The 144,179-nt window shown below is 44.2% G+C and overlaps 4 protein-coding genes across 9 annotated transcripts; 2 read left to right on the forward strand and 2 right to left on the reverse strand.

Moving 5' to 3' along the window:
* Positions 1–53,513: 53,513 nt before the first annotated feature.
* exoc5 (exocyst complex component 5) lies at positions 53,514–72,693 on the reverse strand. 4 transcript variants are annotated; one of them, XR_004202730.1, is made up of 18 exons: positions 71,998–72,247; positions 69,725–69,819; positions 66,095–66,242; positions 65,671–65,865; positions 64,227–64,291; positions 63,924–63,952; positions 63,713–63,822; positions 63,443–63,487; positions 63,173–63,313; positions 62,998–63,080; positions 62,287–62,496; positions 61,499–61,646; positions 59,798–59,906; positions 59,521–59,641; positions 56,326–56,412; positions 56,026–56,217; positions 55,725–55,940; positions 53,514–55,568 (listed from the first exon to the last, which is right to left on the reverse strand). XR_004202730.1 is itself a non-coding variant. In XM_020501185.2 (18 exons), exons 1-18 carry the CDS (start codon positions 72,449–72,451, stop codon positions 55,380–55,382), a joined length of 2,127 nt encoding a protein of 708 aa, XP_020356774.1. In that variant the 5' UTR covers positions 72,452–72,693; the 3' UTR covers positions 53,514–55,379. The 4 variants fall into 4 exon arrangements, 3 of the variants coding, with proteins under 3 accessions (XP_020356774.1, XP_020356773.1, XP_031644015.1); XM_020501185.2 differs by lacking the exon at positions 71,998–72,247 and adding an exon at positions 72,425–72,693 and having other exon boundaries at positions 56,109–56,217; XM_020501184.2 differs by having other exon boundaries at positions 56,109–56,217; positions 71,998–72,228.
* On the forward strand, positions 71,392–76,326 carry ap5m1 (adaptor related protein complex 5 subunit mu 1). The gene is made up of 9 exons (XM_020501187.2): positions 71,392–71,497; positions 73,179–73,265; positions 73,400–74,060; positions 74,177–74,404; positions 74,506–74,645; positions 74,838–74,923; positions 75,050–75,162; positions 75,243–75,339; positions 75,452–76,326. The coding sequence occupies exons 2-9, from the start codon at positions 73,198–73,200 to the stop codon at positions 75,532–75,534; spliced, it is 1,476 nt and encodes a 491-aa protein (XP_020356776.1). The 5' UTR covers positions 71,392–71,497; positions 73,179–73,197; the 3' UTR covers positions 75,535–76,326.
* Positions 76,327–77,981: 1,655 nt separating this feature from the next.
* Positions 77,982–82,221, forward strand: naa30 (N-alpha-acetyltransferase 30, NatC catalytic subunit). 2 transcript variants are annotated; one of them, XM_020501183.2, is made up of 4 exons: positions 77,982–78,763; positions 79,175–79,295; positions 79,747–79,802; positions 81,072–82,221. In XM_020501183.2, exons 1-4 carry the CDS (start codon positions 78,410–78,412, stop codon positions 81,207–81,209), a joined length of 669 nt encoding a protein of 222 aa, XP_020356772.1. In that variant the 5' UTR covers positions 77,982–78,409; the 3' UTR covers positions 81,210–82,221. The 2 variants fall into 2 exon arrangements, with proteins under 2 accessions (XP_020356772.1, XP_031644017.1); XM_031788157.1 differs by having other exon boundaries at positions 78,125–78,726.
* An 80-nt stretch (positions 82,222–82,301) lies between these two features.
* LOC109903213 (solute carrier family 35 member F4-like) lies at positions 82,302–116,586 on the reverse strand. Of its 2 annotated transcripts, XM_020499855.2 has the most exons (12): positions 116,297–116,586; positions 91,030–91,330; positions 90,301–90,520; positions 90,045–90,170; positions 89,740–89,932; positions 89,572–89,661; positions 86,149–88,884; positions 85,960–86,051; positions 85,666–85,728; positions 85,443–85,526; positions 83,513–83,630; positions 82,302–83,291 (listed from the first exon to the last, which is right to left on the reverse strand). In XM_020499855.2, the coding sequence occupies exons 1-7, from the start codon at positions 116,517–116,519 to the stop codon at positions 88,649–88,651; spliced, it is 1,389 nt and encodes a 462-aa protein (XP_020355444.1). In that variant the 5' UTR covers positions 116,520–116,586; the 3' UTR covers positions 82,302–83,291; positions 83,513–83,630; positions 85,443–85,526; positions 85,666–85,728; positions 85,960–86,051; positions 86,149–88,648. The 2 variants fall into 2 exon arrangements, with proteins under 2 accessions (XP_020355444.1, XP_020356770.1); XM_020501181.2 differs by lacking the exons at positions 89,572–89,661; positions 89,740–89,932; positions 90,045–90,170; ... (1 more) ...; positions 91,030–91,330; positions 116,297–116,586 and having other exon boundaries at positions 85,428–85,526; positions 86,149–86,866.
* Between the last annotated feature and the right edge of the window lie 27,593 nt (positions 116,587–144,179).

Below are 144,179 nucleotides of genomic sequence, written 5' to 3' on the forward strand. Positions count from 1 at the left end.
ACCACCATCTGCTACACATGCCCAGTTTGACCATGTCAACACTGTCAAACAGGTGAAAGCCACATTTAAGACTGAAGAGAATTCGTGGCAGTCACTTAACGCTCTGTCATGAAGAATAAGATGAGTCATGAGGGCAGAGCAGGGATAGAGAGGAGGAGGGCACATGGAGGGACACGACCCCTCCAGTCTCAGAAAGAGAAGTCTCCAGGTGGGCTGGCTGGGGGCCGAAGGTCATAGCTGTACCTACTTATTATTATCGTAACATTGAGATATAAACAGGTTCTAACAGTCAGTTACAACACAATTAAAGAGTTAATGTTGTGCCGATGTTTATTGTAACGGTTTGGCAGCCAGAGACACACACACACCTTGTTGCTCCCTGCTATGGGTTGTCACATGACATCAGTCAAGTCATTTATTGTATTGTGTATTTCCCCTGTCCCTCTCCCTTCCTCCTTCTCTCCCCATCTCTCTCCCTCTCCCTTCCTCCATCTCTCCCCATCTCTCTCCCTCTCCCTTCCTCCATTTCTCCCCATCTCTCTCCCTCTCCCTTCCTCCATCTCTCCCCATCTCTCCCCATCTCTCTCCATCTCTCCCCATCTCTCTCCCTCTCCCCCCATCTCTCTCCCTCTCCCTTCCTCCATCTCTCCCCATCTCTCCCCATCTCTCTCCATCTCTCCCCATCTCTCTCCCTCTCTCCCCATCTCTCTGCATCTCTCCCCATCTCTCTCCCTCTCTCCCCATCTCTCCCCATCTCTCTCCCCATCTCTCTCCCACTCTCCCCATCTCTCTCCCACTCTCCCCATCTCTCCCCCTCTCTCCCCATCTCTCCCCATCTCTCCCCCTCTCTCCCCATCTCTCCCCATCTCTTCCCATCTCTCCCCATCTCTCTCCCTCTCCCTTCCTCCATCTCTCCCCATCTCTCTCCCTCTCCCTTCCTCCATCTCTCCCCATCTCTCTCCATCTCCCTTCCTCCATCTCTCCCCATCTCTCTCCCTCTCCCTTCCTCCATCTCTCCCCATCTCTCTCCCTCTCCCTTCCTCCATCTGTCCACATCTCTCTCCCCATCTCTCCCCATCTCTCTCCCACTCTCCCCATCTCTCCCCATCTCTCCCCATCTCTCTCCCTCTCTCCCCATCTCTCCCCATCTCTCTCCCTCTCCCTTCCTCCATCTCTTTCCATCTCTCCCCATCTCTCTCCCTCTCTCTCCCTCTCCCTTCCTCCTTCTCTCCCCATCTCTCTCCCCATCTCTCTCCCTCTCCCTTCCTCCATCTCTCCCCATCTCTCTCCCTCTCCCTTCCTCCATCTCTCCCCATCTCTCTCCCTCTCCCTTCCTCCATCTCTCCACATCTCTCTCCCTCTCTCCCCATCTCTCCCCATCTCTCTCCCACTCTCCCCATCTCTCCCCATCTCTCTCCCTCTCTCCCCATCTCTCCCCATCTCTCTCCCTCTCCCTTCCTCCATCTCTCCCCATCTCTCTCCATTTCTCTCCCTCTCCCTTCCTCCATCTCTTTCCATCTCTCCCCATCTCTCTCCCCCTCTCTCCCTCTCCCTTCCTCCTTCTCTCCCCATCTCTCTCCCCATCTCTCACCCTCTCCCTTCCTCCATCTCTCCCCATCTCTCCCCATCTCTCTCCCACTAATCTCTGCAGGTATTTCTCCTCGGCTGCTGTTATTAGAATTCAGCGAATGCTCTCTATTGATGCATGTCAGAGGCTCATTCTTTCATCTCCAACATTTAATTTACCATCCTGTTGTGCCACTAATCCTGTGTCGTGCCATTTCCTCTGCTCCTCAGATTGCTCTCTCAAAACCCCCTCTCCGCCAGATAAAGAGGAAGGTAATCGCCATTGTCTGCTACAGATACACCAGAGACGGCCCCCACCCCCCTCAGGCCAAATTAAAGGGCTGTCCTGCCCTCACTCCTGCTTAATCACCCGCCTCACATCTCTGTGCCTCTCTATGCGAGTGGACTCCAGGGTTGCTGCACTTTCATCCACAAATAGGCTTTCACCGAGAATCACCCATGGCTAGCCTCCGACGAGGAGATCCCCATACACTCCTCTGCTCTGTCTTTCTCTGTCATCCTCACTTTCTTCAGAGTCCCCCCTGTGAGCAAGCATGAAGAGTGCACTACGTTCACTTCTAACACGGAGCCCGATATTGAAACTCCCCCAGCCTCGGAGGTCTATTGTACAGAGGCTATTGAGATATTTGCATGTGCAGTAGCATTTGTTTGTGGCAGTAGCTACTCTTCCTGGTGTCCACAAAAACACAAAACATGACAAGTAACAGAACACTGGTACACTGATAGAAAAGGACAGTCACACACATTTTAAAATACAACATAATAAAACCAATACAATTTTGTTATTTTTTTAATAATACGAAACAAAACAACAAAAAGAGTGTGTGTGTTTTGAGTGTGTCTGTATTTGTGTGTGCATGTGTCCTCACAGTCCCTGCCATTCCATTAAATGTTTTGTACTTTTTACAGGTTTAAACCTGTTCGGAACGTCTTCTAACCTAACCACGCCCAGATTACGTCTTTTTGACATCATTGAAAAATACGTCTCATTTTGGTTGATATTGTTTTTGTTGTTGAAATCTGGCCAGTTATCTAAATGCTACTTAATTAACAGACACCAATCTATATAAACATGTCCAAAGGGTTTGTGGGGCATGCACCCATTGTACAGTTGAAGTCTAAAGTTGAAATACACCTTAGCCAAATACATTTAAACTCCTGACATTTAATCCTAGTAAACATTCCCTGTCTTAGGTCAGTTCGGATCACCACTTTATTTTAAGAATGTGAAATGTCCGAATAATAGCAGAGAGTACGATATATTTCCGCTTTTCTTTCTTTCATCACATTCCCAGTGCGTCAGAAGTTTACATGCTACCAAATACTAATTGAGTGTATTGCTTTTAAATGGTTTAACTTGGGTCAAACGTTTAGGGTATTCTTCCACAAGCTTCCCACAATAAGTTGGGGGAATTTTGGCCCATTCCTCCTGACAGAGCTGGTGTAACTGAGTCAGGTTTGTATGCCTCCTTGCTCGCACATGCTTTTTCAGTTCTGCCCACACATTTTCTATACGATTGAGGTCAGGGCTTTGCTCCCATATGGGTTGTTAAGGACCTTGTTGTCCTTAAGCCATTTTGCCACAACTTTGGAAGTATGCTTGGGGTCATTGTCAATTTGGAAGTCCCATTTGTGACCAAGCTTTAACTTCCTGACTGATGTCTTTAGATGTTGCTTCAATACATCCACATAATTTTTAATTCCTCATGATGCAATCTATTTTGTGAAGTACACCAGTCCCTCCTGCAGCAAAGCACCCCCACAACATGATGCTGCCACCCCCATGCTTCACAGTTGGGATGGTGTTCTTCGGCTTGCAAGCATCCCCCTTTTTCCTCCAAACATAACAATGGTCATTATGTCCAAACGGTTCTATTTTTGTTTCATCAGACCAGAGGACATTTCTCCAAAAAGTACGATCATTGTCCCCATGTGCCTTTGCAAACCGTAGTCTGGCTTTTTTATGGCGGTTTTAGAGCTGCGTGGTCCCATGCTGTTTATACTTGCGTACTATTGTTTGTACAGATGAATGTGGTACCTTCAGGCGTTTGGAAATTGCCCCCAAGATGCTGAGGTCTTGGCTGATTTCTTTTGATTTCCCCATGATGTCAAGCAAAGAGGCACTGAGTTTGAAGGTAGGCCTTGAAATACATCCACAGGTACACCTCCAGTTGACTCAAATTATTTCAATTAGCCTATCAGAAGCTTCTAAAGCCATGATATCATTTTCTGGAATTTTCCAAGCTGTTTACAGGCACAGTCAACTTGGTGTATGTAAACTTCTGACCCACCTGCATTGCTTGCTGTTTGGGGTTTTAGGCTGGGTTTCTGTACAGCACTTTGAGATATCAGCTGATGTACGAAGGGCTATATAAATAAATTTGATTTGATTTGATTTGATACAGTGAATTATAAGTGAAATTATCTGTCTGTAAACAATTGTTGGAAAAATTACTTGTCATTAACATAGTAGATGTTCTAACTGACTTGCCAAAACTATAGTTTGTTAACAAGAAATTTGTGGATTGGCTGAAAAATAAGTTTGAATGAATCCAACCTAAGTGTATGTAAACTTCCGACTTCAACTGTATATAACACACTAGAACATTTACAATTATAAACATTTGAGTAATGTTCTTTTTCAGCAGGGTTTGCATGATTCTGTAGCGCATACTTGGAAAACAACAGCTAGCAGAGCACACCAAAGTGGGTTAGGATCTCGTGGCATGCTGTACCCAATCAACACGGGGGGCTTCATGCAGGCCGGCAGAGTCCGGCAGAGTCATATTACTCTGGACTCCGGCTAGTGGTACTCAGGCCGAGTACACGTAAGCTTATCCGGCCCGATTAACTTTTTCAGGAATAGGGCCATTTGAGGTTTTTATTCAGCAGGTGATGAAATACCATGTTACAAAAGTACGTGAACACCCCTTAAAATTAATGGATTAACCAATTGTTCTTTATAAAAATGTAAAAAACATATTATTATTACATTTGACCCCTATTTCTCCCCAGTTTCAGGATTTCCAATTGGTAGTTACATTGTTGTCCCATCGCTGCAACTCCTGTATGGGAGAGGCGAAGGTCGAAAGCCATGCGCCCCCCGAAATATGACCCTGCCAAGCCTCACTGCTTCTTCAAATCAAATCAAACCTGGCGCACTAGGTGGTGCTAAGTTAGATAGGTAGTGGGTAGGCAGGTTAGATAAGAGAGGGTAAGTTAGATAGGTAGTGGGTAGGCAGGTTAGATAGGAGAGGGTAGGTTAGATAGGTAGTGGGTAGGCAGGTTAGATAGGAGAGGGTAAGTTAGATAGGTAGTGGGTAGGCAGGTTAGATAGGTTGTGGGTAGGCAGGTTAGATAGGAGAGGGTAGGTTAGATAGGTTGTGGGTAGGCAGGTTAGATAGGAGAGGGTAGGTTAGATAGGTAGTGGGTAGGCAGGTTAGATAAGAGAGGGTAAGTTAGATAGGTAGTGGGTAGGCAGGTTAGATAGGAGAGGGTAGATTAGATAGGTAGTGGGTAGGCAGGTTAGATAGGAGAGGGTAAGTTAGATAGGTAGTGGGTAGGCAGGTTAGATAGGAGAGGGTAAGTTAGATAGGTGGTGGGTAGGCAGGTTAGATAGGTAGTGGGTAGGCAGGTTAGATAGGAGAGGGTAGGTTAGATAGGTAGTGGGTAGGCAGGTTAGATAGGAGAGGGTAGGTTAGATAGGTGGTGGGTAGGCAGGTTAGATAGGAGAGGGCAGGTTAGATAGGTAGTGGGTAGGCAGGTTAGATAGGAGAGGGTAGGTTAGATAGGTAGTGGGTAGGCAGGTTAGATAGGTTGTGGGTAGGCAGGTTAGATAGGAGAGGGCAGGTTAGATAGGTTGTGGGTAGGCAGGTTAGATAGGTTGTGAGTAGGCAGGTTAGATAGGAGAGGGGGGCTTTGACATTTACTTTCTTTGCTTTGGTTCCGTCCAGCCCCTTTTCCCCATATTACTGTGTGACCGAATAAATTCCTTGTAAACGGTACCACATTCTGCCTTTTGTCATCCTTACTCGCACCAACAGTCCGTACCTCTTTCACTTCACGGGGAGTTGAGTTGTAGCAGGGTGTTGTGTTCCCTCTTCACAGAAGCGTGCGTAACAGTCACGTGTGCCGAATACAACAGGTACAGTGAAATGCTTACTTACAGGCTCTAACCAATAGTGCAAAAAAGGTGTTAGGTGAACAATAGGTAAGTAAAGAAATAAAACAACAGTAAAAAGACAGGCTGTATACAGTAGCGAGGCTATAAAAGTAGTGAGGCTACATAAAGACACCGGTTAGTCTGGCTGATTGAGGTAGTATGTACATGTAGATATGGTTGAAGTGACTTGACACAATGCTTGCTTAACCCAGAAGCCACCCGCACTAACGTGTTGGAGGAATCACCGTACAACTGGCGACCGAAGTGAGTGTGCATGCACCCGGCCCGCCACAAGGAGTCGCTAGAGCGCAATGGGACAAGGACATCCCGGCCAGCCAAACCCTCCCCTAACCCGTACGACGCTGGGCCAATTGTGCGCTACCTAATGGGTCTCCCGGGTTGCGGGACAGCTGTGACACAGCCCAGGATCAAACCAGGGTCTGTAGTGACACCTCAAGCACTGCGATGCAGTGCCTTAGACCGCTGCGCCACTCAGGAGGCCCTGGATTCGGGCTGTTTCAGCCACATGGTTTGTCGAGATCGGTGTGGAAGAACTTGACTGTCCTGCACAGAACCCTGACTTTAACCGCATTGAAGACCTTTGGGATGAATTGGAACGCCGACTGTGAGCCATGTCTAGTCGCCCAACATCAGTGCCCAACCTCACTAATGCTCTTATGGCTGAATGGAAGCAAGTCCCCGCAGCAATGTTCCAACATCTAGTGGAAAGCCTTCCCTGAAGAGTGGAGGCTGTTATAGCAGCAAAGGGGGAACCAGCTCCATATTGATGGTCATGATTTTAGAATGATATGTTCAACGAGCAGTCATGTAAAACTTTTGGTCATGTAATGTATTTCACCTCCAAGTCATTGAATTTGCTATGTCATTAAAAGCAGAAATTTGTGACAGTCTCTGCGGTCCTATAGCTATCAGAGATGATCCCCAATGTAGAGAATCTCCAATGCTGTTTTGCTTTTACTACAGGCTATGGCAGTGTTTTTCGTAGTTCCGAAACAGAAAAATTCACTGCTGTTAAAATGCCGTAAAACTGCAGTACAATTAAATAATTGTTGTGTAATTAATGGTATCTGGTAGCTTGCTGTGTGTGTTGGCTTCTAATGGTAGTCTTTTGTCTGTATTAGCTAATTATTTCCATCGGTAATTAGTCAAAAATTATTGCACCTTTATATGACCCTGAAAATATAACTATTATATTTTCCATTAAAACTTTTAAGCAATTAACATATTGCGTGATGAGTCATGTAAAGTTTCTCCCATTTCTGTCTTGCACATTCTCCCTGTCGCCAAGTCAAACTCACACACTTACAATTACACCCATTTCTACCAATGTTTGTTGCAGGATTGATATGACAGATCTTTTAATGTCTCTTTATTGCTTCTCTACACATACTTACATTTTTGCATTTACCCTTTCTTTTTAAGACTGCCAAGCTGTCCTCAATTGGGGGAACCTTTGTCTGGGAGAATGTCCTCACGATTATGGAGCAGTGTGTTTAGAAAAGGTTGTTTTGAATATTACAACATGTATTTGGATTAAGCAAAACATCACCATTTAGAGATGAGTTAAAAATGGTCATTATCCAACTACTGTCTAATCCTCTTTCTTAAAATGTTTCAGATTGATAAGCAATGAATTTATGTTCCACTTCAATGTGAAGGAACAGAGGAGAAAACATGCCTGTGCTACTACTCGTGTGCTCCATTGTGGTTGGTAAGTAAATGTGAGCAGTTGAGACATTTGGCAAAGACAATGAGACATTTTTAGTAGATTCTGACTGTTAACGATATTTTACTGTGCTTTACTCTTCTGTCGTGTCATGCATTTCCACATTATGCCAATCGTTAATTTACTTCTTTTTTTATGTAATAGTAAGTGTCATGAGAAGCCAGACAACTCAGGATGTTGATGTGATGTGGGCCCTCTGGAAAGTCCTCAAATATGCCCCTGACCGCCGTGGTGGAGTAGGACGCAAAGTGTGTATATGAGGAAATTGCATATTTCATTGGTGACTATGGAAACAAATAGAAATGGAATGAAATAAAATCTGCAATAATGTTTAAACTAGGTAATAAGCTGTAGTCAGGTGTTCATTACCAGGTTATGATGAGGTCTTAACTATGGCCAGTAGGCTACGTAATATAGCACATAATATCATCGCATTTCTATAGTGATCAGAATTATGACCAGCTGGTCACACAGAGGTCAATTATGACCAACTGGTCGTATGGTGGACAGAAAAAGACGTCATATTCTGGTCTGTAAAAAAACAAATTTTCAAACTGTTTGCGAGCAGAATAAGACATCATAAAAAGACATACGAACATCTTATCAACCAGGTTTTGCCCACTGGGGTGGCTCTGTATAATACTGTGTGTTTCTGTGAATTCATTTTGGACTTGGGGACTGTGAAGAGACCTCTGGTGGCATGTTTTGTAGGGTATGTATGGGTGTCTGAAGAGACCTCTGGTGGCATGTTTTGTAGGGTATGTATGGGTGTCTGAAGAGACCTCTGGTGGCATGTTTTGTAGGGTATGTATGGGTGTCTGAAGAGACCTCTGGTGGCATGTTTTGTAGGGTATGTATGGGTGTCTGAAGAGACCTCTGGTGGCATGTTTTGTAGGGTATGTATGGGTGTCTGAAGAGACCTCTGGTGGCATGTTTTGTAGGGTATGTATGGGTGTCTGAAGAGACCTCTGGTGGCATGTTTTGTAGGGTATGTATGGGTGTCTGAAGAGACCTCTGGTGGCATGTTTTGTAGGGTATGTATGGGTGTCTGAGCTGGATGTTATTTGATTATGCAGACTGTCTTGAATCTTCATTACAGTAATACCTTTCATAACAAATAGAAGATAAGCAGTTAAGCTCTCATCAACCCCCAACCAGGAAAGACTGGCATGCATGTTGTTGACGTTCGAAACAATACAGCTCCAACTATCATCTTATTATCCATTTATTTGAACCAATCTGTCATCTGAGTCAGTGCATTACAAGTTGAGTGCCCTTCTTTATATGCATGCTGAAAGTCAGTAGTTAACTTGTTTTCTGAAAAATTGTGTTTGGTCAAACACAATTCTCTCCATTAATAAACACGGATGCTAGAATCTTGACTAGAACCCAAAAATGTGATCATACTACTCCAGTGCTAACCTCCCTACACTGGCTTCCCGTTAAGGCAAGAGCTGATTTTAAGGTATTACTGCTAACCTACAAAGCCTTATATGGGCTTGCTCCTACCTATCTTTCCGATTTGGTCCTGCCGTACATACCTACACGTACGCTACGGTCACAATACGCAGGCCTCCTAATTGTCCCTAGAATTTCTAAGCAAACAGCTGGAGGCAGGGCTTTCTCCTAAAGAGCTCAATATTTATGGAATGGTCTGTTATATCTGGAGTATTTCTCCTGTCTTATTCGGTGTCCTGTGTGAATTTAAGTATGCTCTCTAATTCGCTCTCTCTCTCTCGCTATCTCTTGCTCTCTCTCTCTCTCCAGTCTACCACCATTCTCAATAGTTTCCCATCAAGGGTGTCTATACCTGGTGGCTTATCATAATTGATGGGTAACAATAGTCTTTCCACCTCTCCCACACTAACTTGACCAAATTCAAAACAGCAATACTTATCTTTTATTATTAGATCTTTTATACAAAAATATGATGGTTCACTGTTCAATGTTGTCATTTCACTTCTGAGTTTTTCCACGTTGCTAGTGAAATAGTCATTGAAATGATTGGCAATATCAAAAGGTTTTGTTATAAATTACCCACCAACTTTTATAAACAAGATTAATTGGGTTTTCTGCTCATGAGACATGTATCATTTAAGCAGTAATGTAAAGTACTTAAGTAACAATACTTTAAAGTACTAAAGTCATTTTGGGGGGTATCTGTACTTTACTATTTATATTTTTGACTACTTTTACTTGACTACATTCCTAAAGAACAATATTGTACATTTTACTCCATACATTTTCCCTGAGAACCCGAAATACTAATTACATTTTGAATGCTTAGCAGGACAGGGAAATGGTGAAATTGATGCACTTATCAAGAAAACACTTTGTCATCCCTACTGCCTATGGTCTGGCGGACTTACTAAACACAAATGCATCTTTTGTAAATAATGTCAGTGTTGGAGTGTGCCCCTGGCTATCCGTGAATTTTAAAAACAAGAAAATGGTGCCGCCTGCTTTGCTTAAAATAAGGAATTTGAAACGATTTATACTTTTACTTCTACTTTTGATACTTAAGTATATTTTAGCAATTACATTTACCTTTGATACTTAAGTATATTTAAAACCAAATACTTTTACTCAAGTACTATTTTACTGGGTGACTTTCACTTTTAATTGAGTAACTTTCTATTAGGGTATCTATATTTATACTCAAGTATGACAATTGGGTACATTTTCCACCACTGCATTTAAGGTTCTCGAGTCTTTTTCCATTGTGTTTTATGTCAATTATCTTGCTTTGGTTCTGAACAGGTACCACAACACCTCCCCCATAGGCATTCATATCTTTTCTGTAGATGTTATATCCTTGTATTGCTACTGCTGTATCATCAAAGGAATTATCTGTGAGTTTCAGAGATGGCCAGTGTATGAATGTTATCTGATGTTAGCAAGTTATTGATTTGATGAACCTTATTTCTACGGCTACATATATTAATATGGGCTATTCTCAGCCCTGTTCTGGGTAGCTTATTGGAGATAGACATAATATGGAGAGAAAAAAATCTAGGCAAAATAAAACATTGTTTAGCTTGGCGTGATAAGAGGGTGTGAGGGTCGTGGGCATCCGTAACACAGGGGATAATTTTTCATACACTGCTGCAATTTCTATTGCTGGTGAAATCCATATTAGACATTATACTCCAACCATGTAATGTTATGAGGAGGCATTAATATTTCATTTTACATTGTCACATATTAACATAAGATTAAAGTTATTTTATTGTGTGTATAAGTTCTTTGTAAACCTATCATTCCTATTCGGAGCCGTGAGGCCTGGCCGTGAGCTTCAGTGTGTTATTTTTCTTGCAGGGTTTATTTACCAGGCACAGGTCTGCAACCTGAGGAGAGATTACTACTACAGCCCTCTTATTGGATATTGACGAGCTAGCTATTTGGTTGTGCTGCCTATATCCTCAGTGTGCCAGCATTATGGCTTGCATGAATAGCTGATGAGTCTAGCTTGTGGTATCATAAATATCATTGATAAGTCTGTATCGATGAGGGTGTTGTTCGTTCCTCTCATACATCCACAGTTGCTCAATTGCATTGAGCTAATTTCTGTTAATTGCGGCAATTCATTTCCCCCTGATGAATTGACATAACCCAGGAGGGCTCAGAGGAATCCTCATGGCCATTATAACATTAGCCAGGGCTTATGCTAGCTAAGTGGCTGAGCCAGCCCACACTAACACTTAGGATTTTAGGGTGCTGACATGATGCCACAGAGCAAATTTCTAGCAATGGCGACTATCAGAGTGGTGATGGACAGACAGGGTTATCAGTGGTGATGGCTTACAATATAAGTTCAATGTCCTTAAAAGGGTTAAAGGAAACTATGCAATTAAGAGGATTCTCTCACAAAAAGTTGGATCAACAAGTGAGGCAAGCGACAATGTGAACAAATGCAGGAGAACTACGCCCCCCCCCCCCCCCCCCCATACACTAACAAGCAGGTGTTTAGCTTGAGCGACCACCACAACATAAAGAGGTAAGACTGCTCTTTGATACACAGTCAGTCAGTTAGTCAGCCAGTTAGCCAGTTAGCCAGTCAGTCAGCCAGTTAGCCAGTCAGTTAGCCAGTTAGCCACTTAGCCACTTAGCCAGTCAGTCAGCCAGTCAGTTAGCCAGTTAGCCAGTTAGCCAGTTAGCCAGTCAGTCAGTCAGCCAGTTAGCCAGTTAGTCAGTTAGTCAGTCAGCCAGTCAGCCAGTTAGCCAGTTAGCCAGTAAGCCCCTCTCTCTGCCACTGACTTATTTAGGGTCCTGTGAGGAGGAGGATTCTCTTTGACTGGGGTGAAGAGGCTATTTAATATACAAAGCAAATTAGTTGGGAAAAATGCCATTGTGCTGGACTGTGGATTGACAGAGGGGGGTGCTAACTGGGCCGACAAGGGGGGTATGTGGTGGCGGGTTGGTGGTAGTGGGGGAGATGATTACTTGTGATGTATCCCAGGTTGTAGTCCTTGGACAAGAGATTGTGAGTTGATTTCTAGCCAACAGAGGGGCCCTGGCCAGGGAAGGTGCTGAGCTTAATTAGACTTGTCTGGGGAGAGACAAGCTTTAGGTGTAGCTAATTAAGATCATAGCTCTGGCTGAAATGGCTTAAACTGCACAGCAATAGGAGTCAGGTCCCAGGAGAGGCAGCATAATGCCAGTTAGACGACATCTTTCCCCAGCCCATGAATTCACACATTAGGAGATAAGAGCAGTGGCAGGCATAAGGGGGAGGGTTAAGGGTGCAGGGCGTGTGATTGCATATTACTTTTCTTTGCGTTTATGGAGGGGGTGATCATGCATTAGGAATCAATGTCTGCATACTATGTTATTTTGATTACATTTTGCCCACATGGTGGCCCAGAATTACTTTAAAAATGTGGATTTATTTAAGGTTAAGGCATCAGTAAGAAAAATATTATGTAATAATCAATGTAATGATATAATAACAGAAAAATAAGGGATTTTAATGTTTCTACAAAAAAATATATAAAACATGCAGTTCCATATTTTGAAAAGCCACAGTAGGTAAATGTGACTATCTGTCTGAATCCCCCAGTGAAGGTCTCATAGTGACTGCGGATGCCACAGACACTTGACGAGGAGAGTGGAAATGAATCAGACTGGAGGCATCTTGTGGCTTTTGGCTGGTGGGCAACATGGTGTGTGTGGGGGCAAACAGACGTTCCCATAATCCTCAGAATCAACAGCCACTACTCTGTTCTGTTTGGTTCTCTCAGTGATCTGTCTGCTCTGTGAAGGTTGTGGAGCCCCGTTGGTGCACAGAGGTACAACATCTAAAAGCAGAGCCATCACAGATCTGGGTCGGATCTGAGTATTGTCCTCGGGCATTGATGATCCCTGCTCTTATGATGAATTAATTACTGAATTTTCCCCCACTACGAGACGTGTGCAGTTTGGATTTAGTCCCCCGGGCCACACACCAGAAAGAAGATGTTTTCAACAGTCCTCAGGTTTTGGTATTGCTATTTTAGCCTGTTTTAACCTTTTTAAATTATAGAAATTGCATGTTTGAACAATATTTTTTTTCATGCTGTATCATATATGATCAAGATAGAGATCAGAATAAAAAAATATTAGATTTATATATTTATCTTCAGTTTTTCATCACTTTATCCCTCTCCCCTTGGGACTAGACCTTTTTAAGCTGGGTCTTTGTTACATTTGCCATCTCCTCCTTAGTTCCTTTAACCAGAGGGTTGAGGGGGGGGGGGGGGGTTTCTAAATGTAGCCACATAGCTCTGATAACAAGGGCCCCTCTCTCCCTCCCCTCTGACCACCCGTCGCCTTTAAATCTGCCTTTTCATATTCCTCTCAAAGCTCCTTGTCCATGGAACAGGCCACTCATAGAACTGGATCTCTGGACAAACAAGAGCCAAGTGAGAGTGAGAAAGAGATGCAGACACTACTGCACCCAAATTATTTAGCTATTCTTAAGGGGGAAACGTGCTCCAGTGGGCAGGAAGGTCTGCACTGTTTTTCTGCCGTTCTTTAGTATTTATGCCCTGACCTTACTCACAGTTAGGTCTTTGACTTACAGTCTCAGTGAGATAACATCAAATTCTTAGGTTAATAAGGTTTGTATTTGCATTACACACCTCAAAATTCTCTCAGTAGTAGACACATCAATAATGTGTTGGAAAGCTATAGCTACTTACACTGTAACAGCACTGAAAAGACCTGGCATTCGCTGCAATCTGGACTCAGGGATAGACGTAACATATTAAAGGTAAATGTGTCTCCCTCCATTTAGAATATGTTACATTTTGTATGGTATTAATTTTAAAAGTATATGTTACGAATTGCAATTTGTATGATATGTCACAAATTGCATTTCGTACATATTACGAATTTTCAATATGTATGATATGTTACAAATTCCACTTTATTGTGGCTAACGTTAACTAGGTGTCTAAGTGGCTAATGTTAGCTAAGCTAGGGGTTGGGGTTAGGGGTTAGGAGTTAGGGTCAGGGGTTGGAACCGGTTCAGGGAACAGAATAAAAAAACAGAAAATATATATTTTTTGATGTACAGAATCAGAACCGCAAATGAAAGAGCTCTATACTGTTCTGGAACAAAATCGTTATTTTAAAAGCATGGGAACCAGTTAATAACCTTATTTTATGCTCCGGGCATTTAAAAAAGCGCATCAAAGACCCTATACAAAGCCCTCATTCTGTCACTCAGAAACTTATTCTAGGGTCTGCCTGCCAGCTGAAAATCTTTGCCAGTGTGTGTGCGTGTGTAGCCCCTCCTCTCCGAAGTATAGTCTAGTAAACTACAGATAATTTTTTTTATTTGAGAATGACCTATTCAATAACATTTTCAATGCTAGTTAAGAATACTATACTTATCACGTTTCACATTGGATTTATTAACTACAAAAAAAGTGAGTTTATTTTCATTCGGGTGCTGCTCTGCACACACAAGCTTGTTAGCTAGCTAGCTAGCTGGTCCAACGTTAGGGTAACTTTCTGAAGTTCAATGACCTCAAAGTTCCCAGACAGGAAGATCACATCAGTGACTCAACCCCCTCAAGTGATGCACCCCTCCTAGGGACGGCATGAAAGAGCACCAGTAAGCTAGTGACTCAGCCCCTGTAATAGGGTTAGAGGCAGAGAATCCCAGTGAAAAGAGGGGAACCGGCTAGGCAGAGACAGCAAGGGCGGTTCATTGCTCCAGAGCCTTTGCGTTCACCTTCACACTCCTGGGCCAGACTACACTCAATAATATGACCCTCTGAAGAGATGAGTCTTCAGTAAAGACTTAAAGGTTGAGACCGAGTTTGCGTCTCTCACATGGGTAGGCAGACCATTCCATAAAAATTGAGCTCTTTTGGAGAAAGCCCTGCCTCCAGCTGTTTGCTTAGAAATTCTAGGGACAATTAGGAGGCCTGCGTCTTGTGACCGTAGCATACGTGTAGGTATGTACGGCAGGACCAAATCCGAGAGATAGGTAGGAGCAACCCCATGTAATGTTTTGTAGGTTAGCAGTAAAACCTTGAAATCAGCCCTTGCCTTGACAGGAAGCCAGTGTAGGGAGGCTAGCACTGGAGTAATATGATCACATTTTTTGGTTCTAGTCAGGATTCTAGCAGCCGTATTTAGCACTAACTGAAGTTGATTTAGTGCTTTATCCGGGTAGCCGGAAAGTAGAGCATTGCAGTAGTCTAACCTAGAAGTAACAAAAGCATGGATTTCTTTTTCTGCATCATTTTTGGACAGAAAGTTTCTGATTTTTGCAATGTTATGTAGATGGAAAAAAGCTGTCCTTGAAACAGTCTTGATATGTTCGTCAAAAGAGAGATCAGGGTCCAGAGTAACGCCGAGGTCCTTCACAGTTTTATTTGAGACGACTGTACAATCATTACGATTCATTGTCAGATTCAACAGAATATCTCTTTGTTTCTTGGGACCTAGAACAAGCATCTCTGTTTTGTCCGAGTTTAAAAGTAGAACGTTTGCAGCCATCCACTTCCTTATGTCTGAAACACATGCTTCTAGCGAGGGCAATTTTGGGGCTTCACCATGTTTCATTGAAATGTACAGCTGTGTGTCATCCGCATAGCAGTGAAAGTTAACATTATGTTTTCATATGACATCCCCAAGAGGTAAAACATCTAGTGAAAACAATAGTGGTCCTAAAACGGAACCTTGAGGAACACCAAAATTTACAGTTGATTTTTCACAGGACAAACCATTCATAGAGACAAACTGATATCTTTCCGACAGATAAGATCTAAACCAGGCCAGAACTTGTCCGTGTACACCAATTTGGGTTTCCAATCTCTCCCCCAAAAATGTGGTGATTGATGGTATCAAAAGCAGCACTAAGGTCTAGAAGCACGAGGACAGATGCAGAGCCTCAGTCTGATGCCATTAAAAGGTCATTTACCATGGGCCTCCCAGGTGGCGCAGTGGTTAAGGGCGTTGTACTGCAGCGCCAGCTGTGCCACCAGAGACTCGCACCCAGTCTCTGTCGTAACCCGCCGCGACCGGGAGGTCCGTGGGGCGACGCACAATTGGCCTAGCGTCGTCTGGGTTCGGGATGGTTTGGCCGGTAGGGATATACTTGTCTCATCGCGCACCAGCGACTCCTGTGGCGGGCCGGAGCAGTGCGCGCTAACCAAGGTTGCCAGGTGCACAGTGTTTCCTCCGACACGTTGGTGCAGCTGGCATCCGGGTTGGATGCGCCCTGTGTTAAGAAGCAGTGCGGCTTGGTTGGGTTGTGTATCGGAGGACGCATGACTTTCAACCTTCGTCTCTCCCGAGCCCGTACGGGAGTTGTAGCGATGAGACAAGATAGTAGCTACTAAAAATTGGATATCACGAAATTGGGGAGAAAAAGGGGTAAAATTCCCAATAAAAAAAATAAAAATAATAATAATTTACCACCTTCACAAGTGCAGTCTCAGTGCTATGATGGGGTCTAAAACCAGACTGAAGCATTTCGTATACATTGTTTGTCTTTAGGAAGGCAGTGAGTTGCTGCGCAACAGCCTTTTCTAATTTTTTTGAGAGGAATGGAAGATATGATATAGGCCGATTAGTTTTTAAATATTTTCTGGGTCAAGGTTTGGCTTTTTCAAGAGAGGCTTTATTACTGCCACTTTTAGTGAGTTTGGTTGCTAGAGAGACGTTTATTATGTTCAACATAGGAGGGCCAAGCACAGGAAGCAGCTCTTTCAGTAGTTTAGTTGGAATAGGGTCCAGTATGCAGCTTGAAGGTTTAGAGGCCATGATTATTTTCCTCATTGTGTCAAGAGATATAGTACTAAAACACTTGAGTGTCTGTCTTGATCCTAGGTCCTGGCAGAGTTGTGCAGATTCAGGACAACTGAGCTTTGAAGGAATACACAGATTTAAAGAGGAGTCTGTAAGTTGCTTTCTAATAATCATGATCCTTTCCTCAAAGAAGTTCTGCTGAAGTGAAAGCCATCCTCTCTTGGGGAATGCTGATTTTTAGTTAGCTTTGCGACAGTATCAAAAAGGAATTTCGGATTGTTCTTATTTTCCTCAATTAAGTTGGAAAAATAGGATGATCGAGCAGCATTAAGGGCTCTTCGATACTGCAGGGTACTGTCTTTCCAAGCTAGTCGGAAGACTTCCAGTTTGGTGTGGCGCCATTTCCGTTCCAAACTTGGAGGAATGGGCCCAATCCACCACCGCTTTCACCTTCTCGGGATCCATCTTGACGCTCCCAGCAGAGATTATGTAGGCCAGAAAGGGAATGGTGGAGCGATGGAACTCGCACTTTTCCAACTTAACGAACAACTTGTTCTGCAGAAGGCGCTGGAGAAACTGCTGGACATGGAGCATGTGTTCTTGGGTGGAGTGGGAGAAGACGAGAATGTCATCCATGTATACAAAGACAAACCGGTTCAGCATGTCGCATGGAATGTCATTCACCAGAGCCTGGAACACGGCGGGGATGTTGGTGAGGCCAAAGGGCATGACCAGATATTCGTAGTGGCCGCTGGCCATGTTGAAAGGCGGTCTTCCACTCGTCCCTCTCTCGTATCCGCACCAGGTGGTAGGCTTTACGTAGATCCAGCTTGGAGAACACAGTGGACCCCTGGAGCGGCTCGAAGGCAGAGGAAATGTGTGGTAGCGGATAACGGCTCTTTACAGTGATGTCATTGAGTCTCCGGTAGTCAATGCACGGGCGCAGGGTCTTGTCTTTCTTCTCCACAAAGAACCCTGCGCCGTGAGAGAGGAAGAGGGATGGATAAATCCAGTAGCTAGAGAGTCCCCAATGTAGTCCTCCATAGCCTAGGTTTCAGGTTCCGACAGCGAAGACAGACGCCCCCGGGGCAGCGTGGTGCTAGGGACAAGGTCAATCCCGCAGTCATAGGGGCGGTGTGGCGGAAGGGAAGTGGCCTGGGACTTGCTGAACACCCCGGAGAATCTGGTACTCCGCGGGAATGGCAGAGAGATCCGGGACCACCTCCGAGGACACAGGAAGATGTCCCGGGGCAGGTTGCACCGACTTCAGACAATGGGTGTCGCAGAATGGACTCCAGCCCATGATGGCACCTGTAGACCAGCTGATGAGTGGGTTGTGTAGCTGGAGCCAGGAGAATCCCAAAACCATGGGGATCAAAAGGGAGTCACCAACGGTATTCCAGGGTGCGTTATCAGAGCCTGCGCAGAACCGCTGGAAGGCATATTCATGGTAATTTTCAACCTCTCCTTGTCCCAGTCTGTAATCTCCATGTTTTAAGATGACCAACATCATTCTTGTCCCCAGAACTCTAAGGCTTCATGCCACAATGACTACCACCCTGTAGCACTCAGATATGTAATCATGAAGTGCTTTAAGAGGCTGGTTGTAGCACACACTAACTCCACCATCCCAGATACACTAGACCCACTCCAATTTGCATACCGACCCAACAGATCCATAGATGACACAATCTCAATTGCTCTCCACACTGCCCTCACCCACCTAGATAAGAGGAATACCTATGTGAGAATGCTGTTCACTGACTACAGATCAGTGTTCAATACCATTGTCCCCTCCAAGCTCGTCATCAAGCTTAGGACTCTGGGTCTGAACACCTCCTTATGTGTGCTTCGTGCCTCCTGTATTCCCTGTTCATCAACGATTGAGTGGCCACGCACGACTCCAACACCATCATCAAGTTTGCTGACGACACGACGGTGGTAGATCTGATCACCAGTGACGATGATTCAGCCTACAGGGAGGAGGTCAGTGATCTGGCAGTGTGGTGCCAGAACAACAGCCTCTCCCTCAACGTCAATAAGACCAAGGAGCTGACCGTGGATTACAGAAAACAGGAGGGGCCGAGCATGCCCCTATCCACATCAACGGAGCTGCAGTCGAGCAGGTCGAGAGCTTCAAGTTCCTCGGTATCCAAATCACTAAAGACTTAAAATGGGTCAAACACATGCGCACAGTCGTGAAAAAGGCGTGACAGCGCTTCTACCCCTTCAAAAGGTTTAAAAATGGGCCCTCAAATCCTCAAAACATTCTACAGCTGTACAATTGAGAACATCTTGACTGGCTGCATCACTGCCTGATATGGCAAAGGCACCACTTTCGATCGCATGGCAGTATAGAGCTTGGTGCGGACAGCCCAACGTGTCACTGGGGCCGAGCTCCCTGACATCATCGTTTAAGACTCCAACCACCCAAGCCAAAGACTATTTTCTCTGCTTCCACACGACATGCAAGGCCGGTGCATCAAGTCTGTCACCAACAGGCTCTTGAATAGCTTCTATCCTCAAGCAATAAGACCGATAAATAGCTAATAGCTACATGGACTATCTGAGTTAACCTTGTATCTTTATAGGGCACAGGGCCCTCTAAGCATACTCACAGGGCCCTCTAAGCATACTCACAGGGCCCTCTAAGCATACTCACAGGGCCCTACCCAATCACACACAAACACTCACTCCATCATCTGTTCACTCACACATCATGTGCACATACATTTATACTGATCCACCACACCCACTCACATAAAAGCTGCTGCTATTCTGTTTATCTTACATCCTGTTGCCTAGTCACCTTACCCCTATACATATCTACCTCCATCACTCCAGTGTCCTTGCACATTGTAAATATGGTACTGGAACTGACCCTGTATAGTATTCTTACTTAGTTACTTATTTTGTTCTTCTTATTTCTCTTGTTTTTTTCGAGTATTACATTGTTATTGATAATTGCATTGTTGTTTTTTTTGTTTGCAAGAAAGGCATTTCCGTGTACTTGTGCATGTGACATTAAAACTTTAAAATTGAAACATTGGGGGTTATTTTACCTGAAATGCATATGGTCTATTTTTTTGCTGGATTTTTGTAGATGTTTGATCCATTTTGAGGAACACAAAATCATGTGTTCTCTACTCCAAAAATTAATTCACAGATAAAAGTGGAAACCTAGTTAGTTTTTGTTTGTTTTCTTTGATTAATCTCTCCTATCTTCTTCTTCTTTGGACTTTATATGGTGGTTGGCAACCAACTTTAAGGTGCATTACCACCACCAACTGGACTGGAGTGTGGGCCGCGTTCATCTTTCAATCATCCACATGGGTATATGCTCGTAAAACCATTGAGTAGATGGGAGAGGTGGGACTTTCAGAGCGTTAAGCATCTAAAATGTTTGCGCCTGGCTACGCAGACGCCCGCGTGTAATTGGGATGAAATGATCAATTATAAAATGTACGTTTATTTTGCAACGCTTGCACATGCAACGCGGTTGGTCTGGTCAGCATTTTAGTCGACTTTTTGTTTACGAAACATGTGACAAATGAAATTATATTTCTTATTTGATTTAATGTAACCATACTAAATGTAACATATCATACTAATTTGAGGTGCACAGATTTATATTTACTATGTTATGCCTTTGAGGCCAGGCTGGGCAATCTATAGACTGCCCGATTCACGCTTGAAATTTTGGCTTAATGGCTCAATGTTCTGTTGAGTTTGAGTGACAAATGTTTTACAACAGTGGGAGCAGAGAGAGTGTAGCCTAGCTACCTGTATGATTGTCAAGTGATGGAGTCTATAGGCTAGGGGAGGTCCAGGCTGCTGATTCATAGAGAGCTGTGGGCCCAGCACCAGGAAATAAATGGATCCCGCCAATCCTGAACTACATCCGTGTCGTGAAAAATAAACATTCAAATGGTAATCGACGAGCCGTGAATCATAAGACCAAGGTAAGCTATGTAATGCTGGTAAGATGGTGAGTAGCGTTTTATTGGTGAGGAGCAAATCCTTTCCACTAATCAGGAGATGAATTGCAACAGTAATACCATTAACTTGCACCCCGGATCACCAAATTTGATTTAATTGCCAATAGCAGCCTATTGTTTGGAGGGGTAAACACAGACTTCAGGCTGGGTGTGTTTCTGTGTGAGGGGGTGAGGGAGGGAGGGGTAAACGCAGACTTCAGGCTGGGAGTGTTTCTGTGTGAGGGGGTGAGGGAGGGAGGGGTAAACACAGACTTCAGGCTGGGAGTGTTTCTGTGTGAGGGGGTGAGGGAGGGAGGGGTAAACACAGACTTCAGGCTGGGAGTGTTTCTGTGTGAGGGGGTGAGGGAGGGAGGGGTAAACACAGACTTCAGGCTGGGTGTGTTTCTGTGTGAGAGGGTGAGGGAGGGAGGGGTAAACACAGACTTCAGGCTGGGAGTGTTTCTGTGTGAGGGGGTGAGGGAGGGAGGGGTAAACACAGACTTCAGGCTGGGAGTGTGTGTTTCTGTGTGAGGGGGTGAGGGAGGGAGGAGTAAACACCAACTTCAGGCTGGGAGTGTGTGTTTCTGTGTGAGGGGGTGAGGGAGGGAGGGGTAAACACCAACTTCAGGCTGGGAGTGTGTGTTTCTGTGTGAGGGGGTGAGGGAGGGAGGAGTAAACACCAACTTCAGGCTGGGAGTGTGTGTTTCTGTGTGAGGGGGTGAGGGAGGGAGGAGTAAACACCAACTTCAGGCTGGGAGTGTGTGTTTCTGTGTGAGGGGGTGAGGGAGGGAGGAGTAAAACACCAACTTCAGGCTGGGAGTGTGTGTTTCTGTGTGAGGGGGTGAGGGAGGGAGGAGTAAACACAGACGTCAGGCTGGGAGTGTGTGTTTCTGTGTGAGGGGGTGAGGGATGGAGGAGTAAACACAGACTTCAGGCTGGGTGTGTGTTTCTGTGTGAGGGGGTGAGGGATGGAGGGGTTTATGTTCGAGGGGGGCACAGTGTAGATGTCCGGAGAATGATGGTCCCCTCGACACACACTCATACACACGCACTCATACAAGCTAACACACGCTTCCACACACATGCGGTCCATGCCTAACTAAAGCCCCGCAGTAACTAGCTTAACTAAAGTCTTTAGGGAAAGTATATTCGGACAAACTCCTCTCTCCTTAATACCTGATTTGTTCAACAACATGATTTGGGGCGCGTCTATTCAGGGCTCTTTTGGGGCGAGTCGAGGTCTTAAGGCTCAGGGCTTGTACCTCGCGGTTATTGTGGGCTGTTTGGGGCTTGTCTCAAATCTCCTTGTGCGGGTGTGTGTGTGGACGCTCCTAATGCTGGCTAATGGGCTTCAGTGGGGTAATGGTCTCCTAGCTCCTTTTGAGGACCCCATGGAAAACAGCATAAGCTCTGTGGAAGAAAGGCTCTAGCCAGACCTTTCAGCCAGACTTTTTTTTATTATGGGGAAGAGGCCACCCTCCATCACCCCTGTTTTCACCCCAAATCTTCTCTCCATTCTCCCCCAAATCCCCCCCCCCCCCCCCCCCACCACCTTACCAAACCAGCAGCACCCCCTTTCCGACCTGCTTGCCCAAACCTGTCAACAATGCCCCCTCTTCCAGAACCTACCTCAGTCCAGGACATCACCCTCCATCCCCCCAGTCTTATCCAGCCAGTGATGACCCTGACAGCCATGTCCTGGGGAGGGCTAAATTGAATGTGAAATGCATGGTGGTTCCTCACAGAGTCCATTGTGCAAAGGGGGAGTCTGGGAGGCGAGCAGCGTCACCGGCACTCAGCGTTGATCGAGTTTGACAGCGCGTCGGGAGGAGGCAAGAAAAACGTTTTATTTCTTTCATTCAAAACTGAAAGAGGGCCATTTTCAGCCCCCTCCTTTACCCCATCCCTCCACCCCTCCTCCTTCCTGCCTCTCCTCTTTTCACCCTGAAATTAAATAGGCCCATGCTTTCCCTGGACCATCTCCCTTGAGACTAGACTGGGGCAAAGGACCTTTACTCTCCCTCCATATTTCTCGTTCTCCTCTCTGTATCCCTCTCGTGTTCTCCTGCTCTTTCACATCTGTACATCTCTCAACATTACTCCGCCAGTCTTCCTGTCATTCTCTCTCCTTATCCCCTAAAATAATATCCCCATTTTAGTTGGGTCTCAGATTGAGCCCATCCTTGAGCAGCCAGCAGGTTTAAATGCTCTTGGCATCACTCTACTAAAGCACCAAACTTGAAGCATACTCACCGTCCACTTCAGTGTTTATGACCATCTCTTTCTCTCTCTCTCTCTTCCCACCCCTCTCCATCTCCAGAGCTCACATCATGTGATTGAGTCCTGGATGATCCTCTCCTTGACCTTGAGTGATTATTATGTCATAGAACATTGGTCTCTCTTCAAATGATAGTTGACTTCTTTACTGTGTGTTTGTAATGCCCGCTGTTGCCAATTTTCACATTGATAGACTGTTCCCGACTTAGATTTGAACACGGCAACATCTTGCGAGGAAAGTCATCATACATTTGTCCTGTGTTTTATCAGTATGTGCTTGTATTGTGTGTTTGTGTGTGTGTGCGTGTGTGTGTTCATTCTCTCAATACAATATAAAAAGTGATTTTTGTTCTGTTCCGCTTGATGGCTGTCAGGCAGGTGGTCTCCTTCCCCTGGAAGTGGCAAACTCCTCATTTAATGCAAATGACAGTCATCTAGAATCCAATGCATTTCTCCTCGCTGCACATTGACTAATCAATGTGAAGTGCTGTGTAAAAAAACAACAACATTGCCTCCCTGTAATAGTTGTTTTTGACCGAGTCAAGTGCAGCTCCTAGAATTAATCCCAACCTGAGATTCAATTATGGGCGCCTGGCTAAGCAGAAGGGGGATAGCATCGTATGCTGTGGAGAGAGGAGTGTGTGTCTGCTTGTGTGTGCGTGCGTGCATGAATATGAGCATAGCTGGACATGAGATGGTCTCAGTCCAGCAGATTAATTATAGGAAAGCTTATGGGATGGCCATAGGGCCCTGAACCCCATCGACAGGCAGAGGGGGCAAAGGATCTCCACACTCTGTCTCTCTGCGTCCTCGTGTCAATTCAGGACCCACCCATGTCAGCCTCCCTGGTCGTGCCCTGAGTAGCAAAGGCAGATGTGGAAGATTGGCTGGTAGAAATTCTGAGTTATAAAACCTCATTGTCACCTTTTTCTAATGAGGTCCCTGATCATCAGATCTGTTCTCAGTTCTGATTTTGCCCCATGAAGACGTGTAGACTTTGGGGTTGAGTGGGGAGGTGGTGGGGGTTGCAATGTGGGTATCAATGTGGGCTGACTTCATCAATGTGCATGAAGAGCCACGCTCCCCGGAAATGTGTTTCTGTTGTGCTGCTAGATAAGCATGTTTCAGTTCTGTGTTTGTGTGGTTGTGTTTTGAAAAATATGTGGTGTTCATTATAAGGTGTCAGAATAGGTCTTTTAATTTTAATTTACATATTTTGTGTTGTTTAGATCTATCAACACCTCATTTGTAAATAATGATACATTTGGACATATTGGATTAGTCCAACAGCCAACAAATTCATATTTATTTTCAAACTTGATTTACTTTGTATTCCATAGAGAATATGATTTTATTTCAACATTTTTGCAGGGAATGCATGCACGCAGACACATGCACGCAGACACATGCACGCAGACACATGCACGCAGACACATGCACGCAGACACATGCACGCAGACACATGCACGCAGACACATGCACGCAGACACAAACACACACAACAAAGTTGATCTTCCCATCCAGCCCAAGGACATTGGTGCTGTCTCCCTCCCCCTGCTCTCCTCTTCCTGAAATACAACAGTGGGCTAATGACAACATATAAACACGGAAAAGGCAATTTAGCTCCCTCTTTTAGAACTACTTTGAAAATAAAGGAATTTTAATTATGGACACAATGAAAAGAAAAAAGGACTAAAAAGAGAGAACACTCACGCACAGTAAACACAGCTGAAACATTTATCTTCTGGTGACCAGTCTGTGTTTTTAGAACACTCATTTCATATTTATTTACTGCAGAGAGAGGGAGAGCAAGAGACAGAGGAAAAGGGTGAGTGAGGGGGAAGGAGGAAGAGTGATAGGAGGGAGGGGTTGAGCGATGGTAGGGGGAAAGAGAGAAAGATAATATGCATATATTTAAAATATCCCCACCCTCCCAATCGAAAGATGCATTTTTATTAGGGAAATAATTTAGCTACAGACTCGAGAGGAGGATGATGAGGGGATCATTTGTTGTTGGAGATTGCTCAGCGCCAACCACCAAAGACAACACTGCATTTCTCATTTAATTTATCTCTGAAAGAGAACGGAATGACATTGTGAAGTTCCTCTGGTGGGATAAAACCAACAACAACTACACAACACAGAGTGATGAGTTAGAAACCCAATAATAGTGTCTGAAGACAACCTCTGTCTCCTGAGAGCAGTAGTGTATGCTGGAGTAGTGGCAGGTTGCTGCAAGCTGGCTCCGGCCTTTCAATGGAGATTCTATACTTGTATTTGTGATGACGTGTTTGGGTACAGGTGTGAGGTTGAGTGATGGGTCATTACTGAAGTTGTTACACTTATAGTCAAGCCAAGTTTGTTTGTCATATGCACACGATACACATGGTGTACACATTGCAATGAAATGCTGACTTGCAGGTTCCCTCTCAATAATGTGACAACAATAAGAAATAATAACACACATTTACATTTTTTTTTGAATGAGGTCGCTGGTCAATAATAAGGATAGTTAGACGGATAGTCCACCTGCTCAATTAGGATACAAATAACAATAACGGCTACACAAACACCATACAGCCTCATTTACAGGGTCAGGCCTGCATTAGCACTATACACTCTTATCCAGTGGTACACTATACAGCAATGGAAACAGAGAGCTTCTCAGATGGCTTAAACATGGTTTAAACAATGTTCTTCAAGATTAGGAGGAACACATGCATGTACAGTAGTTGGTGTCTGTAGGAATAAACAAACCATTGTGTTCAAAGTGTTCTATAATGAGGATTATGAAATGATTGAACATATGTCCCCTTCTAAGATGCATTACAAAAACACTTATAGGCATAAATAGGAAAAATGTTATGTGTACTGAAATGATCACAACAATGCTATTAACAAATCACACAATCCATTTCGGATGAGAACACCCACTCAAAGTCCACTGTTGATTTAACAATTACTCCTCCTCCACTGTTAGGTGAAATTGTGGGGAAGTGATGAATGTGGTGGTGCTGATATGTTGGCTGCCTGGGCCTTAAAACTGGCAGAGAGGATGTCCAGCGGGAGGCCGGTGTAAATGAAATATAATGAATCTATCACATCAATTCCAAATGAGCTACTGACACATTGCCTTTGATGCAGGCAGCCGCAGCACTGCTGTGTAGATCAGTATCAGCTCTCTGAGTGAACACTGTCTTCCACGCAGCCCCTGGGCTCCTCAGATGTAAACACTAACACTGGCCACCACTGTTATCCTCGATTGACTGACATTGATGTGTTTTGTGTGGATTGGAAAAGATAGCAAGGCAAAAGCTGCAAATCTCTGTTTGCAATGAGGAGAAAATTCCATAGGATTAATTTTGTGTAAGAAGGCTGCTCATGCCCCACCCCCCACCTTGTCCACATCTTCAGCTGTGAAGCCCGGTGTTAAAAGACCCAGAGGAATACTGTCTTTGTCATCCTGCCGTTTCTGGGTGAAGAATAAGAGAAGTTTAATCCCCATTGTCCAGGAGTCTAGGGGGGTCGGCGGCTGTAAAATGATCCAACCGGCCCACTAATCCACCCACACCCACTCGCCTCCACATCTAAAACACCCCACCTTCCCACAATGCAGCAGGCCCCAGACTTGGACCTCAATGTGCACATTCTAAAAAGGAAAATGGAGCAAAGAAAAAGTTGCAACAACAGAGTAGAATGGACATAAAGACAGTTGTACAGAAGATAGGGAGAGCTTTGTGGCGAGGGTGAGGTGGGGGAATGGCAGGTTCTCTGGCCCCTCAACACACCCTCTCTCTCCTGCCACTCACCCCCTCAGACCAAGCCCCTGTTGCTGTTGCTCTTTTGTGGGTCTCCCTGGTAACCAAAATATTCCCTAGATCTTCTGTATCAATTTTTCTGATTTAAACCCACAAAACAGGAAAAGGGGACAGGCCGGGTTCCTCTGCCAACTCTACATCAACTGGTAAGGACACAAACGTCGCCATGCCATCCTCTCGCACTGTGATTAACAGATGACTGTTACACGGCTGCTTTGGTTTTCCTTTCTCATTTCAGAGACTGGATCATCTACCAAAGCTCTATGTCTAATTGAGGATTCATACTTTTGTTAATCATGTAATGCACGCAAATCAAAATGTGAGGTCCCATGTCTCATTTTATTACGTTCTTTGATAAATTAGAACTATTTGTGCAAAAATAAAGGAATTTGGACTTTGCATAGAATACATGATGACAACTATAATAACGATGATGATTCCAAGCTCAACAGAGAGTAAGGCTGACCTGGATACAGGTGGAGGACCTGGATACAGGTGGAGGACCTGGATACAGGTGGAGGACCTGGATACAGGTGGAGGACCTGGATACAGGTGGAGGACCTGGATACAGCCCTTAGTAGTGCTCTATTGGCCATATACCACAACCCCCTGAGGTGCCTTATTGCTATTAGAAACAGGTTACCAACATACAACATACATTTTGCATCAAACCTTTGGTATATTTTCAGCATCCAGGACCCAAACTACCCAGTTTATAATTATAGTAGAGGGATACTGAAAGTTGGGCCTGCATTTCTCCTTGGTTCTGGTGTTCTGCTATGCATCTAAAGAGAGAATATTGGAGGAGAGGGAAAGAGAGATAGATTTGACAGAATAGGGATTTGGAGACTAATAGAGGTGAGAGGAGAGTGAACAGAGAAAAAAGAGGAGGTTAAGCATCGAGGCAGAGCCTTAAGACCAGAGTAATGACTCTCCACGCTGTGGCGTCCGGGGTACGCACGCCACCGTACACTGTTATGGATATGATGAAGTCAACCTGTAATTGTGTGAGAGGAGCTAGGGTGAGACAGGGCGGGGTTGGGTTGGGTTGGGTGTAGAGGAGACATGGAAAGGGGGTGGTGCGTGTGTCTGTGTGAGGGAGAGCCAGGAGACAGCCGTTTAAAATTCTGTTTCCTGCAAGTGAAGAGGCTAATCCTACCCCCATAATTCCCTGCAGCCAAACGCACCCCTCCTTCCTCAACATCACCACTCCCCCTTCTCTCTCTCGTTCTCTCCTGCTCTCTGTGTCTCTGTCTCTGTCTCAGTGCACACTCAGTGAGTGACAGCACAATGCCCAGGCCCTCGCATGCTTATCTAACGCTAGCAGATGGTCGACTTGGATCAATGCACACACGCCATGATCAATGGCTGCGATAAAGAGCGGCGGGGATGGTACTCTCTCCCTCTCCCTCTCTCTCCCTCCCCTTACGCCCAGCCTGATGCCCCCTGCCCAATTGTTTCTCTCCTCAGCTCTGCCCGTCTGCATCTGCACTGGCACCTACCCAGCCTTGGGCCCCTGTTAGAGCGGGGTCCTGCTGATGGAGGGGGTGTCCAGTGTGCTGCCTGCTGTCTCTGCCTCCCTCTGTCTAATGCTCTCTGTGAGTGCTCTGAGCCCTCTCTCTCTCTCTATCAGGCTTATCATGAGATCACTGCTTCAGCTCCCTCCCTTCCTCCCTCCCTCCATCCTGCGTGCTTTCTGTCTCCCTCTCTTCTACAGTCAGTCAGCCTGGTCTTATCTACCTTGTCAATCTCCCACAGCTGTAGTCATTCTCTTTAGCCATACAGGGGGTACCCCAGTTATTCCCCTCTTTGCTCTCCCTGAGTGCCCCTAACCATTAACCTCTTACCATGTGATTTGACCCAGTATATAAATTGTACAGTGTTACCCATTGGTTTCTATCTTAACATAACTGTTCCATCCTTCGTCCCTTTTGTAGACAATAACATAACATCTTTCAGGGGATTTCAGAGAGGAACAGCCTTGTGAAGTAAATATAACTGGGTCAGATCTGGAGGAGGAGAAACTGGAACAGAACACTGACTGGGAGGAAGAGGTCCCACTGGGGACCATGGGAGGAATGGGACAGAACACTGACTGGGAGGAAGAGGTCCCACTGGGGACCATGGGAGGAATGGGACAGAACACTGACTGGGAGGAAGAGGTCCCACTGGGGACCATGGGAGGAATGGGACAGAACACTGACTGGGAGGAAGAGGTCCCACTGGGGACCATGGGAGGAATGGGACAGAACACTGACTGGGAGGAAGAGGTCCCACTGGGGACCATGGGACAGAACACTGACTGGGAGGAAGAGGTCCCACTGGGGACCATGGGAGGAATGGGACAGAACACTGACTGGGAGGAAGAGATGACAGGGTGCGTGCTGCTAGAGAAATATATTATAGACACTGAAAGCAAAGACACTACTCAGAAATAGACAGTGGCATCCTATTCACCAATAACACAATGTGATAGGAAGTAACAAACCTGACCTCCTGCCTCAGAACCAGGGAATGAGTATGGCCCTATTGAGCAGTGCAGTATTCTCACCCTCAGACGGGGTAGGTGACTTGTCAGCTGTATAAACTTTGTGCAAGTGTAAGCTTCCCCTTTTCCTTCTCCCTTAAGGAATTTTTACTTGGCCGTTGGTGATGTAATGCTGTTCATAATAAGCCCATTAAAGCCTTTCTCTGTGCTGATGGAAAACGCAGTGGCAATATGGACACCTCCGCTATTTATACCTCTCAAATCCTCATGCATATTCACACAGTGCAGAGACGGGGAAAGAGCAGGCAGACAGCCTGACAAATAAGTGCCTGGATTTAATTTCTTTGGGAGCCTAAGCTATTTCAGCTTGCTGGGGCCCTTTCCCTCCTCACACTAAGGATGGCCGTGGCCTCATCTATTCTCTGGGCTTCACTGCTTTCATTTGCCTTCAGTTAACGTGATCAAGAAAAGTTTGTGTGCGCGTGTGACAGAATTGAGAGAGAGAGAGACCAATGATATTATCAATGATATTATATTATATTACTTTTCTTATTATACTGTGAATCCTCAATAAGAAAGGAAGGATTACCATCTTATCTCAAATAACTGGTGGGTATCAAGAAAACAGGGAATCCCCAATAGGAAAGGTATTGAAGACCATGTGAAACCCCTAGTGGAGTGAGAGGAGAGCCCAACGGGCTGACAGAGGGAGGGCTAGGCAGCCTTTCTCTCAGGCCTGGCTGCCCCTGGATCTGCTACTGAATCTGGACACACAGTCTAGCTGGCCACACTGAGCCCCACTCAGCTTTTGTCACATGAGCTGGGGCCTGGAGAGGCCACTGCTCCCCCTCTGTCCCCCCCCCAAGCCTTAATCCTGCTTAATTTGAGTGCAAAGAAATTCACATGTGCCAATAAGAACATTTACAGAGTACACTGCGTCCATCCCCCCCCCCCCCCCCCGAAAACAAAACGCAGCTTAATCACTAAGCATTATTGATCTCTCAACTAGATAGTATGAGAGACGGTGCCTCTAAAACAGTGCACACTTACAGATACAGGCCACGCTACAGTGATTTTTTTTATTGGGAATCCATTAGCGTGGCTGCAGAGTCTTGGCAGGGAGTCAGTCTCCACTCCTCAGCACTCTGTGTTTTGATGCTGTGTGTGTGTCTGTGCATGTGTGTGCCTGTGTGTATGGTAAGCCTCTCAGTGTTGTGCTTTCCCCAAGAAGTGTTTAATTGCTCATGAAAAGGATCATCTGTAAAGGTAGCACAGCGCGTATAATGCTGCTGATGCCGCCACCGTTAGCAGGCGTAGCGCTGGAGTGAATCAGAGCAGAGTGTACAGTACGTGTGTGTGCCGTGGGGCAGAGAGATGTAGAATTGCAGATTCCTCCCTATGCTGATTTGAACACCTCTGTACCGTGGGTGGGCATGAGGCAGAGACAGAGCAGTAGGACGGTTGGCCACCCAGTAGCTGTTACTTCACACTCCAGTGAAAGGTAGTCATTAGTTCAGACACAGCTCTACTGACAGAGGTAAAGCCATAGGCTGCTGTAGTTGAAAGCTTTGATGAGGAAATAATTTGCATTGGTGTGACAGTGTTTATTTCTGCTTTTGTGCCTAATCAGTGTGATGTTTTTGAGTTCACATGCAAGTAAAGAATGTTTCTCACACAAACCCACAGGTAAGTAGAAATGAGAAAATGTCTTCTCAGTCCCCAGTTTGTCACAATACATTTTACCCTACGTTATGTCTCTCAGATGATGGTGGCTTGTAGTTTTGCCTTGCTTAAAGTGGAACTGCGTTTATGCAATATGAAATCTTATTCAAATCTGTTCATATACACTCTCAGGAAGAATATGACACTTTTTTTCTGATAAGCGAGCGTTTAGATACGGTCATTTTCAGGTTCATAAATTCTTAGAATGTTTGGGAATGAGGTATACTAAGGCATTTGTGAATATTCTTACAGCAATAGAGAGTGGGAAAGCAGCTGTGCGTTTGGACAATTAATAGACACGGCAGTAAATAAAATGGAATAAAACATGTCATGTCCAGGACCAGAGTCTACACAGATCGGTGTGCCATAGCCAATCAGAGCTACAGTAGGCATTTATGGCTTCCTATTTCGCAACAAAGCATCCTTCACTCATGCTGCCAAACATACCCTTGTAAAACTGACCATCTTACCAATCCTCGACTTTGGCGATGTCATTTACAAAATAGCCTCCAATACCCTACTCAACAAATTGGATGCAGTCTATCACAGTGCAATCCGTTTTATCACCAAAGCCCCATATACTACCCACCATTGCAACCTGTACGCTCTCCTTGGCTGGCCCTCGCTTCATACTCGTCGCCAAACCCACTGGCTCCATGTCATCTACAAGACCCTGCTAGGTAAAGTCCCCCCTTATCTCAGCTCGCTGGTCACCATAGCATCTCCCACCTGTAGCACACGCTCCAGCAGGTATATCTCTCTAGTCACCCCCAAAACCAATTCTTTCTTTGGCCGCCTCTCCTTCCAGTTCTCTGCTGCCAATGACTGGAACGAACTACAAAAATCTCTGAAACTGGAAACACTTATCTCCCTCACGAGCTTTAAGCACCAACTGTCAGAGCAGCTCACAGATTACTGCACCTGTACATAGCCCACCTATAATTTAACCCAAACAACTACCTCTTTCCCAACTGTATTTAATTTTTATTTATTTATTTATTTTGCTCCTTTGCACCCCATTATTTTTATTTCTACTTTGCACATTCTTCCATTGCAAAACTACCATTCCAGTATTTTACTTGCTATATTGTATTTACTTTGCCAACATGGCCTTTTTTGCCTTTACCTCCCTACTCACCTCATTTGCTCACATTGTATATAGACTTGTTTATACTGCATTATTGACTGTATGTTTGTTTTTACTCCATGTGTAACTCTGTGTCGTTTTATCTGTCGAACTGCTTTGCTTTATCTTGGCCAGGTCGCAATTGTAAATGAGAACTTGTTCTCAACTTGCCTACCTGGTTAAATAAAGGTAAAATAAATAAAATAAAAATAAATAAATTTATGCAAATAACCCATTTGCCATTGGGAGGCTGAGTTTGTGAAAAAAAGATGGCAGAAGCGGATGATTAAGTGGATTCTGAATCGAATGGCGGTAGAATCAATGAGAATTGGAATATTGTCCAAAAGAAAGGAAAACGGAGCAAAGTAGAGTACAGTAATGAGAATGTCACTTCGTATCTTGTAGGAGTACGGATTGTAAATGAGGAGCAGCTGATCGAATTACCAATCTTGAGGAATCCATTTGAGATATCCAAACTGGTGGAGAGAGTGCTGGGTAGAATGAAGGCTATAAGGATCACGAGAGGCAGGCTGATTTGGATTTTTTTTGTGCTTCTGCGGATCAGATGAAACGTGTATTGCGTCTCACCCGATTTGATAAGTTTGAAGTGTTGTGTGTGTCTCTTAGGAACAAGGGGGTTATATCTGGCATCTCGTGGGAAGTAGATGTTGAAGAGATTAAAAATATTCCTGGAGTGATTGATGCACGTTCGATGAATCGTGTAGTGAATGAAGAAAAAGTGAAGAGTCTATCTGTTCTTTAGTTTTTTGATGTGGAGTGTCTCCCTACTCATGTGCATTTAGGGTATATTAACTACAGAGCACTTATTTCGATACCAACGGAGTGTGATCATTGTAAAGCTTTTGGTCATGTTTCAAGTTTTTGCAGAAGGGAGAAGCCGAGATGTCCATGTTGTGGAAAATATCATATTATGTGTTGTGAAAGTGATTAAAATATGACATGTTGCAATTGTGGTGGGTAGCATGAAGCCACGTCTTCCTAATGCCCCACAAGGGTGAAAGGCAATGAGCTCTCTCGTCAAACAGCATCCAAACAGCAGACGTTTGTGGCACTACTGCTGGTGCTTCTGCTCCATCTGATCCCGCTTCTTCCTGTTGCCCTGGTGCCTGAGCCAGCTGACTGCTGGGGCTGTCCCATCCTGCTGCTGAGGTTATTCTTTGAAGAGCCACATCAAATGCTCTGGCATCACTGAAGGCTAACTTCTTAAACCTGGGGTCAAGTGCAACGGTTTCTGATAGCACGTGATTATATTCCATTCTGTGGAACTTTCGTCCATTGATGAATATAGGGTGTCCATCAACTCTGTCACATGTCCTGTGATTACATTTGCTCCTCTCTGGCGGCTGGCTGTGATTCGCTGCAGACCCTTACACAGGAGTATCATTTTTGAGGCTGTCACATAGCTGAAAAGAGAGAACAGTAACTTATTCGTTCAGCTTCATGTTTTATCTACTGATACTACATTCTCATCTACTGCTCATATAGATATATAACATTGGATTAAATGTAGTAATAACTGCTTACTGTACCTCTCCACTGATCTCCACAGTGACCTGCTCAAATGGTTCCAGGACTCTGCACACCTCCTCCTCCACCTCCCATTCCTCTTGGGTCAGAGCATCAACAGGTGCATTGACAATGGTCAGGGTAGAGATGATGGCATCCTTTGACTCAAGAAACCGCTTCAACATATAAATGTTGAATTCCATCTTGTAGTGCAGCCTTGTTTAGGCCTCAGCTCAGGCATCCCCATCTGTCGTTGTGTAGACTTTAGTTTTTCAGCACCTACTGTGCTCCTGTGGAAGTATTCCACAGCTGCTTTCACTTTGTCCACAGTGGGCTTCATCACCTTCAGATTATCTCCTACAATCAGGTTGATTGTGTGGGCAAGACATGGATGATGGGTTCATTTAAACATTTTCATGGCTTTGGTTATATTAGCTGCATTGTCGCTAACACAACCGACCACGTTTCCATCTACTTGCCATTTTCTGGCCACTCTCAACAGCTCCTCTGCCAAGTTCTCTGAGGTGTGTCTGTCGCTGAACTCAAAGCAGTCCAGGAGACAGCTAGACATCGATAAATCTTCAATGAAGTAGCAGGTAACTGACATGTAAGACGTGGTTACCCTTGATGTCCAGCAGTCATTGGCAAACTGCAGTAGCTTTATGGACTCTTCCCGCACTGAAGCCTGTGTGCTCTGGTACAGTTGTGAAATAAGTGATTTTAAAAGGGTTTTCCTGCTTGGAATTGTGTCCATTGGATTTAGACTATTGCTATAATTTTGAAAACCTCTGTCCTCCACGATCGAAAATGTCTGGAAATCGGTGGCAATCATTTTAGCCAATGCAATATCAATTTGGCCTTGTTTTAAACTGGTCCATAGAAGACTGTGTTGCTGTGGGTTGCGGAGTAGGCCTACTTGACTGAGTGGAAACATCTCCACGTGTGGAGGTGCTGGCTCCACCACTATCACTAGCAGGCCCGCTAGTTTCTCGAAGCTCCGCTACAGCTAGCTTCACAGTTGGGTGCAAAGTCGCATATGCCGGTGTAGGTTGTGCATAGAACCGGCTTAATATGAGATTTTGTTTTGGAAAATTCGACACTGTGCTCTACATTATTAAAATGCATCCAAATGCCACTGTGCTTCCGACTCATTTTCCAGCTGTCATTCCTCTCTCTCCTCGGCTGCTAAGTGTGTGACAGAGAGTTGGCTGACGCATCTTTGGTTCATTGGTTGACACCGCATGTCTGATTGACAGGAACAACAGGTGAGGCTGTTAGTCTGAGCAGACAGTCAGAACGAACGTCATTTAGGCCTATATTATAAAAAATAATAATAATTGTTCTTTGAATTAGTTAATTCTATTCATTTAAATCTTGATTTTAACTTTTTTTGATTTTTATAAATAGATTTGGCTCTTCTGATATGCGAGTCGGCTCCCAACGTTCACCTACAAGAGCCAGCTCTTAGAGCCGACTTGTTCGTGAACGACCCATCACTAGTAGATAGGCCTTGACCGCAGGCTGCAGGGGTTGCCTTTCAGAAGCAGGATCCTGACATTGTAAATGTTAAGAAGGTGGACTTTGTGGCCTTTATAGCTATGGTGATAAATGGCACAGCCAAGGTGGAGAGAAGGTCCAGGAAGATAGAAATAATTGTGGAAATGGCAGAGTGGTTCCTGGGGCTGAAAGATTTCTCTGCCAAGGAGTTACATGGAATATTGTCACAAGCCATACCACCCTCTCAGGTCCTAGAGCCGTACCACCCTCTCAGGTCCTAGAGCCGTACCATCCTCTCAGGTCCTAGAGCCGTACCACCCTCTCAGGTCCTAGAGCCGTACCACCCTCTCAGGTCCTAGAGCCATACCACCCTCTCAGGTCCTAGAGCCGTACCACCCTCTCAGGTCCTAGAGCCGTACCACCCTCTCAGGTCCTAGAGCCGTACCACCCTCTCAGGTCCTAGAGCCGTACCACCCTCTCAGGTCCTAGAGCCATACCACCCTCTCAGGTCCTAGAGCCATACCACCCTCTCAGGTCCTAGAGCCGTACCACCCTCTCAGGTCCTAGAGCCGTACCACCCTCTCAGGTCCTAGAGCCATACCACCCTCTCAGGTCCTAGAGCCGTACCACCCTCTCAGGTCCTAGAGCCCGAGAAGGGAGATATGGAGAATTGAAAGAGTGGGAGTTTTGTTTTGTCAATGTACTATTTTTATTTGGGTGAATTAAGTTAGTTTCCCTATCATCATTCCCTTTGAACTGGACTGTGTATTTACAGGCAGTAGAGCCTGTCATCATTCCCTTTGAACTGGACTGTGTATTTACAGGCAGTAGAGCCTGTCATCATTCCCTTTGACCTCGACTGTGTGTTTACAGGCAGTAGGGCCTGTCATCATTCACTTTGAACTGGACTGTGTGTTTACAGGCAGTAGAGCCTGTCATCATTCACTTTGAACTGGTCTGTGTGTTTACAGGCAGTAGAGCCTGTCATCATTCTCTTTGAACTGGACTGTGTGTTTACAGGCAGTAGAGCCTGTCATCGTTCACTTTGAACTGGACTGTGTGTTTACAGGCACTAGCAACAGCGTGGCTTTAGATCATTAGAACACATTCGTCAAAAGCCACAAAATACGCCTGAATGGATTTCTGCAAATATATAAACACCACTAGAGTCCTCTTACATTTGTGAACTTTACAGTCCTATTGCTCAAACAACCATGAAAAGGTAGGTTCTCTCTCCCTTAGTTATGTGCATCAACAACAACAAGATCACAACTAATGCCAGAGCGAGATGAGATGATCTAACAAGGGAACATTAAATAAACCCTCAAACTTCAAACAACCCATGTTTTGACAATGAATGGTGTTGATAAGGGATATGCAGGAGGGCGAGACAGTCAAGGATCGATTCGGACACAGTAGTAGATTGTATAACAAGCGACAGTTTAATTATGAGTGAAGATATCTGATACAGCGTAATTACGGGCCTTTCTGATAGCTCATGATGAACCAACAAAAAGAAGCCCCGATAACAGAGTGCATGTATGTTATATACAGTACAGAAAGTAGGTTGAGTCTAGAAGTTCTGGTCTTCTGGTTGGTCCGGGCTGGGGTGTTGTCTTCTCGGATTGGTCCTGTTGGGCCGTCCGTCATCCCTCTGGGTCTCGTCGTGCCGTTCTTTGTCACACAATGTTCAGCTAAGAAGAAGATTATGTGTGTGTGCTTATCTGTTCCTACTTCTCAAGGTTAGGTGTGTACATGCAGCTGGTGGTTGTCGTGATGAGTTAGTGCTATGCTGGGTGGGCCTGGATGGCCTTGTCCAATTGCTGCTTTAAACTGTGGGAAAGGAATGGCTAATGGCTGAACAGAGTGCAATGCAGAGCAAGTTTAATACGGATATGATACAAGTCAACAAGCAGATATAATGCTTCACAATGGGAACTTGCCTACCTGCCCGCCCATTTGATCAATGCCAAATACATTTGATTGACAACTAGCTATGGGTACGTTCATAAATTGACTCCAGTGTGTCAGAGTGCACTCTGGGTCGTTAGTAAATTCAGAGCACACACTGCATAATTGACGCTAGATGCTCTGGCCAAGGAGTAGGGTTGATCCAAGCATTCCTCTGAGCGGCAGTCAGGCACCCAAGCTAAATGGCTAAAGTTGGCTAGCTTGCTAGCTAGATACATCCAGACACAAATGAGAGAACATTTCACTCTGACCATTTTACTCACCCTAGCAGAGCTGGTTAGCTAGGCTGTTTACATGTTATCTAGAGCATTCCTGACTTACTGTTACTTTTTTGGCCTATGTTTACTGACACCAGTCATATTCAGCGGGTGTTGCGCGTTCGTAAATTCATCAGTTATTCTGCACTCTGGCACACTCAGAGTATGCTCTGAAGCAGAGTAGATAGCCAGGGTGAATTTATGAACACAATAAATATGCTAACTGGATAACAGTTGTTCAAGTTCAGTATAGCTTGCAAAGCAACTACATTATTTTTGCCCACTAACCAAATTACACCTGCATCTAGCTATAGCCACCGAAAAACGATATGAGGGGAAAAAGTAGATCACTCACACACTCCTCCAATGACATGACATCCTCCCAGCAGCTAGCTAGCTAACGTTAGGCTCTGTGTTTTTAGCTTGCTAAATAAAGAGCTACATGAATTGAAACGCTAGCCTATTAGCCACGTTATGACTGACTTGTGATCATTGCCCATGCTATTTTGATTGTATTGACATTCCCAGCCTTAGCTTTTAGTTGTCAGTTTTTGTGATTTACAACCTGATAGCAATATTTTTTGGACTACAAAGAAAAGTATTGGTGAATTAGCCAACGAATTAGCAATTGGCAAGCTAGCCAACGTTAGCCAGATAGCTTGGGTGCTTGACTGCCGTTGTTTGGTCCGAATTTATGAATGGACAATCTGACAACCTCTGAATTTACCAATGCCCAGAGCACACTGTGAGCGAACTCTGGCACTCTAGATTGAATTTACGAATAGACCCAAAATTAGTTTTGTAGCATAAACCTGGAATTAGATTTTTTTTTGACTGATTATTATGATTGTCTGTTTGTTTCATATCTGCAAAGTAGTTAAAATGATGTCAGTTCCACTATAAGTACTTTCCTTAATTTTTGTATTTTCATTGTGAATAGTATTTTACTGGCTAGAGCTCACATCACAGCAATGCTTCCCCTCTGAAAACACCTACTCATTCCAGAACTGATTCATTCCTGTCTAATTCAAATTCCTGGGGGATTAGGGACATCTAATTTGGTGATATCACCGTCATGCACACTTTAATGTTGTATTCAACCAACATTCCCTTCCCCCCATCACAGCGCCACAAACACATACAGCACTCCACTAGTGAACCTTAACACCACTCCTGATCATATTTGACATGTTTGGATGAGCAGTTCTGGTCCTCAAGACTAACACATCCTATGTGATGAAGGCATGGTGAGGGACAAAAAGACCAGGGGGACTAAAAGGCACAACAAAACCATCAAACAAAGCAATTGCAGATTGGGAATGAATGAGAGTGAGGGACACAGTGGAGCAGCATAACAGAGCACTGATGGATCCAGATTAGAGAGAAAGGGGAATAGCAATCCTGAAATGTTTGGACCAGGACCATAAATAGGCATTATGCAGTGGCCCCATTTCAGGCACTGCTTCTGACTCATCCTCCCTGTCCCCCTACCTCCACTCCAGCCCCCTCCTCCTATTCCCACTGGCAACGTTGTTTCCCCTCCAACCCTTCAGACAAATACAGACAAATACCACAAAGCTCCTTTTTTCATTTGTTTAGAGAAGCAGTGGTGCTTCATATAATTTTCACAACTCACTAGTGTTGGTGTGGTTCGCCCCAGCTCCAGGCCTTGTCAGCTGGGACATGCAGGGTGGCCTGACAGTGATGGATGGCTGTGAGCCTGGTACCAATAAGGCCCTCTGAGAGGTCCATATAGAGGTCCATATGGGGCCCTGGGAGCCGGGGCACCCACTTTAATTTAAATCCCCAGAATCTGGCAGCCAGCTATGACTCTTTCCCCCCGCCCTGCGTCCATCCCAGACCACCGCCTGCAACCAGCCTCACTTTTGTTCCAGGGACCCACAAGTTTTCCCCCTTAATTAATTCAACAGAAAGTAATTAAACCTTTGCTTTCCACCAACGTGCCTTTTCTGCCCCCACCCCCACGCACCACAAAGGAAAGGTACGATGGAGACGGGGGTGCGAGAAATTAAGAACACTCTGTGCCAAATGACTGTCGGAAGCAAAACAATAATAGCCCCCTGAGTCACCGGGCTCATAATAAAGGAATAACAAGACCAGGCAGAGAGCTGAGATGAATGCACTGTGGCGGCCACCGGGTCTCATTGTTCCGTGGCGAGGTGGAGGCTGTTAAGGTGGAAGGCCCCAGCCACAAGCCTAGCTCTTAATTTGCTGAGGGGTGTAAGGCGTTAGGGATGCATGTTGTTTTGGCCGGAGGGGCAATAATGCACTTGGCAGCGTCTCCTCTCCTCCACTCTACTCAGCACTTTAAACATTTCGTAAAAACATTGAAGAGAAATGTCCTTCTCTTTTCACAATATACAGTACTCTTAATAAAAACCTTTTGTGTTTTTTCGTTCAAGAGAAGCATGTCCAGAGCCATTCCCCAAGGAAATTATAAACCAGATTTGATGCTAAATTAGCCGCCTTAAATAAATAATAATTAAGATGCTGGACACAGAATGGACCTCTAACAGTGAGCATGGGTCCTCCATGAGTCCTCTTCATTTGTCAGTCGATATTCTTCCATTTTTGGAGCATTTTTGCCCTTCACCCTGAAGAGGCCCTGGTTCCCATGTCTGACCCCAGTGTCAGTGGGCCATATCGCTAACAGGAGGTTCAGCATGTCAGCACCTCACATGATACACTTATAACAAGCCATCTCACCACATGCACATATAGGCCCTGACGTTAATTTGCTCACAATGTTGTACGAGACCGTTACCAACATCTCTTCTCCCCTAAGCTTTCAAGCAAGTCAACTCTGCCTGCTAATAAGGAGAGTGAGTTTGAAGATGTTAAGGGTGGTGTCTAGGGTTGTCTATGATGTTTGTGAAGTTAGGAGAAGGGATGGTTAAGCCCATGTCTTTGAACTACGGTGTTGGGTCAGACAGCCAAGGCAGATATTTGCAAAGCAAATATTTTAATCCCTAACTAATCACTTGGTGAGTCCAGTGTGGGTGGAGGTTTTGTGGGGGATGGAGGGGTACGGGGGGCAGCCATGGTGGCCTAGCACATTCCTCATGTCAATGACGCCTTTGTTCCAGGGGATTGTAGGAAAAGTCAAACAGGGTGACCTCCGGAGTGGGCCACTGGACGGCCAGAGCTGTCGACTCAATGCTCCCGCTCCGCTTCCAGCTAGGCCACGTGGATGCATGCACGCGGCACCCACACACCCACAGCCATGCTAGCCAAGGCACAGTCCATGGCCCCAAGGCCAAGCTTAGTTAGTTATCCAAGGGTCCTAGTCCATAGGATGCCTAATGTTTTCTGGATGCCAAAGGTGTGTTTTGGAAGACATTTTTCAAAGTACCTTTCACTATTTCCACCTAATGACATCTATTGCTCTGGGTTGGACAAACTAAACAGATGATTAATGGTCTTGAAAAGGCACGCACATATGTAAAGGATGCAACGCTGCTTGCTTATCACCAATTCCTCCTGATTCGGCTCAAACCCAGGAACTCTGCCTTGCTAGCACACTTGACCACCCTCCTGAAGCATCTTACCATCAGCGCCATGCGAAAGGCTAGCTATTTAACAGAGTAATTTCACACATCCCCATGTGCTACACACAAACACACTTAATACGACACGTATCAGCATCCTTCTGTCAGACGTTTGGTGAGAGAGGAAACGAGAGACAGCAGAAAAAAAGAGAGGTTAGAGAGAACCATCTCCATATTCACCATTCAACCGTGCCTCATATTGCCGAAGCACTCCGCCAGATCACAACCCACTAACTGATAGAGAAACAAATTAAGGAAAGGCTGTTCAAATAGATATGCTTCTAAAGGAGATTTAAAGAGTGGAACTGATTGTGCATGTTTGATTCTGGCGCTTCAGAGCCCTCACCCAGGGGGCTTGGCTTTCAAAGCTGGGTGACTCGCACACAGAAACAGTCCATTAACAAAGGTTCAGGTCTCCTCAGTGCCCGCCTCCCTCCTCCTCACTTACACTAACCTCCTCTCCCTCCACACCAGCCTTCTCATAAGAGGCAGGCCATCTCTTTCTAATGACGTCCCAGGGAGCTGTGCTTTACAAACAGGCTGGGGACCTGTTCCCAGTAGAGCAGGATCTGAGTGTGGTGAATATAGGGCCAGAGTTACAGTCCTGACTACGATGACTACTGATTCAGTTAAGCATTTGCATTGGCTTAAATAAGGTGCTTTATTACAGGGGGGATCTTTCAGGTGTTGCAATCAAAACAATAGTTCCAGGGGTTCATTATAGGTTGAAAGGGGGAGAGAGACCATTGCCCATACACAGAGGGTACTGAGCAGCACAGAGCAGTAGCTCGGCCACTGTTTCCCTGGATTAGAGAGTCATCAAATCAAATGTATTTATATAGCCCTTCGTATATCAGCTGATATCTCAAAGTGCTGTACAGAAACACAGCCTAAAACCCCAAACAGCAAGCAAGGCAGGTGTTGAAGCACGTTGGCTAGGAAAAACTCCCTAGAAAGGCCAAAACCTAGGAAGAATTCAACAGAATATCTATTTGTTTCTTGGGACCTAGAACAAGCATCTCTGTTTTGTCCGAGTTTAAAAGTAGAAAGTTTGCAGCCATACACTTCCTTATGTCTGAAACACAGGCTTCTAGCGAGTGCAATTTTGGGGCTTCACCATGTTTCATTGAAATGTACAGCTGTGTGTCATCCGCATAGCAGTGAAAGTTAACATTATGTTTTCATATGACATCCCCAAGAGGTAAAACAATAGTGGTCCTAAAACGAAACCTTGAGGAACACCGAAATGTACAGTTGATTTGTCAGAGGACAAACCATTCATAGAGACAAACTGATATCTTTCTGACAGATAAGATCCAAACCAGACCAGATCTTGTCCCTGTAGGCCAATTTGGGTTTCCAATCTCCCCAAAAGAATGTGGTGATCGATGGTATCAAAAGCAGCACTAAGGTCTAGGAGCACGAGGACAGATGCAGAGCCTCGGTCTGATGCCATTAAAATGTCATTTACCACCTTCACAAGTACAGTTTCAGTGCTATGATGGGGTCTAAAACCAGACTGAAGCATTTCGTATACATTGCTTGTCTTCAGGAAGGCAGTGAGTTGCTGCGCAACAGCCTTTTCTAAATGTTTTGAGAGGAATGGAAGATTCAATATAGTTTTTTATATTTTCTGGGTCAAGGTTTGGCTTTTTCAAGAGAGGCTTTATTGCTGCCACTTTTAGTGAGTTTGGTACACATCCGGTGGATAGAGAGCCGTTTATTATGTTCAACATAGGAGGGCCAAGCACAGGAAGCAGCTCTTTCAGTAGTTTAGTTGGAATAGGGTCCAGTATGCAGCTTGAAGGTTTAGAGGCCATGATTATTTTCATCATTGTGTCAAGAGATATAATACTAAAACACTTGAGTGTCTCTCTTGATCCAAGGTTCTGGCAGAGTTGTGCAGACTCAGGACAACTGAGCTTTGAAGGAATACGCAGATTTAAAGAGGAGTCCGTAATTTGTTTTCTAATAATCATGATATTTTCCTCAAAGAAGTTCATGAATTTATTTCTATTCATGGGACCAGGCAGGACCATTACCCCTGAGTAAAGGAGCTCAAACCGAAGGACTCACTCTCTCTCAGGTGGAAAGGAAAAGACTGCCTGATAGAATGAAGCCTGCAGCAGTTGAACAGATGAACAAATTACTGTAAGTGGAGCAGAATGAGGAAGATGTATTTCTGCTGGTCTGAGAGACTCATGATCGGTTTTTGAAGGGTCATTGATGAACTCTTTAGAAGATGATCTCTTTTGGATTTGATGGTGAGATAAATGAACTGTTGACCAGAGAAGTGCAGGTTTAAATCCCAAAAAATTGGTATAGTCCCCATACGTTTAGCTGGTCTTGGATCATTCTGGTCCTGGGCTTCACACCCATGTTGTTCTTTAAAGTTGGTATTTATCATTTTAATTGTTTTAACTTGATCTTTCTGGTCTGTCCTGTGTGTCTGTGGTCTTGTGGGCCTGGAATATTTCAAGATGATATGCTTAAATGTGAGAAAGGTGCATGCTACAGATTTCACATACAGTTCTCTGTTCAAGACATGGAGACTAGAGATTAGTGTGAGAGTCAGACATTGAATGAGGTGCAGAAGTGACTGCCAAGGTTTTTATTTGATGGGAAAAGAGGAGTAGAGAAGGAGAGGAAATCTCTGAGGAGGAAAGAGAGTGAACAAGAGCCAGAGAGAGCGAGAGATAGCGAGAGAGAGAGAGAGCAAGATATGGATGGCAGGCAGCAATTACTGAGGCTCCATGCACACAGAGCTGTGTGTGTGTGAGAGGCAGAAAGAGAGGAGGGAGGATTGAGATCTCTGCCTGGGCCCCTGCTGACACTCATACAGGCAGATCACAGGCTCATCATGTCAGCTCTGTTTGTAGAAATCCTCCCTCATCAAATGACACATTTGCTCCACGTTTACCTTTATCAGATCTGGGGAGAGGAAAAGGAGATGAGAGAGCAGGGTGTGTGTGTGTGTGTGTGTGTGCAAGTGCCTCTCTGCCACCGCCATCGCCAAGGGGCCAATTACTTGCTTCTCCGACAGCAACTCTGCCGTCCCAGCCTTTCATTTGGCCACCCGCCCTCCTCATCCTCATCCTCTCTACTGCCGTTTCAACATCTGCTTCTGAATATGTAATGAGTTTGTAAAGGAAGAGAAACCCATACATCTTGCACAAAGCTAATATTTGCAAACCTCAAACCTGTCTATTGTAGCTCCCGTGTCACTGGTGCTGCTGGGAGTCTCTCTCCTCCTGCTGTAAGATTACTGGCACTGTTACTGACTCCTCGTCTCCCTGCCCTCCTCCTCCTCCTCCTACTCTCCTCCCCCTCCTACTCTCCTCCCCCTTGGCCATCATCGCCTTATCACCCACACCGTTCCATCATCTCCTAATGGAGTCTTAATTAACTGGACCAGGGCTCATCAGTGTGGCATAGCAATGTTTGGCCACTGAAAAGGAAACAGTGACGGCTCGGGGATAACTGCTGTTTATGTCTAGTTTCTGCAGTTGCAGTATATGATGACCTGATAGGAGGAATGATCTGGGCAGGAGGATCACCGGAGTGTGAACAGTGTCTGTAAATGAGCGAAGATCCCCTTGAATAAAGATCTCCATCTTCTGACTACTACTATCATACACATCACAATGAGGGAATAAAGAGACATTGCTGTCGCGACAGAGAGACAGAACCCCTCTGGTTTGCTCTTGGAAATCTTTGTAACGCAATCAGCACTTAACGAGCGAGAGGGAAAGAGAGGGAAGTGTAATGACAGGAGACTCTGACAGCTTGTCTTTTCCCCAGACTCTCTGCCTCTGCAGACTGATGAAGATTAGAAAGTGAGAGAGATGGGAGAGATGGGGACAGGACAGTGGGGAAGAGGAAGAGATTATAGAGAGAGGGAGAAGAGATTGACTGAGAGAGGGTGTGGGAGAGGAGAAAGAGAAATGGAAAGAGAGAGAGATAGCGGGGAAAGGGAGAGAGCATTAGCATAATGTCCTCCACCACATTAGGTCCCTGAGGCTCCCCGTGCTGGATAACAGAGGGCCAATACTTTTAATTCAATCTCTTTATTTTTTTTATACTTCAGAAATTATTAATTCTACCCCACCCCAACCACCCCCTCTCATCCACAAACCACCGTGAGCGCTGAGCTGAGCTGCCTAACTTTGTAACTTTAACCCAACCAATTGATGTGAGCAGGCCTTGAGGCAGACCTGCTAATGAATGGATAGAGCGAGAAAGAGAAGTTAAAAGATGGTCTTTTATAAAGTAATTTAAGAAAATCCTGTTAGCTGGATCAAGTACAAGAGTATAATTTCTCAAAATGGGGTAAAAGAGGAGCTTTTCCCACTCACTCACTCACTCACTCACAACATTAACGAGGTACAGAGATAAAGCAAAGGAATCAATTAAGCCAGTAAACAGTGTTGATTGCAGAGGGGTTGGGATGTTAGGATGGCACAAGGAGGTGGGATGGGGGCACTGTGTTAAAATACACACAACCCTGCTGCAGGCGTGCTAATCACACTGCACCTCCCACATTGACAGTCTAGGTCAGGCTAAGGTTGAGGATGAGGTGGGGCTGGGTTTGGGGTGAGGCTGGGGCTGGGTAGCCAGCAGGCACCAATGGTGGATACAGTAAGTAGCACTGACCAGGACTGTCAGGTATGTTTGCTGCTGTTCACTGCAATGAGCCAGTCTATGGAAGGGAAGTTGATCATTTAATATGGAATATTTTTTATTACTTTATGTTACTGCATTTATTTTCAGTTATTTTTACAAATAAAAATAGGATCATTTTAAGCCACTTATAATACCAAGTCTGAAAAGATAAACAATATGTTCATCCTTGTATTTAAACAATATGTTCTTGTATTTGTGTGAACTGTCGTGTCCAGATTATCTGCTGTAGTCAGTGTGTCTCACTATGTCCCGTCTTCTCCAGGCTAGTACTAACACTGACGCTACAGTATGGAAACATCTACACCTGGTCGACAGACAGCCTGTTAACCAGACAGACATTATACTACTGGAGATAAGAGACGATTATCACAGTTACCGTTCTCAAAGGGAAGTAGTCTGTCACAAAGGCTTGGCCAGGCTCAGTCAGTCAAGAGTGTAAGGAAGTTAATAGCAAAATGTGGTGGTCTCGCTAAGGTAGATTCATTAGGGGAAGAGATACCTGAACATCTATTCAATCCTATTGAGACTTGATAACCTAGATAACTTGGGTCTCTCAGGGATTGAGTCAAAGATTAATAAACCATTATGAAAGTGTGAGAATGATATGTTCAAGGTCACTTTACAGGTTTCTTTTCAAAATAAATGTATACGGTAATACAGAGGAGGCTGGTGGGGGGAGTTATAGGAGGACGGGCTTATTGTGTGCCTGCAATGGCATTCGTGGAACATAGTCAAACATGGGTTTGATGTGTTTTGACTTCATTTATTCAATGCCAGTCATTACAATGAGCCCATCCTAATATCCCTCCTCCCACCAGCCTCCTCTGCTGTAATATGAGTGGTATTGAAAGATGTTTGAACTGCAGTGGAATAAAGCTTGCCTCGTATGAACTAGAAGACATCTACTAATACAATATGATAATAACATGAATAAGTATTTTAGAATATAGATATTTCTACTGTAATTTCTCCATGTCTAAGTGTGTTATGTGTAAGTAGTTGCATGTGTAGCACTAACATCGCCTACAAATATTGCTTCCACATAGGCATATCTTATGTTAATTTATCTACAATTACAATAATTACTATAATGGTAGAATATTGAACGTGCTCTAATGCTGTAATTACACAATTATAGATTATGAAATAAAACAAAACAGTAGGAACACCTGCTCTTCCCATGACATAGCCCGAGCAGGTGAATCCAGATGAACGCTGTCGCCCCTTATTGATGTCACTTGTTTAATCCACTTCAATCAGTGTATATCAAAAGCATCCTTATCCATACATCACGAACATGAAACAACAGTCGGTGTTTCATATGAGACAGTGAGATATTCTCATTTTAACATTAAAAACATGTATTCCTCATCGCATCCTATACATTCACGGGATATTTAGATAAATAAACCAATTGTTGTGCAAGTCATTTTGATACACATGTAGTAACAGTAAGCCTAGGCATTGACCCTCAACCCCTTGATCAGGTAATCCCCCTCTGTACAACAGCCTCATTGATACAGTGTGGATGACTACTCTCTGAAGGTATGCCAAACAGCGTGTGTTACTTGATGTCGAGTCCCTCTGGTATTATAACTGGAAAATAATTGTAAGTATTTGTATTTGTTTATTTTTTGCTGTGGTGTGTTCTGGGTAATTCTTAATACCTTCCAGAGATTATACGGTAACTCCCAAACTCCCATGATTATAATTAAGCCTGACTTGGATATAAAATGAGCAAATACCAATTTAGTTTTGCAACGTGTGAGGGAGCATCTCTGTGTGTTCCTCTGTGTCCCCTTGTGTCTCTATATATCTCTATGCTCTGGTGTCTGTTTGTTTCTGTTATGTTTGTGGTGTGTCTCCGCGTTGTGCGTGTCTGTTTGCCTGTGTGTGTATGCTTGTGTCAGAGGAACATGCTGCTGGAGAGGAAGACGGGCAAAGGGAAGGTATTGTTAGGCATGGAGACTGCTATCATCTCCCCTTCTGGCAAAAATCACAAACATTCCCCCATCCATGCTCTCTTCTTCATTTTCTCTCTCTCATACACTGTCTCCTCCGCTTTCTCTCTCTCTCTCTCTGTATCACTTACAAAGGCAACGGATTCCTCCTCCAAAATGAGGCCACGCACAGAAGGTATGCAAATGAAATCATTGCTCGTGGATTAGAATGGGATACCATATACCCTAAATCATGATTGTCAATCATGGTTGAGGATTAAGGGATATGGGCTTACAGACCTAAAAAAGCAACATTTCCCTCCTCAGGCAGATCCCCATTGTGAGTAGCTCTGAGAAAGAGAGGGTTTGTCAAGGGAGGAGAGTAATACTGGTGCACTACTGCCCCCTGCTGGTCTTTTAGAGGTACTGAACCATTTTACTACAGCAGCACGGATACTCATTCCACATAGAAAAATACGAGGTGAGCACAGAACACATTCATTTACATTTGATCTACCCTGAAGGCAAATGTTTAATGAAACAAAAGCATGTGTTGACGTAGTGTTTCATCCTCAGTTGAGGAGATGTAGCTCAATTGTTTCTCTCTGCCAAGTGTGCTGGCACATCACAGGCCACACAGATTTATTTAACCTTTATTTAACTAGGCAAGTCAGTTAAGACAAAATTCTTATTTACAATGACAGCCTAACCCGGCCAAACCCAGACGACACGGGCCAATTGTGCGCCGCCCCATGGGATTCCCAATCACGCCCAGATGTGATACAGGCTGGATTTGAACCAGGGACTGTAGTGACACCACTGCGCCACATTCAGGAGCATGCTGCAGATGTTTCTATTTGAAAACAACCCAATCCCATGATCCAGACACCTAACTGCTCACATCCCTGGGTAGGATGAGCACTATTAAACCTAGCTATTGCTTTGTGTGTGTGTGCGCGTGTCTCTAAGGGACGCAGATTAGCTACGAAAACTCTTATCTATTGACAAGCGCAAGCCCTTTGCAATGAGACAATTCATATTGGGATTTCTTGTAAGAAGACAACCCTGTTTATCACAGACAGAGACAGAGCCATGCTTAGCTGATTGTGTGTGCAGGCCTAGGAGACAGAGCCCTCAGTCAGAGCGCCAGTCTGTTCCTGTGGAGCAGTCAAACAGACGAGTCCAGCCAAGAGCGTGCACAGCCCAGGCACCAAGCCAGACAGCAGCTCCAGAAAACCCTCCACAATAACATTGTATTAATAGAGTTTTTATGGAATAGAGGGAAGGAGCAGGGAGAACCAAGCACACTATGGCACATTGGTTTAATATTATCAAAAGGATGGTATGACTAAATGATTTAAGGGAGGGCTCAATTGGGCCACAGTGGACTCAGCCTTTGGTATAACAAGACAGAGGGAAGGAGGAGACCAATGGCACCATGCCTAGTGCTGCTCCAGGCTGCCCAAGACTGAAGGTGGCATGAAACCTGTGCCATGTTGGGCCTTGCTGGTACACTCTGGGCAGCAGGTCAAGGCCGGGGCAACATCTGCAGCACATCAAGAGAGCCTGGCGGGTAAGTGGGGGTATGGCACGATGCCCACCTCCTGACTCCTGTTCTAAGCCCCTCACATAGTGACATCCTAGAGAATAGCTTTTGGAAGGGTCAGCACATGAACAACAACCCATTCTTTCAAATGGAAAGCACCCTATGTACAACCCCTATCATAGCACCCTATGTACAACCCCTATCATAGCACCCTATGTACAACCCCTATCATAGCACCCTATGTACAACCCCTATCATAGCACCCCATGTACAACCCCTATCATAGCACCCCATGTACAACCCCTATCATAGCACCCCATGTACAACCCCTATCATAGCACCCCATGTACAACCCCTATCATAGCACCCCATGTACAACCCCTATCATAGCACCCCATGTACAACCCCTATCATAGCACCCCATGTACAACCCCTATCATAGCACCCTATGTACAACCCCTATCATAGCACCCTATGTACAACCCCTATCATAGCACCCTATGTACAACCCCTATCATAGCACCCTATGTACAACCCCTATCATAGCACCCTATGTACAACCCCTATCATAGCACCCTATGTACAACCCCTATCATAGCACCCTATGTACAACCCCTATCATAGCACCCTATGTACAACCCCTATCATAGCACCCTATGTACAACCCCTATCATAGCACCCTATGTACAACCCCTATCATAGCACCCTATGTACAACCCCTATCATAGCACCCTATGTACAACCCCTATCATAGCACCCTATGTACAACCCCTATCATAGCTGTGTCCAACCTCCCGTTTGACTACTATGCACTAGGACTCCTTTTGTATATCTCCACTCCCTCTTTCTAAGCCTTAAATGCCAAGTGACAAATGTCTGATATGAAATGTAGTTGGTGACAACAGGCAGTTGAATAGCACCAGTTATTGCTGGCTCTGGCATCATTACTCTGATTCCCATGTAAAATATTCTGATGAGGGGTGTTGCATGAACACAAAGTGTTAATTACTTGGTGACTAATTTGAAGGGGAATCCTTAACCCCCTCCCACACCTGAGTCATCTCTCTGATGATGGCAGGAAAATCAAATACATAAGTGAAATTGATACAAGCTGCTGGGAGACGAAAGAGCAAGTGCTAATCACTATGGATCATTAGCTGAAGATTTAGCTTAAACATGTTTAGCAGGAATTAAGCGAAGCTGTTGTTGACATGGATTGACTGCTGTAATGCTTTATTGTCAGTGCTCCAGGAGGCAGAGGGAGGACCGGCGTGTTACGGAGACGCCGAAAGCAGGGATTTGTGGGATGCTGGAGGACTAGTTGGGCTCGTAGCGTAGACAGAGCGGACAAAACTGAAAGTGCTATGACATCTGAGGGTGGAGAAGGGCGTGGCTGGAAGACTGGTGCTTAAGTGTGGATGAGGGGGGAGAAGGGGGTGGCTGGAAGACTGGTGCTTAAGTGTGGATGAGGGGGGAGAATATGACTTGGGGAGAGAAGGATGATATTGACGGACAGAGCAGAGGACTGGAGGAATCAAACTTCCTCTTAACAGAACAGACAATGAAAGGAGTTTTAAGAGTTGTTGCAGTTGTACATAGAAAGTGGAGCACTCAAGAGTCTAGAGTCTGAAACAGAATTTGAATACAATAACGCACTCCGCAAACAAATTGACTGACAAGGAGACATCCCCCTTCCTGAGGGTGTGACAGATAATTATCCTGGTGACACTGCAGGTTGGAAGGTTTGGTAGTGGGGCACTCCGTATCAGGGCACTAATACAGGTGTACTAGCTGGCTGAGCTCTACCTGAGCCTGCTGGGTGAGCATCTAGCTCAAGGGGAAGGAGAGGAGAGGGAGAGAGGTGGAAAGAGTGTGGAGGGAAAGTGAATGGGTTTGGATAAATATTTTGGATTTCCTTGTTGGAAGGTAAGATGATTGATAGAAAAAAAAACATGGGCAGTGTTAGGTCTTCAGAAGTTACATACGGTTCTCTAAATCCAGATCCTGGACTGCCTTGTAATAGGCACAAGAAAAAGCAGCAGGAAATATATTTTCCTCAACCAGAGGTTTGACAACGTAGAACAAGAATAACCGTGTTTTGTCTCCCTCTCCAGACAGATAACCCTGTGTGTGTGCATGTGTGTGTAAACATGTCTGGATGTGTGTGTCTATGCAGGAACTGCTCAAACTGTGGCAGCTGATGAGTAAGAGGGAACAGTCTTATCCAGCTCTCCAGTATTGACAGTGTTACTAATCCCCTCCACCTGCTCAAACACTCCCCCAAAACAACATCCCTCCCTCCCATCTGCCCAGGCGGGGCATCCCTGGGGGCAGCCTGTGCCTCTCCCTTCAACTCCTCTCCAGTTATCGTCCCCGGCTGGGGCCCATTACCCCAACCCTTCCCCAGGCAGCATGTATTAATCGCCACAAAAACAAATAGTTTTCAAATGTTTGGAAAAGGCCCAGTGTTTGCGCCGTGGCCTAACAAAATCATTTTTACAAGCTACGTAGTTGTGATTAGGGCTGGGAGAATTGAATTTCAGTGACATTGATAATATTAATATTAGCCTAATTAATTGTGTTGTTTGACTTTACTCAGCACCCTGTGTACCTTCTACACAACACTAGCCAGCCGGAGCTGTGGCTGAGCTCTCAACCATCTCTATCTCGCCCTGTCTCTCCAGTCCATGACAACTGCACACATTTCATGAACCGCTAGATGTCTAATCCCTCGAACAAATTCTGTTCCTGTAGACTAGAGGAGAACTGTACTCTTTCAGGAAGAAAGTCTGGCATGTTAAGAATACCCAATGACTCATAGAGGTACAGTACCAATCAAACGTTTGGACAAACCTACTCATTCAAGGGTTTTTCTTCATTCTTTTTTACCATTTTCTACATTGTATAATAATAGTGAAGACAAACTATGAAATAACACGTAGAATCATGTAGTAACCAAAAACTTGCTAAACAAATCAAAATATATTTTATATTTGAGATTCTTCAAAGCCGCCACCCTTTTCCTTGACAGCTTTGGACACTCTTGGCATTCTCTCAACCAGCTTCATGAGGTAGTCACCTAGGAATGCATTTTAATTAACAGGTGTGCCTTGTTAATTTGTGGAATTTCTTTCCTTAATGCGTTTGAGCCAATCAGTTGTGTTGTGTCAAGGTAGGGGGGGGGGGGGGTATATAGAAGACTGCCCTATTTGGTAAAAGACCCAAGTCCATATCATGGCAAGAACAGCTCAAATAAGCAAAGAGAAACGACAGTCCATTATTACTTTAAGACATGAAGGTTAGTCAATCGGGAAAATTTCAAGAGTTTCTTCAAGTGCAGCCGTAAAAACCATCAAGCACTATGATGAAACTGTCTCTCATGAGGGCCGCCACAGGAAAGGAAGACCCAGAGTTACCTCGGCTGCAGAGGATAAGTTCATTACAGTTAACTGCACCTCAAATTGCAGCCCGAATAAATGCTTCACAGAGTTCAAGGAAGACACATCTCAACATCAACTGTTCAGAGGCGACTGCGTGAATCAGGCCTTCCTGGTGGAATTTCTGCAAAGAAACCACTACTAAAGGACACCAATAATAAGAAGAGACTTGCTTGGGCCAAGAAACACAAGCAATGGAGATTAGACTGGTGTAAAACTGTCCTTTGGTCTGATGAGTCCAAATGTTAGATTTTTGGTTGCAACCACTGTGTCTTTGTGAGACTCAGAGTAGGTGAACAGATGATCTCCGCATGTGTGGTTCCCACCGTGAAGCATGGAGGAGGAGGTGTGATTTAAATTCAAGGCACACTTAACCAGCAAGGCTAACACAGTATTCTGCAGTGATACGCCAGCCCATCTGCTTTGCGCTTAGTGGGACAATCTTTTGTTTTTCAACAGGACAATGACCCAGCACACCTCCAGGTTGTGTAAGGTCTATGTGACCAGGAAGGCGAGTGATGGAGTGCTGCATCAGATGACCTGGCCTCCACAATCACCCTACCTCAACCCAATTGAGATGGTTTGAGATGAGTTGGACTGTAGAATGAAGGAAAAGCAGCCAACAAGTGCTCAGCATATGTAGGAACTCTTTCAAGACAGTTGGAAAAGCATTCCAGGTGAAGCTGTTTGAGAGAATGCCAAGAGTGGGCAAAGCTATCAAGGCAAAGGATGGCTACTTTGAAGAATATAAAATATATTTAGATTTGTTTAACACTTTTTTTGGTTCCATATGTGTTATTTCATAGTTCTGATGTCTTCACTATTATTCTACAATGTAGAAAATAGTACAAATAAATAACAGTACTAACATCTCAAACTCAACTGACTGTTTATGAAAATGAACCAGTAAGGTTGTGCTAGAAGTAAAGACGCTAATTAAACAAAACGTTTTTTATGAATCATTGATTAAGGTCAAGAGCAGTACACTGGGAACAGCATCATAAGACAATAGAACTTCAGGTTTGATCTTAACTGACACTGACAGTCAATGACCACCATGTGAGAGCCGAGGCACAATGATCTTGACCCTCCCTGGCCTCCCGTATTCCCTATGAAGTCCACTTAACTTTCACTCATTATCTCCTTAAGCACTGAAGAGCAACATTTCACTGTGTCCTGACCCTGATTCAGGACTGATCCAGGCCACAAAGGATGGATCGTAAGCCCCTGTGAATGAACAGGTGTCGATCTAGGCAATTACCCATCATCCCAGCCACAGACAGACCACCCAGGACCTCTGAGTGGTTCTCAGACATGCTTACGGCTGGGATCACAGCGCAGTGTGATGACCACTCACCTCTGCCCTGAGGTCAGGGGTCGGAGAGAGGTGGTCATGTGACTATCTGCCAGGCACAGCGGAGCTCTATACCAGGCTTGGTTAGATATAGATATGGAGAGATACACTAAATTACCAAAAGTATGTGGACACCTGCTTATCAAACATCTCATTACAAAATCAAGGGCATTAAAATGGAGTTGGTCCCCCCTTTGCTGCTATAACAGCCTCCACTCTTCTGGGAAGGCTTTCCACTAGATGCTGGAACATTGCTGCGGGGACTTGCTTTCATTCAGCCAAAATAGCAATAGTGAGGTCAGGCACTGATGTTGGGCGATTAGGCCTGGCTGGTAGTCGGCGTTCCAAATCATCCCAAAGGTGTTCGCTAGGGTTAAGGTCAGGGCTCTGTGCAAGTCAGTCAAGTTCTTCCACACCGATATCAAGAAACCATTTTTGTGTGGAGTTTGCTTTGTGCACAGGTGCATTGTCATACTGAAACAGGAAAGGGCTTTCCCCAAACTGTTGCCACAAAGTTGGAAGCACAGAATAGTCTAGAGGCCTACCACTTCACGGCTGAGCCGTTATTGCTCCTAGACATATCCACTTCCCACTAAAAGCACTTACAGTTGACTAGGGTAGCTCTAGCAGGGCAGACATTTTATAAACTGACTTGTTGGAAAGGCGGCATCCTATGACAGTGCCACGTTGAATGTCAATGAGCTTGTCAATAAGACCATTCTACTGCCAATGTTTGTCTATGGAGATTGCATGGCTGTGTGCTCAACGTTATACACCTGTCAGCCACGGGTGTGGCTGAAATGGCCGAATTCACTAATTTGAAGGGGTGTCCACTTACTTTGGTACATATAGTGTATGAGAGAGCAAGAGAGAGATAAGGGAGAGCAATATGAGAGAGATGGTAGTGGTGGTGAGAGTAAAGTAGATTCCTCTGGGAGTTCTCTATGAGGGGTGGCTGTTCCAGTCAGTCATTGCCATGACATGCCTGAGCTATGCAGAGTTCAACCTTCCCTATACTGCAGCTTTAGAGTTTGTTCCTGTGGACAAGTGCAGCCACAGAACATATATTTGGCACAATCAAAACGTCTCTTTATTTTAAAGTAGAAATCTTGGAAATAAAGGTCCATATTACCGGCAATATGACAAAATCTTCTACGGTGGTGTGGTTGATTAGTATTTAGAAACAAGAGAGCTCAGTCAATATATCTTTGCATTGCAGAAATCAAGGGCAAAATGCAGGTAGCCCAACTGTGAATGACAGTGGTCTTTCTTGGCCTCTAAGACGGACAAACAAGCAAAAGGTGCTACTGCAGATGAGAATGAAAGACTAACATCCAGGTTGGCTGAATTCTGTTTCCATGGTGAATCTTGTGAAATCATAGGGCCTGGTGATTGGATGGATGGACGGACGGACAGAGGGCTGGACAGTGACCCATAGACCGGGGCCATTAGCTGAAGTGGCGTCCCAGTCTGGCCTGACGGTAGTCCACTCTCAGCTGGACGAAGGCGTGCAGAAGGTTCCGGTCCAGGTTGGTAAGCTGCTCGCCGGAGCAAACCTGTTTGAGGTTGTCGGGGGCGACCACCAGGAGGTTACACAAGGCGTGGAGCGTGCCAAAGAGCTGCAGCACCAAAGGAACCTGAGGGACAGACAGTCAACCATACACAGAACTTTTACGACATCCAACCCAAGCCAGTATGCTAGCTAGCATTAACTCAGTAGCATTACTAGCGCTTAATATTATGATGTAAATTGTTGCTACAGCTGTAATGCTAACTCTGGTGTGACCTCTTACCCGGAAGTCCTTGGCACTTTTGCGGTACTCGGCCACGTCGCAGATGGCCAGCATGCCTCCCATGGAGCTGTAGCTGTACTGCTGCAGATGCTCGTGGATGAGGCGGTGGAAACGCACACCCAGCTCCGTCAGCACTGTGTCCACGTTCTTACCGTCCATGGACTTCCGCACACGCTCCACCTGCCGACTTACGTACACACACACCTTGGAGCAGGCCTGGGGAGCACAGGCAGGAAGGGGACATCAGACCGTCTGGTTGGGAGTCACAGGTCGAGTGAAATGGCACTGATTTGTTTTTTACTTTTTAAAACTCATCCGACTACAGTTCCTCTTTGCTTTGCATATGAGACAAGGGGTGGAGGCTGGGTGCAGTTCACTCCTTACTGCGGTGCACTGGATCATAACGTTGTTCTCGTCTTCAGGCCTGAAGTCGGTCTTCTTCTGTTCCGTAGCCAGGATGTGCTTCATCTGTCCCACCATGCAGTTCAGCGTTCTGCAGAGAGGACAACACCATGACAACCACCCCTCACACACTAATATAATACATTCACTAATTTCCCATTATGTTTTTGATAACATAAAAAAACAGTGGTTTACTGACCTGTCTATGCCGGTGTCCAGTTTCACCTCCATCTGTTCAATCACCTCCTTCTTCTTGTGCAGGCACTCTGTCAGTTTGGGAGAAGAGCTGGTGGAGAGAGAAGGTCCATAAAAGGTCAACGGTAATACAAAGTAGCACAGAACAACTATCTGGAAAACATGAAGCTTGCTACAGAGTCGCTACCTGTTAGTGAATAACAATAATAATAACAACAACAAGGGGAGGCTATCAAACCGTAAGAGGCAGTAATAGTGTACAGTACAAATCAAATCTTATTTGTCACATGAGCTGAATACAACAGCCCAAGAGAGGGAACTGTGGAAAGTTAAAACATTTGACCACAGCTGGCTCAGCAGCCTACTGGACTGTTAAGCGTGAACAAGCTCAAACACACACACTTTTCACAAAGGCTGTATTTTCATATAATAAATATATTTCTGTATACCTTACAGTGAAATGCTAAATACAACAGGTAGACCTTACAGTGAAATGCTAAATACAACAGGTAGACCTTACAGTGAAATGCTAAATACAACAGGTAGACCTTACAGTGAAATGCTAAATACAACAGGTAGACCTTACAGTGAAATGCTAAATACAACAGGTAGACCTTACAGTGAAATGCTAAATACAACAGGTAGACCTTACAGTGAAATGCTAAATACAACAGGTAGACCTTACAGTGAAATGCTAAATACAACAGGTAGACCTTACAGTGAAATGCTAAATACAACAGGTAGACCTTACAGTGAAATGCTAAATACAACAGGTAGACCTTACAGTGAAATGCTAAATACAACAGGTAGACCTTACAGTGAAATGCTTACTTACGAGCCCCTAACCAACAATGCAGTTTAAAAAAATACAGATAAGAATAAGAAATAAAAGTAACAAGTAATTAAATAGCAGCAGTAAAATAACAACAGCGAGACTATATACAGGGGGTACCGGTACAGAGTCAATGTGCGGGGGCACCGGTTAGTTGAGGTAATATGTACATGTAGGTAGAGTTATTAAAGTGACTATGCATAGATGATAATAACAGAGAGTAGCAGTGGTGTAAAAGAGGGGTGGGGGGGGGCAATGCAAATAGTCTGGGTAGCCATTTGATTAGATATTCAGGAGTCTTATGGCTTGGGGGTAGAAGCTGTTTAGAAGCCTCTTAGACCTAGACTTGGCACTCCGGAACTGCTTGCCGTGTGGTAGCAGAGAGAACAGTCTATGACTAGGGTGGCTGGAGTCTTTAACAATTTTTAGGGCCTTCCTTTCACACCACTTGATATAGGGGTCTTGGATGGCAGGAAGCTTGGCCCCAGTGATGTACTGGGCCGTTCGCACTACCCTCTATAGTGCCTAGCGGTTGGAGGCCGAGCAATTGCCATACCAGGCAATGATACAACCCGTTTGGATGCTCTCGATGGTGCAGTTGCAGAACCTTTTGAGGATCTGAGGACCCATGCCAAACCTTTTCAGTCTCCTGAGGGGGAATAGGTTTTGTTGTGCCCTCTTCATATCTGTCTTGGTGTGCCTGGACAGCCCCGTTGATGAGAATGGGGGCGTGCTCGGTCCTCTTTTCCTGTAGTCCACAATCATCTCCTTTGTCTTGATCACGTTGAGGGAGAGGTTGTTGTCCTGGCACCACACTGCCAGGTCTCTGACCTCCTCCCTATAGGCTGTCTCGTCATTGTCGGTGATTAGGCCTCCCACAGTTGTGTCATCGGAAAACTTAATGAATGTGCTGGAGTCGTGCTTGGCCATGCAGTCATGAGTGAACAGGGAGTACAGGAGGGGACTGAGCACGCATCCCTGAGGGGCCCCTGTGTTGAGGATCAGTGTGGCAGATGTGTTGTTACCTACCCTTACCACCTGGGGATGGACTGTCAGGAAATCCAGGATCCAGTTGCAGAGGGGGGTGTTTATTCCCAGGGTCCTTAGCTTATTGATGAGCTTTGAGGGCTCTATGGTGTTGAACCCTGAGCTGTAGTCAATGAATAGCATTCTCATATAGGTGTTCCTTTTGTCCAGGTGGGAAAGGGCAGTGTGGAGTGCAATAGAGATTGCCTGGGGTTGTGGTGGTATGCAAATTGGAGTGGATCTAGGGTTTCTGGGATAATGGTGTTGATAATGGTGCCTTTCAAAGCACTTCATGGCTACAGACATGAGTGCTACGGGTCGGTAGTCATTTAGGCAGGTTACCTTAGTGTTCTTAGGCACAGGCATTATGGTGGTCTGCTTAAAACACGTTGGTATTACAGACTCGGATAGGGAGAAGTGGAACGTGTCAGTGAAGACACTTGCCAGTTGGTCAGCGCATGTTCGCAGTACACATCCTGGTAAGCCCTGGGGCCTTGTGAATGTTGACCTGTTTAAAGACTTTACATACATTAGCCTATTAGACGAGCTAAACTAGCCAGTGTCACTGGGCAGCTCTCGGCTGTGCTTCCCTTTGGAGACTGTGGTTTGCCAACCCTGCCAATTCCGACCAGCGTCAGAGCGGGTGTAGTACTGTATTTACGCGTTGCCTGTTTGATGGTTCGTCAGAGGGCATAGCGGGATTTCTTATAAGCTTCCAGGTTAGAGTCCCGCTCCTTGAAAGCGACAGCTCTAACCTTTAGCTCAGTGCAGTGTGAGAGCAAAATTGCAAGATTGTTAAAATACTTTTATTGCATCAAACGGTTGTTTTTATGCAACAAAATAGAGGGTTCTTATAACTCTATTGTGTCGGTGTGAACTGAAAGTGGGCCTCTGGGAGATAACACTGTCAGGAGATATACGATGTCCTTGGGGATACCGCATTCCAGAACATGAGTTAATGTTTCTGTTCTATAAGGTACCAGGGAGAGACGACTCCAGAGCCAGACCCTGGTCCCTACATAATTAGATACTTAGAATTAACAGCAGACAGCATCTTTCATACTAATCTTAACCTTGTGACCCATTCCATACATCTGTTTTTTGTCATCAACATCCAGTCTGGCTACCCAGACTCCATGGCTTCTGGTTGGGGTATGTACGTACGGTCACTGTGGGGACGATGTCGTCGATGCACTTATTGATGAAGCCAATGACTGATGTGGTGTACTCCTCAACGCCATCGGAGACATCTCGGAAAATTATCCAGTCTGTGCTAGCAATAGACTGCAGTATGGGACAGGGGGGGATAGGTGTAATTGACAGGACACACCCTATGCTAACCTGATAAGAGGCATGAGGTGGTCATTGAACTGCTTATCAAACAGGTGGAAGATGGTGTTGGCCTGCTGAACTACATCCAGGAAGTAAAGGTTGGCATTCTTGGCATCAGCTGACGGAATGGCTGTAGAGAGAGGCGAGAGAAACAAACACTTTCCATTTAAAAAGGCACAAGAGAAGATTCATTTTACGCCCACACGTAAAAAGGATTTACTCAATGTTTCTAAAAGGTTTTTCGACCTTTACTGTGTTAGTGACAGTTAGTGAGAGTTGTGTGTACCGGAAAGGCCGATCTCCAGTGCGTAGTCAATGTGGTCCACACACAGGTGCTCCACCAGCAGCAGGAAGATGGAGAAGGCGTTCTTGGGCAGGTCCGAGGGATCTGAGAGCTGGTTCACAACACACAGAGACAGGACCTGATTTCCTCGCAGCACTCTACAGGGACCTACTGCAAAGGCCTCATTTACATACACCGTAGTCAAATATATTTAAACTCAGTTTCACAATTCCTGACATTTAATCCTAGTAAAAATTCCCCGTTTTAGGTCAGTTAGGATCATCACTTTATTTTAAGAATGTGAAATGTCCGAATAATAGTAGAGAGAATTATTTATTTTGGCTTTTTATTTCTTTCATCACATTCCCAGTGTGTCAGAAGTTGACATACACTCAATTAGTATTTGGTAGCATTGCCTTTAAATTGTTTGACTTGTGTCAAACGTTTCAGGTAGCCTTCCACAAGTTTCCCACAATAAGTTGGGTGAATTTTGGCCCGTTCCTCCTGACAGAGCTGGTGTAACAGAGTCAGGTTTGTAGGCCTCCTTGCTCACACACGCTTTTTCAGTTCTGCCAACAAAGTTTCTATAGGATTGAGGTCAGGGCTTTGTGATGGCCACTCCTATACCTTGAATTGGTTGTCCTTAAGCCATTTTTCCACAACTTTGGAAGTATGCTTGGAGTCAATGTCCATTTGGAAGACTCATTTGCGACTTCCTGACTGATGTCTTGAGACGTTGCTTCAATATATCCACATAACTTTCCTCCCTCATGAAGCCATCTATTTTGTGAAGTGTACCAGTCCCTCCTGCAGCAAAGCACCCCCACAACATGATGCTGCCACCCCCGTGCTTCACGGTTGGGATGGTGTTCTTCGTCTTGCAAGCATCCCCCTTTTTCCTCCAAACATAATGATGGCCATTATGGCCAAACAGTTCTATTTTTGTTTCATCAGACCAGAGGATTTTTTCTCCAAAAAGTATGATCTTTGTCCCCATGTTGCAAACCGTTGTCCGGCTTTTTTATGGTGGTTTTGGAGCAGTGTCTTCTTCCTTGCTGAGCGGCCTTTCAGGTTATGTTGATATAGGACTTGTTTTACTGTGGATATAGATACCTTTGTACCCGTTTCCTCCAGCATCTTCATTAAGTCCTTTGCTGTTGTTCTGGGATTGATTTTCACTTTTCGCACCAAAGTACATTCATCTCTAGGAGACAGAATGCGTCTTCTTCCTGAGCGGTATGACGGCGGCGTGGTCCCATGGTGTTTATACTTGCGTACTATTGTTTGTACAGATGAATTAGCCTATCAGAAGCTTCTAAAGCCATGACATAATTTCCTGGAAATTTCCAAGCTGTTTAAAGGCACAGTCAACTTAGTGTATGTAAACTTATGACCCACTGGAATTGTGATACAGTGAATTATAAGTGAAATAATCTGTCTGTAAACAATTGTAAAAATGACTTGTGTCATACACAAAGTAGATGTCCTAAACGATTTGCCAAAACTACAATTTGTTATCAAGAAATGTATGGAGTGGTTGAAAAACTAGTTTTAATGACTCCAACCTAAGTGTATGTAAACTTCCGATTTCAACTGTATGATCACTGTGACAAAGGATCCTGTTATGATAATTCAGTACAGACTGTGACATCACTGCAGTCAGTGTTATTGTCTCTCCTGTAGGGGGCAGCGTAGCAGCCTCACCCTGTTGCACCTCTCGAAGGCGTGGCGTGTCTCCTGCAGCAGGTTGACCACCACCTCCTGGGACAGGAAGGTCTCGCCGTGGGTGTCGATGCTGGGCCCCAATGGCAGGTTGGTGCGCTGTCTGATCCGCTCCTTCAGCTCCTGGATACTGAAGGGGGGGGTTTGATTAAGTGCACCGGGCTATGGCCCGTGACGTGAACGGAGAAGTGCCCTTATCAAATCGAAATCTGCACCTCTGTCATGTCGTCAACAAAGCAGCATGGTGCATCATTCAGAAAAACACCACTTTCTTATTTCTCCATAAAATGCTTCAATTTTCAAAAAGGTTCATTGGGAAGGCAGATAAAGCCTTTTCATCAAAAGCAATCATGTTTGCACGTGAAAACACAGAATCCTACTCACTACTCCAAGTGCCTAAACTACGCCACTTTTGTTTTGAGCAGACTATGTCGTCGGCCAAAACAGGGCACCTGGCTCACACCCGGGAGGCAGCACGGTTCTAAAACAAATGCATTCAACACTAACCGGCTTCACCATACCCAGGTCATTAACAGAACTCCCTCACCATTACACCATTAAGGAAAAGGGAGGAGTCTGAACTAAAAGACAGGACCTTGATATGAGGAGTGGAGAGATGCGGGATGTACTATTTAAAGCCATTTAACTATTTAATACAACTCAGGTCTGACACCAAGGCGGAGAAGGAAGTTCAGGGTAAAGGGAGAAGACGGAGGAGAGAGGGGATGGTCATGGGGGCTCTAGGGTAGAGGTGGTCAGTCACTTCCTACCTGCCCCCACCCAGTGGGCGTTTCTGGTGGTTCTTGGAGTCGTAGTAGCGTTGCAGGATCATGGTGCTGCGTGTGCGGAGGTAATCTTTCTCCATTTCAATGTAGCTCTCCAGATAGGTGGAGAAGATGTTCTTGATGAGCTTGGACAGGAACGTGTGTTTGTCTGAGCCCAGGTTGAACTCTGTTAGCTTGGCAGCCAAGGCTGTCGTCCTGGAGACACAGGGTTGCCAAGATTACCAATGGTCAGACTGGAGGGTATGAGGTATTAGTGCAGGTATTAAGGCCCAGTGCAGTCAAAAACGTGATCTCCTGTATTTTATATATATTTCCACACTATGAGGTTGCAAAAATACTGTTAAAATGAAAATTCCCTTTTAGTAAGAGCTGTTTGAAAAGATTGACTGAAATGTCAACCTGTTGTGGTGGGATAGAGTTTTGCCTGTTGACATCACCAGGTGGTAAATAAGTTAATAGACCAATTAGAGTTCCAAACCTCTCTGCCAATATCAGCTAGTTTTCAGTTTTCCCCTCCCCACTCAGTCCACTCCCAGACAGACCTAGCAAAATTATTGATTGAGAAATTGCTTTAATTTAAAGCAATCACAGTAAGGTACATATTGTTAGCCAGAAATGATTTGGTATCGAGATATAAAAAAAAGAAGCCTGCATTGGACCTTTAAGAGTGAGAGTTCAAAGGTGAACAGACATTACCTGGTGTAGAGGTCGTAGAGGTTTTTGAGGTATTGTTCTATGTCAGAGCGGCGGGTCTCGTCCAGCTTCTCTTTCACGTGAGCCTGGAAACACAAAGCTGCTCAGTCAGTCCAACAGAACTGGGTCAGAGAAGGTATTGTCTGGCAAATCTAGTGGCAGATATTGTTCACTATACCTGTAGTGTGTTCTCAAAGATGTTCTGGATGAGTTTGGCCATGACGGTCTCGGGGCTCTGGAAGACCTCGCCCACCTGCTTGTTGACTCGCTGGCAGAGGAGGGCCGTGTCTTCAAACACATCACTACGCATGTACGCTCCCTGAACACACAGAGTTAATTACAGACCTCAGGACTACAACTTGTGGTGAGACTACAACAGAAGCACACAGGTACTCTATACTAAACTGTTATGAAAGGGTTCATGTTCAACTGAACACTGCACACTCACCTCCTGACACTGCTTGATATAAACATCTACACAGTGCGCATAGCCCTGCAGGAAACAAAGACATGTCACAATCACACCTGCATCACTACCACAATCCAACATCTCCAAAGAACAAACTGGATGCATGGTTGCATAGACGCTAAATGAGATACAAGTGCATATTTGTAAGTTACAATATGCACTACTACTACACATACACCGCTCAAACAATAACACTAATCTTTCTTTAATATGGAGACGTATCAAAACAGTCCAGTGTTTGTGGGTCACCTTGAAATGTAAGAGGACTGCGGCGACCTCCCGCATGCGGCCAATCTCGCACCTACGCTGGGCCGCCGTGAACTCCTGGACCAGCTGGCGCTCCAGGTCGTGGTATTTACCTAGAGAGACACATTCAGATTGAGTTGCCTTTCTTAGCATGGCTGTGCGATCATTTGTTGATCAATCAGCAACAAAGGTCATTTTGAGTGCAACCACTCACTTGCAATCTTGGCCTTGACATCTGCAAACCTGTAAGAGGACAAGAATAGAGGCATTCACCAAAGAGGATATTGGAGATTAAAAAGACTCAAAACCAAAATGATGTCAATGTAATCTTGCATGTGTGCCATTTGTAGTCCCTCTGACTTGAAGTGAAATGTATTCTCTCACTCAGAAACACTAGTTAATGCAACACAACATTTACAAAACTAGTCTGGTTGGGCTGGAGGCACAGAGTAGCAGCACCGATACTGTTTACATTGTACCACAGAGCTCGTGTAAAGCTGCCTCCAGGACGACTCACCTGTCAAACGGCAGCTCCTGCGCTATGAGATGCAACTTCTGAATGATATCAGCAGCTTCCTTAATCTGGGAAAGGGAGAAATAGGGGGGAAGGAGTCGGGAGGGAGAGAGAGAAACATAAGAAATAGACACCCAAACAGAGAGCAGACCAACAGTAGCAGCATCTCCACTTAGGAGATCATGTTAAACCAGCCCTCCTCCTCCTCCTCCTCCTCCCTGTACACCATGGAGCTGATAACAAGCAGCCGCCGCTCACCTGGCTAACAGCATCCGCAGCAGCAGCCCTGGGTTAGCAGCATATCTAACTCTTTATTGGCATGCCTCCTCTGAATGGGCTCTAATCCCACTGCAGCCTAAATCGCCTTCAATAATCTGTCCGGCCAGGGATATCTCTTAAAAAAATGGGCCCTGTCGAGAACCCGCCACTCCCCTCCCTCTGACATACACGCTGGCTGAAAACCCCAGACCTAGTAAAGGCCCGCCGTCCGCAACTCTTCTGTTCCCGCAGATGCCTGCCTCAGCTAACATCATTACTCCGCTCCCATGAGGAGGATCCAGCCTTTCTGCGCGGCAAAGGTTTTCTAAGTATCTGTCCCCCAGCTAAGATTAGCTAAATCCCATGTAAGTAATGTAGCCGTCTCTCTGCAGTCAGGGTTTAGCAGCACTTGTCTCCTCGCTGGCGGCCCAGCCCTCCCTTTCAGAAGGATTAGCAGAGCCATCCCCCCTTCAGCTATTCACTCGCAGCTTTCCTCTTTCCCCCTCATCTGGAGGTATGCTCAGGAAAAGGGATCCGTCCGATATTCCCACCATGCCTCTCTGGAAGCATTCCCATCCCATCTCCAGGTCCCGTCTCTGAGATTGACCTCCAGACTCTCCGCCCGCTTTGATTACGGTTTCCCCACTCGCTCTTAAACCGTTTTGACAATCCCCAATCAAACTTTTGAGGGTTGATAGTGAGGTCACTCAAATGGCTTTGAACTCTTATCGGAAACGTAGATTAATTAGGCCCAGTTTTCTCCCATAAGAAATATATTTTGATGTGCTTTCCCATGCCACATTTAGCTGTAGTAGGACAAAATGGTGATGACCAAGACCGTCAACAGCAACAACAAAAAAATGCTCTCTCTCACACCTTGCAATTAATGCGATTAAGACAGACAAGAGCATGTTGACATCCATGGTAGTCAATCCTCTAGCTATTGTCAAAAAGTAAAGGCCAGTTGATTAATCCAAATTAGCTCAGGGATCCAACTAAAGGGATCAATTCCACAAATTACAATGTGTGGTTACCTCAATCCTGTTCATTGACTTATTTCAGTTCTTAACATCTTTCACTGCTGTAGTGGTGTTATTTTCAAGGGTCAATCTTTTTCATTTTTGAAAAACATAAAAAAGGTCCATCTCTAAGAATACACGAGGGTGGATGGTAATGTGTGTATCATGACCTTCTCTGGGTTGTTGAAGACATCACTGCGCAGGTCCCCATCCAGGAACTCATTGAAGTAGGTCATGAGACGCTGTGCCTCCACCGCCCTCTGCCTGGGCGTGTTCACGCCCTCCAGCTGGTCGCCAAGGTGACACACCTTGGTGGCCACATAGCTGATGTGCTCGTCCAACTCCTGGAAGTGCTGGAAGGCTACCTGTATGGAGACAGAGAGTTGTGCAAAAAGAAGTCCCACATTGTGTGACATGATTAATGAATGGGGATAAACATAATCTTGCATGATGGCAGGGCTTTCAAAAGTAGCAAGGGTCATAATGCTTTTATATTACACTGGATTCTAACATTCTCTTCAAAACGTGCCCGTCTACAGGGTAAAAGGCTGGGGATCTGAGGTTGTGGTGGGTGCAGTGGGTTGTGAAACTGACCTGGTTGCTCCTCTGTAAGTCCTGCACTTTGTGGGCAAACTCCTTGGCCTCTCTGTGACACTGGTGCTCCAGCTTCTCCACCCGACGCTGGATCTTCTCATCTAGCTGCTTCAGCTCCTCTATGTGGTTCTCAAACTCCTCCAGCAGCCTAGGAGGGAAGCAGGACAAGGGCTTTAAAAGACTGCAGGCCTACCTCACATTGGTCTAGACTCTCCATAGCCATGAGTTCACTTACAAGCTGGCCTTCAACTTAATCTCCAGCCATAAGTTCACAGCAAACAAAGGGTAGACAAAATGCTTTAGTATACTAGCATGGGTGAGTCATTTAGGGTTGGATTTGTCCTACTAACTCAATCGTCACCAACCTTTGAGTCAAGATCACGTTCGGGGTCAAAATGCAAGCCAAGATCTACCACTCAGATTAAAAAAAAAAAAACATGACTTAAAAAGTGTAAGCCTATGCAATAAAAAACAAACAGTTCTGTAGGAATGAGGTTTGTGCCGTAGGCCTAGTACATAATCACAGCATTTGGCTATATGACTGGCCTGCCAATATTGTTCTTCTCAGACCATATTGTATTTCAAAACTCGAGGTTTGATAACAAAATAGATAAGTTCTATCACTTGCGAGGTACAGCTGAGCATACATTTAAATAATTGGCTTTTTTATTTTACTAGAGTGATGGTACCTGCATCCGATGGTCAGTCTCAGCAGAGGGAGAGCACAGCAGAGGGGTCTGCCTCTCATGGTCCCTGCTCTCTCCTTTCCTCCGGTGAGACTGACCAGAGAGAGGGGGCATCATGTTTCTGCCTCAGGAACAACATGAATTTGTGCATATGACCAGAAAAAGTTAAATATTCCTTGACACAATGAATAAAAGACGCAGGTCTATCGATACTCATTCCTTGGAGTTGCAGCGCGAGTGGAAGTAGGGAAAAGCATATTTATGTTTTCAAAAAGGGTTGAATAAAAACAGAAACATGAACTCACTCATAAAAACACCAGCTCTTTGCTATATTCTTTGACAGTCTCTCTCTGGTCGAGGTTTTAAAAGCTATGAAATCTCACCTAGGCTAATATCAAACTTTGCTGTGGGGTTGTGGAAGCTGTATGCACAGTGATTTTAGCTAACAGACTGGACAGCGCAGTAGGCACACTTGATTTAACATGGTCTGCCGGGTAGGCAGAGTTTGTCCAGCCAGACAAATGAAATGTAGTTCAAAATGGGAACACTTTGCCTACCGGGCGTGCAGAACTTCTGAATCAAATGAACCTACTGCCAACAGAGCAAGATGCCTTCTAAATTAAAATATATACAGTGCCTTGCGAAAGTATTCGGCCCCCTTGAACTTTGCGACCTTTTGCCACATTTCAGGCTTCAAACAAAGATATAAAACTATTTTTTTGTGAAGAATCAACAACAAGTGGGACACAATCATGAAGTGGAACGACATTTATTGGATATTTCAAACTTTTTTAACAAATCAAAAACTGAAAAATTGGGCGTGCAAAATTATTCAGTCCCCTTAAGTTAATACTTTGTAGCGCCACCTTTTGCTGCGATTACAGCTGTAAGTCGCTTGGGGTATGTCTCTATCAGTTTTGCACATCGAGAGACTGAAATTTTTTCCCATTCCTTCTTGCAAAACAGCTCGAGCTCAGTGAGGTTGGATGGAGAGCATTTGTGAACAGCAGTTTTCAGTTCTTTCCACAGATTCTCGATTGGATTCAGGTCTGGACTTTGACTTGGCCATTCTAACACCTGGATATGTTTATTTTTGAACCATTCCATTGTAGATTTTGCTTTATGTTTTGGATCATTGTCTTGTTGGAAGACAAATCTCCGTCCCAGTCTCAGGTCTTTTGCAGACTCCATCAGGTTCTCTTCCAGAATGGTCCTGTATTTGGCTCCATCTTCCCATCAATTTTAACCATCTTCCCTGTCCCTGCTGAATAAAAGCAGGCCCAAACCATGATGCTGCCACCACCATGTTTGACAGTGGGGATGGTGTGGTCAGGGTGATGAGCTGTGTTGCTTTTACGCCAAACATAACGTTTTGCATTGTTGCCAAAACGTTCAATTTTGGTTTCATCTGACCAGAGCACCTTCTTCCACATGTTTGGTGTGTCTCCCAGGTGGCTTGTGGCAAACTTTAAACGACACTTTTTATGGATATCTTTAAGAAATGGCTTTCTTCTTGCCACTCTTCCATAAAGGCCAGATGTGTGCAATATACGACTGATTGTTGTCCTATGGACAGAGTCTCCCACCTCAGCTGTAGATCTCTGCAGTTCATCCAGAGTGATCATGGGCCTCTTGGCTGCATCTCTGATCAGTCTTCTCCTTGTATGAGCTGAAAGTTTAGAGGGACGGCCAGGTCTTGGTAGATTTGCAGTGGTCTGATACTCCTTCCATTTCAATATTATCGCTTGCACAGTGCTCCTTGGGATGTTTAAAGCTTGGGAAATCTTTTTGTATCCAAATCCGGCTTTAAACTTCTTCACAACAGTATCTCGGACCTGCCTGGTGTGTTCCTTGTTCTTCATGATGCTCTCTGCGCTTTTAACGGACCTCTGAGACTATCACAGTGCAGGTGCATTTATACGGAGACTTGATTACACACAGGTGGATTGTATTTATCATCATTAGTCATTTAGGTCAACATTGGATCATTCAGAGATCCTCACTGAACTTCTGGAGAGAGTTTGCTGCACTGAAAGTAAAGGGGCTGAATAATTTTGCACGCCCAATTTTTCAGTTTTTGATTTGTTAAAAAGTTTGAAATATCCAATAAATGTCGTTCCACTTCATGATTGTGTCCCACTTGTTGTTGATTCTTCACAAAAAAATACAGTTTTATATCTTTATGTTTGAAGCCTGAAATGTGGCAAAAGGTCGCAAAGTTCAAGGGGGCCGAATACTTTCGCAAGGCACTGTATATATAGGAGTGCAAGGCTTTATCATTGACTTTTCTTCAGAAATGTTTGGTAATCGACTAGGAATGCCTCGCAGATTGAGATCGACCGGTTGGTGACCACTGTACTAACCTTACACTCATTCAGTTAATATTTATACATAGTATTGAGGGCTTAATCCTTGGGTCCCCACATTTACGAAGCTCTACAAACTGGGAGCTACGTCAGCTGCATTTAAAGTGAGTACTGTGGAGCAAATGTTGTAAGTCAGCACCATATTTAACAGCCTAGGAAACGTCCCAAAATGATGAGTATTTAATCTCTTAGCTAATTCCCGCAGCAGTGGCTTCAGCTTAGGGACATCTCCCATCCCTTCCCAATGCACATTAATTTCCTTGCTGTCAGTTACTGTATGACTCAGAGCTCGGTGGCCTCCCATTACGCACTGCCTCGGAGTTATCTTCAATGGAGGTTTAAATAGAACTTGTTGTATGGTTGGGACTAGAGCTTTAAGAAAGGGGGATAAGGCTGAAACAAAGGTAGGGGTCTTAAAAGGGGAAGCACAAGGACCTGCAATAAGACAGGGGATTGGCTGCTGGTTGATCAAGATTAGGCTGGTGGTAGGTGTTAGGGTTAGTTAGTCTTTTGAAAAGAGGTCAAGAGTCATGATTACGGTAACTTTCAATAAAGCCATGTCTTTAGAACAAGACTACCTTTTGGGGTCGAATGCCTCAGCTCCGCCTTTGGACCCTCCTCCAGGGGTTCTCCAGGCCAACCTCTCTATGTACTCATCTGCATCAAAGGGCTCCTGTGGATCAAGCACACACAGACAGTGTCAATCTCTGTCCTGTCAAGACTGTCTTAGATAAATGGTGAGCATGGGATGTGACATGAGCAATACTGGAACCTGGCTAGCCGACTAAACTCAACGACTGTATAATTGTGGGCTAATCTTTGGGTGCTGAAATCGGTAGTTTTTTATAAAAACGTAATTTTATGTGATGTCGGAGTTCCAACCCGCCCACACTCGTCGCTGCTCAACTCCATCGTAAATCGTTGAGTTTAGTTGACTAGACCATGGCATACATTAACCCTTATTGTGTCAAATGGTCAATGATTGATTACAGGTGCACTCAAGTGGCTACATGGTTTCAATGCTTATAACAAGCAGTTTTGGGGAAGCTACTCTGAAAATATTTTTGTTTGTTTGTTTAACTAGGCAAGTCAGTTACGAACAATTCTTATTTACAATGATGGCCTACCCCGGCCAAACCTGGACGACGCTGGGCCAATTGTAGGCCGCCCTATGGGACTGCACTGAGATGCAGTGCCTTAGACCGCTGCACAGTTTACCAAGCTACCAATTACTTCACACTGAAGTTAAGCTACTATAAGTACATAGTTTACTTAACTAAAGTTACTTAGAAAAAGTTACTTCTTCCAAACTACTTAGTGAAAAAATAACATCTAAATCTGAAATGTCATATACAACAAATTGCAAGAACAGATCCCTATAGTCAGATGTTAACAGAATGTATGATTTAGCCTATTTAACAAAGTTAGAATTAGGCACACAACGTGTTTCAAGTGAGAATTAGCTAGGTTTGATGCCAAAAAATAAAGAATTCTTTCCCTCACCCATCTTTTCTTTTTGCAAAAACGTAGCGTGCAGTTACAGTAGTTAGCTACACCAAAACATGGCAAAAAGTAATTAACTACCAAGATTTGAATTTAGTTCAACCACCACCAAGCTATTGCAAAATGTCATTAAATGACTAGTTGAACAATGTAGCTAGTTCACTACTCCCCAACACTGATATCTAGGGGCGTGACAAGCTACCTAGCCAATCCTACTGTAAACCAGTAACTTAGGCAATAACATAAGACATAGAGCAGCTAGAGCAGGGGTGGGCAAACTTTTTGGCTCGAGGAACACATCGGGATTTTGAAATTCAACGGAGGAATTGCAAACCATTTGCGGAGGCCTCCCGAGTGGCGCAGCGGTTTAAGGCTTCACTACAGACCCGGATTCAATCCCAGGCTGTGTCACAGCAGGCCGTGACTGGGAGACCCATGAGGCGGCGCACAATTGGCCCAGCATCATCCGGGTTAGGAGAAGGTTTGACAGGCCGAGATTTCCTTGTCTAGCGACTCCTGTGGCGGGCTGGGCGAATGCATGCTGACACTGTCGCCAGGTGTACAGTGTACCCTCCGACACATTGGTGCGACTGGCTTCCGGGTTAAGTAGGCATTGTGTCAAGAAGCAGTGTGGCTTGACTGGGTTGTGTTTCAGAGGACGCATGGCTCTCGACCTTCGCCTCTCCCAAGTCCCTACGGGAGTTGCAGCGATGGGACAAGACTGTACCTACCAATTGGATACCATGAAATTGGGGATAATGTTTTTTTATTTTAAATAAATATATAATAAATGTAATACGTCTTGATGGATACGGCCTGAGGGCCGTACTTTGCCCCCCAAGCTAGAGGTAACTTTGGCAACAATCACAAATCGTTAAGGTACAGCTGGGGGGTATACTAAAAATCAGGTTCAATGAGTTAACCAGCTAACTTGTCTAAATGCTCTAAAATAACTTGAAATGGGCTCAACATTTTAAAACACATGAGTTTAGCCTTCTTCATTGACCAACAAATCGGTTATTTCTGGTTGTTTATCAAGTTAGCTGGCTAACTCACTGAACCTACTTTGTAGTATAACCCTCTAGTCAACTTACACAATGATTGACAAATGATCACATCGTCAACATCTGCCTGGGTAAACACTACAGTAACTAGCTTTGTTAGCTAGCTGTCAGTGCAAAATAGCTAGCAAATGGTAACGTAGCTAGCTAATGGACAGCAGGGCAACTTCCTAACCAGCAGATCTGACCCGCTTGCTTACAGCTGCGCTAGGCCTGGGTTCGGATAGGATTCCTGTGTTGGTTAAGACACCACGGAGCAGGCGCGAGATATGGCTCGGACAACGTACCTCAATCCTGGGAAATGCGTTGTACTCCCGATTTTTTTCGGTGTAACAGTTGGGATGTTGGGACAATTCGGAGTACACCGCATTTCTCATCCCTGTTTTGAAGTACGTTTTCCGAGCCTTACCTCGCGCTGGCTCAGTGGTGTCCTAACCTACAGAGGAAGCCTATCCGACCCTAGTGCAGCTGTAAGCAAGCGGGTCGGATCTGCTGGCAAGGCAACTTCCTAGCTGAGGCACAATTTCCAATCCTTATAGCTATATCTGGCTAGCTAGTTAGCCTAAATTAAGACATTTCACATTTCAACTAACGCTACTCATCTAACGTTTAAACAGGGGGTTGGCTAGCTCATACTTATCCTCCTAGCTAGCTATTAAGCTACCACTAAAGTTAGCAGTCAGCTAGGCCAAGGGAACATACAGTTTATTTTACCTCGAATAGTTGAGGAGTCGTTGCCATGTTCTACTTATATCTGCAATGTACAAATTGCAGTTTAGGCAAACGAACATTCGGTTATGACAGCCGACTGATTGATCAGCTGGATTTATGTTTTGCACTTTGTTGATACATTTAACAGCTCTACTTCCGGGTCGTCACTAGTTTCCATAACCTTAGGCCGTATTCGAGAGTGTCAACACCGTGGTGTATCATGGGTTAATTGTGACTGACTGACTAATCGATCAATAATATTGAGCAGTTATTTAGGATGCAAGGGAATTTGTAAATCAGTCAGTCTCGACTCGCATTTAAAGTCGGCTGCAATTTCGAGCGTGTCCATTAGTATGACTAAACCCCGCCTACAATTTCTCTTATCAAAATTTGATTTTAAACCTAACCCTAAACACACTGCTAAACTTATGCCTAACCTTAAATGAATACCAAAATGTAAAAAAATAAATTATAATGTTTGTGTTTGTGGTAACTAGTGACACACCGGTAGGTACACTGCGTAAACACACATGCGCAAAAGTATCCTGATTGGTTCAGGCTGTCACATGATTGTAAAAATAGGAAGTTAATTTTGCAACGAAAACAGAACAGAATATCGATGAAAACTCAGTTGTGCAAGTTTAAAATGAGGCAAAATGTTATGTCCCCCTTTGTTGGACTACTTTAAGATTTCCCTCATAGATCTATCACAGAAGACACGTGGTTATCATATGTATGCATAACCTGTCAATTACAGGCATTTTTTTCTGGACAAAATGAGTGTGAGGGCATTGTGGATTATATCTTACGAGAGGGGAGAATCTGTAGCAGTGCGCTTTTCCAGGTTTGTAATGTTTTTCCTTCCATTGTTTGTGTAAAATGTAATGCCATCATGTGTGTGTATGTTAATTCACACCTGTCCCGTATTGCTGTTTTGGCTATGTGCATAGTTGGTAAAAGTGTTGGCTTCTCACACAGGCGATACCCAACAGTGGAGCAGCGTGCTAAGTGTATGGCCGGCTCATTGTATGTGTCTGTCCCAGAGGATGGCACTGTGCTCCAGCTCCTACTCACTGAGCTGGGCCTCTCTGACTCTGACAAACCCTACATGGCTCTACGAGATGACTGTCTCCACCAGCAGCGCTCACCAGCCTTGGAGCTCCATGTAGAAGGCCCCAGTGGAGGGGTCCTTTGGCCACTGTTGGTCATCTCCCAGGGGCCTCTGATCCTGGCCTGTTTGGCCGTGGTGGATGCCCCCGCTGATCCCCGGCCTCCTCTGGCTAGCTTGTTCTCTGTCTCCCAGGGCCTCACACTGTTGGCGGGCCTGCAGGCTTTCCTCTGTGGGTCTGGGAGTAAGCCTGACAGAGAGGGGCTGACCTCTCGCCTGGCCATGATGCCCTCTATCCTCCTGCAGATCTGCCCCCTCGGGACCCCACTGGACATCCCTCAGCCTGGGGCCTCATCAGCATCAGCAATGCCCACTCCTGCAGGGACCCAGAAACAGCCAGCCTGGAAAACAGGGGTGTACCGTGGTCGGGCTGTGGTGAATGTAGCTCTAACGGAGATGGTGCGCTCCATGCAGTATGGAAACCGAAACAGGCAGGACCTCTGGGATGTCTATGGCACAGTGACTTGCAAGGTGAGCACAGTGATACTGTCTATGTCTATGGTAATGTAATACTGAAGTTTCTTGTTACCTTCTGCTGTCTACTCATTCTCTAACCCATTTGTGCTTTTTTCCCTTTGTGTCATCAGTGTGAAGTGGAAGGGGTCCTTCCCAATGTGACGGTCACTCTCACACTGCCACCCAATGGCTCACCACTGATGGATGTCCTGGTCCACCCATGTGTGTCTTCACTGGATGCCAGTGTTCTGACTGCCATGAGTGTTGAGGACTGTGACAGCTCTGCCTTCTCTGGCCCCTACAAGTTCCCCTTCTCCCCTCCTTTTGAGCCTTTCAGGCTCTGCAGCTACACATCTCAGGTACACAAGTCCAGAGCTTGTAAAAATAGCTAAATACATGCATTCACTCCTTCATACATTGCTGTCTTCATCTCGTCAGATTGAATGATGTATTTTCTCAGGTTCCCGTGCCTCCTATCCTAGGCACCTATCAGCTGAAGGATGATGACAACCAGTTGTGTATTACTGTGAGTCTGAAACTTCACGAGAGTGTGAGGAACAGCTTTGAGTACTGTGAGGCACATCTGCCGTTCTTTAACAGGTAACCTATGCACATATAAACAATACATAACATCTCACATTGATGATGCACTTCCTGATGTCAATATAGTAGCTTATTACACATAATCATCCCTTCTAGTGTTGCTTGAAATGCAGTGTTTCTGGAATCTTGTAAAGAAACACATCTCGACTTGAGGTTACGTTTAACCTCTGAACCTCTGTGTTGTTGCAGGGACCAGATGGGTAGTGTGGATGTGAAAGTGAGCTCAGGACAGCTGGAAGTGTCCAAGGAGAAGAACCTGCTGGTCTGGGTCCTCGGTACGTCTCATTGTTCTGGGGACAACATTTACACTGTGCAATGACCCAGTTTACCACATATTTAAGTTTCAAATACCCTTTGTTTATGGAAAAACAACGTGCATATTCTGCCTTGCCACTCTTTAGGCCAGAAGTTCCCCAAGTCCCGCGAGGTGTCACTAGAGGGCAGTGTGAGTTTTTCAGGGGAGCTCCCAGGACCTACAGATCCTCTCTGCACAGACCTTACAGCCTACATCAAAGTAAGTCAGATTCTTTCTAGGCATTGGAGATGCATCTAAAACTAAACATACCAGAAAAAACATTCCTTCATGTTTTTCAGTTGTACTTCCGAGTGCCAGACTTGACTCTGTCTGGATGCTGTGTGGACCAGCATTCAGTGCAGGTCTATTCCTCTGCAAAACCTCGTATAGTCACATGTGAGTGAGAGATTTGGGTTCTAATGCTGGTTTAATTATTTTCTATGAAAATATATTTATGAAAAATATGTATTTGTGAAGCCTGAATGTGCGCTCTCTCTTCTCTCTACAGCCCGGGAGTTGTTATCCTCAGAATACTTTATCTGGAACTCATCTGGAACTGCACCAGTGTCCTCCGGACACATGATGCTGTAGGATGGAACTGTACAGTATAGACCAGCATCGAGGAAATTACTACTTCGTCCATATCTGGGATGGGCCAAACACATGATGGATCTCCAGAGCATAAGATCATTGCTGGACAACAGACACTGCTTTCGATTCTGGTGACAAGGTTTGAATCTGTGTAAACAGATACGCAAACAGCATCCAACATTATGAACACAATGGTCAAAGTGCTGTAACTGAATGGCTTGTATATGCCGTTCTTCTGACAGCCTTGGTCTCATCTAAGACGCAAAATGCAATTTCTCATCCGTACTGAACAGACCAATCAATTTTCAGTGAAAGAATATGCCTTAAAGCTAGAATCCTTAATTGAAACAACAACAAAGTGTCCACCCCACCTCTGTTTTGGTATAAAGCTGAGGGATGGGTCTTTAGAAATGTAACCATTCCCAAAATCATAGACATAGCTATGGTTGCAAGGACTGACTATCCATGATATCAAAATTATAGTTTTAACTATATTTTGAGGCTATACAGTGCTTTTTGTTTTACATTGTTCACAAACATTGGAGTAAAACAATCTTATATTTTTGGTTCTAATGACTGTTGAATTAAGTAATTTATAAGTTATATTCTTCAAGAATCAATGGGTATAAATGTATATATCCTTAATGTATGTCCAAAAATGGATGTAGCTACTAAGGATTCTAGCTTTAAATACAGATAATGGTTATTCAACTGAATCTTACTAAAGAGTATTAGTACTGGAAAGAGAAAATATTGAATTATTGCAATTAAATATTGACGTTAATACAATAATGTCTGCATTTGTGTACATTTTTATTTATTGATGCTGCCAGTTCCTATATTTTGGAAATGTTTGGACATCCCACTCCACTGGCCACATCTCTTTAGAGAGAGGGGCCACCCCTAGCTCTGACAGTCCCACTTCAGTGCCTCTCCATCAGCCAGATAATTAGCAGCTGGGGCCTTGTCGTCGGCTGGAGCTGAGGTCCTGTGGGAGATGGGGCTTGGGATGTGAAAGGGTAGGCTGATCCGGGCAGCGTCTGTGCCACAAAGAGCCTCTCAGGAGAACTGGCAGGTCTCCCTGGTCCCCCCCCCTGACTCCACTGCCTGTCAGCCAGTGACCTCTTCAAATACCCAGCCTCTCCAGCCTGAGATGGAGCACTGAACAACCCTCTAAAAAGTTGAGGCCTCCACCACCCCCAGCTGGCCAGATGACTGGCTAAGTGGAGAAAAACTTGTAAAGAGAAACAGGGTGTGGTGGCCACCTTAAATATTGCCTGACAAAAATTGGTTCAGCATAAGGGTCAGATTCAAATAATTGCAATTTGGTTAGAGTACAGCTCATCCACACATGACCATGATAAGAAAGTCCTGTCAATTAAAAGAACATGTATACCTATGCATTTAAGTGTCTACAAAACACATTTTAAGAGCCCTAGCCTAGACTATTTCCCTGCACAGACATCTGGATGATATTTCTAAGTGTCCTCACGTTACCCAAGCTGTGTTTCCCAAGACATACAACATCCTGTCTTTAGTAAGAAAGGAATACAGTTTATTGGTCATATATACACGGCTAAGTATGTGAACATCTGGTAGTTGAAGTGTTAAAGCAGGTAGAGATTGTGATCCACTTTGAGTGTGTTCCACTGCAGCCAGATTCTTCTGAGTGTTCTATTGTCCAGTACTGGCCTCTCTTGCCCTCCTTGCTGGTGCAATCGTTCTCATGTGGATTTCCACCCAGAAGACTGACCATGACCAATCCACTGACCATGACCAATCCACTGACCATGACCAATCCTCTGTCAATTGGAACCAATTGCTCACACGGCATCCTTCACCTTTTTATGTAGCAGTATGCTGTGGCAGACACCCACCCTCCACATTGATTTGGTTTTAAGACCCAGTGTGTGTGTACTGAACTGGAAGGGGCAGACTGCTCCAAAGCTCTTGAGCATCCCGGCCTGTTGTCAGCCTGACTCCTGGAGTCAGTGCAGTCACTGGGTTTGTACTGGCAGACGTGGCATTGTTGGTTAAATAAGGCTTGCTAAATGAATGGGCACGTTTAACGAGCCTCTGCGAGGAATGCCTTGAACCCACATATCATACAACTAAATTGAGATGCTGAATTTCGGGAGATGTTTTGAAGCAATTGATTTGATACATTGACTTGTTTATCAAATAGTAAGCCTACTAGGTTTCTGAACACCCATGGTTTTTGTCTTTTGATCATCTGTGTTCACCTGTGGAACCCACATAATACTAAACAGAACACAAGAAAAGGAGCCCCACAAAAAAATCTATTTGTGATCAATGACCAATATATAATGGTATAATATATATGTATACATGAATAATCATTGGCCCAGGGACCAAGACTGATCGACATATCCTATCCCTCACACTGTCAAGCATACTACGACATCCAGTGGTAGGGCTAGAGGACATGTTATTGAGTTCTGTCGGTGTGTCACACTATAAAAACAACTTAAATTGGATTTATAGATGTCATATTCTTCATTAAATTATTTCATCATTTTTTAAAACTTGTTGTTCTTGACATTACAACAACACTGTTCCTAAGATTTTAATCGACTTTGAGTGTCGTAAAGTTGTTTTTCGCACAGTAAATGCTTTACGGTAGCAATAATTTTGACAGGCAGAAGCTAGCCTAGCAACAAACTTTAGAAGTTATTAGCTAGCTACAGTACATTAGTTGGGTTTGCTACAGAAAATACATTATATAATTTAAAAACAGATTCGCAACTGGTGGCAACTTTAACCGTGCAAGCGACTTTTTTTTCTTCCGTTTTAGCTAACATTAGCTGGTTAAACGCACTGTCTGCATGCGAACAATTACGAAATTAACAACAACATGCCAACCATGGGAATGGCTGAAATAGATTCCAGCAGTGTCGACGGGGTGCTAACATGCAGCAAAGAAGTGGTGGTGATGGACCGAGACAGGGAAGACCTCGGGACGCTGTGCGCTGAAGAAGATTTGGTGGCATCCGCGCTTGCTGCCACTATCACCTCTCAAGTTATTGTGGAAGAACTGAGAAGGCTTGGGTTATGTTCAAACATAGAGGGAGACGTGGAATACGTACCATACGAGTCTGAACTGCAAATGTCAGACATCAAAAGGCTTATTACCAAGGACTTGTCAGAGCCTTATTCGATTTATACATATAGGTATTTCATTCATAACTGGCCTCAACTCTGCTTCCTGGTACGTCTAAAGTTGTTAGCTAGCTGACTAAACTCAACGATTTATGGTGGAGTTACGTGTGGGCTGACTGGAGCTCCAACATCACATAAAATAACAATGTCGTGTGTAATTGCCGGCAATTATTTACTTTGGGTGCTGAAATCGAGAGTAAAAAACACAAAAAATGACGTTTATATGTGGCGTCGGATCTCCAGTACGCCCACAGTAGTCGCAAACTCAACTCCATCGTAAATCGTGGAGTTGCGTTTAATCGGATATAAAGTTGTATGCATTTTAGGGACTGATCATGTTTTGTAGTTTGCCACTACCAGCCTATGCTCATGGCTGAATATGGTGCGTTCGGGCTGGAGAAAAAGCCTACACACCTGCCAGCCAGTAGATAATAAAATGTTTTACCTCTCTGTGCCACAGGCGATGGTGGACAAGGATTGTGTTGGTGCCATTGTGTGCAAACTGGATATGCACAAGAAGATTCACCGTGGCTACATTGCCATGTTGGCTGTGGACTCCAGATACAGGAGGAAAGGAATTGGTAAGTGGGCATTAGGAGGATCTCCAAGATGGGTGGGTAAAATTATTGGAACATTCCAAAAGGTATCTGTTCCAAAAACTTTGTAAGTAACAAGGTTGCCATCAAACAAAGCATACAAAGTTGTATAGCGGCAGAATAAGGTACCAGGTAGGGAGTGGGCTATTTAATTACGTTTTCACTCACCATGTTTATTCCGAAAAATTTCTGTCCTCACACTGGTAGCCCATCGACAACATTAAGAATAAGTTACATGGTGAGTTGATGCCTATTCGTTAGCTAGGTGTATTGATCATGTTACTTTGTATGCGATGTTTGTTGGCAACCTTGTACTTGATGAAGATTTTGGAACAGAGTCCTGTTGGAACATTCCACAAATTATACCCACCACTGCAAGACTGTGTTATAAAGTTTCATGTTTACTTCTAACATGTCATCACTCCTGTCATTTCAGGTACATATCTAGTCAAAAAGGCTATCTATGCTATGGTGGATGAGGACTGTGATGAGGTATGTTTCTTTTACATAATCATATCTACCCTGGAAGACATTAGGCAAGAGTGGCCAGACGTCCCCAATTTCCAGGAACAGTCCCCGATTTTGGTGGCCTGTCCCCGAAAATGTCCCTGATTAGCCATTTAGAAAGAAAAAAGTAATATTGAAGTTAAATTGGGGCTGATTGTTAAATAATCAAATGATGTCGAATCAGATTTGCATATATCAATCCCTTTGCCAAACTCGTTTTCTCCCGAGGCCTTTTTATGAGAACGTTTGACCAGTGATACAGAGACAGGACTCTGTTTATCATGCATCCTTGCACTTTATTACAAATGCCAAGTCACTCACTCACCATTGCACCTTAAACCAAATGGTGGGTTGGACCTCACTTTATATGTGCAGGAAGCTACGTACATGTGTATGTGTTCATCTGCAAGGCCCTTTTGGGTAAACTCCCTCTTTACCTCTGTAGTCTGGTCTCCTTCACCACCAGCAGTTACCATACCCGGTCTGCTCGGTGGTTGCTACTTAAAGTCCCCAGGACATTTACAATATTAGGCAAGACTGCCTTTCTCGTCTTGTACACCAGAGGCATGGCATAGTTTACAATCCACGCTTCATCTAGATATGTTAGTGCCACTGAATTCATTTAAAATGTTGGTGGGAGACTCTGTTACGGAGGAGTGTAAAATGCTTTTAGGCTGGATCATGTTGTTGAATTGTATGTTTTAATTCTGTAATATATTGAATGTTGCTGTCTTCTTGGCCAGGTTTCCCTTGAAAAAGAGACTAGGTTTCAATGGGCTGGTTAAATAAAAAACATGAAGACACCATGGCCAGAAAGTACATGCAACAGCATAGGCTACCAAACCTGGGTGATTAAAATATGACTAGCTAGGCTTTTAAGAACTGTGGAGGGTTATTCCATTTCTGTGTTTTGAAGTATTTTTAAAGGACAATAGCGAAAATTGATAGTTAAATATAGTTCCATGGCATTTTTATTTTCAAACAGTACCCCCCCCCCCCCCCCCCCCCCCACCCTCCCCACGCAAAAACAAAATCATTTCTGGTCACCTTACATTAGGCCACATTTTAGCTAGAAGATAACAGGCCACACTCTTTACCATAAATAGTGTCAAGTTTAAGCTTGATTCTAATCTTATTACACCAATGCACATTTGAAACTGAAAATGCCATTGAATACCATTTTGTATAGTATTCAGTATGGAGATAGAGGTAACAATCTCTTACAAATTACTTGGTTTTGTTAACTTTAAACAGGTGGTGCTGGAGACTGAGATCACCAACCAATCAGCCCAGAAACTGTATGAGAACCTGGGCTTTGTAAGGGACAAGAGGCTCTTCCAATACTATTTAAATGGAGTGGATGCTCTACGGCTCAAACTGTGGCTCCGGTAGCAATACAGTCAGTGTCTCTGGCTCTGAGACCTCTTTCTCCCAGTCTCAGGAACAAACGTCCTCCCTACGAGGGAAACATCAAAGCGACATAAAATCCAGAAAGATCAGGAAGGAAAATTGGAGACGGGTACCACAGTTTTCTTTGTTGAATTGGGAGTACTTGTGGCATTTTAGTGGCCAGTGGAAATGAACTGCAAATAACCACACCCTAGTCCTTGACCTCGACCAAACTAAATCAATTACAAACAAAGCAACAGCTTGCCTCTGTCCTTTTATTTTTTTATTTAGAGGACTAAAAACATGGCGAAAACACAAGTTGGGAAGAAGAGTAAGACTATGCAAACTGTATGTTTTCATAAAGCCATTTATAAGGGCTATACAGCCTAAATGCTTCAGACGTCATAAGAAAAGAGGATACCTCTCACTTGATTCAAGAACTAAATGCAGCTGTCCCTTGTCTTGTTGTGTGTTCACTGTAGCCCCAGGTGTGTGGTAGCTGGCCAGTTCTACTCTCTCTCTAATCCCGCTAAGAGCTTCCATAAGGATTTTCATAAAGGTGGAGAGGATTGCTGCAATAAGCAATTTCCTGTTAGGGTAAAAGGAGCCCTGAAGTGCAATATATCTTTTCAATGTTGAAGGGAATTGGGGAGCACAAGAGGTCTTCAGTGTGCTTCTCATTAAACAAAAACTCAGCCCCAAAGATAATTTAGAAAATACATTATCTTTGAAGCTAAATTAAACGGTCATTGAGGGAAATTATTTAGTACCATTTGTACGTACCCATTTTTGTCTCTGTACCATTGTGTCTAGAGGTCTTGAAGACGTGAAACAAAATATGGTCAGATATCTTTTATGGGTCTTCTTTCAAAAGTGTATCGCAAGACACCTTTCAATTTAAGATGGACAAAGTAATGTATTTGGTAATTCATTGCTGGGATTTTGTACTTTTTGGTGGTAGTATTTTGTCTGTCCATTTTCCATTGTTTTAGAGATTAAAATTTGAGTAACAAAATTAAAGTAACTTTTGGTCCTTGAAAAGCGCTATACAAGTACCATGTATTGTTAATCATGATGGAAATAAGATCACAAAGCCAAATGTATTATTTTTTTAATGTGCTTTCTCACCTTATGAACATTAAGCTGGTGTTACATCAAGCTAATTTTAGACCTTTCCACACCTGTAGTATCACTATCATCCCTAGAGGGCGCCACACACTGCCTTCAAACAGGCTGGAATAAAAACACACTGATTCACTTTCATAAACACATTTATTTGTTATGGAAAACAGATTTGTTCCCACAATGAGACTTATTTTAACCACATCTGCTATTCTAATGAAGCAATCCTATGAATACATTCAGGTGATAGTTTAACACTGGTGGTGGACACATTCTCTGAAATACTTTGGTTATGACAAACCAATATTTAGTTTGCCATGTGATCATACAGTAAAAATGCTAACAGTTTAAAAGATAAATGAGCTACAATTTCTGCTTTTCAAAATGAAGTGACCACCTATACACCATTAGCATTTCGCAAACTGAGATTGGAGATCCGATCTAATCCAGATTAGTAAACCTCTCACAGCTCCTACTCCAGGTCAGGTTCCCAAATCCCTCTCTCCCCATGATATAGACCTCTAATGCCCTCTCTCTGCCAGCCTCTGAGGCCTCCTACTCTAGCCCTCTCACTATCCCCAAAAGAGCTCAAGTGTTTGGGAATTGTATCTCTTTGTTTCTCTGTCTTCCAGTCCAGCATTGAAGGTAAGGTTTTCCTCATGGTCAGTCCACCATCTGTCTCCCCTTCTACTCTGTCTGTGAGAGTATTGGTTTTCCGGTGAGGACTCCTGAGGCCTCCCCATGCCAAGTCTCTGTTGATCAGCTCTTCATCCCTACACAGGCACTGTGGTGGTCTAGGCTGGGACTGCTGTCTCTCTCCCTGCTCCAGGGGAAGGGGGCTTGTTTGGAGGATCTCCTGGAGGTCGAGACTCTCTCCTGTCATCTCATCCCAAAATATGTCCCTTTGGGTTGGCCTGTTTAGCAGATGCAGTCTCTGTATCCCTCTGCTGCTTGGTGCTTCAACTACAGAGGCCAAGGGAGCAAGACAAAGTACACAATCTATTTAAGTACTGCAGCCCTATGGATTGTACGCATCACTTAGAACATGTTCAAGTTGGTGGTAAACTTTTTTGGCCTGGCTGATGCGACCCATGTAGTACACAGCGAGGGAGCGCTGTGACACTGCAGTCAGGAAGACTTTGAGTTTGGTGTCAGCCAGATTAACAAAATGTCTCCAGTCTCACCATTATCTATGTAGATTGTCCTCTCGTGGACCCGCTGCTCTCGGACTCGTCTCTGGTGGGCTCTCCTTCTTCGCTGGGCCTGTTGACTGAGGACCATCTGTGCCTCCAGGAGTCCTCCCTACACAACCCAACCCACACAGCCAGAGAGACCATGCATGAGTCACCACCAAATCGTAGTTTTAAATATAATATAGGCACACGTCATGGAATACACAACGCATCAATGGTATGCTACAGATAAAATGTCCATCCCTAGATCCTGCCCTATGCAATGAAACATGAAAATGTACAAATTGTTATATACAGTATGTCGGTTTGTGAGGGAGTGTGTGCGCGCACGTGTGTGTTTGACTGGTAGTGGGGTGTTTCCTGTTCCCAGTACCCTGAAAGCGCATCCCATTGAGGGCCAGTCAGAGCTGTAGACCACCCCACTTTCCACTCCACCAGCGCTTTAATCAGGCCCACTGGGACAGAAGGGGCCCAGGCTCGCAGCTCACCAGCTGCTCTCGCTCTCTCTGGTAAATTAGCTCTCATAACAACATTCCTGACTAAATCAAATCCCATGTAATTGTTTTGGAGACTGAGGAACATAAGCATGTATAGTGCATTCAAAAAGTATTCATACCCCTTGACATTTTCCACATTTTGTTGTATTACAGCCTGAACTTAAAATTGATCATTTCGATTTTGTGTTTTTTAAATTTAAACTTTATTTAACTAGGCAAGTCAGTTAAGAACAAATTCTTAATTTTACAATGACGGCCTACCCCGGCCAAACCCTCCCCTAACCTGGGCAACGCTGGGCCAATTGTGCTCCGACTTATGTGTCTCTGATTTACATACAATACCCCATAATGTCAAAGTGGAATTATGTAAAAACAAATAAAGGAAAAGCTGAAATGTCTTGAGTCAGTAAGTATTCAATCCCTTTGTTATGGCAAGCCTAAATAACTTCAGGAGTAAAAATGTGCACATAAGTTGCATGGACTGTGTGCAATAATAGTGTTGAACATGATTTGTGAATAACTACCCTATCTCTGTAGCTCACAAATACAATTATCTGTAATGTCCCTCAGTCCAGCAGTGAATTTCAAGCACAGATTTAAAGACAAAGACCAGGGAGGTTTTCCAATGCCTCGCAAAGAAGGGCACATACTGGTTGATGGGTTTAAACATCTTAAATAAAAAAGCAGACATTGAATATCCCTTTGAGCATGGTGAAGTTATTAATTACACTTTGGATGGTGTATCAATACACCCAGTCACTACAGAGACCCCTCTTCATATTTTCAAGCATGGTGGTGGCTGCATTATGTTATGGGTATGCTGGTCATCAGCAAAGACTAGGGAGATTTTATGGATAGCAAGAAAATCAATAGAGCTAAGCACAGGCAGAATCCTAGAGGAAAACATGGTTGAGTCTGCTTTCCAACAGACACTGGGAGACAAATCCACCTTAACCTAAAACACTGGAGTTAGTTACCAAGACAACATTGAATGTCCCTGAGTGGCCTAGTTAGTTTTGACTTAAATCGGCATGAAAATCTAGGGCAAGACTTGAAAATGGCTGTCTAGCAAACCAACTTGACAGTGCTTGAAGGATTGTTTTAAAAGAATAATGGGAAAATATTGTACAATCCAGGTTTGCAAAGCTCTTCAAGACATACCCAGAAAGACACAAATATCATCACTGCCAAAGGTGATTACTTATCTAATCAAGATATATTCATGTTTTATTTTCCATTTAGTATATTTTTTGTTGAATTTTTCTTCCACTTTGACATTGCAGAGTATTTTGTGTAGATTGTGGACAATGAATTACAATGAAATCCATTATAATCCCACTTTAACACAACAAAATGTGGAAAAGGTAGAGGGGTGTGAATACTTTCTGAAGGCACTGTAAGTCCATTACATTCTCTATCTGCACCTGCGGATGGCGGCCAGTGCCATCGTGTGCACCCTGGCTGGGGGTAGAAAAGTGGAGGACACCCCCATCTCTCCTGTCTCTGCCCTGTGACAAGAGAAAAAGAACAAACACAAGCATAAGGTCATAAAAACAGCTTCAAAATTGACCAAGGCTTTGTATACATGTCAACACAGCATAAACAGAGACAAAATGGCACTGATGTTTTTGTATGTTTTTTTTTTACCATGGCCATGTGATTGGCAGTAACCTTGAGGCCTGCACTAAGAGGGGCCAGTGGTTGCAACGCCTGAGGAGAGAGAATGATGGGAGGTCTGCATGGGTAAACAGTACAGTACATCACAACAACATCCAATGCAATAACACAGCCACTCTTCCCCCAATGTGAAGTCTGAGACACTGAATTGAAATACAATTTATTTCAGAGATAGGAAAATAAAGTAGGAATTTAGGAACACTTGAACAAGAATGTTTGTGACAGTTTGTAGTAAAATGGTAGCGAAAGCTATACTGTTCTGACCTGTAGTCTTCGTGGTGGATGAGAATGAATGATGCTTGGTCCCCAAATGTTGCTTTGACTCTGTGGAAGGCTGCTTGCTACATATGATGATTCTTACACCCATGCATATACACACATAGACACACAAGTCAGTTAAGCCTTCGTGATGATGACAACCACATTTGGAGACAAAATAATCTGTCTACTGACCTGTAGATAGTGGGGGGAAGCTTGCAGAATTTTCCAGTTTCAGTGGGGGCAGCATGATAGTCCTACTATGTCCTAGGGGCCCATGTTGTGGCTCCAGTGGGGTTGGCACAGCAGAGATGGTCCATTGTGAGGTGGGATGACTGGCCTGCTGGTCCAGGTCTCCCTCTGGCTGACTGTGACATGGGGCCACCTGACTCAGCCTGGACCTGGATCCTGTAGAGCCCATAGTCCACCACTAGCCCTCTGCTATGGCCGTTAGGCTGCTATGCTATGCTATGCTATGCTTTTAGCGAAAGTCTGTTGATGAGCCAAGCAATCACACTCTAATTTGGGTTTGTTAATATTATGAAATCCGGACGGTCTAAGTTACTTTCAGTGTTGAAATCAGAAGAACTTGTCTCACCTCACTTGTTTTGAGTCCTCCGCTCATGTTCTCTCATTCGTTTGGCTGTATGTGGTGTTTAATGCTCCGCCACCAGCTGCTACAGTTCTTGATGTACTGTAGTTTACTTTTCTTTCTTGATAAATTAGCATAGCCCGTTGGTATGACACCCTTAGTTACACAATAACTCCCCTAGTCAGTTGTGGTGGCATACATCTCAGGTCTCCATTCTGTATGTTGCAGCTGTACAAGTGAGGTAACAGTTTTAGTTGTGGTTAAAATGGAAGGTCTGTGCCCCCATCCCTGTCTTTATACTTTTCATTTTTCATTATAATGAGCTGTTTCTATGACAACTCTCCCTACAGGTTACTTTGTAACTCCAAGTTAATGCTTGAAAGACCCTGCTTTTTTTCTAGCCCCATACCTCTTCCCCTCCACGCTCCAAACTGTTCAGGCATAATAATAGATCATTTACAGAATCTGCTTCGACAACATACACTATACTTTCAGTTTCCAACAAGGAAGTAATTCACAGCAGGACATAGAAATAAAGGTACAAGTTTTGAGAATTACTTTTCAAATGATGAAGAGAGTTCGGACTACCAGCATAACATGGAGATGCTGTACTTTGTTCTGTCTCAGTGTGTGGATGTGAAAATCATCAGTAATGAGGATTTAAACCCCTCCCTACATTCCTTCACCTCCTCTTTTCTCGCTCATTTGGTTTAATGAGGCAGCATCCACAACAGAGTGTCTGAATCTGTCAGTTCAGCAAACGCTTCATTAGAGGTCATGTCTCACTGACAGCACACCAGTCATCACAGCACTGACTGGGGACTGAGCTCTGTCTCACAGCCTCAGAGGAGAACAGATTACTTCCAACAAACACACTCCACTTCGTCTCTAGGAATAAAGTAATTCAAGTGCCCTGAAATGAATTTAGTTATTCCATCTTTCATTTTGGTTTCATTCTATTTCTATCCCACTGAAAGGCTGTTTTGCCTGGTAGCTATCACGGACTGGCTGAGGAGGAGCTGTGTGCTACCTGCAGCTGAATCAGTGCTAGGCTGCTGCTGGGCCATAAAAGCCTTCATCACCTAATTACCAGAGATCTCTGTGTAAGTGAGCAGGGGGAGTAGAGAGAGGAATGGATGACAGAGGAGAGTCTGTCATCCCTGCAGAATTACTTAAATACATTATTACTAAGACTGGATGAATCACACTACATGCTGCTGGATATGTTTGGGACTAAGATGAATCAGGTCCGAAGACATGGTAGTGACATATGTGAGCAGATCTACTGTGCAGCTAGTTATACATATAAACATGAACCTGCTGTCTGTGTGCCACGTACGTGGCCTATGCAGAGGTGATGTAATAGGATGATATGAAGGCCCTGGCTTTATGGAGAGAGTCCTCAGAAGCTCTGCTTTGTCGAATGTGGACCTGATCCACTTCAGTGGCTATTGATAACTGAAATATCCATTTACAGCCATTGCAATAATTTTCCTGTCTTGAACATAGCATGTTTTTAAAGGTTGTGTTTATGAGACGATCTGATCAAGAAGTTATTGGTCTTTATTTGACTTTTATTAAAAAAGAAAAAGAGGCTGTATGTTCAGCATATGTTTCCCAACCCATTCCTGTATATAATACTATATAAGAAGTCAAATGTAAATACTCTATTGATACACCTCTGAGTAAATTCAATAAATGCACATAAGATTGAGCCAAACTGGCCCTGTCAATATTTATATTCACAGAATACAGTCCGTGGAGCAGGTTAAAGGTTGGGCTTATGTGGTCTAGGGGCAAGACTGGGTGTGGCAAGGAGTTCAAGACTTTCCAACTTTACGCTCAGCAAAATCAGCAGTATGGTTCTCTTTTTAACTCCCCATTAGTTCCTGGGGAAAGTGACAGAGGAGATTCAACTCCACAACAGTTTCTCTCAGCCATAGAAACACTTCCTGTTCTCCTGATTTTGGACTTCCTGGTCTGTAGTCAGCACAGGAGTCATCCCGCCATGCTTCCCGGATGGGACATGTAGAACCGTGCGAGGATAGGGGTTGATGATGGAATGGGCCTTTGGAGGATCATGGGAGCTGACAGGGTCGGGGGTCATGCCATAGGGATTGAGACGGCGCCATTGGCTTGGCTGCGGCTGCGTGTGTGGATGCTGGAATCAGTCAGCTCCTCTCCATGCTCCTCAGACTTCTTGAATGCAGCGAGGAAGCGCAGCATGACGGAGTCCCACTCCTCAGGAAGCAGCAGCAGCAGGAAGCCAAGGCAGATGATGCAGGTGGCAGCCAGACGCACCACACTAAAGATCACCTCATGTTTCAACACATCTACCACTACGGATGGGAGGGAGGGAGGGAGGGAGGGAGGGAGGGAGGGAGGGAGGGAGGGAGGGAGGGAGGGAGGGAGGGAGGGAGAGAGGGAAGGAGGGAGAGAGGGAAGGAGGGAAGGAGGGAGAGAGGGAGGGAGGTATGGCGTGAGAGAGAGATGTTTTGATTAATTAAGCAGAAGTAAGGTAATAGAAGAGAGAGGGAGAAAGACAGAGAGAGATGTTCTGAATGATTACATAAAGTAACAGAAACCGCAGGACAAAGGTGGGGGGGTGAACTGAACTGCATGGGGGGCTATACAGTATGTAGCTTAACAATGCAGCTTACAATCAGCACAAGTGGGCCACTATGTCCTCTCTGCTCTAAAGGTCTACACCACTGGACCACGCCAAGCTGTAGTAACCCACTGACCTTCATACAGGCCACTGTGGTTAAGGAAAATAACTGTGGGCATTTAGTGTCGCCTTAGCAACCTGATCCTCCCTTTGTGACGGATAGTTGCTGCGTCTGAAGGCACAATGATGATTGGGTTTCCGAGGTGAGAGAGTGAGACCTGCTGTGTAATCTGTTTGTTGCCGGGGTCTCAAGTGCTGATGTCTGAATACAATACCTCTGCATGCATTAGAATAAAGAGGCCTTTACATTTTTCAGAGATACACACACACACACACACGCGCACACACAGACACTTACCTGCATTGCCGGGCACACTGAGCAATGTCCCTATAGAGATGAGGATGGGGTAGGTAAGCACCACGCCAACATTAACCAGGATATTGAACACTGGAAGAGAAATGACAATGTTAACACAAATATTGTTTCTAGTAAGATCAAATAGTGTGTGTGTGTGTTTCCACTCACCCAGCCAGAGCCCAGCCAGGCCACACAGGTATCCCCAGGGCAGCGAGGACAGAGAGCCCCAGTGCTCCACTTTGGTGAAGTAAAGGATGAGGGGGATGAAGGAGATGAAGATGAGATTGAAGACACCCATGGTAGAGAGGAAGTGAGCCACCTCACCCAGGTTGGCACTGCCCAGGAACATCTTAAACAGCACCTGCAGCAGAGGAAACAATGTCCAGATATGTTATACTGATGGAACTCTATGTAAAACTAATTAAGAATTCTAATTATTTCAGTATAAACAGGCACCTGCTTAGTAAACTAACCTTGTAGAGAGCCGATGTGGACGCGGAGCCTACAGCCAAGGCCACGCCTATGATGGAGTCCCCATGGAAACCATCTGCGTAAGCCATCATGACGATGCCTGTGATGGCCATTATGGCCGCCACAATCTGCAGGTAGGAATGAGGGAAGTAAACCAATCAACATTAATACTTGTGCCTACCTTCCCTTCCCTGTATGATTCATTGGATAGCTGTGTGACCAAGCCCAATGAAGTAATAGTAGTGGTAGAGTACTGACCCGTACACCCATGAAGCGGTCCTTTAGGACGATCCAGGACAGTAGGAAGACGAAGGCCTTGTGGCAGCAGTAGAGGGCTGAGACATCAGTGGCGGTCAGCTTCCTCAGGGCCAGCAGGTACAGGTAGTTAGTCAGGGTCCACAGGATGGAGAAGGGAGCTGTCCTCTTCAGGAACAGCTTGAGGGTCATCCCATCCTCCCCAAAAAGCCTGCTGCACTCTCTGACGAATGGAATTATAGAGAGGGAATAGTGGATAGAGAAAAGGAAGTGGTTATTTACTTCTCAAATTTGTTGTTGGTAAGAGAACTTATCAACGGGATTAGTCCTATACCCATGAGGAAATGGGAATTCCAAAACGTTGGATGGAAGTCAAAACCGTTCTTCTGGCTGAGAGGCAATGCTTCATTGAAATTATTATACTGGACATTTCTCATGGTTGCAGTTAATATCCCTTTCACATGCCTGTGCCCATGGTAATTAGAGGAGGGGTGTGTCATATAAACAACGTCTCACAGCACTGGAGGAGATCAAACCCCCCGAATACTGAACAGAAAGCATTTTACAAATCTGCTGCAGCTACTACTGCAGCTCCCATAAACACTTCTGGGTGTTACAACTGATTCAATACCCTGGAATTATAGCCTATGGAGTCTATGGTTTCTCAAGGAGCTACAGTACCTAGCCTGTGCAACATTGTATAAGCCCTTACCCACTGTCATGATCAATCACCTGAATTTCTGTATAGGCGTCTGCTTGTCCCTGGTGGTGACCACGTGGCCTCCGTAGTAGAGAGGGAAGAGGAGGATGGTCCAGTTGGTGCTGAACCAGGAGATGAAGAAGGGGCAGGAGAAGGACTTGAAGGTGAGCTGGACCAGCTGAGTGGTGCCCACCCAAGAGGAGGAGACACATAGGACCAATAGGAGGCCCCCCAGCACCTTCAGCACTGTGTTAGCACATGTCTGGTACGATTTCCCCTCTTCACTGGCCTCACTGCCTGGTGTGTCCGCATGAGACTCAGAACCCTCCTCTCCTGTGGGGGTAAACACATCCGTAGTTAAGGTATGGAGGGATATGTACTGAAGGCTTGTTGCATCACAAGAGGCATTGGTGTAGGTGTGGCTGAACAAAAGATGCTTCAGCACCATGGACAGTGGCATTACCTTCAGCACCATGGACAGTGGCACCCCATTCAGCACAGTGGACAGCGACAAAGCCATAAGCATGTGTTTTCAGTATTTGTTTTTCCAGTGTGTGGTTGATAGCAACAGGTTAATTTGAATGTTCCATTTCCACAATAAAACACATAGCACTTGAAAATAAAGCTGATGTGGAACAGCTTTCACAAAGACAATTAGAGTGGATTGTTCCATAAAGACCAATGGGTTCCAAGCTCCATTCTATGACGCTATCCTGGCTGCCTCACTGAGATATGTAAACAAGTATTGATAATTCGTCCTTAGTGAGTCAGTCCTCCAGTTTGAATGACCTGCTGTAAAGGCACTAAGGCATAGATTTGATCAAAATATGTTTTCTTAGCATTCTGGATGCTGGTTGCCCATGTCAGGAATAGCACCATTGAGTCATTATACAACACGGGGGATACGGTCCTAACATAGACATGTATTCAGACATGTACAGAAATCTGACCCCCCAAAAAGGATCCACATTATGTATGTGTCCGCCCAATCCCGTGGCATCCGTCTCTAGAAAGACATGACAACCTTGTCAATTGTGGCAGCCTCCTGTTTTTTACCATTCCTTATATTGTGCTCTAAAGAAACGACAGGATTGATTGTTCAGAAGTCTGGCTATTGTAGAATAAGACTTTTCAAAATTCCTTTTAGAGCACTGAGCAAGATGTTCCACTCGGACTCTCTAGTGGACATAATATGGACCACTATGGTAGACTGCTGACATCTTTACAACCGCAAGAAAACATTGTTGAAAGTTTAGCAGATTTGCCTTTTTTTGTTGCTTGCGACTAGAGATTAGATTACCAAAGCTCTGAGTGTGCACTTCTGCATTCAGTGGCTTCAGAGCAGACTGCGTGGTTTTTGGACTGGTGCACTGTGCGCAGGGAGACTGGGAGCAAGGAGAACCGTCAAGCTAATTGTGAGCACATCAAACCCACTACTACAGAGACACAGGAATCGAGAACAGAAATGTAAGGACTTATATTGAATGTTATTCCTTGCAGCAGTCATTTTGCAGTCAAAGCAGAATAATGTTAGTTGGTGCATTGCCTTAATGGACTGTGGGTGTGAATGGTGTGTGCACGCGTGTGTGTTTTATGTGTGTGTCACTGAGAGGATGTGAGTCCATTTCCGGAGATCCAGGATCCGTTATCTAGGCCTCCACAGCGTGATCAACCTACACCAGGGCAGGAATAAAATAGACATGTGCTGGGTGTTTGCTGCTCTCTCTCAGACTGCTGGTTCAGCACTCTGGGTTCAGCCCAGCCATTTCTACCATGGCTATAGACATTACATTACAGTATAGCAGGAAGCAGCAGGCTCTCTCGCTCCTCTCTACTTGGACCTTTGAGGAGGGCCATTAGCAATGCTCGAAACAAGATGAGTACAATCAGTGCCTCTAAGTAATCCAATAAAACCCCTATGTGCACCACTAGGTATCGACCCTCTGCTCCCAGAGAGAAAACTGTTGGTTCAGAGCAGTCTTCCGTCCCCCCCCAAAAAAATCCAATCAAGACTATAAAAGTACCACTACGATTCATACAGTGACTCTTCCCTTTAGGTTCTCTAAAACAGAAAGCAGAGTGTAATGAAATGGAATATGCATGAGATTAAACTCTTTCAAAGGTAACATTAATTGCTGGCTTAACATGTCATAGATGCTTAAGAGTGTGTGTGCTGGTTTCTGTTAGACTTTAAAGCCTTAGAAGTAGGAAGAAAGACGTCGGGCAGCACATCCAGAACGATAATGTCCTTGAAACCCAAGACACTCTATGCTGTCTGACCCTAAGTTACAATAATGCTGCTAGTTTCCTACATAAACTTCATGATGACAAAACCAAACAGTAACACCATTATTCAACAGCAATCATACACCTACAGTTGCTACATAATATTAGTTGAGCATTGCATCTATCCAAAGAGTGCCTTTCCAGAGACACGAAAAGACAATGCTGGACAAACAGACAGACAGTGCATTAGAATCAGATCCAGACTTCTTTTTTTTAAAGATCATTTTGATAGGGAAACTGTATATCTGCCCCTCTTTGCTCCATGGTTACTGTGGCAACTGAGGTTACTGTGACAATTCAAAATGTCAAATAGGGGGTGCTTATATTTGTCCTGTTTCACACACGTACCAATGTGTAACCTTAACAAGTGTGTGGTGAAATGGAAATGTGTTTTTTGCATATCCCACTCCCACTGAGAGTGGGGTCACAGTATTGGATCAGCCATGATTGACGGCAACCCGGGAGCAATTAGGACTAAGGGCAGATTGACAGATTCAACAAATTCAGATTCAAACTAGAAACCTTTTGATTACTGGCTCAATGCTCTAAATGATAAACTACCTGCCACCCAATTAGACACAGTAGCTAACTTTCACTGGCAATTGGAACTCTGTCAATTTGGTTTGGGATCTTGGCGTACAGTGCAGAGTTTAATATTGCAGAGTTTTACTTTTGGATGAAAATGTCCCCTCCAATATATATCCAGGAAATATAGACTTGGCACGTTTTATGTTTTAGTTTTATGCTTTCTCTTAAAGTTTTTATCTCACTTTGTCCCAGATGGGGACAGACAGCTAGACCTTAAGGGGAGTATGGGAGACGATCCAGAACTGCATGATTTAAAACCAGAAGTAACATCATTTCTAGGAGCGTGTCTGGATGTAGATGTTGTATGCTGAGCTACATTTCTTTGTCCTCCTCTCTCTGAGGTTGATTAACCACTCAAAGATCTTGCCCATACTGAGAGGACATAATTCACTGTACAGTACTGTAATGGGTGCTAGGTGCAGAGAGCAACACATTGTAGGCTTGCTAGCATCCTGTTTCCCCAGGCAAAAGCACCACACTGTGATCCTTTGCCAGGATGCGGATATTAAAACAAAACTATAATTCCACATTCCACCTCATTAATGCTGAAGTATTGGCTACATTTGCGATTCTGTAACAGACAATATGGAATGGCACAGCAAAGAATAGCTTAGCAAAACTATAAAGGAAACCTACAGTATCTCACAAGCTGTAGTCTGGACACTTGACAGCATCATTTGGCTAAGGTATTGCAAAGGACAGGAATATCTCTAAGCAATGCTGTTTAGTAAGTGTTTACCTAGCTACCTATACATCCTGTATTAAGCCCAAAGCTATGTTTTGAGTTGACTCATAAGCAAAGGTGAGAAATGCAAACACTGATGTTCCTAGATGGCATGCAGTGGTATACAGGAGTCAGGCAGTGCATTTATTCCATCCCAGGAGAGACGAAAAGACATGGATTAATTGATTAAGTGTATATTTTGTTCATCTCTGCAAAATAGACACAAAGGCAATGGTATGGAACTCAAATCCTTAGAAACAGTGTATGGCTGTGGAGAGGCCTGTACCATTTAAAGGATGTGGTACCCATGTCCAGCTCTAAATGGGTTTTGCCTAAAACTAATCACATACAAGACAGGTAAGCAAGAAGGAAAAGATGTGAGAACAGCCAAGCCGTCAGCCTGTTTGGATTGTCAATATCAATTGTGACATTGTGACAAATGACAACTAAACACGCACTGTGATATCACAGGCCGATCTGTATCCCCTCCCAAAGAATGGGGAAGAGCAAAGGCATGGAAGTTTCTCATAGTTCTGTAATACATTGTCATTCAAGTGAAAATATTGAAATAATCCTAACAGTTGATTGGTAATATAATCATTAATCTGATTGTGTATGATTTTGAATAATCACAAGATAATAGTCGACTTGATAACTTTATATTGTTTACATAATTTATACTGTTTATATAATGTTCATGCCATTGTGACATTTAATAGACTTAACAAGAAGCCCAGCATGCACTATTCTGTGGAGGGCACATCATGTGCTCTTTACTTAATCAAAGAAAGCTCAGAGCACACAATTATACTAGGACTGGACAAATCCTAATTTGTTTTAGCTACCTTAACTCTCCCTCCTTCCTTCCTTCCCTTCCTCCCTCTCTCTTCCTTTCTCTTTCTCTCTCATACTCTGCCCTTTGGGGTTGATTTAATGAGCCATGCAACGACCACTTAACACCAAGCCCCATTACACAAGTATTAATATGTAAAAACAGCAAAATTGCCAGAGTCGTTTAGCTATAGGCATTAATAATGCATAAATATATGGTAATCACCACGCATATCTCTGCTCTTATAGAAGGGTTTGATGAGTTTCCAATGCTGCCCATCTTAGACACACATGCACACGCAAACACAAATGTACACACACATGTCCGAGACATGGCACCTAGGGTGAGACTCCATCCCTTTTTCCCTGTCCCCTAATCAGGAGTTTTTACCTTCGGAGATGGAGCAAGTGAGGACCTGGGAGCTGTAGGAGCTGAGAGGAGCCACTCTGGCTGAATGCTTCTTCATCCTCCACTAGGGGGCAGAGCCAACAGTTCCTCTCTGGGATGTGTGTATGTTGTCTGTCCGCCTGGCTAGGCTGCTGCTGCTGCTACGTTCCTCCTGCAATCCCTCTGCATCCCCGGGCTCCTGGCTCATCCACAGGCAGCGTGCTTTAGCTCTCTATCCGCTTCTTCTTTCTAAATGTCTATTGATGTGCATCTTCTATCTTCTTCTTTAGTTCTGTCTCTCCCTCCTTCACAATCAGTTGAGCTGACTCCCTCACTGTTTCTTACTTAGATGTTGTCTTTCTCTCTGGACAGTGGTGGAGCTCAGTAAAGTGCTGTGGAGTGGAGACTACTGTTGAGCTGTCATGCCGTGATCCTACGCTACACTGTCTTCAAGGTAGACTCAAGTGTGTGGCACCGTGTAATCATTCCCTTCATCTCTTTCCTTTCATTCCTCCTCTGTTGCTTTCCCCTCCTCTTCGTTTGCTGTGCAAATCAGATGCTTTGTTTGGAAGGTAACCAAGCATCCCCCCCTCTCTTTCTCTCCCTCTTTCTCTCTCTCCCTCTCGCTCCTCTGCTGGCACTTCTCTCCTACTTCACTACTCCTTCAGTCTTAGATTATTTATAGAGGTCCTGTCCTGTTTCTTGTGCCACTGTAACACAAATTAATTTAACTGAGAATGGGAAAGGACTTACCTATGTCCCCCCACCACCCCTAATTCCTCACTCAACCTGGACTCACTCAACCTGGGGTAGACGTAAGATAGTAGAACTCCAATTAGTATGATATGTTATGTTTCGTATGTTATGTATTAATTTGTGGACGCCCATCATCCGTTTCATATGATATGTTACAAATAGAGTACCACAGTGGGATTCATAATACCCATAAAACTTAGCGGTTAAACAGGGAAATGGTTCCAATTGTTTTTCCACCATTCATTTTCCCCATAGGATTTTGTTTTTAGAAACACTTAAAATAAGGGCTGTGCTCCATGTAGGCTTACACTGGCAGGACATTTTGATCACCGTATTAATCGCTCTAGGCCAAGGTGACTTTTACCAATATATGTGCCTGTATTTACCCCCCCAAAATGAAATGCTAATTGGCTGCTAATGTGTCTATCATAAAGAACTACAAAATGCAAAGATGATCCAAGACTGCCTCGATTTGGCAAAAGTAAGAAACTTTGGATTAACTATCTAATGTTAGCTAAATGTAGCAACGAATAAATTGGTTAGATTGTGCAAGTTTTAAATTGACACCATACCTGTTAGCAAAGGTGCCAGCTAGAGAGGACGTGCAGGAAGTTATAGATTTATAGCCTTGGAAGATGTCTACTTTGATGCTAATTAGCATTTTTACATATTTTTCAAAAAATAAAACTGAATATATTGATAAACTTCACCCTGTCTTAGAGAGATTTACATGGTAATCAAAACGTCATGCCAGGGTAAGCCTACACCAAACCCTTATTTTAAGTGTTTCTAAAATCCCCAATGGGAAAAAATGTATGGAGGAAAAACTATTGGAATCATTTCCCTGTTTGACCGCTAGGTTTTATGGGTATTATGACACCTCCACTATGTAACAATAATGCTAGTATGAACTCGAACCCAGGCGCAGAGAAACACAGCAAGGAGAGGTAAGGTTCCTGGAACGCCTTCTCAGCAGCAGGGGTCCAGCTTACATGCCGAGCCCTTGGTGAGCGCTGTCAATGGCGCAGCCACCGAACTAAAGTCTCACAAATCTCCAGAAGAAATTAGCAAAACCTCAAAAACGCTGGAATTGCTTGACAGTGCTGGGCCACGGCCAGTTGACCACCGCTTCTACCTTTTGGGAGTCCATACATACACAGCCCTGAGACACGATGTACCCCAGGAAGGAGATCTGAGGAATGTGAAACTCACACTTCTCAGCCTTCACAAACAAGTGGTGAGATAGGAGGCTTTGAATAACCTGGTTAACATGTTGGATGTGTTCAACCATGGACCTGGAGAAGATGAGGATGTCATCCAGGTACACAACCTGAACTGGTGAAGGAAGTCGCGCAGCACATCAATAACCAGGGCCTGGAAAATGGCCGGAGCATTTGTAAGTCCAAACGGCATGACACGGTACTGATAATGTCCATTTGGGGTGTTGAACGCTGTCTTCCACTCGTCTCCCTGTCTGATGCGCACCAGATTGTACGTGTTCTGTAAATCCAATTTTGAGAACTGTAGCTCCCTGGAGTCTCTCAAAGGCTGACGACATAAGAGGAAGAGAGTAATGGTTCTTGATGGTAATGTTATTTAAACCCTGGTAATCGATACAGGGATTCCTCTTTCAAACAAAGAAAAACCCGCTCCTGCAGGGGAAGTGGACGGCCGAATAAAACCAGCCACCAGCGCCTGGCTGCAGTCTCTTAACCTGAGAGAGAATAGAGCCCTCCTCTCGGAGGAGTGGTTCCGGGCAGGAGGTTGATGGCACAATCGTAGGACCTGTGAGGAGGCAGTTCACTGGCCCTTCGTTTGCTGAAGACCTGACCCAGATCCCAGTAATCCCGAGGTATGCGGGAAAGATCAGGCTTGTCATCCCCAGCCGGGGAAACAGGAGAATTGGAAGCCTCCAGACGAGCAGGGCCGGAAAGATGTGGCGAGAGTTGCTGGCAGGTGGACTCGCATGAAGGATTCCATCCCAGAACACTTCCCGAGGGCCAGTCAATTTGAGGATTATGGATAGAAAGCCACAGATGTTCAAGAACCAGGGGAAGCTCAGGAGTGTCCACCAAATGCAACTGGATAAACTCCACATGATAATCCAGAACTCGCAGCTGAATAGGCATGGTGAGTTGCGTCACCTTCCCAGACCCTAGGGGTTGACCGATAATGGAAAGTCCAGCTTAGTGAGAATCAGTCCCTGTTGGCGAGCTAATGTGCGATCCAGAAAACAGCCGGTAGCCCCAGAGTCATTGAAAGCAGGAATGTCCAACTGCCCATTGTCCCACCGCAGGTTGGCTGGAAGCAAGGTGTGTACCGTGTCGGCAGCTGGAGACTGTATCTGACTCCCCAGTATTCTCCCATCTACTGACGAGTCATCCCCTTTCCCGTCAGCTCGGGACGGGAAAGGGGATGAAAAGTGGCTTTGTATTCCAACCACGCTCAGCGGCGAGCGTCCGAAAGTCAGTGGTGTAATCAGCTATGTTCCGGCTGCCCCGCCAAACGCATTGAGTCTTTGAGCAGTGTTCCTGCCACTGATGGGGTGATCCAAAAAAAACATCTCCTGGGTGAAGCTTTGCCAATTAAAACAAATGTCTGATTGCTGCTCCCATATTGCCGTAGCCCAGGCCAGAGCCCGCAATGAGAGCAAGGAGATTACGTATGCCACTCTGGAACGCTCAGTGGGAAACGTTGATGCCTGCAGCTCGAAGGCCAGCGAGCATTGGAGCAGGAATCCACAACACCTCCCAGGATGCCCCTCATATCGCTCCGGTGCCGGAAGATGAGGCTTCCCGAAGGGAGGAAGACCCTGAGCTGGTAGGGAGTTGAGTATCAGGAACAGCCACAGGTGCAGCAGCCGTTGCTCCCGTCTGTCCTGTCTGCAGAGCGTACACAAGAGTTCTTAAATCATCCGACAATGTCTGCTGCCGCGCCTCATGGCGACCAATCACAGTTCCATGGTGGGTGAGAGCCGACCATAAATGGTGGAGTTCGGAATGTTCCTAGGACGATTGAAAAATCTCTGCTGGGTCCATAGCAGTCTTAGGGCTACCTTAATAATAATGCTAGTACGAACTGCTAGTACGAACTCGAACCCAGGCACAGAGAAACACAGCAAGGAGAGGTAAGGGTAAATCCAGAACTTTTCCTTGGCGTCTTAACAGAAACAAGGCAACCGCACAAGAGGGAACACCCCCCTATCCACATCGATGGAACAGTAGTGGAGAGGGTAGCAAGTTTTAAGTTCCTCGGCATACACATCACAGACAAACTGAATTGGTCCACTCACACAGACAGCATCGTGAAGAAGGCGCAGCAGCGCCTCTTCAACCTCAGGAGGCTGAAGAAATTTGGCTTGTCACCAAAAGCACTCACAAACTTCTACAGATGCACAATCGAGAGCATCCTGGCGGGCTGTATCACCGCCTGGTATGGCGACTGCACCGCCCTCAACCGTAAGGCTCTCCAGAGGGTAGTGAGGTCTGCACAACGCATCACCGGGGGCAAACTACCTGCCCTCCAGGACACCTACACCACCCGATGCTACAGGAAGGCCATAAAGATTATCAAGGACATCAACCACCCGAGCCACTGCCTGTTCACCCCGCTGTCATCCAGAAGGCGAGGTCAGTACAGGTGCATCAAAGCTGGGACCGAGAGACTGAAAAACAGCTTCTATCTCAAGGCCATCAGACTGTTAAACAGCCACCACTAACATTGAGTGGCTGCTGCCAACACACTGACAATGACACTGACTCAACTCCAGCCACTTTAATAATGGGAATTGATGGGAAATGATGTAAATATATCACTAGCCACTTTAAACAATGCTACCTTATATAATGTTACTTACCCTACATTATTAATCTCATATGCATACGTATATACTGTACTCTATATCATCGACTGCATCCTTATGTAATACATGTATCAATAGCCACTTTAACTATGCCACTTTGTTTACATACTCATCTCATATGTTATACTGTACTCGATATCGTCTACTGTATCTTGCCTATGCTGCTCTGTACCATCACTCATTCATATATCCTTATGTACATATTCTTTATCCCCTTACACTGTGTATAAGACAGTCGTTTTTTTGGAATAGTTAGTTAGATTACTTGTTCGTTATTACTGCATTGTCGGAACTAGAAGCACAAGCATTTCGCTACACTCGCATTAACATCTGCTAACCATGTGTATGTGACCAATACAATTTGATTTGATTTGTACGCCTATGTAGATATTCCATAAAACATCTGCCATTTCCAGCTACAATACTCATTTACATCATTAACAATGTCTACCCTGTATTTCTGATCAATCTGATTTTATTTTAATGGACAAAATATGTGCTTTTTTGATTTGATTTGATTTTTAATAAAACATGAGATCCAAGCAAAGATACAGGCCAACTGAGGAATCTAAATAACAAGGCAACCAGGTGACCAGAGAAGGTAATTAAACACAGGTGAATCCCATAAGTAATAATCAGGGTAACCTGGAAACTAGAAAACAGTGTAAGGGTGCCCTCCAACGGTAAGCTAAGGAACAACAATCAAATAACACAGAAACTGTGACACACTGTGGGGCTCTATTGTAATTCATTCAATATGTTACGAATCTGCAAAACGTATGATATGTCACAAATTCCTACTTTTGTTTTTGCCTTAAATAACATTCTGTCTTATGTGATAATACCAAGCATAACATCATACTCATTTGAGTGTCCCGGATTTACCTACCATGTTACGTCTAGTCTATGTGACCAGGCTGCCTCAATTACACCTCACGACAGGAAGATCTGCTGCAGTACAATCTCCCAGAGTCTAGATGAGGAGAGTCTGGCTGTACATCCTCTCTCCAACACCCCCACATTCAGCCCACTTCATGGTGCTCTGTCATGCCCACAGAAAGGAGGGCTGGAGAGAGCAGGGACCAGATACAAAAACTGTAGCTGCAAAGTATTATCATTGGGGAAAACAGGGTATCAGAAATGAAATGTTTTACTCCCTGTTCATGCTATTGTTTTTGATTGAGGAGAGTGATTGAGGAGAGTGATTGAGGAGAGTGATTGAGGAGAGTGCCCATTGCTTTACTGTTTTATTAAGCTCATCCTTCACAGGAGACTCACACCACCTGTAGGTATCCCAGTATGCCCCAGCAGAGGTGTGAGCACAGGGCCTACTCATGGCCCATGTGAGTGTGGTCAGGAGTTTCCATCTAACAGTGCAATCCCTCCCGGTCATCCTGCCTCTCTCAGCGGTTTTCACAATCAAACGTTCTAATGGGCCTTTCTGTCACTTCAGGCCTATACATCAATAGCATACTACAGCATTGAGGTGTTGAGTCACAGAGCAGAGGTTCAGCACCCTGTAATATAAATCCCCCACCCTGCATACTCCCAAGCCAGTAAAATCAACGCCGGCTGGGGATGAGAGTTATGTATTGCTCAAGTGAGCAGTATTTCACCAGAGATGTGAACAACAGTGCAGTGAACCAGTGCTGCAGCACCTTCCCATTGATTACAGTTACCAGGAAATGTGTACTCCTGCCTCTCTCTGTCACTATATCAGTGTCACTCTGACCTCCCTTCCTGCTCTCCTGTCTCTCCTCTCCTATTCTTATCAGTCATAATCCTGGCAAGGCTACAGAGAGCATGGCAGATCATAGTGCTTCACTGTTCCTTAAAAGTGGAGTCTGGAGCTGGCTTCCCAGCTAGCACATAGCATTAAGAGAACCATATGTTTCTTAGAGTTTGGTGAGAGTGTGGTTGGCCTATGGTTATTTTGCATACAATCTTCCCACAACTTTCTGGAAATGGTGCAGGATAGTTGCTAGGCTTTAGAACATTCTCTGCACATTTAAAGCTGCAATATGTAACTTTTTGGGGCGACCTGACCAAATTCACAAAAAATGTGAGTAAAGAGCTCTGTCAAATCTCATTGAAAGCAAGTCTAGGAAGCTGTTCTATGTGCACTATTTCTATGCTTCACGTTCTTAAGTTCAGTTTCTGTGGCTTTTACTTTCGGTTATGTACACCAGCTTCAAACAGCTGAAAATACCATATTTTTAGTTATGGAAAATATATTTCACATGTTCCAATGATCCTCTACACTATACTTGCTTCTTTTGTCACATAAACTGAAATAAGGCAAACTATTCCCCACAAAATTGAAAGGTGCATAGTGCACTTTTAAGGAACTTGACAAAAATAAATACTTTTCTTGGTATTTCATTACTTTAACAGAACGTTTCCTAGAAGTTCAAACATGGTTACGTTTAATTTAAAATTGGGTCATGTTCTATGAATGTTCTCCAACTGGTTTGACATTGGGAATGTTCTCAAACAGTTCAGAGAACGTTAAGAAACAGCGTTCTTCTGTGGGAATTTCAGTACTTCAGCATAATGCTTCCTGCAGGTTTCCTCGTGGTTCTATTTAAAGTCATGTTCTCAAATTTGTCCGAAAACATTAAGAAAACTTTCCATCAAAACCACAAGAAAACTTTAGTAACGTTCAGAGAACGTTTTAAAAATGTTATTTAAAAAACATTCCTTTCAGCATCAACAAAACTCTCTCTATCCTCTGTCTTGTTAAGTGAGTTCAGGTGTGTTGCACCGCCCACTAATTGGCCACACCTGATCTTAATGAGTGTTTGTTTCCTTTGAAATGGGGTCTGTTTGAATAGACTTAAATTAACAGCTTTGAATGAATAAAAAAAAACATTGCATGCTAGCTCCATCCTGGTGGCACAGTGGACTAATTCCATAGATAGAGAACAGAAGAGCATAGGTTTAAATCCCACTGATGCTGTGCCACAATAAAAAATAAAACATGTTTGCATGATTAATGCCTGAGCAAATGCATTTCCATGGGTCCTATCTGTGTTTAGAGTTCAAAACAGTTAAACTAACTAGCATTGTTATTAAACGTCTTATTGAAACATGTTCATTCATCTGAGGGATGTTTGCTTTCAGCCACATGTTAGGTTGGTAGAGTAGAGCAACAACAGCAGCTGGTGAGATGGAACATCTGGCGTGACTCTCAGTCCTAGTGCTGGGATGGGATGACCATAAGGACTGGGACATGCCCTCTCAATGATCCCAATGATACACATCTCCACCTCAGACCTACCAAACACTTCCCCCTCTCATCACAACCCCAGAGACCCCCGACCAGGGTTTATCCGTGGCCAACACAGTGCTGCTGTTGCATCTTGGACCAGGGCACAGGTCCCCCCAAAAAACTCAGCACTCCTCCATAGCAACGGCGTTGTTCTGGTGTGCTCTGGCCCAGTACACTGACGCAGTAGCCCCATTCAGGGCCTTTGTCATTCAGATTAGCCCATGTCCCTCTGCCACCATACAGCCCATTGTCTTTATGCATCTCTCTGTTAATCAGTACGTCTCAGAGATGAGTAGGAAAAGGACAAGAGGACAGAGAGGAGAGAGAGTTCCTGAAATAACGTATCAGAGTAGGCAGTGGTATAATAGTATTCTGACTACCCATATGATTATAACAAAGCATAGAATTTTCATCTACATTGTTCTTAAACATATTAAATAATTACAGGACTATACAAAATAGTGTGAGGTTGTGAAGCTAAGATTGATGATTAAAACCAATGCCCATCATCTGTTGATGAAGAAATCACAAGTTTTAAGAGGGGGACATCTAGTGGGCATAAGGGAGAGTAGCAGACTAGGAGCAGTAGTTAGAAGCATTACCCATTATTTTCTGTATGATGTAACTGTAACTGTGTACCAATAGGACTTTGGTCATCTTAAGTATTTGTTAACTAATGCAAATAAGGAGCACCATATGCCATAGATATGCCCATGTTATGTGTATTCAGTGGTTCTTCTAGGGAGATAATGGATGTCAGAGTGGGTGTGATTTAAGGAGCTCTCCATGTTGATTTATACACGCAGGTAGTAATAAGGCTAAGTAGACTTCCAGTCACAGCTCCCCTTTTACTAGCTGTAATTTCATTGGAGGACTGAAGGAGACTTGACGCTGAGGTTTAGATAATAGACCACAAGAGGGCACTATGAGACTGCTGGAGGACTGGATATACTGAAAAGGTACTATGCTGCTGTTAGGCGTAAACTTTTTTAAATTTATTTTTATTTCACCTTTATTTAACCAGGTAGGCTAGTTGAGAACAAGTTCTCATTTGCAACTGCGACCTGGCCAAGATAAAGCATAGCAGTGTGAGCATACAACAAAGAGTTACACATGGAGTAAACAATTAACAAGTCAATAACACAGTAGAAAACAAAGGGGGGGTCTATATACAATGTGTGCAAAAGGCATGAGGAGGTAGGTGAATAATTACAATTTTGCAGATTAACACTGGAGTGATAAATGATCAGATGGTCATGTACAGGTAGAGATATTGGTGTGCAGAAGAGCAGAAAAGTAAATAAATAAAAACAGTATGGGGATGAGGTAGGTGAAAAGGGTGGGCTATTTACCAATAGACTATGTACAGCTGCAGCGATCGGTTAGCTGCTCAGATAGCTGATGTTTGAAGTTGGTGAGGGAGATAAAAGTCTCCAACTAAGGAAAATAATGACCAGAGGAGAGAGGGGACAATGCATGGAAACCCCCACCTCTAACAGTCAATCCATTAATGGAGTAGAGATCTGTGTGGTATTGCAGGTATATGCATTTCCTCCACCCGTTTTATACTGTGCTATACTGTTGCTAAAGTCTCACAAACACTGAGAATATGTGGTCAAGAACACTTTTAAGAAGTATATGCTGAGTTAGCCTTAATCACCTATCCTAAGCACCTAGATTCCTAATTTGCCTCCCATGTTCGTATGTTTGCTACATTGGCAAACACACAGGATTCCTTATTAAACCATTTTAAAGAAATATTACACCAATTACTTTGTAGGGCTTTTACCAATGATGCATGTACATCCTGTATTGCTGATGCTATGTATTGGCCAGTGAGAGGCTTTGAAGCCACCGTTTGGTCAGATTGGCACTCCTCAATAGGAATGAGTGGAATTCTACAGTATTTCTGATGTATTGGTGATGATGTAGTGGGGACAGTAACATTAGGACTTTCAAAATATATGACTTTAAGAAGTAATTTTGTATTTTTATGTTTAGCTCACAGGTGAAATGAGGGCAGTGGTAAGGTAGGCCCCTAAATGGTGGGTAATCCAAGAAAGAAGACAAGTAGGCAGCCAGTATGTTGCAATTAACTTTAGTGAACTAATGACAAAATAATACATATAGAAGCAGTTAGCATAGTACATCAGGATGCACAATTGCAACGTGTTTCGACTAGCAGAGACTTCCTAAGGCAGCGTTAAGTTTAGCTCACATAATATAATTTAAAAGTATGTAATAGAATAAACATGGAATTAATAACTGCATAACTTTATTTTACAATGGTGGGGTAGTGCCAAGATGGAGGCGTTCCAAAACAACCCCCCCCCCCATCAGTCATCTAGTGCAGCGGTTCCCAAACCTTTTCACTAAGGCTCCCGCGCGCACAAGTACTGTTTATGACACAAACTATTCACACCTCTTTTTATTTTATTTTGTATTTTATTTTACCTTTATTTTACTAGGCAAGTCCGTTAAGAACAAATTCTTATTTTGTGGGGGAGAGAACATTTTGCAAGTTTAAAGTTTATTTCCTACAATTCTACACATGTTGTCATGGGGTGCAGAGAACATTTTGCAGTTATAAAGAAAATGTTATTGCAATTCTATACATTTTGCCATGTCAAATGTGTATTCCTGTGATATTTGAGTGGCTGAAACATTACAACAAAATCAATGGGCCAAGAAACCTAGCTAAAAAACATTAGCTGACATGGGCTAGTTGATCTGGACATTTCTGACAAGTTATGCTCTCGAAGAAATGCAATGACTGACATGACAAGAGGAAAACTGATTCATACTGTATATATATACACACTACCGTTCAAAAGTTTGGGGTCACTTAGAAATGTCATTTTTGAAAGAAAAGCACATATTTTGTCCATTAAAATAAAATCAGATTGATCAGAAATACAGGGTAGACATTGTTAATGATGTAAATGAGTATTGTAGCTGGAAATGGCAGATGTTTTATGGAATATCTACATAGGTAGATAAATCAAATCAAATTGTATTGGTCTAACCATACACATGGTTAGCAGATGTTAATGTGAGTGTAGCGAAATGCTTGTGCTTCTAGTTCCGACCGTAAATCTAACAATTTCACAACAACTACCTTATACACACAAGTGTAAAGGAATGAACAAGAATATGTATATATAAATATATGGATGAGCGATGGCCGAACGGCATAGGCAAGATGTAGTAGATGGTATAGAGTACAGTATATACATATGAGATGAGTAATGTAGGGTATGTAAACATTATATAAAGTGGCATTGTTTAAAGTGACTAGTGATACATTTATTACATCCAATTCTTAATTATTAAAGTGGCTAGAGATTGAGTCAGTATATTGGCAGCAGCCACTCAATGATGGCTGTTTAACAGTCTGATGGCCTTGAGATAGAAGCTGTTTTTCAGTCTCTTGGTCCCAGCTGTGATGCACCTGTACTGACCTCGCCTTCTGGGTGATAGCGGGGTGAACAGGCAGTGGCTCGGGTGGTTGTTGTCCTTGATGATCTTTTTGGCCTTCCTGTGACATCGGGTGGTGTGGGTGTCCTGGAGGGCAGGTAGTTTGCCCCCGGTGATGCGTTGTGCAGACCTCACTACCCTCTGGAGTGCCTCACAGTTGAGGGCGGAGAAGTTGCCGTACCAGGCGGGGATACAGCCCACAGGATGCTCTCGATTGTGCATCTGTAAAAGTTTGTGAGTGTTTTTGGGGGGGGGGAACTATCTCTGGAAGATGGCCACCGAGAGAGAGGAGCTATCCAGGAAGAACCACTAAGACGGTGACAATCCCGTGACTTTTTGTTGTAGTTTAAAGATAATCCTATTGTGTTCCTGTTTCATCTGGAGAAGATGTATGTTTTTCCTTGGAAGATTTTCATTGATTATGTTGGAGTGTTTGTGTTGACCAAATGCCCTCAATAGAGAACTGTGTTCAATCAAGAAAACCTACTCCTGACTCGTTTATTCCACCTTCCCGCTTTAGAGTGACGCCCAATTACTTGGTCCGCTCACAGTACGCTGAGGAACTTAAAACTTTCCACCTTCTCCACTACTGTCCCGTCAATATGTATAGAGGGTTGGTCCCTCTGCTGTTTCCTGAAGTTCACGATCATCTCCTTTGTTTTGTTTACGTTGAGTATGAGGATATTTCCTGAAACCACAGTCCGAGGGCCCTCACCTCTTCCCTGTAGGCCGTCTCGTCATTGTTGGTAAGCAAGCCTACCACTGTTGTGTCGTCTGCAAACTTGATGATTGAGTTGGAGGCGTGCATGGCCGCACACTCATGGGTGAACAGGGAGTACAGGAGAGGGCTGAGAACGCACCCTTGTGGGGTCCCAGTGTTGAGGATCGGCGGGGTGGAGATGTTGTTTCCTACACTCACCAACCTGGGGACGGTCCGTCAGAAAGTCCAGGACCCAGTTGCACAGGGTGGGTTCGAGACCCAGTGTCTTGAGCTTAATGGCGAGTTTGGAGGGTACTATGGTGTTAAATGCTGAGCTGTAATCAACACTCCTCTTGTCCAGATGGGTTAGGGCAGTGTGATTGTGATTGCGTCGTCTGTGGACCTATTGCAGCGGTAAGCAAATTGGAGTGGGTCTAGGGTGTCAGGTAGGGTGGAGGTGATATGACTTGTCACTCAAAGCACTTTCATGATGATGGAAGTGAGTGCTATGGGGCGATAGTCGTTTAGCTCAGTTACCTTAGCTTTCTTGGGAACAGGAACAATGGTGGCCTTCTTGAAGCAAGTGGGAACAGCAGACTAGGATAGGGATTGATTTGAATGTCCGTAAACACACACTAGTCAGCTGGTCTGCGCATGTTCTGAGGATGCGGTTAGGGATGCAGTCTGGGCTGGCAGCCTTGCGAGGGTTAACACGTTTAAATGTTTTACTCACGTTGGCTGCGGCGAAGGAGAGCCCGCAGGTTTTGGTAGCGGCCGTGTCAGTGGCACTGTATCGTCCTCAAAGTTAGCAAAAAAGTTGTTTAGTTTGTCTGGGAGCAAGACATCAGTGTCTGCGACAGGGTTGGTTTCTTTTTGAAATCCGTGATTGACTGCCACATATGTCTCGTGTATGAGCCGTTGAATTGCGACTCTACTTTGTCTCTATACTGACGCTTAGCTTGTTTGAATGCCTTGCGGACGGAATAGATACACTGTTTGTATTCGGTCATGTTTCCAGTCGCCTTTCCATGATTAAAAGCAGTGGTTCGTACTTTCAGTTTTGCGAGAATGCTGCCATCAATCCACGGTTTCTGGTTGGGGAAGGTTTTTTAATAGTCACCGTGGGTACAACATCACCGATGCACTTGCTAATAAACTCGCTCACCGAATCAGCGTATACATCAATGTTGTTGTCTGAGGCTATCCGGAACATATCCCAGTCCACGTAATCAAAGCTATCTTGAAGCATGGAATCAGGTTGGTCGGACCAGTGTTGAACAGACCTGAGCATGGGTGTTTCCTGTTTTAGTTTCTGTCTATAGGCTGAGAGCAACAAAATGGAGTCGTGGTCAGATTTGCCAAAAGGAGGGCGAGGGAGGGCTTTGTATGCGTCACGGAATTTAGAGTAGCAATGATCCAGAATTTTGCCAGCCCGGGTCGCGCATTCCATATATGCTGATTAAAATTTAGGGTGCCTTGTTTTCAGATTAGCCTTGTTAAAATTCCATGCTACAATAAATGCAGCCTCAGGATATGAGGTTTCCAGTTTACATAGAGTCCAATGAAGTTCTTTCAGGGCCATCAAGGTGTCTGCTTAGGGGGGGGATATACACGGCTGTGATAATAATCGAAGAGAATTTTCTTGGTAGATGCGAGATGCGTGAATAAACCGGGTGGCTGTACCGACTCTGACGTGTCCCGAGTGAGCCATGTTTCCGTGAAAGAGAGAATGTTACAGTCTCTGATGTCTCTCTGGAAGATAACCCTTGCTGGAATTTCGTCTACCTTGTTGTCAAGAGACTGGACATTGGCGAGTAGTATACTCAGGAGCGGTGAGCGAGCCTGACCAGAAGACCGCTCTGTCTGCCCCTTCTGCGGTGCCATTGTTTTGGGTTGCCTACTGGATTCCGATCCATTGTCCTGGGTGGTGGTCCAAACAGAGGATCCGCTTCGAGAAAGTCGTATTCCTGGTCGTAATGTTGGTAAGTTCACGTTGCTCTTATATCCAATAGTTCTTCCCTGATGTATGTAATAAGACTTAACATTTCCTGGGGTAACAATGTAAGAAATAGTACATAAAAAACGAAATACTGCATAGTTTCCAGCCTATAGGGAGGAGGAAGGAGACCTGGAAGTGTGGTGCCAGGACAGAAACCTCTCCCTCAACGTGATCAAGACAAAGGAGATCATTGTGGACTACAGGAAAATGAGGGCCGAGCATGCCCTCATTCTCATCAACGTGGCTGTAGTGGAGCAGGTTGAGAGCTTCAAGTTCTTAGTGGAACAGGTTGAAAGCTTCAAGTTCCTTGGTGTCCACATCACCAACAAACTATCATGGTCCAAACATACCAAGACAATTATGAAGTGGGCACCACAACGCCTATATCCCCTCAGGAGACTGAAAAGATTTGGTATTGGTCCTCAGATCCTCAAAAGGTTCTACAGCTTCACCATTGAGAGCATCCTGACTAGTTGCAACATCGCCTGATATGGCAACTGCCCGGCCTCCGATTGCAAGGCGCTACAGAGGGTAGTGATTTGTTTAAAACTTTATTTTGATTTGTTTAAAACTTTTTTTGTGTTATTTCATAGTTTTGATGTCTTCACTATTATTCTACAATGTAGAAAATAAAGAAAAACCCTTGAATGAGTAGGTGTGTCAAACCTTTGACTGGTACTGTATAAATCATTGTTTTTTATCCATTCTCAAGAGAGCTGAGGGCTAGTGGTTCAAGAGAAAGCTCACAACCCATTAGACACTAGTTAAAAATAGCAGGCTGAGAGAGGGACAAGGGGAAAGTGAGTGCAGACATCGGCCTACATGAAGAATGTCTGAGTGAAAATGTAATTCAATTCACCTGCTGCTTGTAGGTTGACTACCAGCCAATACAAATATGTTCAACATAGCAGGTTCTATCAAACATTTGACATCGCAAGTTTACATACACCTTAGCCAAATACATTTAAACTCAGTTTTTCACAATTCCTGACATTTACTCTAAGTAAACATTCCCTGTCTTAGGTCAGTTCGGATCACCACTTTATTTTAAGAATGTGAAATGTCTGAATAATAGTAGAGAGAATGATTCATTTTAGCTTCTGTTTCTTTCATTACATTCCCAGTGGGTCAGAAGTTTACATACACTCAATTAGTATTTGGTATCATTGCCTTTAAATTGTTTAACTTGGGTCAAATGTCAAATGCTTCCCACAATAAGTTGGGTGAATTTTGGCCCATTCCTCCTGACAGAGCTGGTGTAACTGAGTCAGGTTTGTAGGCCTCCTTGCTCGCACACGCTTTTTCAGTTCTGCCCACAAAATTTCTATGGGATTGAGGTCAGGGCTTTGTGATGGCCACTCCAACACCTTGACTTTGTTGTCCTTAAGCCATTTTGCCACAACTTTGGAAGTATGCTTGGGTCAATGTTCATTTGGAAGACCCATTTGCGACCAAGCTTTAACCTGACTAATGTCTTGAGATGTTGCTTCAATAAATCCACATAATTTCCCCCCCTCATGATGCCATCTATTTTGTGAAGTGCACCAGTCCCTCCTGCAGCAAAGCACCCCCACAACATGATGCGGCCACCCCTGTGCTTCACAGTTGGGATGGTGTTCTTCGGCTTGCAAGCCTCCTCATTTTTACTCCAAACATAACGATGGTCATTATGGCCAAACAGTTCTAATTTTGTTTCATCAGACCAGAGGACATTTCTCCAAAAAGTACGATCTTTGTCCCCATGTGCAGTTGCAAACCGTAGTCTGGCTTTTTTATGGTGGTTTTGGAGCAGTGGCTTCTTCCTTGCTGAGTGGCCTTTCAGGTAATGTCGAGATATGACTCGTTTTTATGGTGGTTACAAATACTTTTGTCCCTGTTTCCTCCAGCATCTTCACAACGTCCTTTGCTGTTGTTCTGGGATTGATTTTCATTTCTCGCACCAAAGTAGGTTCATCTCTACGAGACAGAACACATCTTCTTCCTGAGCGGTATGACGGCTGCGTGGTCCCATGGTGTTTATACTTGCGTACTATTGTTTGTACAGATGAACGTGGTACCTTCAGGCGTTTGGAAATTGCTCCCAAAGATGAACCAGACTTGTGGAGGTCTACAATTTTTTCTGAGGTCTTGGCTGATTTATTTTGATTTTCCCATTATGTCAAGCAAAGAGGCACTGAGTTTGAAGGTAGGCCTTGAAATACATCCACAGGTACACCTCCAATTGACTCAAATGATGTCAATTAGCCTATCAGAAGCTTCTAAAGCCATGACATCATTTTCTGGAATTTTCCAAGCTGTTTAAAGGCACAGTCAACTTAGTGTATGTAAACTTCTGACCCACCGGAATTGTGATACAGTGAATTTTAAGTGAAATAATCTGTCTTGTTTGGAAAATTACTTGTGTCATGCACAAAGTAGATGTCCTAACCAACTTGCCAAAACTATAGTTTGTTAACAAGAAATTTGTGAAGTGGTTGAAAAATTAATTTTAATGACGCCAACCTATGTGTATGTAAACTTCCGACTTCAACTGTATTTTGATGTCAACAAGCACTGATATGGAGCATTGTTTAGGGATGGGAACATCTTAAATGATTCAATAGAAATGTGAATGTGTTGTCTGTGTGTCTGGGGATACTTTTAGTGCTATAAGTATCATAGTGTACCTTGTCATATTTGTTCTGGGAACACTCCAGTCTCTGGAGTTTCCAAACAGAGTTCTTATTCCAATGTCAATGTTAATGTGAGCTGCCAGCCTAGCCCGGTGCTGAGAGACGTTGCCAAGGCCTTTCATTTCACTTCCTCTCTCCTCTGCCAGTCTGCCCAGTGGGATGCCAGTGCCAGCCAGCCAGCTCCTCTGGATCACTGATCTCAGCACTTCACAGGCATGATACTATACACCACGAATTATAAAAAAATATAAAAAATGCTTGTTCAAGGGACACTGTTGGGCAATTTGGCTGAGCAGGGCCAATGAGGAGTCCCCAGAATCGATCTGAGAACTGGTGCTGGGGTAAGAGCAAGCTATATCATTTTTACAATTTCAAAGCAACACTCCAACTTCAGCCAGTTATCTTATCACTTAATGTCAGCAAAACAGTTACATTTTTGGTCATATCACTGTCATCACAGCCACCATGTGAACTTTAGCCAACAACCTTTCTGAAAATGTAGTCCATGATCCTCCTTGGAGGCATAATATTAATTCACTGCCGATGGCAACAAAAGCAAAATGTCAACAGAAAAAGGCCAAGAATATAATTACCCAATGGCGTTGGCAAGATTAAATGAATGTTCTATATTTGTGCTATTTTTGCTTCATCCCAACAGCAACCTCTTTGTAAATGATATGCAACATTTCAAGAAACATCTAAATTCTGAATTCAAAATCGAAACAAATACTTACGAACAAGTGGTAGGCAGCCCTCAGACATCAACATCATAGAGACTAGATGTCAAATAAAGCTTCTCTGTGAGACCCACATCTGGTTTGTCATAAGAAGTCAACCTTGGCATCATACTTGATTCCAACCTCTCTTTTAAAAAGCATGTGAAAAAGGTCATTCAAATAACCAAATTCAACCTAGCTAATTTCCGATTTATACGAAATTGTTTGACTACAGAGGTAGCAAAACTGTACTTCAAATCTATGATACTCCCCCACTTAACATACTGCTTGACTAGTTGGGCCCAAGCTTGCTGTACAACATTAAAACCTATTCAGTCTGTCTACAAACAGGCTCTCAAAGTGCTTGATAGGAAGCCCAATAGCCATCATCATTGTCACATCCTTAGAAAGCATGAGCTCTTGAGTTGGGAAAATCTTGTGCAATACACCGACGCATGTCTTGTATTCAAGATCCTCAATGGCCTGGCTCCCCTCCACTCAATATTTTTGTTAAACAGAAAACCCAGACATATGGCAGCAGATCCACAAGGTCTGCCATGAGAGGTGACTGTATAGTTCCCCTAAGGAAAAGCACCTTTAGTAAATCTGCATTCTCTGTGAGAGCTTCCCATGTCTGGAATACACTGCCATCAGACACACATAACTGCACCACATATCACACTTTCACAAAATGCTTGAAGACATGGCTAAAGGTCAATCAGATTTGTGAACATGGTCCCTAGCTGTGTGTTGCCACTCCATGTTGTCTGTTGTCTGTAGCTTGTGAGGTGTGGAAACACTTTGTTGCTTTTATGAATTTTGTCTTGCTGCTTTTTGTTTTATGCTGCTCTGTCTGTATGCTACGTCTTGCTTGTCCTATGTTGCTATTGTCTATATTGTAATTGTTTTTAATAACCTGCCCAGGGACTGCGGTTGAAAATTAGCCGTTTGGCTAAAACCGGCACTTTTACTGAAATGTTGATTAATGTGCACTGTCCCTGTAAAAATAAAAATAAATAAATAAATAAGTGTAATAAGAACGTGACTGCGGGTGCTATTCCCCTCCACACTGAAAACACCTGCTCCTTACACCTGTAATTTCATCACAGATGGTATCCTATCCATTTATTATCCTTGGCTATATTACCAAAGAGTTCGTTATGCCACTGTTGGTTTAGAGAAGGCTCTCTTTCATCTTATTAGATGGGACAGGTGGGAATGTCCATTTAAACATGGTTTATTACTTTCCTAGTTAGACTATCATAAGTGATGCCAAGAAGCAAAGATAATAAAGCCATGTAATAAGAGAGAGATATACATGTTCCTCCCCAGATGCAGCTACTGCTACAGCAGAGGAATCCAGAGAGTCAGTGAGGTATCCAACATAATGGTGCACTCATGGAATGTCAATCCTTGAGCAGATATACCACAGAAATCATGGTATGCTCATCTTCCAGAGTGGCTTTAACAGTGTGAAAGAAAATATCTTCAGATATTCCTTAGCTATGCTGAAAGTAATTTCCCTGTCTACCTGGAAAGCTGATTACCTTGTATAACTGAATAAGATCTCAAATCCTCTTGTATGATGCACTAAATCCTGGTAAAGACTTGTTATCCACCCTGAGTGATACTGTGTGTCACTGACTTGTATTGCTCTTTAGGTCTGAGTAACTTCACAACTAATTCATGTAGATGAACTTTCATATAACGTCTAGGAAATGCAAAGGAGCTTGTGTGACACGTCAAATTAAATTCAGTAGGGTATTTTTCAGAGTTTGAAACGCAACAGGTTCAGGGACACTGAATCATTGATATTTTTCCTCTGACATCTTCAACAAGAGTATCAGATCTTCCTTACATTTACACCCACATATACCACAATAAATGGACCAATTACAGTATATAGGATTTCTGACCACTGTAGCATTTTACGTGAAGAATACTGGCCTTAATCTCATATAGATTCTCTATATGCTATACGTAATATCTATTGCTGGCAGTAATTGTATTGTGGAATGCCAAAGGGTTTTCTTTCTTCCTGCTGTCATTGGTAAAGGGGATGGGATGTATATGGTGATTTTGCCACTTTACAGAGCTCCTAGACAGAGATCCCATGAACAACCCATATAATTAAATCTAGGTTCATCTCAAACCATGGGTTCACCACAGCAAACATAGATTTATAGCAAATCAAGATCAATCCAATTAAGGGTGTCCCAGGCATACTGCTTGCAGCTTCTTCTAGTACTCTGAGGTGGCAAAAAAACTAAGTACATTATATCCAATGTATCCTGCAATGCATGCACAATGGTGGGGGTTTACGTGAAAAATATGTACTATTTTAATAGAGTGCCAACTATTAACATGACCAGCAACAAACAATTCAATAGGCACCCAACATCTAATACACTCCTCAACATCTTTTGACTCCTCCTCATCTAGATTGTTAAACACTACAGTCATGGTAACAGGCACAATGGTTTGCATAGACATCAAGTCACTATACAATGTGTAATAAATATGTCTGAGGCTATGCATCACATTACGATATTGCATTGCGGGTGACTGTCTGTCTGTCTGCTGTTGATGGTTTGTGTCTCAGACCAAAAGTCAATAGGGATGTGAGGAGAAACATTACTTCGTCTTAGTCGACATAGCTAACGCTGTCAGCGACTGTCAGCTTAGAATGAAAAACAAATGCCCACTTCTGACATTAAACACAACTCAGTGATTGACAGAACAGTAGAAACCAGTATAATTAACATCAATCACTGTATTTCATTTTGTGAGTGAAGATAATGTTTCGGCCTATTCCTGCAACCCCCCGTTAACATGTGAATGTAATATGGGGAAGCGAAGCTCTTTTTTCCCTCTATAATATGCGGGTCATACATAGTCTACTATGATCTGTGCCATTGTCTGAAAAAAGCCCTTTAGTTTTACATGTTCGTTTAGTTGACTTTTAGGCTGGCTACTTTCTTTTCCGACTGTTTAAAAAAATATGTATAAATGTCGTTTTCATGACTTACTTCTGTGACTGGAGTAGCCCGGGTAATAGCCGTAATAACCAGTGATCCGCAGAATTCTATCCTCAATGTCTTGCACACCGTTGGCCGTCACTTTGGAGGTGGTGTCCATGTCCCCGAAGAGAAGGTGGCTGTCACCCGCTTTGCCGGGTAGGTGCGTGTTCAACGGTTCCAGCCGAAAGCAGGGCTGGTCCCCTCCACTTTCAGCACCTTCCGTACTGATCATCGTAAGTCAAAACGGGCAGTCAGAGGGAAATAATTTGGGTGTTCCGCGCTCACCATGTGAACGATAGTATCAATGGCATCAATCAACAGCTATGAAAGGACATTCACATTTCACATTCCACCACACTGTGCGCAAGGTTATTGGAACTTGGTGAGCATGACAGACATCGTACACCAGGGGGCGTGTCACTATCGCTTCTAAATTCATGTGTAGTATGCTCGTCTCTGGCCCGATCCCAAATGGACCCAAAACCCTTTTGGAAATCTGAGAGTGTATGACAGGTGCAATCAATATGGTAATAGCGCCATGCTGTGCCCTTTAATAGCCTACATGGTAGTTTAACCATATTTCTTATAGCCTACAAATTAAATCAGCTCAGATCTCCACATGTGCATAGCTATAGGACCTAAAAGGGTCGATGTGGGTTTGGATCTCGAAAACTCTCTCTTTTACAAGATTTCCATTAGATAGCACAGCCACAAAGTCTAAATTAACTAGGGCTATATCGTAAATATTAATGAAAACAAAAATTATGTTTTCGTTTGTAATTAAGGTTAGGTTTAGGTATAAGGTTGGCGTTATGGTTAGGGTATAAATGGTCAAATTATTTGGGGGGAAGAAAATTAATTATAATAATTTGTACACTGCAAATTGACCGCATTTAGCCTCAGCCCAAAAAGAGATTGTATTTGAAAACAGACTTCCTAAATTTAAGTCATTTTTAGCTGAATTCCTGGTATTTTTCTCATATTTTCTTTAACTATCCCTGGCTTATGTTCATGTAAAATACCTTCTCATAATGTAGGCCTAATAACCTCAACTACCTTTGATTCTGCAAATACAGTTTATTGAAGGGAAAGGGGGTATCTTGTTGTTGATTTGTGGCAGGACAAAGGTAGTTGTCAGGGTATTAGGCCTACATCAGGAGAAGGTATTTTACATAAACATAGGTCAGGGATAGTTAAAGCATGCACTTTACAATAGAGTAGCTTACAGAGTTAGTAGTCATACTCTCTAGTATAACTATAAGCAACCAAAACGTTTTTAATTAAAATATGAGGACATAACTTTAAATGTGAGGTAAAGCCCCTAACAATTTATTTTCTCCTGCTGGCTGAGGTGGTGCCAGAGGTTCCAGGGCTGACGTTGGAAAGAAGGGGAGCTCATCTTGACAGGATCCCCTAGTATGTAGATGCTGCCCAAAAAGTGATTACTATTCGGCTCCAAATTCAAGGACACAAGCTGCAGTATTTCAATGTCTTTCTGATTCGCCTTTGTCCAAGTCCTCGGCACTTTGTGTGTAATTGATTTCTAGAGTGTGGAGAATTTGCACCCCTGTTGGCATTGTTGTGCAGACACTCGCTGAGTTGTGGTGATGCCCCTGGGTGCCAGCAGTGTTTCATCTCCCTCTCTTACTTACTAAACCAATCTCCACCTCATGTTCCATTGTCTCTGGTTGTTTTTCTCCAGAACAGTTATCTCTCCACTACCTGGCAGGGACATGAAAGCTTAATGGCTGCAACGACGTAGAGATGCCAGTGCCCAGAAGTGTTTTCCCTCAAAGGCTTTATAAGCTTTGTTTCTGTGATTCTTTTATTGGCCACCGGAGTCCAGTCTTCACAAGGTTGGATGGGGACTGGTTTATTCATAATATTATTTATTCATAATAAATACATTTCCGAATCTGTTATGTGACATACCCTGAGTAATAAGGAGAACATGGGGATGTAGGGATGAAGATGCATTCTGACACTTCTACATCCTCCTGCTCAGTATTCTTAGCATTCTCAGCCTGTCATCTTGTCTCTGTGAAGATGACGGTGGTTAATGTTTCTCAGGCACAGCTAACCCATGTGGGTCTGGTCTTATTAGTCTTGTCAATGAAGCTGAACTCTGTGTCATAGGGCCTATTCTTCTAGCCCTACGACATCATCAGTGGGGGTTACATGACAGCAGTGTTAGTTGATGCTTATTATCAGTTACATGTTTTTCAGGCAGTTGGACAGCTAATGCCTATAAATAGACCAATTACTCTGTTAAGCTTCTATTTATAGCTTCTGGTTTTAGATGTGGAATTAAAAGAGAGGCTGGATTTGATAGGGCAGTCAGACCGGCTGTATAATCAAAGTTTAGATTGACATAGCCTGAATGTACAAAACATTAGGAACATCTTCCTATTATTGAGTTGCACCCCCTTTTGCCCTCGTCGGGGCATGGACTCTACAAGATGTCGAAAGCGTTCCACAGGAATGCTGGCCCATGTTGACTCCAATGCTTCCCACAGTTGTGTCAAGTTAGCTGGATGTCCTTTGGTGGTGGACCATTCTTGATACACATGGGAAACTGTTGAGCATAAAAAACCAAGCGGTCTTTTGGATGTTGACATACTCAAACCGGTGCGCCTGGCACATACTGCCATACTCTGTTCAAAGGCACTTAAATATTGTGTCTTGCCCATTCACCCTCTGAATGGCACACATACACAATCCATGTCTCAATTGTCTCAACACTTAAAATTCCTTCTTTAACCTGTCTCCTCCCCTTCAGCTACACTGATTGAAGCGGATTTAACAAGTGACATCAATAAGGGATCATAGCTTTTACCTGGGTTCACCTGATTAGTCTAGGTCATGGAAAGAGCAGTGCTGTGATGGAATGCTCACACTAACATACTGTGTACTACATACTTAATGTGTATATACTACATACTATATACCATTAGTTCATTTTAGTATACTGTAAACGAATGGTATAGTTTCAGTTGAGCATACTAGACTTTCGCCTGTCTACCGGATGTTGATGCTGTTGCTATGCTACCTCTTGCTAGCTTGTTAGCATAACAAATGACTTGTTAAACATTTGACGATTTCAGGTGTGTTCGTGAATTTAATCTGGATTGCCAGAGTGCGCTCTGGGTGTTCGTAAATCCAAAACATTGTCAGATTGTCCGTTCGTAAATTCAGAGTAGATAGCTAGAATGAACAAACGCACAGCGACTATACCACTTAGCTAGGAATGATGTGAATAATCAAGTCAATAAACGTTGGGTAGTTAGTTAGATAGCAGATAGTTAATAATACTGCCTGCCTAGTTCAATGTATTAGTAGCCAACTAACGTTAGGTAACTAGCTAACATACCCGTACATACTGCTGTAAATCTATGCGGTTCGTAAGGATCGCGTAGTTAACAAATTGTCAGCCAACATAACATGTAACGTAACTTCTTTGAAAAGTCATTACTTTATTACATTGTTCAACATTTTCTTAACATTTGTCATAAAATTAAAGCAATGAAATAGTATCCTCTCTCGTCGGACTTCGGCTGCATATTTTCCTCCATTTTCTTCAAATCTGAAAACGTTGTGAAGCCACGGCCATTTTCGGGAAGAATTGCGTTATGGTCCCTAAAAGCTCGGAAATAGTGTCCACTGCATGTATACTTCATATTTTGGAATTTTTGGCATACTAACTATATCCATACTATGACCAAAAAGCATACTATATAATAAATTCACGTCACAAATAGTAGGGTTAGTGTGGTTAGTATGAGTATTCGAACACAGCTCAGGTGTTCCTAATGTTTTGTGCACTCAGTTTATACAGTTTAGACAGAAATACCATATATCTCACTCTCTCAATATATGTGTAGGGTACATTTAATTGAACAAATCACAATTATTTTCAACCCCCCAATAAGTACATGAAAATACATCCAGTGCAATTCCCTCCCAAATGTATCAAGGTACAGGAGAGATAACGTCACTCCACCCGTAGACAGACACACTATCACAGCTAACATGTTCTGTAGCCCACAGCATGATTGCTTTCCTAATGCTGGGTCTGGATGACAGAGTGTGAGTCACTGTGTGACGGGGCCTACCACTCTGCCTCACATCAGCGAAGCTAGATATAACATTGGTGATGAAGATGGCTGAATTCAGCTTACCACTGGCAGCATAATTCCTCGCTGTGCCTGGCGAACCTCCAGTCCCGTGGAGGTTAACTGTCTTAAAAGTTTTAACACTTATCTCAAAGCTACGGATTTTCTTCAATCTCCAACAAGCCAAGGACAGCACTGCTCCATCACTGCCTTGGTACAGAAGATTTTCAGAGCGCTTGTGTCACGAACCCCGCTTCCTGAGTCTGTGTTTGCCTGTGTTTCTGTCCTGGAGTGTGTTTCCGGTGTCCTGGAACGCACCCTGTCTGGTTGCCGGGCAAATTAGCTTGTTGGGAGATCGATGTTCACCCGCACCTGTATCCCATCAGTAATCTGCACACCTGTCCTGATCATCACCTCTCCCCTTCAAAAGCTCTGACCTGACATCCATTCCCTGCCGGATCGTTAGCCATGAACAGTATGTTGTGCCATAGTATCAGCCTCAAGTTGGATAGAATTTGTTTTGTTGTTTTGTACGTCTTGCTTGCCTTCAACTTACCTCCGTTTGTTCTGTCTTCAGTTACTCACCCGGATCATTTACCCCATTCCCGCCTGGTCATCGGAGGATTCCGCTTCCTCATTGGATCCACCTATTTACTCCCATCAACTCACCACCGCTGCCCGCTACGCCACCTGGATGTATCTACCCACTCACATTCACTTGTAAATAAATACTCACCTTCTTCCTACTCTCCTTGTCCTGGTCTGCTTCTGGGTTCGATTTTGAAGAAACGTGACAGAACGATCCGGCCAAGGATGAACCCAGCGGACCTGGATTCCGTTTGCCATGCCATTACCCAGCAGGGGAAGACACTGGGACAACACAAGACGGCGCTACAGGAGATAGCGGGTGCAATCCAGAATTTATCTGCTAGCTTGACACAAATCCAGGATCAGCTCAGTTTGCCGGCGATTCATTCACCACCTGTTTCACCCATCTCACCTGCTGTTTCCTTCCGTGAACCCAAGGTACCGACGCCTGATAAATATGAAGGGGATTTGGGAAGATGCCGTTCGTTTCTTATGCAGTGTGGGTTAGTGTTTGATCTGCAGCCCCATTCTTACGCCACTGACAAGGCTAGGATAGCCTTTGTTATTGAACTGCTGCGTGGAAGAGCTCTGGAATGGGCTTCAGCCGTTTGGGAACGACAGGAGACCTGCATGGCTTCATACCAGGAATTCACGGGAGAGATGAGAAGGCTTTTTGACCATCCAGTCCGAGGTAAGGACGCAGCTAAACGTTTGTTCACTCTTCGCCAAGGAGCTTGCAGTGTGGCAGACTTTGTGATAGAATTCAGGACATTGGCTGTGGAGAGTGGTTGGAATGAGGAATCACTACAAGCGGTTTTTTACCAGGGGTTGTCGGAGCAACTCAAGGACGAGCTGATCTCCTATCCAGAGCCTAGTGACCTAGATAGTTTGGTTACCTTAGCTATTCGGGTAGATAATAGAGTCCGAGAGAGAAGGAGGGAGAAGCAGTGGTGTCCATCTAATCAATCTGAGACTCGGTTACCATTCGGGTCAGGAAGTGGTAGCTCGGGACATTACATCTCCGTTTGTTCTCAGCGCCCGTTAAACTGCTCGGCTCGTTAAGTTTGGGAGGTTTGTTAGCGAGCCAGTTTCAACCTCTCAAGAGCCCTGTCAGACCTCGTTTTCCTGCTACCCTCATAAATAAGAAGAGCTCCTCCGACACTACCGGTTATGGAAAAGACACCAACGCCCAGGTGAGTCCATTCAAAGCTATGTGGTTAATCTGAGGAATTTGGCTAGCTCTTGTAACTACGGGACACTTCAGGACTAGATCATCAGGGATCAGCTGATAGAGGGGACGTCATGTGAAAAGACAAGGGAGAAACTGATTTTGGAACTGGATCATTTACAACTTAATGGAGCTATTAAAATAGCACTCCAGGTTGAAGCGGCTTCGGAATGCTCTACTGTGCTAACAGACAGCTCTGCAGCATACACTTGGCCCCCAGCCATTTTCACACAGCAGATTCAGCCCGAGCAGGCGCACTACAACGATCAAGCACAGCACACGCCGTCCCACGTCGATAGCTGCATGGACAGCTTGTGGGTTGCCCCACTCATGTCGAACATTGAAGCCGTCCTCTGCATCCCGGAACCAATCTCAGCCTCTCAAGTGGCCTAGTACCTGGGCATCACATCCTACTACCTCTAGTTTCTGCCCCACTTCTCTCAGACCGCAGCGACCCTGCACCAGCTCCTCAAGAAGGATGAGCCATGGGCCTGGACGGCAGCCTGCTCAGACACAGTCCGCTCACTGAAGAGCCAGCTCACCACAGCCCCAAATTTTGTCTCACTTTGACCCTGTCTGCCCCACCATTGTCACCTGTGACGTCTCAGCTAGAGCAATAGGAGCTGCCCTCTTACAGCTGCAGAATGGCATTGAGAAGCCCGTCGCCTTCGCCTCAAGGGCCCTTCGCCCCACTGAACAACGGTACTCTGTGGGCGAACGAGAAGCACGGGCCTGTGTTTGGGCATGTGAAAGGTGGCACCTCTATCTATACGGCCGGCTGTTCACGCTCCGAACTGACCACCAGTCCCTCACAATGCTACTGTCAGCATCAGGAACTGGCCACAAGCCACTTCTACTGTACTGATGGGCCGACCGCCTCAGACAGTATGACTATCCGCTGAAGTTCATTCCGGGGAGGGATAACGTGGTGACAGACCCCCTCTCACGGTCCTTTGATGCTCCTACTCTGACCGTTTTGCCAGACGACAATGTAACAGAGCTCATACAAATGCTCTACCCTCTCCATCAGCCAGCCGTCTCACCGGAGGAGCTGAAGCAAGCATCGGAACAGGATCCCACACTGTCTACCCTGCGCAGCTACATACGCACTGGATGGCCAGCACGTGTGTCGGAAGAGCTGGTGACTTTCTTCAGGTGAAGCACAAACTTTCTTGCTGGGAAGAAGTCTGTATCTCTCGAGGGTTTGCACTGTGGTCCCGAGTGGCCTGCGTGCGCACGAGGGTCACTTGGGCACAGTGAAGGTCAAGCAGCGATGTCGAGACCTTGTGTGGTGGCCAAGCATCGACCATGACATTGAAGCCCTGGTCAGGGATTGTGCTGCATCATGCCTCCTCAGTGGGAAAACAGGAAAACGGTGGGAAAACGTCCACCCCGTCCACCCCACCGCCTCTCGCGTGGCCTTCCCGCCCCCGGGAGTACACCCAGCTGGACATCTCTGGCGAGATCCATGGGCACGCAGTCCCTCGCCATCAGAACTTCCTGGTGGTGGCGTATGACCTCCTGTCGGAACTGTCACAACACAGGCCATCGTGGACATCCTAGACAGCCTGTTCACAAGGTGGGGCCTACCCCTCACCCTCACCACAGACAAGGGGCCCCAGCTAACCTCTGTCGAGTTCTCCTCCTATCTCAGCAACAAGGGAATCAAACCCATCCGCACGGCCTACTACAGCCCACAAGCTAACAGAGGGGTGGAACGATTCACCAAACGCTGAAGAACAGCATCAGAGCGCACCTGGTCCAGCGGTGCACGTTCCAAACTGCTTTGAACCAAACGCTAATGCACTACAGAACAAGAAAACACACAACAAAACAGGTCTCCCCGGCATCTCTCATGCTAGGTTGTGAGATGGAACTGCCACTGGACAGACTCAGAACACAGAGAATAGCAGAACCGGCGACTAGACACACCCAAGAAAAGCAGGCAGTGACCAGGCACCAAAGAGCAATGAAACAGCGTTTTGACAAGGCACACAGGGTGAAGAGGCCAATCATCCAAGTGTCAGACTGGGTCCGAGCCCGACGACCTCAGCGGTGCAACAAAATGGCCTAATTCTGGTCGTACCCCTTGCAGGTCAGTCGACAACTGGGGCCCGCCACCATCATGCTGAGCAATGGATCACGCTAGCACGCCAGCCGCCTCGGAAAAGTCCCTGCCCCTCAAGGAACACAAATGCCCACAAAACTGACTTACAGACCAGAGACGCCACCTGATGGACCTCCTCCACTTCTACCACCTGAGCCCCAGCCTCTGTGGGCTCCCCAAGGTCCAGAGCCATATGCGGGGATGGCTGAAGAACGGCCTATGAGGGCACGAACTTGCCCTGCTCATCTGGGGGACTACTTAACCTCCTTTCATTCTTAGGCTCCGTTAGGCGTCTTAGTCAGCCTCCAGGTTAATGGATTGAACTGGCTAGTTCGGAGAGTCGTTATTTACCTCTTCCATTTAAAGGTTAATATTTCTTTCTTACAGATATCACTCTAGGTTTTTGCCCTATGGACATTTTTATACATGGTACAAGTCCCTGGTTTTGGAAAGGGCCGTGAAATGTTATGTATGGTACGACGTGCTGTTCGTCATACTGTACGTTGTTATGGTTTACAACAGTGTGCTGCTTTACAGATGAATGGGTTGTCAGGATGAGTGGCACATGTCATTAAACGAGAGAGTGATGTGCAATGTGACACTGTGCAGATGTTCGTTCTTTGACAGCCAGGCCCCCTCCCCCAGCACTTCCAGCCCCCTCCACCAGCATACCCCGCAAAGCCACCACAAGTAGGGTTGCAAAGCTACCGGTAATATGCAAATGTTACTGTAATCTTTAGTAATTTTGGTAAATAACAGAAAATCGATGGCGATCTTTCATAACTTTGGTAATTTATACTTGAGTGACTTTTTAAAATATTAATATTTATTCTTAATTAATTTAAAAAAGCATCTTATCAACATTAGCATTACTTTCAATGAACTCTGCAACTCTTCTGACTATTTACTTCAAACTGCCACCAATTTGAAGCCAAAACATTGACAAAAAAATACATAATTAAATAAAACTGTGAAAAGAGTATTTCATGCTGAAATTCTCATATTTACATTTTAGCAGAGGCTCTTATCCAGAGCATTTAGGGTTAAGTGCCTTGCTCAAGGGCACATTAACAGATTGTTTACCTAGTCAGCTCAGGGATTTGAACCAGCAACCTTTTGGTTACGGGCCCAACACTCTTAACAGCTAGGCTACCTGCTGTCTTGTATCAATCACCAATGCCATTCATTGGTTTATGGTTACTATTTAGGAGAATGTTTTAAAGCTTTCTCATTCTATTTTTTATTTTAAAATCATCTTGTTTAATTATTTCATATATTCTACATGTGATAAGGCCACACAGAGGGCCAGAGATAATTACAGACACAGATTACAGATAATCTGAAGTATCCAAAAGTACCCAAGTCACCTTAGAGATCAGTGGCGGTGCTCCCAGCCTCTTGCCCATATAATTATTCAATGTGCACTAAAGCTAACCTGCATGGCTCGTGCCGTGGTGGTGAAGAAAGAGGTCTGTTGTAGAAAATGTTTTCTCATTAGGTTATAGCAAGGCCAGCTGTGGCTGCATGACGTGTTGACCTGCTTAAAGGTTTAAAAGGCTGCTAAATATTTGATGTCTTTGATCAGTGGGTCGCTGTAATTTTAACCAAAGGGGGTGGAGGTGGGGCAGGACTGAGAACACTGTCGGGAAAGTATAGAGTCAGTACCTACTGGGATGGATGGAAGCAAACTATAGCAGCCTCAGCCAAATCAGAGAGGAGATAATATGTGTGATCAAACACCTTTGATGTTGGCCATGCAGTCGCCAGATAGCATTTCAGGAGTTATGTATAATCAAAAGCCAATACAGAACGAACTGTGCATGCAGTCTGAGCCTGATCACTGAATTATTCCCCAATGTACAGAGTATTCTTTGAGGCCCTAATATAATATAACATACAGTAATATAATACTTAGGGCCATTCTTACATGTGTGTCATAGGCTGTATGAGCTGTGCTTCATCATTGAAACAAAATGCCTAGCTATGGAATAATGTTGCCTCCACCTCCATGGACAATGCACTCCAGATGAAATATCAAGATGCCATTTGATGATGACCTTTCTTTGTTGTTTTGATCTGCAGCACACACATACAGTACAGTCAGCTTTTTTTTGTAACTTGGTCTTGCTGTGAATTGGTCGGCCCATGACATTTCTTCTTCCTCTTCCTCTGACATTCAAAGGTTGGTTTTGCCTCTAGAAAATGCAATTGCTGTGAGTAGTCCTAAGCCAGTCTCTATATGAATAAAACATATAGTAAACAGACTGCATTTTTAAAAATAGAAGATGAACAGCGCTGGGCTACTCTAACATGCCAAGTTCCGCCCTGTTTGGTTTCATACATGTTTGAACACGCTTTTAGCGAGAGACAGTCAGATGTGCCACTACAGAGACAAGTACTCGAGGAAGTCTGTGGTGGTGAAGGTGTTGTCCTCTCTCATTCCATCACGTTGCCACCACACGGAAACCATGTGACATCAACCTTGGTGCTGCGCTCTAGTACCCTCTAAACTGGCTTTCTTCCGTATTCTTAAAAAGAGCCAATCGTTCACTTTTCCATAAAATTCCCGAAGTGGTCAAGGTCTCCAGAGTGGTAACATGAATGCAGCAGAGTAGCCTGACAAGTAACACTGCACAACCATGTCAATAACAGTGGAGAAGAAGGAATTCCTGGAACATTACATTTGCAGTGTATGATAGGTGGAGTTTAAAAGCGTTGGGCCAGTAAGACAAAGATTGCTGGTTTGAATCCCTGAGTGGACGAGGTGAAAATGTTGCCCTTGAGCAAGGCCCTTAACCCTAATTGCATCTGTAATTCATTCCGGATAAGAGCCTCTGCTAAAATGTGAATATGAGGGTTTCAGCATGAAATATTATTTTTCATACTGTTTTATTTACTTTACAATGTCAGTATGTATTTTTTGTCAATGTTCGCATGAGTTAATCAGGCTGTTGTTTGTGGCCTGTGGAATGTTGTTCCAATGGCTGTGCGAAGTTGCTGGATATTGGCGGGAACTGGAACACGCTGTCGTACACGTCAATCCAGAGCATACCAAACACGCTCAATGGGGGACATGTATGGTGAGTATGCAGGCCATGGAAGAACTGGGACATTTTCAGCTTCCAGGAATTGTGTACAGATCCTTGTGACACGAGGCTGTGCATTATCATGCTGTAACATGAGGTGATGTCCATAGCTTATGCCTGCCCATACCATAATCCCACTGACACCATGGGACACTCTGTTCATAATGTTGACACCAGCAAACCACTCACCCACACGACGCCGTACACGTGGTCTGCAGAGGCCATTTGGACTTACTGCCAAATTTTCTAAAACAACATTGGAGGCGGCTTATGGTATAGAAATTAACATTAAATTCTCTGGCCACAGCTCTGGTAGACATTTTTACAGTCAGCATTTAAATTTCACGCTCCCTCAACTTGAGACATCTGTGGTATTGGGTTGGGTGACAAAACTGTGCATTTTAAAGTGGCCTTATATTCAAATCAAAATCTAATTTTATTGGTCACATACACATGTTTAGCAGGTGTTATGGCGGGTGTAGCAAAATGCTTGTGTTTATAGCTCCAACAGTGCAGTAATATCTAACAAGTATCTAACAATTTCACAACTATACACACACAGGAATGGAATTAAGAATATATAAATATTTGGACGAGCATGTCACGCCCTGACCTTAGATAGCCTTTTTACGTCTCTATTTGGTTTGGTCAGGGTGTGACTTGGGTGGGCATTCTATGTTTTGTTTTCTATGTTTTTGTATTTCTATGTTTTGGCCGGGTATGGTTCTCAATCAGGGACAGCTGTCTATCGTTGTCTCTGATTGGGAATCATACTTAGGCAGCCTGTTTCACCACCTTAGGTTGTGGGATGTTGTTTTTTTTGTTAGCTCTGTGTAGCCTTCAGAATGTGACATTCGTTGTTTGTTGTTTGGTGTTCAGATTAAATAAAGAATCATGAACACGTACCGCGCTGCACCTTGGTCCACTTCTTCCGACGGGCGTTACAGAGCAATGTTTATTATTAAAGTGACCGGTGATTTCAAGTCTTCTATTGAAGTATTGTTCCCAGCACAAGGTGCATGTGTGAAATGATCATGCTGTTTAATGACCTTCTTGATATGCCACAACTGTCACGTGGATGGACAGAGTCGCAGACTCTTTAAGTCTTTACTGAAGTCTCATCTCTTCAGTAGGTCCTATGATTGAGTGTATGGGTGTGAAGGTGTACGGCAAGACACTGGAGTGACAAACCACCCTTGCTTTCTCTGCCTGGCCGGCTCCCCTATCTCCACTGGGATTCTCTGCTTCTGACACTATTATGGGGGCTGAGTCACTGGCTTCCTCACGCTCTTCCATTCTTCCTGTCTTTGGGCTCGTGCGGTGGGGAGATCTTTGTGGGCTATACTCGGGCCTTGTCTCAGGGTAGTAAGTTAGTTGCCTATTGATATCCCTTTAGTGGTGTTGAGGTTGTGCTTTGCTAAAGTGGGTGAGGTTATATCCTGCCTGGTTGTCACTGTCCGGGGGAAGAAAAAAAAGGAAGTCACATTTGGAAACAAACAAAGATATATACAGTACCAGTCGAAAGTTTGGGCACACCTACTCATTCCAGGGTTTTTCTTTATTTTTACTACTCAAAACTATGAAATAACACATGGAATTATGTAGTAACCAAAAAAGTGTTAAACAAATCCAAATATATTTTATATTTGAGATTCTTCAAAGTAGCCACCCTTTGCCTTGATGACAGCTATGCACACTCTTGGCATTCACTCAACCTGCTTCATGAGGTAGTCACCTGGAATGCATTTCAGTTAACAGGTGTGCCTTGTTAAAAATTCATTTGTGGAATTTTTTCCCTTCTTATTGCGTTTGAGCCAATCAGTTGTGTTGTGACATGGTAGTGGTGGTATATAGAAGACTGCCCTATTTTGTAAAAGATCAAGTTCATATTATGGCAAGAACAGCTCAAATAAGCAAAGAGAAACGACAGTCCATTATTACTTTAAGACATGAAGGTCAGTCAATAAGGAAAATGTCAAGAATTTTGAAAGTTTCTTCAAGTGCAGTCGCAAAAACCATCAAGTGCTATTATGAAATTGTCTCTCATGAGGACCGCCACAGGAAAGGAAGACCCAGAGTTACCTCTGCTGCAGAGGATAAGTTCATTAGAGTTACCAGCCTCAGAAATTGCAGCTCAAATAAAGGCTTCATAGAGTTCAAGTAATAGACACATCTCAACATGAACTGTTCAGAGGAGACTGTGTGAATCAGGCCTTCATGGTCGAATTGCTGCAAATAAGCCACTACTAAAGGACACCAATAGGAAGAAGAGACTTGCTTGGGCCAAGAAACTGGGGCAATGGACATTAGACCGCTGGAAATCTGTCCTTTGGTCTGATGAGTCCAAATTTGAGAATTTTGGTTCCAACTGCTGTGTCTTTGTGAGACGCAGAGTAGTTGAAAGGATGATCTCTGCATGTGTGGTTCCCACAGTGAAGTATGGAGGACGAGGTGTGATGGTGTAGGGGTGCTTTTCTGATTACACTGTCAGTGATTTATTTAGAATTCAAGGCACACTTAACCAGCATGGCCACCACAGCATTCTGCAGCAATACACCATCCCATCTGGTTTGCACTTAGTGGGACTATCATTTGTTTTTCAACAGGACAATGACCCAAAACACACCTCCAGGCTGTGTAAGGGCTATTTGACCAAGAAGAAGAGTGAAGGAGTGCTGCATCAGATGACCTGGCCTGCAGAATAACCCAGCCTCAACCCAATTGAGATGGTTTGGGATGAGTTGGACCGCAGAGTGAAGGAAAAGCAGCCAACAAGTGCTCAGCATATGTGGGAACTCCTTCTAGACTGTTGGAAAAGCATTCCAGGTGAAGCTGGTTGAGAGACTTCCAAGAGTGTGCCAAGCTGTCAAGACAAAGGGTGGCTACTTTGAAGAATCTAAAATGTATTTGGATTTGATTAACACTACATGATTCCATATCTGTTATTTCATAGTTTTGATTTACATAACTCTCAGAGATTAAGACAATTATGAGGGGAAAAGTCTCTGAAGAAAGCAGGAGTAAGGCGAGTGTAAAATGCAGGGAAGTGTCCAAAATAGAAAAACATAGAATGATCAAGCCATTCTTCACTGACCACCTCCACCATAAAGCTTCACTCTAAAAACTGAGACCTACGAGATGAAATTCCTAGAACCACCTTTTCTCTTTATCAGCTACCAGATACAAATCTCATTGATTGAAAGAAGAGATGAATATAGGTGAATGGATATGGAATTCTATCAGGTGTCTTCTGTAAAACACATGTTTATGACCAGGTCCCATGGGAGTTCTGCCACTTAATCAACCCAACCTTACTACTGCAGCTCTGATAAAAAATACCAATCGATGAAGACCTAGACACTCAATCAACTATTAATTATCCACAATCGACTATTAATTATCTGTTGATAATTAACTGTCATTTTGGAAGTTTATGGTTACGCTCTAGTTTCCTTCCTGAAATGCACCAGCACTATGAGATAAGCCTACGTTACCGTGGAGTCAGTGTAGTGGTGGGTGTCTCCACTCCACTCTACTCCCTGGCTAGATGTATGACCCTAACATTGTCCATGCAGCCTATAGCCACTCTCCCCATCGGTCATTAAGAGAGTTCATTCCTCAGACCAAAACCCATTGAACCCTGATGGTAGAAGAGGCACCACTAACTCGTGGGATTCGAGGTCGACGTCACCAGAGAGGGAGAGACCGGTGAAGGGATTTGGGAAGTCTCAAAAGAGCCCTCTGTACCAGCCTCTGTCATTTGTTCGTAATGAGGGAAATGTTTTTGGAGATTGGCAATCTAAAAGCAAAGATTTCTCCACTAGCTGGTGTTCAGAGCAGTATGGAGATGGTTGGCCGAGCATGATGCCCTCCGAGGTCAGGACCAGTGTCGCTTTAAATCAGCCTCTCACAGCTCAGTCCTCCTCCACTGGCTTCACACACACTCATTAAACTCTGGGTATTTACGGTTGGCCCATTTCCTCACGTATGTAGAATCCCTAACCAAGTGAAGTGTTGTCATGAGTAGCTCCTACTTGACCACTCACTAAACTGTATCTATATAACATGCCAATGGCAGCCATTCGTTATTATGAAATTAGAGAGAGAGAGAACAGTTAACATCACATGGTAGATGAGACACGTAGAGGGATGGTTTCCACATAGCCTTTGATGACTCTCCTCTGGCCTGCTTTTCAAAGTGAGCATAGTGAAGTGTCTGTGTTGTTGTGTAATAGAAAGTTTATAGTGTGGTATGGTCTCTTGTCTTTACGATGGAAGTAAGCCTGATTTAGCACTATGACCGTGACTCCTGAGAGTGCCCTTACAACAACAACAAAAATCACATGGTTTTCAGACGTTTGAGCACACATATGAACAAATCACATGAAAAATGTGTAATAATGGAGCTATGAGTCGCGAACCAGGTGAAATGTTTAATAAAACAACAAAACCAGGAAGGAGACAATTCCTTGTGGTTACACGCCAGTACACAAGAACAATACTTACTGGTGAGTGAACATAAGAGAGTAACATATAAAGGGGAGGAAATTATGAAGGTAATGAAGTCCAGGTGTGAAGCATAATGATTAACAGGTGCGCGTAATGATGAGTGCCAGGTGTGCGTAATGATGAATCCCAGGACTGGTGGTTAGTATTCCAGTGATGTCGTATGCCGGAGGGGAGGAGCAGTTGTGACAGTACCTCATGAACCGGGGGCTCAGTTTCTTGCAGGGCAGGCAGAGTGGGAGGTTCCTGGTAGAGAGACAGATGCGGTCCCCAGGACGGAACACAGAGGTTTCACTGCGGTGGCGGTCTGCCTGTTCCTTCTGACAATGGACGGCACGTTGGAGTCTCACGTGCACATCGCTCCACACCTCCTCCGCACCCTGGAACCACTCATCTACTGCAGGAGCCACGGTCTGGCCCGGGTCCACGGGGCCAGGGCCAGCTGGAAACCCAAAACATACTGGAAGGGGGGTCAACCCAGTGGAGAAGTGATGTAGGGAGTTCTGGGCGTACTCTGCCCATGGAAGGAATCGTGTCCACTCACCCAGCCATTCCTGACAGTGACTCCTCAGGAACCTCCCCAGCTCCTGGTTCATCCTCTCCACCTGCCCATTGGACTGCAGCCAATCCCTTATCCCTGTGGGAATGTAGATGCGCTCGGGAGGACAATTCCGGGGTCTGGGCTCCCTCTCTAGAGCCTGACGGATGTCCACATCTACGTCCCAAACCACTGGACCTACGACTCGGGAGGATGGGATTATGGGTGCCCTCTGGACAGGAACCTGTCCCGAATCGTAGATACGAGACAGGGCATCGGCCTTGATGTTCTTAGAACCTGGGCGATAGATCAGCGTGAAGTCAAACCTGGTGAAGAAAAGTGCCCACCTGGCTTGGCGCGGATTCAGCCTCCTCACTGTCCATATGCATTCTAGGATCCGATGGTCGGTTCCGATGACAAATGGTTCCTTGGCGCCCTCCAGCCAGTGTCTCTCCTCCTCTAATGCCAACTTCAACGCCTGGAGCTCCCGATCGCGGACTTAGAGAAAAAAGCACAATTATACAATTTCAATGGGTTTCCCTGTCTTTGTGATAAAACTGTCCCCACGCCCACCTCAGACACTTCCACCTCAACCACAAAAAGTAGCGTGGGATCTGGGTGTTTTAGCAAGGGGGCGGAGGTGAAAGAGACCACACCAACCTACGAGGCCCACCCTTGAGTAGGGAGGTGAGAGGGGCAGCGACGGCGTTGAAGTTCCTGATGAGATGGCGGTAGAAGTTGGCAAACCCCAAAACCATTGTAACCCCTTGATGGTGGTTGGGACTGGCCATGACATTACCACATCTACCTTCTTGTCCTCCATCTTCCCTCACTGCGGGCTGATTTGGTAATCCAAGAAGGATACAGCCCTCTGATGGAATTGGCACTTCTCCGCCTTGACGAACAGGTGACTGACCAAGAGGCATTCCAGGACTGCTCGAACGTGGGTGATGTGATCCTCCAGGTTGGTCGAGAATATCAGGATGTCATCGATGTATACAGTCACCTGACGTCCGAGCATGTCCCTGAACACCTTGTTTACGAATGCCTGGAACACTGACGGACATTGGCTAAGCCAAAGGGCATAACCAAGTACGTGTAGTGACCAAACATCGTGCTGAATGCCGTCCTACACTCATCCCCCCCTCGTGGATGTGGATGCGATTGTAGGCACTCCGCAAGTCCAGTTTGGTGAAGAACTGGTCCCCAGTTCAATGGGAGAGGGTAACAATACTTTGTGGTGATGTCATTGAGTCCTCGGTAATCTATACATGGGTGTAATCCTCCCTCCTTCTTGGCCACAAAAAAATAAACCAGCCGACGCAGGAGACGTGGATGTACGGCTGAAACCCGGTTGGAGCGCCTCTTGAATGTAATCCTCCATGGCCTGGGTCTCAGTCACAGACATAGGGTATTTGTGTCTGCATGGAGGTATGGCAACAGAAAACAGGTCGATGGCACAGTGCCCGGTGCGATGAGGAGGGAGACAGGTAGCGCAGGTCTTGGAGAATACCTCCCTTAGGTCCTGGGATTCCTCCGGGATGTTGGGCTGAAGGGCAACCACAGGACTCTCAACTGACGTGGAACCACAGGGGACAGGTGATGCAGGTCTTCCGGCATTCAGGTGACCAGTCTGTGATTCTCATCCACAACCATGAGATAGTAGGGTCATGGCGCTGGAGCCATGGGAGGCCGAGGATGTTTTTGTGAACCCGAGCACTGGTAATGAATAAGGGGATGTTCTCCTGGTGATTGGACTCCATGGTGAGGGTGAGTGGTTGAGTGATGTGTGTGATGGTTCCAGATCCTAATGGCCGACAGTCAAGACCTTGAACCGGAAAAGGAGAGGAGAGCAGATGGTAATGTTGAGGGAGGAGGCAAGGGTCTGATCCATAAAGTTCTCTGCGGTGCCAGAATCCACTAAAGCTGTAGACAAAGTACATGAGGAACAGTCTGCCAGAGTGATGAACACCAAAAAGAATCTAGCAGGAAGAGCTGAATACTCACTCCTGGTCCAGGGGATGAAACATCCTGTGACCGTCCCTCTGCCCTGATCCCGAGTACTCGCCAAAGGAGGGAGAGAAGCGAAGAGAATTCCAACGCTCCCAGGAGAAGGTTATCCAGACGGATGGCCATCGCAATGAGTGCATCCAGGGTGAGGTTGTCATCCCGAAAGGCCAGTTCTGTCTGGACCTCCTCGCGCAGCCCTCTTCTAAATCACGAGCGAAGCGCCGGCTCATTCTATCCACTGGAAGCTGCTAATGTCCGGAAGGTGAGCGCATGCTCAGCAGCCGTCTGATTCCCCTGCTGTAGTTGAAGCAGACGCTCACCTCCCTCTCTGCTTTCCGCGGGATGATCGAAAATGCATGTGAACAGAGCCATGAACCCCTCATAAGAATCTAGTTCCTTCTGTCCTCTCTCCCAGATGGCCATAGCCCATTCCAATGCCCACCCGGTCAGCAGAGAAATAACCGTGGCAACCTTAGACCTCTCGGTGGTGGGGGCTCCCAACTGGTGTAAAAATAGAACTGAGAACCTCTTCCATGGCCATCCCCAGTTGAGCCAGCTGGTCATGATGTTGACGTAGAAGGTACCCTTGTTCGTCGACCGTCTGAGAGATATAAGATTTTCCTGCTGCTTCCATAGTTTGAGTTGGTATTCTGTAATATCGGCTAGTAATATCAGATCGGCTATGAAAAGCCAACTGACATTTTCTCCTGAGGTGCTGACCTGTTGCACCCTTGACAACCACTGTGGTTATTATTATTTGACCCTGTTGGTCATCTATGAACATTTCAACATCTTGGCCATGTTCTGTTATAATCTCCACCCGGCACAGCCAGAAGAGGACTGGCCACCGCTCATAGCCTGGTTCCTCTCTAGGTTTCTTCCTAGGTTCTGGCCTTTCTAGGGAGTTTTTCCTAGCCACCGTGCTTCTACACCTGCATTGCTTGCTGTTTGTGGTTTAAGGTTGGGTTTCTGTACAGCACTTTGTGACATCAGCTGATGTAAGAAGGGCTACATGAATAAATGTGATTGATTGATTAATAATGGAGCAGGTGAAACGTTTAATAAAACAACAAAACCAAGAACGAGACAATTCCATGTGGCTACACATCTGTACACAAGAATAATAACAACTGGTGAGTGAACATAAGAGAGTGACATATAAAGGGGAGGAAATGATGAAGGTAATCAAAATTATTCACAGGTTCGCGTAATGATGAGTGCCAGGTGTGCGTAATGGTGAATCCCATGACTGGTGGTTAGTATTCCGGCGACATCGTACGTCGGAGGGAAGGAGCAGGAGATGTGACAAAATGTCACATAAAAAATAAAAAATAACGGGTTTTCGGACAGAAGTTTTACATGGATTTTTCACTTTTTTCACATGTCACATTCATGAGTCAGACAGGTGGATTTCGAATACGTGCAAAGCTTTATATGGATTTTTTCATGCTTATTTTTCATATGTGAAATTGCGTATTTCTATGTTTTTTTGTAAGGGTATCCATGTCCATAGGTCCTCATCTTTAGGGTTGCCATACTGGCCCCTATAATACTGGACCACTACTGGGATTACCTAATACCTGCAGAGATTTCCATGGGTTACAATTCCCTAAACTTATATCTCTTACTTGTGTAATCATTATGTTCTGTGCTGTAACACCCCATATTCACCCCATATTAGTTTTGGAATTTGCGTGTATTGTTTTGTATTGTTAGATATTACTGTACCGTTGGAGCTAGGAACATACAGTGTAAGTATTGCACTACACCTGCGATAACATCTGCAAAATATGTGAACTCAACCAATAAAATGTGATTTGATTTTGATTTGAACAAAGATTATTGTGCTTAGTGTTAATCCACTAACATGCCAGATAACTGTTAGGCACTCCATTGATGTATCCTGTCAGCCATCTCTTGCTTGCAGCACCATGCTCACCCTCCATCTCAGTCTGACCTGTTTCACATATTGATCTGCCTTACCACAAAAGACACAGCGCATGCATCCACATAACCCATAATGCCCCTCTCTCCTCCCGAGAGGGCAAGCATAACCAAACTAATTTGTCCAGTCTGACGTTTAAGGCACAAGGTTGAGCTTTCTCTCCCCTTGTCTACCCAAGGGCAACTTAACAGGGAATCAATGCCCTCTGATAAATGCCTCCCCGAACCCAAGGTTGTTCCCTCGGCTTGAACTGGCCCAGAGAATGACCTCTGTGGCCAAAAACGGACCAATCCTGCCTGGTATTGGCAGCCAGATAGGATCATTGATGGATCATTCATAAGATCTCCTCTGGGTTCTAGTATGAGTAATTGGACAGTGATATTTCTGTAACTCAACCCAGTAGGCATTACTTACCAGACCTTACATGTGACATGACCTGACCATGACTGGTTAACGATGGCATCACCCTCTGTTTATTATTCATTAATTAGCTAAGGAATCTGTATTATGGTGTATGAATGGATGGGATGATAGGATTGATTTGCATCTGTGGAGTTACAGTAAATAAAAACTTTGACGGCCCTGTTGTTGTTGAGGTTTGGTTGCAGTCAGGCTGATCTCTGTCTACTCTCTACTTCAGTACAGTCAGAGACACCTAAGACAGACTCTGGGTTATTCATGGGAGAAACATGAGTTTCATGACCTTGAGGTGGCTTCTTCTATAGCAGAACCACTTTCAACACTACTGCTGCCTGCGACAACAAGATCTGACTGTTATTGTTGATCTGAGTGAGCTGAACTATTACTGAGCACTCATCAGCCTCCTGTATTTGACAGAAATGCTCTGTCTTAGGCTGTAGTATATTTCACATATTGTTGAAATAGTAATATAGTGCCTTCAGAAAGTATTTTGTTGTGTTACAACCTGAATTTAAAATCTGTTACATTTGGATTTGTTGTCACTAGCATACACAAAATACTCCATAATGTCAAAGTGGAATTATGTTTTCAGATTTTTATACAAATTAATTAAAAATTAAAAAAACGGAAATATCTTGAGTCAATAAATACTCAACCCCTTTGTTATGGCAAGCCTAAAGAAGTAGCCTAAATAAGTAAAAATGTGCTTAACAAGTCACTTAATAAGTTGCTTGGACTCACTCCATGTGCAATAATAGCGTTTAACATGATTTTTGAACTACCTAATTTCTGTACTCCACACATACAATTATCTGTAAGCTCCCTCAGTCGAGCAGTGAATTTCAAACACAGATTCAACCACAAAGATCAGGGAGGTTTTCCAATGCCTCGCAAATAAGGGCATTGAATATCCCTTTGAGCATGGTGAAGTTATTAATTACACTTTGGATGGTGTATCAATACACACAGTCACTACAAAGATACAGGCACCCTTCCTAACTCAGTTGCTGGAGAGGAAGGAAACCGCTCAGCGAATTCACCATGAAGCCAATGGTGACTTTAAAACAGTTACAGTTTAATAGTTGTGACAGGAAAAACTGCGGTTGGATCAACAACATTGTAGTTACTCCACAATGCTAACATAATTGAGAGAGTGAAAAGAAGGAAACCTGTACAGAATAAAAATATTCCAAAACATGCATCCTATTTGCAACAAGGGACTAAAGAAATACTGTAAAAAATGTGGCAAATCAATTCACTTATTGTCCAGAATCAAAAGTTTTATGTTTGGGGAAAGTCCATTACAACACAATACTGAGTACCACTCTTCATATTATCAAGCATAGTGGTGGCTGCATCATGTTATGGGTACTCTTGTAATCATTAAGGACTGGGGAGTTTTTCAGGATAAAAAAATAAATGGAATGGAGCTGAGCACAGGTGAAATCCTAAGGGAAAACCTGGTTCAGTCTGCTTTCTACCAGACACTGGGAGATGAATTCAACTTTCAGTAGGATAATAACCTAAAATACAAGGCAAAATCTACAGTGGAATTGCTTACCAAGAAAACAGTGAATGTTCCAGAGTGGCAGAGTGACAGTTTTGACTTAAATCTGCTTGAAAATCTATGGCAAGACATGAAAATGGTTGTCTAGCAATGATCAGGGGCGATAACAACACATCTGCCACGTTGATCCTCAACACTGGGGCCCCTCAGGGGTGCATGCTTAATCCCCTTAATCCCCTGTTCACCCATGACTGCGTGGTCAAACACGACTCCAACACCATCATTAAGTTTGCCTGACGTCACAACAGTGGTATACCTGATTACCGACAATGATGAGACAGCCTATAGGGAGGAGGTCAGAGACCTGGCAGTGTGATGCCAGGACGACACCCTCTCCCTCAATGTGAGTGAGACAAAGGAGCTGATCGTGGACTACAGGAAAAGGCGGGCCGAACGGGCCCCATTAACATCGACGGGGCTGTGGTGGAGTGGGTCGAGAGTTTCAAATTCCTTGGTGTCCACATCACCAACAAACTATCATCGTCCAAACACACCAAGACAGTCGTGAAGAGGGCACTTCAACACCTTTTATCCCTCAGGAGACTGAAAAGATTTGGCATGGGTCCCCGGATCCCCAAAAAGTTCTAGAGCTGCACCATTGAGAGCATCTGACCGTAAGGTGCTACAGAGGGTAGTGTGTACGGCCCAGTACATCACTGGGGCCAAGCTTCCTGACATCCAGGACCTATATACTAGGCGTGTCAGAGGAAAATTGTCAAAGACTCCAGTCACCCAAGTCATAGACTGTTCTCTCTGCTACCGCACAGCAAGTGGTACAGGAGCGTCAAGTCAAGGACAAAAAGGCTCCGTAACAGCGTCTACCCCCAAGCCATAGGACTGCTGAACAACCAATCTAGAGGCCACCCAGACTGTCTATATTGCCCCCCCCTACTCACTGTTTACCTACATGAACAAATGACCTCAACTAACCTGTTCCCCGCACATTGACTCTATACCTGTACCCCGTGTATACAGCCTCGTTATTGTTATTTTATTGTGTTACTTTTTATTTGTTTTTACTTTAGTTTATTTGGTAAATATTTTCTTAACTCTTTCTTGAACTGCATTGTTGGTTAAGGGCTTGTAAGTGCGCATTTCACGATAAGGTCTACTACACCTGTTGTATTCGGCACATGTGACAAATTAAGTCTGATTTTATTAACATGTATAAAACATGTATAAATATAAAAATGACTCCCTTTTCTCCCCAATTACGATCTTGACTCATCGCTGCAACTCCCCAATGGGCTCTGGAGAGGCAAAGGTCAAGTCATGCGTCCTCCGAAACCCGTCAAACCGCACTTCTTAACCTGGAAGCCAGCTACACCAATGTGTCGGAGGAAACACCTTTCAACTGAATACTGAAGTCAGCCTGCAGGTGCTTGGCCCGCCACAAGGAGTTGCTAGGGCTCCTTGTGACACCTGTGACACCTACCATAGCTTGGGAACGAACCCGGGTCTGTAGTGACACCTCAAGCACTGCGAGGCAGTGCCTTAGACCACTGCTCCACTCAGGAGGCCCTTGAAGGTCCTTAATTGTTTTAAGAAATGGGCAAATGTTGCACAATCCAGGTGTGCAAATCTCTTAGAGACATACCCAGAAAGACTGTAATCACCGCCAAAGGTTATTCTAACATGTATTGACTCAGGGGTGTGAATACTTATGTAAATGAGATATTTCTGTATTTAATTTTCAGTACATTTGTAACATTTTCTAAAAACATGTTTTCACTTTCTCATTATTAGGTATTGTGTGTAGATGCGTGAGAAAAACCCCTCAAATTTAATCAATTTTAAAATCACGCTATAACACAACAAAATGAAGAATAAGTCAAGGGGTATGTAAACTTTCTAAGGGCATAGAGAGATTATACAGTAGCCTACACTGATCTTTTGGGTTATTTTACTTGCCTATTGACATCGATTTTAGGGATATGACTAGACTGCCACCCTGTGGACAACCAGTATACAACACAATGTGGACAATTTCAACAGTTTGTTCTTACAGAGGGAAGATGGGGAAAATACCATTTCCTTCCTTGTTTAAGTGATTGTTTGATACACTGTGAGAGTTTACGCTGTTTGTTGTGCAATTGCCCTATTTGCAGCTATTCATGAAAGTACCTGTTCGTCAGGATGCATACCATCTCTGTTGGGAATGGTGCTTAGTGGTTTATGTGGATCATCAAATGATATTATGCTTCTTGCTAATGTGTTGTTTCTCTTAATAGCATTAATTTGCTCTCCTGGTCTGTGTTTACACCCTATATGTTGGGCTTGGGACTCAGGAGAACTATGAATATCTTTGGATGAATCTGTGATCTCGGGTCTTCTGGAGATGTAATTTTCCATGGCGGCTGCCTCATCAATAGGATAGGTAGCGGAGAACATACATCAAAGTGAGATTCAGTCATTTCAGTCAAGCTCAGAATATATTTTCAGAAGACTTTCTTCTGTTCATCAACGTGAAATTCAGTCATTTCAGTCAAGCTCATAATGTTTTTTCGGAATTATTTTTTCCCTTTATGCAGTATGTCAACTCAATTCAAACATAATCTTCATTCCTGACAACTGACAAGATTGATATGCCCACCAAAATGGCAATCTCGATTGCAACAATGGTTAGAAGGACTTATATTCTGACAAATATAATAGGGTGCCCATATGTGTGGTTTTGCTGACTACAGATAGAATTGAGTTGTCTTTATTTCATATAACAGGTTATGCTGTATCCAGAGCATAGAAAAAGAATGGATAAACCACAGTTTCGACCACACCCCTAACTTGGACTGACACTATATGGGTGAAGATTTATCTTGATGTGTTCTCTATTGGGTGGTGTGGTTCTAGTGAATGTTCTCCTGGAAAGAAACAGTTCACAGAATCCAGTAGAATAATCAGTGGTGGAAAAAGTACCCAATTATCATACTTGAGTAAAAGTTTAGATACCTTAATAGAACCTTACTCAAGTAAAAGTGAAAGTTACAGAGTAAAATACTACTTGAGTAAAAGTCTAAAAGTATTTGGTTCTAAATGTACTTAAGTTTCAAAACTAAATGTAATTGATAAAATATTCTTAAGTATCGAAAGTAAAAGTATTAATCATTTTAAATTCCTTATAGAGAGAATAGAGTAGATGTCACGGGTCAAAATTTTGATTGATGACCCTATGTGAACTCTATGTGAACCCTATGTAGTGATGACGTGTGCATGTCTTCTGGTCAGGCAAGCCTGGTTAGGTGGGGGCTATGGGGTGAGTAAGGGTCCATTTGACAGGCCGTTAATGATTGATGACCCAAGCCTGATAGACAAGCCTGGTTAGGTGGGGGCTATGGGGTGAGTAAGGGTCCCTTTGACAGGCCGTTAATGATTGATGACCCAAGCCTGATTTATGACCCTATGTAATGATTTATGACCCTATGTCATGTAGAAGGGTGCATGCCCTGGGTTGAGTAAGTGACCATGTGTCAGGTCAACCTGTTACTGTTTCTCACGGTTTGGGTTGGTTAAGGCCCCTTATAAAGCCGCTGAACAATACCTGTTTAAGACTGTACATGATAACCCCCCTGAATATTAAACAAAAATGACACCTATGCCAATTTTAGGGATGTTATGCTCGGCTTGTCATGAACCCAGTGACCAAAGCCTTGAAGAAGTTCTGTGTGAAGCTCCAGAATGTTTTAAAGGATTTTTGGGTACGAGTGAGGGCCACATGTCTTACATATTCCACCCGGAGGATTCTACGGTAAAGATATTCACAGACCGTGGACCCAAACCCCTTTATCCTGCAAAACCTGGGAGTTTTCCCCCGGCTCTGGGGATGAGAGAATGGCTAAACATCAGGCTGGCTCTTTGTAAAATTGAACAGGTCCTAAGTGTTACAAATGTGCCAGGATATGCGTTGGAAGAACAGGTCTGCGGCCGCAGTGATCTCAAGGCTCTAAGAATTGCTTCAATGGACTATAGCCCTGACAACAAAGTGACAATTTTAGCCTGTGACCTTTATGATAAGGCTAATGCTACAAAGTCTGTCAATTCTCCGGTAGCTTCCAGAGCCCGCAAACATGTAAACTTTTTTATTCCTGTGTTTAGTTTTAAATGGGTGGATTATCCAATTTTCATAACACTTATGAATAAGCTGGACATTCTCTTCCAAAATGGGGAACAGTTAAAGCGCTGGGCGAGGCTTTCCTTGAGACAGAGTCAAGACCAAAAGGCCCGACGGCGGATCTACCCCTGGAGTGAAAACTTACCATGTGTTGATGGACATAGCAAGAGAGCCTTGCCTTTTGAGGGTGAACTCGACACGGACAATTGCGGTTGGTTGCATAAGCTCCCAGGATCTGTAAGAAAGGCATCGTAAAATACCTTAAGAATGTAACGATATAAAATGTATGTACTAAATATTTTGAATGAAATAAATGGTTTTAAAATCAGAATCTCACCACGTTATGAACTCTCGCGTTTGTTCACTCTTAGCGCAGTCTGTCCCTGAGAAAAATCTTGCGGAAAAAGCCATGTGCGCGCGCATGTGCGTGAGGGAGTTTTCTGTAGTGGCTGTGTGTGTGTGTGTGTGTGTGTTTCAAAAACAGAAAAAGGGGGGCGGGTTGTTTGTTAAAAAAATACCCATGCATGCCTGGTGGGTCGTTTGAAACCAAGGTTTACACTAGCCTGCAAAACAGATGCCTACCCCCCAACAATAATATTGTGTCTTACGACTCCTAATCTTAAAGGCCTTTCATAAAACTATTTTTTTTAGGTGGGCTAAAAAGTCATTCATCCCAGCGATGTCGAGAACAACACACCCCCATGCATCTAGGTGCTAGCACCCCGGAGATTTTAGAAGCTCCAAAAGGATCCTAATGTTTAGACACACCCAATACCATGTGTTTGAAATGTGTCAAATATACCATGGGCGGGGGTATAGCCCAAAAAAAACGACAAACCCCAAATGCTATGTAAAAAAATCATTCAGGGGTTTTTCTCTAGGTCGTAGGGTACAAAAGCGCTAGAAACCATGGGCAATGTTAGCAGCGTTTTAGTTCCGATGCAAACAGCACCTCCAGAAACTCCAAGAATCGTTATCGGACTGAAGCGTTAAAAAAGATAATCGGGGAAAACAGTCTAATGGATCTATCGCAAGGTGAGTTCTTGAAATAAATCTTTATTAGATTTGATTGTTGTGGGGAATTGTTTGAAAAGCGTGGGATGTTATAGAAATATTAAACAATCATTAGGATCAGTATGCTTACCGTATAACAAGGCAATATTAGCTAAAGTGATTATAGCTTTAATATTGTCGAATGTTTTATAGATTCTGAAGCATTCACGCAGATACTCCGAGGTATAACTGAGCTCGAATCATCCCATGGGGCTCCGAAACAAAGTGCCTACAAACAAACGCCTGCCCTGAATTGTCAACGTAAGTAAGCTCCAAGAATTCCATACATAAAAATATTTATACCTTAAAAACAAAAAGTGTGGGCATCTTATATTAAAAGTTATTTTATATGTTTACAGAGGACCTAAAGCCTAGAAGGTTAAACGATGCCCTATGGAGCCTGAACGGTTTCTGCGAAGCATATGACTACGAGACAATTCTGCCCTACTCCCAGGATGTATTTACACAAAAGCAGCGAACAGAGACTTTAAACGGCAGGTCAACTCCCCTTGGCCAGGACAACGTTGTCCCCCATATTTCTAAACACCAAAGGATAATTAGTGCTCAGATCCACAGTTCCGCTTCACCCGAACAATTCTACTTGGCCGATATTCACGAGACGTC

The sequence above is a fragment of the Oncorhynchus kisutch genome, linkage group LG14 (genome assembly GCF_002021735.2).
Source record: "Oncorhynchus kisutch isolate 150728-3 linkage group LG14, Okis_V2, whole genome shotgun sequence".
Classification (NCBI taxonomy): domain Eukaryota; kingdom Metazoa; phylum Chordata; class Actinopteri; order Salmoniformes; family Salmonidae; genus Oncorhynchus; species Oncorhynchus kisutch.

What these genes read in the sequence shown, in the direction of transcription:
- LOC109903213 (XM_020499855.2), bottom strand. Translation starts at nt 116,519, where the DNA reads ATGATCAGTACGGAAGGTGCTGAAAGTGGAGGGGACCAGCCCTGCTTT. An exon ending in CCTGGCTGGGCTCTGGCTGG is followed by an intron (nt 89,662 to 89,739) that starts GTGAGTGGAAAC and finishes TTTCTCTTCCAG; the next exon opens with TGTTCAATATCCTGGTTAAT. An exon ending in CAGTGTGCCCGGCAATGCAG is followed by an intron (nt 88,885 to 89,571) that starts GTAAGTGTCTGT and finishes TCCCATCCGTAG; the next exon opens with TGGTAGATGTGTTGAAACAT.
- naa30 (XM_020501183.2), top strand. Translation starts at nt 78,410, where the DNA reads ATGCCAACCATGGGAATGGCTGAAATAGATTCCAGCAGTGTCGACGGG. An exon ending in GGCCTCAACTCTGCTTCCTG is followed by an intron (nt 78,764 to 79,174) that starts GTACGTCTAAAG and finishes TCTGTGCCACAG; the next exon opens with GCGATGGTGGACAAGGATTG. An exon ending in TGGATGAGGACTGTGATGAG is followed by an intron (nt 79,803 to 81,071) that starts GTATGTTTCTTT and finishes AACTTTAAACAG; the next exon opens with GTGGTGCTGGAGACTGAGAT.
- ap5m1 (XM_020501187.2), top strand. Translation starts at nt 73,198, where the DNA reads ATGAGTGTGAGGGCATTGTGGATTATATCTTACGAGAGGGGAGAATCT. An exon ending in GTAGCAGTGCGCTTTTCCAG is followed by an intron (nt 73,266 to 73,399) that starts GTTTGTAATGTT and finishes CTTCTCACACAG; the next exon opens with GCGATACCCAACAGTGGAGC. An exon ending in ACCTTACAGCCTACATCAAA is followed by an intron (nt 75,163 to 75,242) that starts GTAAGTCAGATT and finishes CATGTTTTTCAG; the next exon opens with TTGTACTTCCGAGTGCCAGA.
- exoc5 (XM_020501184.2), bottom strand. Translation starts at nt 72,087, where the DNA reads ATGAGAAATGCGGTGTACTCCGAATTGTCCCAACATCCCAACTGTTAC. An exon ending in TTATGATCCAGTGCACCGCA is followed by an intron (nt 55,941 to 56,108) that starts GTAAGGAGTGAA and finishes TGTGCTCCCCAG; the next exon opens with GCCTGCTCCAAGGTGTGTGT. An exon ending in AAAGTGCCAAGGACTTCCGG is followed by an intron (nt 55,569 to 55,724) that starts GTAAGAGGTCAC and finishes TCTGTCCCTCAG; the next exon opens with GTTCCTTTGGTGCTGCAGCT.